General features: G+C 43.2%; 8 protein-coding genes and 1 long non-coding RNA gene across 16 annotated transcripts; 6 read left to right on the plus strand and 3 right to left on the minus strand.

Annotated features, from left to right (window-relative positions):
• Window positions 1-6354: 6354 nt before the first annotated feature.
• Or56b4 (olfactory receptor family 56 subfamily B member 4) lies at window positions 6355-7320 on the plus strand. The gene has a single exon (XM_006991719.4). It carries the CDS (start codon window positions 6355-6357, stop codon window positions 7318-7320), a length of 966 nt encoding a protein of 321 aa, XP_006991781.1.
• A 15751-nt stretch (window positions 7321-23071) lies between these two features.
• Window positions 23072-24331, minus strand: LOC102906144 (olfactory receptor 52B2-like). The gene has a single exon (XM_006991720.3). It carries the CDS (start codon window positions 24212-24214, stop codon window positions 23267-23269), a length of 948 nt encoding a protein of 315 aa, XP_006991782.1. The 5' UTR covers window positions 24215-24331; the 3' UTR covers window positions 23072-23266.
• An 8085-nt stretch (window positions 24332-32416) lies between these two features.
• On the minus strand, window positions 32417-33809 carry Or52b2 (olfactory receptor family 52 subfamily B member 2). Its single transcript, XM_076549365.1, has one exon. It carries the CDS (start codon window positions 33639-33641, stop codon window positions 32673-32675), a length of 969 nt encoding a protein of 322 aa, XP_076405480.1. The 5' UTR covers window positions 33642-33809; the 3' UTR covers window positions 32417-32672.
• A 17344-nt stretch (window positions 33810-51153) lies between these two features.
• Or52w1 (olfactory receptor family 52 subfamily W member 1) lies at window positions 51154-52149 on the plus strand. Its single transcript, XM_006991722.2, has one exon. The coding sequence runs from the start codon at window positions 51154-51156 to the stop codon at window positions 52147-52149; it is 996 nt and encodes a 331-aa protein (XP_006991784.1).
• A 2044-nt stretch (window positions 52150-54193) lies between these two features.
• C1H11orf42 (chromosome 1 C11orf42 homolog) lies at window positions 54194-59802 on the plus strand. Of its 2 annotated transcripts, XM_076549407.1 has the most exons (4): window positions 54194-57385; window positions 57488-58057; window positions 58340-59138; window positions 59509-59802. In XM_076549407.1, exons 2-4 carry the CDS (start codon window positions 57986-57988, stop codon window positions 59661-59663), a joined length of 1026 nt encoding a protein of 341 aa, XP_076405522.1. In that variant the 5' UTR covers window positions 54194-57385; window positions 57488-57985; the 3' UTR covers window positions 59664-59802. The 2 variants fall into 2 exon arrangements, with proteins under 2 accessions (XP_076405522.1, XP_042137144.1); XM_042281210.2 differs by having other exon boundaries at window positions 54194-58057; window positions 59408-59630.
• A 46-nt stretch (window positions 59803-59848) lies between these two features.
• Fhip1b (FHF complex subunit HOOK interacting protein 1B) lies at window positions 59849-83605 on the minus strand. Of its 5 annotated transcripts, none has more exons than XR_013043921.1 (12): window positions 83418-83605; window positions 71542-71870; window positions 70767-71405; window positions 70287-70445; window positions 70016-70102; window positions 69651-69818; window positions 66787-66866; window positions 66426-66589; window positions 65038-65829; window positions 62557-62758; window positions 62259-62421; window positions 59849-60368 (listed from the first exon to the last, which is right to left on the minus strand). XR_013043921.1 is itself a non-coding variant. In XM_006991724.3 (12 exons), the coding sequence occupies exons 2-12, from the start codon at window positions 71677-71679 to the stop codon at window positions 60010-60012; spliced, it is 2928 nt and encodes a 975-aa protein (XP_006991786.1). In that variant the 5' UTR covers window positions 71680-71870; window positions 83418-83605; the 3' UTR covers window positions 59849-60009. The 5 variants fall into 5 exon arrangements, 3 of the variants coding, with proteins under 3 accessions (XP_006991786.1, XP_042137136.1, XP_015865473.1); XR_013043920.1 differs by having other exon boundaries at window positions 66384-66589; XM_006991724.3 differs by having other exon boundaries at window positions 62580-62758.
• LOC121830894 (uncharacterized) lies at window positions 71309-80735 on the plus strand. The gene is made up of 2 exons (XR_006074200.2): window positions 71309-71448; window positions 80597-80735. It is a non-coding gene; the product is annotated as an uncharacterized LOC121830894 (long non-coding RNA).
• A 4970-nt stretch (window positions 83606-88575) lies between the features above and the next one.
• Window positions 88576-93572, plus strand: Cnga4 (cyclic nucleotide gated channel subunit alpha 4). Its single transcript, XM_006991725.3, has 6 exons — window positions 88576-88864; window positions 88998-89099; window positions 89284-89390; window positions 89625-90270; window positions 91155-91504; window positions 92003-93572. Exons 1-6 carry the CDS (start codon window positions 88803-88805, stop codon window positions 92458-92460), a joined length of 1725 nt encoding a protein of 574 aa, XP_006991787.1. The 5' UTR covers window positions 88576-88802; the 3' UTR covers window positions 92461-93572.
• A 2514-nt stretch (window positions 93573-96086) lies between these two features.
• On the plus strand, window positions 96087-120371 carry Cckbr (cholecystokinin B receptor). 3 transcript variants are annotated; one of them, XM_042281225.2, is made up of 9 exons: window positions 96108-96515; window positions 98912-99100; window positions 100751-100892; window positions 107189-107469; window positions 108457-108665; window positions 116246-116497; window positions 116654-116903; window positions 117201-117370; window positions 117565-120371. In XM_042281225.2, exons 5-9 carry the CDS (start codon window positions 108512-108514, stop codon window positions 118095-118097), a joined length of 1359 nt encoding a protein of 452 aa, XP_042137159.1. In that variant the 5' UTR covers window positions 96108-96515; window positions 98912-99100; window positions 100751-100892; window positions 107189-107469; window positions 108457-108511; the 3' UTR covers window positions 118098-120371. The 3 variants fall into 3 exon arrangements, with proteins under 3 accessions (XP_042137176.1, XP_042137159.1, XP_042137185.1); XM_042281242.2 differs by lacking the exon at window positions 100751-100892 and having other exon boundaries at window positions 96087-96515; XM_042281251.2 differs by lacking the exons at window positions 98912-99100; window positions 100751-100892 and having other exon boundaries at window positions 96111-96515.
• Window positions 120372-143119: the final 22748 nt, after the last annotated feature.

The raw sequence follows: 143119 nt of genomic DNA on the forward strand, positions 1-143119 counted from the left end.
TAGCGAACTCTTTTTTCTGTTGTTTCTGTGGTATAATGCAGTAAAATAAGTCCTTCAGTATGAAAATTTTGAGCAAAGGATCCAAATTTTGAAATTTCTGTGATGTAGCTCAGAAATAGAGCACTCCAGCAACACACACGCTCGTGCGCGTGCATACATACATACACACACACACACACACACACACACACACACACACACACACACACACACACATCTGTGCTAGGTCTCTGTTGATATTTGACTTTTTCCAATGGCATAAATACTAATTGAAATCTAGAAAATCTACCTATCCCAGTCAGGAAATATTAGTACCCACTGGGGCACATATAGCCCACTAGCTACACAGTAGTCTGGATAGTAGCCTACAGTAGTCTTACATCTCTCATTGTCACTGCTAATCATCAGAACAACTTTGAATTTCACAGCAGCCAATGGACTAGATCTGTTTACCTAGACTTACTTACCATCAAGCATCACTAGACTAGACCCTGACTACTCATCTCAGGAACCCTGTAAGATTCCCCCAGAAAGTAGGTTAGAGTATTGACTTGTTGATTCTGGTCCACCTCTGAATTTAGAAGTATTGATTCTGATGAGCATCAACATAACCCTCCCCAAGGACATACAATTTTTTTGTATTACAGTCTGACCTACTCAGGTTCATTTTATTATTCTGTAATTCAAACTTCATTTGAGACAACATCACCACTTCATCATCTTTGACCCAAGCATAAGTATAGTTCCATCCTGTTATATTGTTGTCATTTAATCCCACTAATAACATAAAGAAATCCATTGAGTACATTTTTAAAGATCTATTTATTTTTATTTGTATATGAATGTTTCACCTATATGTATGTCTGTGTACCACTTAAGTACATGTCTCTGGTGCCCATGGAGAGTATCAGACCCCTGGAACTGAAGTTGCAGATGGTAGTACACCATCATGTAGATGCTGGGAATTGAACCCTAGTCCTCTAGAAGAGCAGCCAGTGTTCTTAACCACTGAGCCATTTGTCCAGCAACTCACACACACCAACTGCCATTGAGTTCATTCATTCCATTTCAAAATAAATTGGTTGGTGTATACCATCACAAATAATGGCCTTTACCAAAACAGATTAATGCTTTTGTCAGGGAAAATAATCCCATTACTTTTTATTCTAATTCAACATTTAAAATTTGTCTCAAAAGAGAGAAAATAGTTATAGATGAAGGAAGTGATCAACATGCATTCTAGTATTATCAAGTTCTAAAGTACATCCATTATTTTGGCATTTTGAGGTTCTTAGCGAGAACAATACATGGGTTAAGACAAAAGTAAATGGTGGCAAGATTTAAAAGTCTGCAGAACACAAATACGAGGACGTAAAATAGAGTGTGGTCTCTAGAAGAGATATTGACTAAGATAAAGATCTTGGCAGAAAGAAAGCTTTCAGAACCTTCCTATAACTAGAGGAATGACTGATGAGACTGGAGTGAATTAATGCACGAGGAACCTGGAGTGAAAAGTGGTCTGTGAGGCTGCTCCTGGGACCAGGGCTACTTGCCAAAGAGCTCTTGAGTCTTATTCCCATGGCAACAATGAAGGCATTGGGCTCTTGAGAATAGAGTAAGGAGGCCCCAACAGTCAACACAACAGAAGCAGGCAACTTGGGGAATTATGCTAAACCCCAGACCCAGACCGCAGATATAAGGAAGAGGGGAGGGATATGTTCAGGACAATAGGCTAGACACAGGTCACCATAGTGTGGACAGCAGAAGCTGCTGTGGGACCCTTTAACAGGGAGCCTCTTCATAACCTCCTGAAGGGGTAAGTGAGGCAGGGAGGGGCCTGCTTGTTTGGAGGTGAAAGGAGAGTTCCAGCCCTATAATTCAGTCCTGATCTGAGTGAGAGGTGAGGTGACAGAGTCTCTATCCGATAGTTCTGCTCTGGTCTCTGACTACAACTCTCATCTCTGGCTTCCGCGGTTGGTTTTCTTTTCTTTTCTTTTCTTTTTAAAAGTCATCATCTTCAATATTTCCCTTCTCTCAGATCTTTGCTTAGGTAGGGGTTGGGATCTGTGATCAGGAAGCAAGAGAGAAATGAGGCTACAGTCTAAGCTGATCAGTGAGTGATAGACCAGGGGACTTGAAGTAATAATCTACATCCAGTTTCTCCAGAACAGTGACGATAAACTCCAAAGACTGTTTTATTATATGACAAAGGATATATAATGTCAAAGATAAAAATAAAAAAATATATAGTTTTTAATGTAAATCCAAACTGAATTTCATTAACATAAATTAAAAAGTTGATTTACATGTGATCATATCGGCATTGTTTTACACTGATATTCTATCCATAACCTTCTAACCATTTCACTGAGACAGGAAACAGAAAGTAAGGGATAAAAATTTGTATGTAGATGGAGTTTTCCTGGTCTTGCCTGGCCCACAGTTAGGACAAATCTCTCTCACCTGCCAGTCCCACAGCCGCTCAGACCCAACCAAGTAAACACACAGAGACTTATATTGATTACAAATTATATGGCTGCAGCAGGCTTCTTGTTATCTAGTTCTTCTATCTTAAATTAACCCATATCTATTAGTCTATAAGTTACCACGTGGCTTGTGGCTTACCAGTACCTTACATCTCGCTTTTCATGGTGGCAGCTATCAGCGCCTCTCCCTCAGCCTTCCACTTCCCAGCATTCTCCTCTCTCCTTGTCCCACCTATACTTCCTGCCTTGCTACTGGCCAATCAGTGTTTTATTTATTAACCAATCAGAGCAACACATTTAACATACAGAACATCCCACAGCAAAAATATTTAGAAAGAGAAAGGGTACTGTTTTCATGTAACTTTTTGTTCTACCTTTAAAAAACATTTAAAAAAACAGTACCAATTTATAAAGAGACAATAAATACTTAAAAAGTTAAGTAATTGCTGAGCTACATATGAAATGTTCCCTCCAAAGCTAGTGTGTTGAAGCCTTGACATAGCCTCAATATAGTGTTCAGAGGTGGGGACTTTGGAAGATGATAAGATGATCATTTGGACTTTGTCAATGGATTAATACATTGGTACAGTTGTAATTTGATGGACTATTAGAATTATTAGGAAGTGTAGCCTAGTTGATGAAGGTAAATTCTTAGAATTTTTCATTGAGGAGTTTTATCTTTTTTTCCCCATTTTTCTTTATTAAGAAATTTTCTACTCACTCTACACACCACCCACAGATCCCACCTCCTCCCCTCTTCCACCCCACAGCTTTCCCTCCCAAGCCACCCCACATCCCTACATCCCCCAAATCAAGATTTCCCTTTGGGAATCAACAGAGCCTAGGCAGGTAGGTCCAAGCCCCTCCCCATTGCACCAAGGCTACACAAGGTGTCACAACGCAGGCATCAGCTCCCACAAGCCTGCCCATGCACCAGGGATGCCTGGGTGCCCCCCAAACAGTTGAAGCCAAACAACCATCTTCTGTATCCAGAGGACCTATTCCAGTCCCATGGAGGCTCTACAGCCACTAGTCTATATAGTTCATGTGTAACCGGTCATCTCTGCACGTCTTCCCATCATGATCTCGACGTTCCCTGCCTGCAGAATCCCTCCTCTCTCTCATCGATTGGGTTCCTGGAGCTCAGCCTGGCGCCTAGCCATGGATCTCTGCATCTGCCTCCATCAGTCACTGGACAAAGGCTCTATGATGACGGTTAGGGCATTCACTAGACTGGTCACCAGAGTAGATCAGTCCAGGCACCCTCTGGACCACTGCCAGCATGACTCCAAGGTCGGGTCATCTTTGTGGATTCCTGAGAGCCTCCCTGGCACTCTGCCTCTTCCTATTCCCATGATATCCTCATCTATCATGGTATCTCCCTCTCTGCCTTCCCACTTTGTCCCTGTTCCAGCTCGACCCTCCTATTTCCCTATGTTCTCATCCCCCATTTCTCCCCTCCGCCACCCCCCACTCCCAGTCCGCTCATGTAGATCTCATCCACTTCTCCTTCTGGGACATCCATGTGTCCCTCCTAGGGTCTTTCCCTGTTAGCTAGCCTCTCTGGAGCTGTGGGTTGCAGTCTGGCCATCCCTTCCCTCACATCTAGTATCCACTTATGAGTGAGTACATACTGTGTTTGTCCTTCTGAGTCTGGGTTTCCTCACTCAGGATGATATTTTCTAGTTCCATCCATTTCATCATGTTCTTGACCCCAGATTCAAGGTTAAGTGGCAGGACATTGACACAGCAACACCACCCTTTCTTCACAGTGGTCTTCCTGTGGGCTGCATCTGTAGTTTGGGATCTGTGTGAATGCTTTCACCACCATGGCACAGAAAATACTTAAAAAGTAGAAATCTTTTATATATTATGTGGCTTTTCAGAGTACATGCTTCAGGAATAACAGAAAAATGGTTTTCATGTATATTTTGCAGATACACTTTGTAAGTGGGTGAACCTCTGTCACCACAAACATGGTGTTAGTGATTGCTCACTCATGCTGAATACCGCTTACTTTGTGTTATATCTGGAAGTAGCTTTGAAAATCAAACTCTTTGCTCTGATTTATTTTCTTTCTGCACTCTGTATCTATTAATATTATGCTATAGAACTGTCTTGTTGTCAATGGGATAACTTAAATTAATATTTTAAGAATGGATACAACTTTGAATGATAAAAAAGAACCAATGAGAAACTATAGACATTAACAATACTTTAGCAAAGTGGATGGTATAGAAGACAAAAATAAAACTACAATGTGTAAAATAATAAATATAAGGTATTTTTAACCATCAGTAAATGTGTACTTGATACAATACAAAATTTTTAAATCATAAAACTTTTAAAGAGAACACAAAATGAGCACAGAAGCTTCAGTGACTATGGATCCTGAAGGGGATAGCCAATGGCTGGAATCCCAGTGCTTGAGAGGTGGAGGCAGGAGGATCAGGAGTTTAAAACTGTCTTTGGATACAGAGCCAATTTGAGGCCAACTTGGGTTTTATGAGACTCTATCTCAAAAAAGTAAACAACTGAACACAAAATAGAAACAGCATGAGCCTATTAAAGTTAATGAATACACGAAGAAATAAGGATAATAAGGGTCAACTCCACAGAGAATCATATGCCAGAAAAACATATATAAATATGTAATATGTATATATTTAAATGCATAATATAGAGAATCAACATTTTATTTAAAATATCAAAATATTAGTATTGTAAGAACATCACAGGGCAACATTCTAAAGGTTTATTTGTTGTTTTATTGCCTATGTGTATGCATGTGTGCATGTACAGATGTGTGTGTGGGTACTCTTAGAGGCTAGAATAAGGTGTCAAATCCCCTGAAGCTGGAATTACAGGTCTTTGTGAACCCCTGATATGTATAAGTGCTGTAGACCAAACTCCAGTCCTTAGAAGAGCAGCAAGCACTCTTACCCACAGAGCTATCTCTCCAGCCTTCCAATACAAATTTTAATCAGAATTTTAAAAGATATAAATAAAGGAAAAACTCATCCATGTTTGTGAATGAAAAGATGTGATGCAAAAGTTCCTCTTTTATCCGAAAACTTATCCACATATAACCCCAAACAAAACAGTGCTATTTTATAAATAACACAGAAATTCTGAAGTTAATCTAGAAAATTAAGGCATCAGTGGGAATTAAAATTGAAGAGAATAATGAAAGGAAGGAGACTTTGTGTATATTAAACTTACTGGTATTAACACAAAAATAGAAACATTAGATTCCCAGGATCAAATTGTACTCTGTGTATATACATGTGTACACATATGAGTGTCTATGTGTGTCGTAGTAAAGTGTCATGTAATGAAGACTATGATAAAATAATCATAATAATCACTTGATGAGAGAAGCATAACCCATGCTTAGCTACTCAAAATCAGTTTGTTTATATATCTCTCATTAATAGCAAAATCAATTCCATGTAAATTAATTATGATATAAACCAAGAAGTCAATCATTAAAAATTATAGTCATTCAGAAACAAATATTGGTAAAAATTTTTAAGGAAAGAATAATATTCTATGATTGTTTCTTGTTTGGATAATGGAATATAAATATAAATGTTTTAAAGTTTATATATAGCAAATTAAGTGGCTATTTCACAGCACATAAAAAACACCAAACAGAAATTGGGGAAAAGATAACCAAAACAATCAATGTTTGTGTTCTTTTGCACTTGTCTGAAATTTTTCTAAAAGGCTCATTGAGAATTTAGTATGTTCAAAAGACCACATTATTGGTGAGACCAATTCCTCTTCCTTCAGCCTAGATAATCAGTTTTTTTTTCTATTTTCCCTTAATCTACAGGCAGATGCTAAGAACAAGACATCCCATGATATGGGTACCACCCTGCATGCAACCAACAGCTCAGAGTTTCAAGTGTCTGAGTTCATCCTGCTGGGATTCCCAGGCATTCATGAGTGGCAACACTGGTTCTCCTTGCCCATGGCTCTGCTTTACCTTGTAGCTCTTGGTGCTAATCTCCTCATCTTGATCACCGTCTACCATGAGCCTAGCCTGCATCAGCCAATGTATCAGTTTCTTGGTATCTTAGCTGCAGTAGATATTGGCCTGGCTACCACCAGCATGCCCAAGATCCTGGCCATCCTGTGGTTTGATGCCAAGGCCATCAGCCTCCCTGAGTGTTTTGCTCAGATCTATGCTATCCATTCTTTTATGTGCATGGAGTCAGGCATCTTTCTATGCATGGCAGTGGATAGATATGCAGCCATTTGTTATCCCCTTCAGTATCCTTCCATAGTCACTGAAGCTTTTGTAATCAAAGCCACACTATCCATGCTTCTCAGGAATGGCCTGCTAACCATCCCAGTGCCTATACTAGCTGCACAGAGACAATACTGCTCCAGGAATGAAATTGATCACTGCTTGTGCTCTAACTTGGGGGTCACTAGTCTGGCCTGTGATGATATCACTGTTAACAGGTTCTACCAGTTAGCTTTGGCCTGGCTTATGGTTGGAAGTGACATGATTCTGGTCTTTACTTCTTATGCTTTGATTATTCGCACAGTGCTGAGGCTGAATTCCACTGAAGCAATATCTAAGGCCCTCAGTACCTGCAGCTCCCACCTCATCCTCATTCTGTTCTATTACACAGCTATTATTTTAGTATCTGTCACTCACCTAGCAAAAAGAAAGGTTCCCCTCATCCCTGTTCTCCTCAATGTGCTGCATATTGTCATTCCCCCATCTCTCAACCCCATGGTATACGCCCTTAGGACACAGGAGCTGAGGGTTGGCTTCCAGAGGGTGCTGGGCTTGAGTGAGTTTGTGTCTAGGAAGTAAAACTCACTATAGATGACAGAACACCAAATGCAGTATTGCAGAAAAAGAAAGCATAGACTTTGAGCCCAAAATACTGGGTTAAAAATTCCATTTCTCCCAATTTCCAGGGGTATTGACTCAAACTCATCTACTTTGGATAGTACAATGCATGTGCAAAGTACTGCTGGAAGCTTTTTGTAATGTTAATTCTCACTTCCTGTGACATCCCCTGGTGCAAGTATAGTTCTTTGTAAGTTCTGCAGATGTGAATAATGAATAGAGAAACTTTACCAAGGTTAACTAGAAAGTTAACAACATGAGATTTGAACCCAGATAGTCTCCAGAGTCTCTGCTCTTAACCCTTTCTCTCTATTCACCTCGTTACTAATTTTAAAAAGGAAGTTAGGCTAGTAAAGCAAGTTAAAATTATATATTACTCACTTTTAGTAAAATTAGAGCATGGCGGTAGATATGAATGGCAGCAACAGAATACGCAGTTCTACAACCATCAAGAAGAGGAAGGTGGAAGCTAGAGAGATGTCTCAGAAGTTAAAAGCACTTGTTGCTCTTGTAGAGGACCAGGGTTTGATTCCCAGCACCCACATAGTGGCTCACAACTGTTTAACCACTGTCCCAGGGGATCTGATGCCCTCCTCTGGGTTCCTCGAGCATGCATTTGGTACACAGAAATACATACAGGCAAAAACACTCATATACAAAACATAATAAAATAAACTAATCTAAAAAATATTTTTTTAAAAAGAGAAGAAGAGGAAGATGTCTGTGACTACAGTTTCACTGAGGAACAGGAAGTGATCAAGTCTAAGTTGTAGGGAAAAGGGGCTGACTAGAGAAACCCACCCTGACCCTGGAGCCTAGAACTAGGGAAATATGGCTCAGATCAGGGCAGAAAGAAACACAATTTGGCTCAGTCAGATCAGAGCCATCTCTGCCCCTGGCCAACTGACTTGTGAAACCAACCAATCACAGGGCAGGAGAGTAGAGCCCTGGGCCCTAAGTCAACCCCTGGTTGGCTCCACCCCCAAGACATCCTATGTGAACTGCCCTGCCTGGTCAGTTAGACAAAAAAACAGGCTGTTCTCTCCACCCTGATAGAGGCAGCTACTCTACTGGACTCCTCCTACCCAAATAAATTTCTTTCTCAAAAGAGTTTTGAGGATCTTCATTCACTGGCATAGAGAAGATCTTTGCTGAGACATCCTTCAGTGGACAAAACAAGGGAGAGCTGAAAGAGCAGAGCAAGGAAGGGCTAAACAGAAGATATTTGCTGAGACGTCCCTCAGTGGATAGAGAAAGAGAGAGCTGAAAGCCAGAAGAGATTGCTGCATTTCTGCAGGGGTTCCCCCTTTTGCAGAGTAAAGCAAAAGAAGCAACATCTTAGGCCAGAGATGGGGTTAAATGGGGTTGAGCAAAGCTTAGTTGTAGTGGCTCTCCAGGAGAGGAGCAGGATTGCTATATCCTGCAGGGAGACCATCCCCCATCACATCAGGTATACCCTGACTTTCCCAAACAGTCAGGATAACCTTCCCTGATGAAGCAGTTCAAGGCCTGACTTTCCCAAGAAGTTAGAAAAATCTCCCCTTCCATGGTTGGGCTGCTTCTTTGCAATTTCAGCCATCAGAGCTGTGCTAAACAGCTCTAGGTGTCCGGGACACCTTCAGGGCAGAGCTGTTGTTCTGAGCAGCATGAGGTGTCTGGGATACACCACCCTCTAGGGCTGAACTGTCTTCTTGCAGCTTCAGCTGTCAGAGCTGTCCTAAGCAGCTCAAGGTGTTGCCTGACTCCCCAGGTAGTCAGGACACCTTTCCCCAGAGTTGCAAAACTCATGGCTTCATGCTGAAGTCTGGGACCAAACCCACAGAGTTGCAACAAATTTACTTACACAAGTATCCTCCAGTCAATCAGGAGCATGAATATATATATTCAGATCATATGACTGAGGTACAATTTCATGCTCTTGTAGATATTTGGGGAGGAGCATTTGAAGAGTATACAAAGCCATGTTTAATCAGATGACAAACACTGAGACTAAGAAACCCTTCTAAACAGTAAAACAAAATCTCAAGGAAATTATCACTGTCCATGAACCCTCACAAAGCAAAAACCAAAGTAATAACATATTCTTCAAGGCAAGTCTATACTTAAGAGAAACCAGAAGATTTTTTTTTTATTTTTATCTATTCTTCTCTCATACAAACATCTCAACAGCATCCTCCCCTTCCTCCACTCCTCCTAGTTCCCTCCCACATCCTCTCTCCCCCAGATCCACTGCTGCTCTATTTCCCTTCAGAAAAGAGCAAAGCCCAGAATTTTTTGTGATTGTTCACATTTAAGTTAGAAAAATATTTCTGTGAAAAACTGATTTTTCTTTCTTTTGTGAAGATGAAATGGTTCAATTTCTATAGTGTCTTTTGCTGAATGTAACCTTATAGGACAAAAATTTAAAGATAACTTAGAAATGTGAAAATCTGGACATAGCCATAGTCTCTGGTCCCCAGACAATGGGTTCTTCAATTCTTGAAGAAAACAAAGAAGTCAGCAACAATTTTCCTATCTAATGAAAAATATAGTACTTCTTAAATCCTCTACAAGCAGCCACCCTAGACAACTTTTTAGTAAGAGTTTGACAGGGGTTATTTTTTCAGTTCATAAATTCTTGAATTAATTTGCCTTAGAACTCTATAAAGAATAAAGCAAAAATATTTTTAAAAAATGAAAGATTCAAATTGATTTTAACTTCTCTATTGAAATATAAAAATCCTTATGGAGTCTTACAGTTCACTGGCAACACAAAGAACAACAGAGGCTCTAAACCAGAATCACACCACAAGAAAAGTGATGCTTGAGTAGAACAAAGATGAATAGAACAAATTTGTTTGCTTCCTGTTTCAATGTCCAAGTATGGATTAACAAATATGAAATATTGGATCAAGACTATGTGTGTGTATTAGTAGATTTCCTGACACGATAACATGGCATTGTGATAGACTTCAGGGAAAGACCAATTATGCCAGTAAATTTGGAAGCCCAAGTATGAGAACTTTAGACTATTGACTCTCAAGCAGTTAAATCATCTTTCCTTTGGCATGATCAGTTAGATGGCATAGGCATCCTTTTGTGGATAAAGCAAAACTTGACCCTGTGTGTTTATCTGACATTTTTCAACCATACTAAGACTATGTTAGTCATGTTCCATCATTGTAACAAAACATTTGAGAAAAACAACTTAAAGAAGAAAAAATTGGGGCTTATATTTTCAGGCCATGCTCAGCTAGCTCCATTGCTTTTATTTCTGTGGCAAGGAAGAGACATCAGGGCAGAGAGGCATGTGTAATCAACATGCTCACTTCATGGAAGTCAGAAACTACAGAAAGAGTAGGAAAGGTTTATAGACAAGACCCATCAAATCCATGCTCCTAGTAACCTACATCCTCTAACTAGGCCCCACTTCCTAAGAGCTTATGTACCTATGAACTCATCAATGGATTAATTTGTTGATGATATTGGTGCTTTCATAAACCAATTACCTTTCACAATATTTCCACTAGCTGGGGACCATGCCTTCAACACATGGTCCTTTTGGGAAGAATCTTCATATCTTAACTATAACATTCTACTCCTTGCCAGCTTGTCCATCTTCTAATACAAAATGCATCTACTTCTGTGGTTTCCTGAAGTCTCACTGTTTCAACATTTCTCAAAAGTCCAGAGTTCAATGTCCCTTTTGAGACTCAAGACAGACTCCTACCTTGAGCATCCTCCTCCCCCCCACACACACACAAAAAAATCAGACAGTTAATCACTTCCAAATAATGATATAAAACAAACATTCTCATTCAAAAAGGAGGAATATGGGCACAAAAAGAAATGGTACCCAAGAAAGATCAAAACCCAGGAGGACAAGCGTGAACTTGAAACTCCATGTCCATCATCAAGGGCACATAGTGTTGTAATGTAAACTCCAAAGGGCTGAGATAGCTCCATTCAAATGGTTGTCCTTGGTACAGTCCAAATGGCTTGTCTCTTGGGCTAGTTCTGCTTATTGGGGAACTTTCTTTACTCATCATATCTTCCATGTTCTTGACATCTCTAACTGCCAGGGGTCCCCATTCTAGCTCTAATTTTACTTTCACAGTTGTGTGCATTGTTCTTTCAGGGCCTACTATAGGAATTCTGACCATTCTACACACGATCTAGTCTGTCAGTCTTTTCTTTGAGTGGATATCCCCATGACTCCACAATTCTTGCATTCTGAAGTCCTACAAAATCAACATTGAATATCTAATAGTAAGAGAAGCAGTGAGACTGAGAATGCCAGCCTAATAATTAATGAGGCAGCACAGCAGAAAAATCTTGCAGCTCTGTCCTACTACACTTAACTCTTAGATTAATAATGGATCCTAAAATATTGGAGATTGAGCAGGAAGACAGGGCATGGACTTAGAAAATTATAAACTATCATTCCCTATGAAGTATGAAGCTCAAACATATTTCAAGCCATTAGCATACTCCACCTCTCCCCTGCAAGTTACATCAGAGGCATGCTGTGAATATGTGTTACTCCAACTGGATAATAAATAAAGTTGTCTGGACCTATAGCAAGAAAGCTTACAGCTAGGCAGAAATCCAAGTAGAGACACAGAGAGAAGAAGGGTGGAGTCAGGGGAGACGCCAACCTATCATCCAAGGAGCAACATGTAATGGGATGCAGATAAAGCCAAGGAACATGTGGCAATACATAGAGTAAATAGTTATGGGTTGAGTTAAGTTATAAGAGCTAGCTAGTAAGAAGCCTGACCCATAGGCCATAATTTGCAATTAATATTAAACCTCTGAGTGATTATTTTATAAGTGGCTGTGGCACCACGGGGCCAGGTGGGACCATGGAGCCAGGGGGGACCAGAGAAACTTCTGGCTACAAAGGAATACAGCCATATCCAAAGAAAATCTACTAGAAAGGAAAACAACTGCACAGCCAATGACTAGACTGAGTTTGACTGAATTTTAAGCAAAGTTTCTTCCTGGCTATAGTCCCTAATCTCCCCTTCTTACAGCATTTGTTTCAGAAAATTGTTATTGTAAATGCTTTCCTTTGAAATGCCTATAAACCTTCTGGAGTCTCATCTACTTTAAATCATGTCATGCCTTTCTCAAGGACCTGGAGAACATCTTCTGAAATGTAGGTATTGAAGAAGATAGCAGCCCAAGTCTCAGTGTCTGTAGGCACTTAGAAGACTGACTTCAACAGGCGCCAATTAACATACACAGATGGCCTAGCCTCAGAGAAAACCATTTACAACTTCGGGACTAACCCAATGTGTGCCACAAACACCATCAATCAAACTTTCCACTCAAGTCCTCAAAGGGTTTCCCACTACCTCATCCCAGTGCTTAGATACAATCACCCCACTCCCAAACCAAGGCCATGCCCCCTTTTCATTCTAGCAAAGCAACATTTCTAGGCTTGGTCTCCAATAGCATTAAGGAAAGGAAAAGTAAAATTCTGCTTTCATGACCTGCCCAGTGCAATCTTTCCCTAGCACTGAAATAAATCAGGTTTGTTGAGCAACTTCCACAAGGATGAGCAGTATCAATGTAACACCTCACATCCAAAGAGATAGTATGCATTCATTCAGCAATTCACACCAAAAACATTGTCAAAGTAAATCTTTTTATACTTTTTCATTAGGATTCCAGCCACTTGTCCCTACAGGGTTAGGGACTATGGAATTAGCCCCAGGAAAGTGGGTTATCACTTAGAATCTCTGAACTGACTACTTCCCCGCCATTGTCCCTATCTCTTTATAAGGAAATATTTCTCAAATTATACTAATTTAAATAAGCCATCTGCTATCTAATGAGACCCTAATACAAGACTGGTTGGATTTTTGGATTATGAGGTTCCTAGAAAAAGCTATTTAGTGTTGTAATAGGACACTAGATGGATAGCCACACACTAAAGAAATGAGGACGTGAAGGCAATATACAAAGAAGTCAGATCAGTGAAAGGCAGGCCCTAGGAATACAGGGTAAGACCAGGAAGTACAATGGGAGACCAAAGGAAAAATATTTGGAATACAGGTTTCTTTTTAAGTTAGAAACCCTTGGCATCTTCATATGCTGAGGGGCATGATGCAAGAAAGAAAAAAGATCTGCTGGGCACTTGGGAGGCAGAGGCAGGTGCATCTCTGAAACTGAGTCCAGCCTAATCTACAGAGTGAGTTCCAGGATACCCAGGGCTACACAGAGAAACCCTGCCTCAAAAAGAGAGGGGGGGGGAAGGAGGGAGAGAGGGAGGGAGGGAGGAAGAAAGGAAGAAAGAGGGAAAAAGAGAAAGAAGAAAGAAAAATAATAAGCTTTTTCACGGAGGAAATAGGGGATACAATCACTTCTCATTTTAAACACATAAATAAGTTTCAAAATTACTGATATTTTGGAAAACAATTTGACGCTGTTTCATATTTGCATAAGAGCGACTCTACCCACTAGAACTACTTACTGAGTGCAGCATTAAAAGGAAAAATTACAATGAACCTAGTGTATGGGTTAAATTGAATTTTATCTATCATTCTAAAATTGAACAGCAACTTACTACACAAAATACAGTAAACGTTTCCATGAACTGAGCAGAGGAGCCTGTAGGCAAGTGCTGAAGAAAGGGAAAACAGCAAAAAGTAGATTGGCTGTTTCTGTTACTTTCCCTAAAGGGTTAAAATTGAAGGGCCTTCTGTTTTGTACTGATTCAAGTTGACTGGAAGCTACTGTATGAAAAAAAAAACAAGCCCAATGTACAGTTCAGATAAATTCCATGAGACTTAGCACAAGTGACTCCATTCTGCTTTGGTCTGGTGGAGCCTTGTGCAGGGGCCTAGACCAAAACTATGGCTTCATACATAATTTGTTTAGCAGCATACTATTTCAAAATGAAGGTGAGATGCAGAGAAATATGCATAACACACACACACACACACACACACACACACACACACACACACACACACCACTTATTTTTTGTTTGCTTTTATTCCTGTATGATTTTGTAACTATCCTCCTATGCTGAACCCCTGGCCTCAGAGGAGATATCTTTTTTTTTTTTTAATTCTCTCATACAATACATCCCGACCATGTCCTCCCCTCCCTCCACTCCTCACAGTTCCCCATACACACACACCTCCTCTCTCTCCCAGATCCATTGCTCCTGCATTTCCCTTCAGAAAGGAGCAGGCCTCACAGGGATATCAACCGAACACAGCATAACAAGATTCAGTAAGACTAAGCACAGACCCTCATATCATGGCTGGATGAGGCAACCAGAAAAGAGTCAGAGACACCCCTAGTCCCACTGCTAGGAGTCTCACAAAAATCCCAAACTACACAGCCACATCATGTATTCACAGAACCTAGCACAGACCCATGCAGGCTCCATGATTGTTGTTTTAGTCTCTGTGAGCCCCTATGAGCCCTGCTTAGGTGATTCTGTGGGCCATGTTCTCATGGTGTCCTCGACCCCTCTGGCTCCTACAATCCTTCCTTGACCTATGCTGTGGGGTTCCCCCAAGCTACACCTAAGGTTTGGCTGTGAGTCTCTGCATCTGCTCCCATCAGCTGCCAGAAGAAGCCACTCTGATGATGACTGGGCTAGGCACTAATCTCTGAGTATAGCAGAACATCATTAGGAGTCATCTCATTGACTTTTTTGTTTTGTTGTTTTGTTTTGTTTTGTTTTTGCCAGCTGTGTTTGATTCTACCCTAAGTCTCTGAGCCATCTGGCTTCTGGTTCCTGGCCATCCAGGCAGTGTTGGACATGGGCTCCCTCTCCTGGCTTGGGCCTCAAGTTAGACCAATCATTGGTTGGCCACTCCCACAAACCCTGAGGCACCACTGTCCCAGCACATCTTGCAGCCAAGACAGGTTGTGGGTCAAAGGTTTTGTGACTGGGTTGGTGTCACAGTCCCACCACTGGAAGCTTTGCCTGGTTACAGAAGATGGCTGGTTCAGGCTCCATATCTTCCCTTACTAGGATTTCTCACTAGAGTCATCCTCATAGGTTCAAGGAAGTTTCTGTCGCACTAGGTTTCCACATAGCCCCCTAAATGCCCCCTATTCCAGCCATACTCTCTCCCCAAACTCTCTGCCTCCCACCTGATCCCTCCTGTTTCTATCCCTACCCGTCCCCAGTTCACCCATAAAATTTATTCTATTTCCCCTTCCCAGGGACATCCATGTGACCCCCACAACCAGAGTCCTCCTTGTTACTTAGCCTCCCTGAGTCTCTAGATTGTAGTGTGATTGTCCTTAATTGACAGATAATATCCACATATAAGTAAATACACATCATTTTTGTCTTTCTGGGTCTAGGTTGCCTCACCCAGGATGATTTTTTTTTCTAGTTCCATCCATTTGCCGGCAAATTTTATTATGTCATTTTTTTCTAACAACTGAGTAATACGCCATTGTGTAAATGTATCACATTTTCTTTCTGTTTTTCAGTTGAGGGGTATTGGTGAAATTATTAAGGCCACTCCATGTAGTTAAAAGGGAGGTTTATTTAGTGGCGTAACTTACAAATAAAGGGATAGGTAGGTTGCAGGGTCTGGGAAAGACATAGTGCAGTCCAGCGGTGTTCTCTGGAGAACTCTGCTTGGTCTACCTCCAGCGTCCAGGGTCCAGGAACTAAGAGAGATGGTGCATCCGGATCTTGGGTCTTCAGGGTCCTCTCTTGGCCCTGCCTTGTAGGTGTGACAGTTACTGAAGCCTCAATGGGAGGTTGGAACTTCCAGATCAAGGTTGGAATGGCTACCCACTACAGAGGGGCATCTAGATTATTTCCAGTTTGGGGTTATTATGAAAAAAGCTGCAGTGAACATGGTTGAACAAGTGTCTTTTGGGTATGTGCCCAAGGGTGATATAGCTGGGTCTTGAGGTATATTGATGCCCAATTTTCTAAGGAAACACCATATTGATTTCCATAGGATAATATACACAAGCAACCCCAAAAATTCTACTAGGGAACTCCTACAGCTGCTAAACACCTTCAGTGATGTTGCCGGATGCAAAATTAACTCAAAAAAGTATCCCTCCTATGTACAAATGACAAATAAGAAAGAAATGAGGGAAACAGCATCCTTCACAATAGCCACAAATAATATAAAATATCTTGGGGTAACTCTAACCAAGCCAGTAAAAGACCTGTATGACAAGAACTTCAAGTCTTTAAAGAAAGAAATGAAGAAAATATCAGAAGATGGAAAGATCTCTCATGTTCATGGATCAGTAGAATTAACATAGTAAAAATAGTGATCCTACCAAAAGCAATCTACAGATTCAATGCAATCCTCCTCAGAATTCCAACACAATTGTTTATAGACCTTGAAAGAACGAGACCCAACCTCATATGGAAAAACAATAAACTCACAGTAGCTAAAACAATCCAAACAATGAGAGAGGAGACATTCTAAGGGGAGGCACTCTGTCCTTCCCTTTGGCTGTCAGCCTGTCCCCTTTTGTTCCACTTGCAAAATTACAGTGCTTAGCAGGGGTGCAGGAAAGTGAGCAGAAGCTGGCCTCCCAAGGAAAGGTACAAACAACGTATGCTCTGTATCTGCCAAGTGAATTAAAACAGTTGTAATCACCCTGGTGGGAGAGGAAATATTTTAGAGACAAACACTTATGCCCCTCCCTTTGGCAAAAGATTATTGAAGCAATGGACTCCAGAAAATTATAATTTCTCCAGGAATGCCATTCAGGATGAAGGAAAAGGTTGAAGCCCTAGGGCCACTAGAGAAGAAACCTGCCTTCCAGGAAGAGATTCTATACGGTCTGGCAGCTACCTAACACCATGCATGACAGACCAGACATAAATGTTGTTTGCACTTTTTTTTTCCCGAAACAGGGTTTCTCTGTGTAGCACTAACTGTCCTATAACTTACTCTGTAGACCAGACTGGCCTCAAACTTGGGTGTTTGTACTTTTATTAATGGCTGGCTCTGTGCCATTCCAGGGAGATATCATCCTATTTAAGTGAGCTGGGAACTGAAACTCACATATATAAACATACTTGGCACAAAATGTTTTAAGTATCTCTGACTCAACCTTTCATATAGGACATATGTTTAGTAAACTGTCACATCATGCCTTGTAGATGTACACCTCCATAGAGCCTACAAAGTTATACTTTGTTCCAGACCACATATAAGCCTATATATACACTATTCTAATATTCATAACCAGGTGTTGATAGTGACTAGGAAACAGGAAAATGTTCACCTTAACACTGACAAATATTTCACCTGCCCAAAAAATGTGCTGTTTTCACAGAACATTTGGAAAACTGTTTAGATCTAACCAAAAGTTGAGACAGTTCATGAATTGCTTCTGTTGTAGAGAAGCTGGGAGTGGGAGGGGAGTCTTCCATTTTGACCTGTTTTCTTACTTTCTGACTCCTGAGCCTTAATAAATGTCAACAAAGATGCCCTAGGCATCCTACTTCTTATCCTTTACTCCATAAGTGTTTACTGTTGTACATGATGCACTCCAATTTATATGACTGTGCTGAGGTATTCCCTTAGTGGTAAGAAGCCATGCTGTCAATCAACTGGGCGTATGAAACAGATCCTATACACAAGAGTATAATATAACATAATATAGTATAATAAATATAGTATAATAAATATAATATAATATAATATAATATAATATAATATAAACTAACAGTGGGGAGTGAGAGAGAATGGAGGGATGATTTGTCACTTACATATTCCATACTGTCAGGACACTTCTATATTCCACACCCTAGAACAGAATCTGCACTTACATATTATCTGAATGGAAGATGACTTTCTAAATCACTCACAGTGTATTGGTACATTCCCCTTCTGATAAGACAACCTGCAAATGTTATATGATTGTGCAAGACTGGGATCAAAATGAAGACCCAACATCCTACCTGAATGGGCAAATATCTAGTTTCTAAGCCTTTCCCTCTGTTCTATAAACCAATAAATTCTAATTCTCCTTGAACAACTTGTATCTATCAGCAGCAATCCCAAAGCCAAGAAGAAATTATGTTATTTGCAATTTACCAACCTCTTAATTTTTCTTGTCTAATCTGTGAGTGGACAGAGTTGACACTTCTCTATGTGACTACAATGTTCAGAAAACTAAGAGACAGTTGAGGGCTAGCCCTGTGCTGGAGTATGTGCCTAGTATGCCTGGGGCCTAGATCCTTAACACCAGAGAAAAATAAGAAGAAAAGAGGATGGAGACGATGATGAGAAGGAAGAAGAAGGAGTGAAAGGAGTAGACAAGAAAGACTAAATGTGATTTCCTTAGAATGGTCATATATTTTGCAATAAAATCCAAAGACTGCTAAAATTATTCCATGTGCCCTTTTATATTATTAGAATATATTTTTACTGTTTTTAATGGTAGTAAAACTCGGAAGAAAACAGTGTGTCTAGCACAGAATGCCTATTCCTGCAGCTACCTAACAAATTCACTATGGATGGCTCAAATGGTCAGAGAAAGTAAAGTGGGTTTATTTCCCCATAGATTAAAATAATGTAGGTGAGTGGGGTGCCATATACCTGAAATCCCAACATTTGGGGTGCAGAGGCTAGCTTGATCTACAAAGAGAAGACTTATCCTGAACACACACACACACACACACACACACACACACAATTGTGAACTGAAGCAGCCTTCAGAGAAATCCAGGGATGGACCCATGCTTGACAATGAGCTACCTGAGAAACAGAGTCTGGATGTGGAACAATGATAATAATCAGTATAAAATCAGAACTACATAGTTTCGTACAGAATGACAGGTGGGTGTCAAAAACTTCAGTACAGCCACAAGTAATCAGCACTTAAATCAGGATGGGTGAATTTGAAAGTCATGTTCAGGTATCTATAGGAAGCTTCATTCTTTCCCAATGAGATAAGCACTTCATCCATTACCTGCAATTGGAGACTCTAAAACACAAGAGCTAGGGGTAAAAGATGAACACCGGAACTGTTCTACCTAACCCAGCAGTCCACCTGACGAAGCGCACAAAGAACAGTTGTGTCTGTGGGCAGTGTTAAGGTGCCCCAAACACAACTGCACTGTCCTTTGAAATTCCTGGTAGTTAAATATACTTCTTGGCACACAGCAGTTCTAAGAATCAGAATAATTTAGTGACCGTGTTAGTAAGAGAACAACTTCAAATGTTCAGTTGCTTAGTGCAACAAAACACTGGGCTGTTCACAAACAAAAAAACGTAAAACGCTGTGTCCTTTCTGGATGAGTGACTGCTGGTGGTGCTCCCCCGTGTGTTTACCAGACTTCTAAAACCATTTCACTTTAAATGCTGCTGGCTTCAATGTGTCCTCCAGAGGTCATGGGGACTCTGCAGGATAACTAATGACCTAAATGTGTAAGACACACATTATTTCTGCCCATACTTGATGAGTCAGTCTTGTGGCCCCATCTAGAGGCCAGATTACAAAGTCTCCAATAGCTTCCCAGGAACTTTTGTCCTGTGTGACTGGTGGTTAGCAGGATGTGTGTTCTTGGTGATCTCTCACCCTCCACATGGCTGGAAGTAAGTGAGCGAATAACCACACAAAGGGTGTGAAATGTGAATAGTAGCTGAGTTATGAGAGAAACTGGAGAGTTCCGTGACGACAGTAAGAGTTGGTGTGTCCTGTGAGATCAGACCACCTGCCTCTCAAATGCACAGCACTACCAGAAGAGATGCTGGGAGAGAAAAGGTTGGTCATGTGTGTTGGCTACATGTCTGAGGTAGCTAAATGTGAACTGGGCAGAAAATATGTGAAAATAATTGGTCACTTTCCAAGCAGGAAACAAAATGTAAAATGGTGAGTGTATTGGAGTCCACAGCAACACAACTAATTCCCACAGACTTAGTGGCTTGAAACAACGTCTTTATTCTCTTCCAGTTCTACAGGTCAGAAGTCTGAAATGTGTTTCCCAAAGCTAAACAAAGGCATGGGCAGGGCTTTGCGCCTTTCTGGAGTTAACTCCACAAGCCCTGAGAGAATCTGTCTCCTCTGCCCACATTTCTTGGCTTGTTGTACCGATTCATCTCCAACACTAACAAAATCCAGTTGTCTCTCCCATTCACAACACTAGTCTCAACAGCTCTGTGGCTTTTTGTCATTTGTGGGGCCCTCGTGACTAACTTAGATTTCATTCACAAAACCCAGGGTGATATTCTTATTCTAGGGTCTGCTGTTTGCCAGTCTTAATCGAATATGTAACCTTAATTTTCCTTCTCCATATAATCCAATTCCCACATTCCACAGATTGGGATACATATATGTCAGGGGGAGAGGCACATTGGATTAATAAACTGAACCCTGTGGAGATGGAAAAATGCAGTGCTTCTAGGTAAACATCAAACAATAAGAAATGATTTTTTTCAAAGCTTTAAGCAAAAATATCCCAACCAAACTTGTCAGTTAAATAAAAGTGTTTAAGGAAGAAGTTTGTGGTATGGGTGTGGTACCCAATAAACACTTCACATAAAGCAATGAATGGTAATGGTCAGAGTAAACATAGCCTTTCCCAATAAAGCATTATAACTCCAGAATACCCTCCAGTAAGTTAGAGAGATGAACACAGAGGCTAGCAAGGGGGAAATAGAGAAGAGTTAAGAATTATGCCTCTAGAGGACTTTGGGATGTGCTGGTTGGCACAAAGTGAAATCAAACAATGAGAGGTCTCCTAGGGCTCTAATAATGTATCTTGCCAAAAAAACTAACAGCTCAACTAAGAAAACATTTGAACTATTAAAAATTAACATAAGGCTAGGCATAGCAGCTATGATCCCAGCAAATTTGAGGTCAGCCTAGTCTGCAAGGTGAGTTCAAGACCAACACAGTTACATGGCAAGACACTGACTCCAAAATAAGTAAATCAATAAACAAATAAATAAATAAGAGCCAATATCACTCTTAGACCAACATTTTAGCACCAGGAAAGAAGACTGAGTGTTCAAAGGTACATGAGGATAGAGGTGATTTTCACATTTTAACCACAGCATCCACTATGTGAAGAAGAGCTCCTATTGCCACAAGCAACATTTTAAATGAAATAGCAATATTTCTTTTGCTAATTCCCCAGAGATTTTATGATTTGTTATGTAGGGCAGCCTAAGCTATCCTTTCAAGTGTAGACATATTTATTTTGAAAAGCCTGAGAGATGCAGAAAGGGAGATGGCAAGAAATCGTTCAATGTAACTGAAGACAAGTCAGCTCTCTCTCTCCAGAATCTCAGCTATCTACACTGCTGAGCCCACCAGGCTCCATGGTAGTTCCAAACCCACAAACATGGGTAGCCCTGGTTAAATTCAGAGGGTCACAAAACAACAACCAAAAAAGGCCTGGATGTAGGCAAAGGACTAGAATGTGGGAGATGGCAGGAGGTAGTAGGGGCTGAGGTGCTGGAGAGATGGCTCAGCAGTTAAGAACACTGAGTGTTCTTAAAGAGGATGCAGGTTCAGTTCCCAGCCCATACAATCTGTAACCACAGTTCTAGGAGACCTGACACCCTTTTGGCCTCTGTAGGAATCAGGTATGTACATGGTGCACAGACACAAATGCAGGCAAAAACATCCATACACATATTTTTTTAATTTTTAATTTAACAAAAAAGAAAGGTGCCTTTAATCTCAGCACTCAGGAGGAAGAGGCAGGCAGATCTCTGTGAGTTCGAGGCCAGCCTGGTCTACAGAGCAAGATCTAGGACAGGCACCAAAACTACACAGAGAAACCCTGTCTCAAAAATCAAACAAAAAAAAAGTGAGGCTAAAAGCAATCAAAATGCATTATATGTAATACATGAAATTGTCAAAGATGGAATTTTTTTTTTTTTTTTTGGTTTTTCGAGAAAGGGTTTCTCTGTGTAGCTTTGCCCCTTTCCTGGAACTCACTTTGAAGACCAGGCTGGCCTCGAACTCACAGAGATCCACCTGCCTCTGCCTCCCGAGTGCTGGGATTAAAGGCGTGCGCCACCACCGCCCGGCAAAGATGGAATTTAGTTATAAAAAAGAAAGAGCTGAATATATGAACATGGATCTCAAAAGAAAAGTCTAAGATAGATTATTAATTTGGAAATATTCATAATTTGTGAGATTTAAAGCCAGACAATTGATTAAGGAAAAAAACTATAATGGACTTAAGAGTCAGAATTTTTAGATACCATGTCAATTTTATATTACCAATATGATCTGATCACATTTATTTTTTGTTCATGCATTCAGCCCAAATACTTAGTACTCTATGGATTGTGCCTAAGCTGCATCACATGACCCACTTGCTAAATGAAAGAGAAGAATTTTTGCATATAAATAATGATCAAATTCCCTTACATGTAAATACAATCAACTCCACCCTTAACATATTTAAACACTTTGGTGTTTTTCAAGGCACTCTGTGATATTTTCACCTAATTTTATATTTACTGCAGCTGTGTAGCGCTGACAGCCACGATGCTGGAAAATACAATGCTCATGATGCAGTCTGAATGGGCAAGCATGGGAGGGAAGAGAGGCCTCTGGACACACTAGGAATCTCACAAAAATAAAATTGAAAATATATTTTTCAGTCAACATACTTTAAATTAAAAGTACAGTTACTAAGAATCCATGTAACGCCAGGCATCATATCAAGTGGTTCATATACTCAATTCAATCCTCACAATAAGCTTAGAACGTAAGTAGGAGAAGTTTTTATTTTATGGGTTAAGATTAAATTTCTAAAGTATGAACTCCCAATGGCTCACAATCAGACCATAATAGAACCAGGATTTAAACCCACATATACTTTATTCTAGAACCCATTTGCTTTCTGCTGCAGATAATACAGTGCCTGAATGTGGGAACTCACCAGCAAGTTCTCTTTCTCATGTTGGTAAGAGAGCATTGAGAACTGTGACCACTCTCAAGACTTCCACACAACAGACAACATGTGAATCATGCTGTCCCTAATTTGCTTGGTCTTCGCACCATAGATGATAGGGTTAAGCATGGGAGGAACTAACACATAGAGATTTGCCAGAAGAATGTGTACATGGTGGGGGATGTTCTTGCCAAAGCGGTGGGTAAGGAAAGTGAAAAATGATGGTATGAAGAAGAGGAGAATTACTCCAATATGAGAGCCACAGGTGTTGAGAGCTTTGTGCCGGGCATCCTGGGAAGGAAGTCTAAACACAGCCTGGAGGATCAAAGTATAAGAAATACCAATGAGTGCAACATCTACCAAAACTGAAGCCATTGGCACTGAGAAGCCATACCAGATATTGACAGTGATATCAGCACAGGCCAACCTGGCTACACCAATATGCTCACAGTATGAGTGTGGGATGATATTGGTCCTGCAGTATGACAGCCTCTTCAGCAGGAATATGATAGGGAAAATGGTCCCAATGCTCCGTCCCCAGATGGCCAGGGTCATTTTTCCAATTGCCATGGGAGTTAAGATGGCTGAGTATCTCAGAGGAGTACAAATAGCCACATAGCGGTCAAATGCCATGGCCAGCAGGATTCCTGACTCGGCCACAAAAGCAACATGAATGAAAAACATCTGAGTAATGCAGGCATCAAAGAGGATCTCCCCAGCATGGAACCAGAAGATAGCCAAGGCCTTGGGCACAGTGGTGGTTGACAGGAGAATGTCAGTGCCAGCTAGCATGGATAGAAAGATATACATGGGCTCATGGAGGGTGTGTTCACTCAGAACAACAAGGATCAGGGCTCCATTTCCCAAGACTGCAGTGATGTACATGATACAAAAAGGGATAGAAAGCCAGATGTGATATTGCTCCAGTCCTGGGATTCCAAGTAGGATGAACACAGTCGGGTGGATGATGGTGAGGTTAGCTCCAAGCATGCTTGCTTTGGAAGTCTCCCTGTGAAGACTAAACAGAAACGGAGAGGCAGGAGGAAGAGGCAGTCATAAGTTCTGGTAGAGGGTGAGCAAACATCATAGTGACTTAAAGTGAATAGTGTTACCCCTCCACTTCCCACATTAGCACTGCAAATACAAACAAGTGTTCCTGACCACACTTCAGCAGTGTCTAGAACCCATATACACATGTGTTCTCACTTTCACATTAACTCTTTCCCAGGCTTAGATCATTCCCCTGATCATTACAACTGCATTCCATGCCAAGCAAGACTCCCATCTCCCGTTTCCCATCCTCACCCCTTTACACTCAGCAGCTCTCATAACAGCCTTAGTGACAGGCTCTAAACAACATTTGTGGTGGTTGGTTCTGTTTTGAAGTGTGTGTGTGTGTGTGTGTGTGTGTGTGTGTGTGTGTGTGTGTGCGCGCGCGCGCACGCGCGCGCATGTGTAAGAGTGCACACATGCACACAGATATCTTTATCACTCACCACTGGATGTCTCACTGAACCTGAAGCTTGTGGTCTTAGCCAGGTTGGCTGGCCACCAAACTTGCAGGATCCTCCTGTTCCACCTCCCAACACTGGAATTACAGGTACCTACAACCATGTCCAGCTTTTTGTGTGGGTACTGGAGATTTGAACCCAGGTCCTCCTGCTTTCAGTCACTCATGCCCACTAGCCATTGCCCCAGTCCCTATGTTTTTTAATAACCCTATCAACTTACAAATCAAAGCCAAAACTTTTCAAACATAGAAAGCCCTCCACAATCCTGCATTGCTCTTTTTTTCCAGCTTTAGACACACTGTCAAAGTTAATTTACAGTGTCACCTGCTCTCCACTCAACCTGAATTTCCCACTTTTCTTCGCTTTTGACAGGCACTTCTTCACCTAAAACAAATTTCTCTATCTTGAAAGTCTTCCAGTTTCCAGCCTATATGTTACCACCCAGGAAGCCCTCCTCTGCTCAAATCCTGAACTTCTTCTGACCTTTTGTTACTGATTTTTTTTTAAGGCAAGTGTTTTACATCTTAGGAATTTGGCATGATCTTTAATATTGAATTATTCATACTTTTCTTGTCAGAATTAAATACACTCTACATACTGCCTAACACAGTGCCTAGCATGAAAATACAAATCAGTGGTAATTACTGTTAGTGAACAAATCAGTACAACTTAACAGAAATCCAAGCAACTAATGGAAATGCATTCAGATTTACAATTTCAATCTAATGGGGAAAAAATCTATTCAATTAATGTCATTGGGGTATAGAATTATTTCCCAACTCATTTAGTGAATGTACAGAAATTCCACATAAAGTGTTATGCCTAAATAGCAAAACTATAAAAATATTTAAAATTAAAACAAGTGTTTTAAGATAAAACATTTTTTTATATTGGAAAGATCTGAGTAAAATAAGAGAACCAAGTTCCATAGAAAGTAGCAAATGACTGACAATTTTATAGAAATAAAGTGGAGGATTCCAAAAATAAGTGATTCTAGGAGAAATATCTATAGGAAGCTTGCAATACAAAAAAAGATTGATGTCCTGAAATAATAAAAATTGGTGAAAATACATAATATATTTTAAGCATGCAAAGAATTAAAATGGATGATTTATACTATAATAAAATCAGTCTGTACATAAGAATAGATGATCAATCACATAAAATTTAATTAAAAGAAATGAACTATATCATCTTAAAACCGTAAGGAAAACAGCTCCCAATGCTGAGACATGTAACTTTCTATGGTCATTTTGGACAGTAACTTGACAATAGATTTTTAAAGTCTTAACTTTGCAAATGTTTCTGTTCAGTAACATCTGCCATCTACTTTCTGAAATTACAGCATGAGAATCTATAGACATCTACATTCTTACATTGTGGAGTTAGTTGTATGACTTCATAACCACCCTAGGGGAGTAAGTTAAGGGGCCTCTATTGCAACAAAATGTTTTGTTTCCATTTTTAAACATATGGGAGCTGGGAAGATAACTCACTCTATCTGGTGTACTTGCCCCACAAACATGAGGATCCATTTTGAGCCCCAGCACCCAGTTAAAAAGCTGTGTATGGCGGCAGGTGCTTGTAATCCCATTGCTGGGAGGTAGAAACAGGAGGGTCATTGAGGTTTGCTAGAGACCAGCCTCCATACTTGGCAAAGCCTCAGATCTCAGTGGGAGATGCTGTCTCACAAAACAACATGGATGACTCCTGAGGAAAAACAGCTGAAGTTGAATATGATCTCTACATGGATGCACACACACACACACACAAGCATACACATGTGTACCTCTACACACATGAACATACACACATATACGCAAAGGAGTGTCAAGCATGGCATATAATTAAGTAAACAAAAAGCTAATTGTAGATCCAGATGCATAATCTGATTTCTGTCTGTGAGGCATACTACATTACATTATAAGCAACAGAAAACCCAAATCCACTTTGGCTTGAGGAGACAGGATGTCTTTACTCTGTTTCTGATTAAAAAGCTTTCTAAGAGGAGATATCTCAGCCTGCAAAAGTACTTGTTATGCATTAAAAAAAAAAAAAAGACAGGTGTGGTCATTCACGCCTACAATCCCAGCATTATGAGGTTGGAGACGAGGATCACTGGAGCTTGTTGGCCACCCAGCTACCTTCTAGGTTCAGTGAGAGACAGACTTGGGAATAAGGCAGAGAGTAATGGGACAGGATGTAGAATGTCTTCTGAACTATGCACACACACAAGGGCACGCTCACACATCCAACACACACACACACACACACACACACACACACACACACACACACACAAATGTTTCTGTCTCAAGTTCACATAAGGACTCATGATATCATAAGGATCTTCATTTCTTTATGGGTTAGGGTGCTGAATCTCCTAAAATAAAGTGAGGAATTTATCTTATGTACAGAAATGTCACCAATCAAGAGAAATAATATTTTAGCAAAACACTAAGACTCCACAATGAACAAAGTATCAAAGTTTGAAGTACAGTGTCTGACAATACAATTCTGCACCATAACTGAAGCATGAAAGGAAAAGGAAAATAGAAACCCATATGCATACTTTTAAGAATTAATAATTACTAAATTGCTTCTATTTTATTTTTTAATTCTTTTAAATTTCTTTCATTAAAGCCAGTAAAATTGTAATACATCCTAATTCTGTATCAGGGAAATGTTTTAAGCCAACTAAATTGTAATTTTTTAATATGCCTGCTTTCGATATTTCAACATTTTAAGTTACTTTAATATTCTGGGGGAAAATAACTCTAGTCCCACTCCTGCAGAATACAGAAGTTCAAGATGTCAAAATGAGTACTTCTACAATATTCCACACCCCAGAGGACATAAAAAAATCCTATCAAAATCAACAGTCATGCAGGGAAAAACTAAAAACCTTAAGAACCAAACACTTAGCCCGAAGTTTACCCCAGCTGAAGAGGGTTCTTCCTCCACCTGTGATGTAGGGTCTGGATTGGCAGGGGATGATATTTGTACCTCACCTTAGGATCCCTTAGGTCAGGAGATAGCTTCTTCCCCAGTGTTCCAGAGGGTGTCTGGTTTGGCTAGACAGAAGCAAACCTCAGCAGAGCTAGTCTCCAGAGATCCCAGCTCAAAAACCAGAGAGAATCCTTCCTACAGTTTCTGCACATACGACATCTGCTGATGACTCCAGATCACTAACATAGGAGCATACGTGAATGTGATCTGCTGTTACTCAGTGTGTAGATTATTAAGATCCCACCTATGCCCACAAATCTTCAATCTACATAGAAAATTGTAGAAAAAGAAGAAACAGCAAATCAGAAAGAACTAAGTACATGTATGCAAGACCATGTAAGGGGGGGGGGGGCGGGAATTTACCTTTGTATTAATATGCTGAAACAAAAATGTTGAGTAAGACATGGTCTCTACCACCTCCCAATAGTTCCACCAAATTATAAATTCATCAGTGGATGAATCCACTGATAAAACCAGAGCCATCATAATCCAATCACATCTCAAAACTGCCACCTCTAGGAGCTGGAGAGATGGCTCAGAACACTGGCTCTCTTGCAGAAGAGCTGAATTTGGCTCCCAGCACTCACATGGTGGCTCACAACCATTTTTAACTCCAGTTTCTGTAGACCTGATGATCTCTTCTGGCTTCTGTTGGCACCAGGGAGGCACACATGTGGTGCATATACATGCATGAAGGCAAAATACTCATATATACAAAGTTAAATAAATGAGTCTTTTTAAATTGAAAAAAAAAAAAAACAGGAATTCATTTAATTTAACTCAATTTAAAGTTGCCTCATCCAGCCTTGATATGGGGTTTGTGTCCAGGCTTATTGTATCTTTTTTTTTTATTTTAAAAAAGTAAAAAGCAGCAGAGAAATTAAATGGGAGTTGCTGTTTGGGGGCTGTGGGAAACGAGGCACAAATTGTTTCACCTGCTGCCTGCTCGGCTAGAGAAGGCTGACATGGCTTTCAGATGAATGTTTCTGTTTTCAAGTTGAGAGGCAGACATTAGTGGAATCCACACTTCTTCCTTTTCTCTTATTTTCCCCCAGATCAAATTCAGAACCAGGAGGCTCACGCTGAGGCCTCTGCAGGAAACCATCCACAGTAGCTGCTGTAGGTATTTTTCAAGTCCTTTGTATATCACCTGAGTTTTCCACACTGATGCAAATGTGTCTTTCATGACTGAATCTTCCCGTTCCATCCCATCCATCTTGATAGTATGAGCATACCTAAAATTCTGAAATACAGAAGTGAGAAGACCAGCCTTCTACAACAAAATGCACCCAGTGAAGCATTAGCTACTTTGGTTATAGCTCTGGAGACGCCCCCCAGCAGAGAAACTTGGCAGGGAAAGACAACGAGCTGACTCATAATTCCAGAAGGATTTCAGTTCATCACCGCGGGGAGGGCAAGGTGGTGGGCACATGTGGTAAAGAGCCTCACACTGGGCCTGCCAAATTCTCCCACACCTACTTCTTATTGTCCAGTCATAGAAGGCCAGACTCCACTCACAAACCAAGACGATAAAAACACAATTTAGCAGTCCCATTTTGTTTTACTTTCAGTGAAGTTTGTATGCAAAGAGAAAAGCACCAAGCATGGCCACAAGTCATGTTCATTTGCTCTTTATAGACTTTCTGTTTCTCTTCCAAGATCTGCATATTGGGCATATAAACTAGTTTCAGAGGTTTAGTCCATTGTCAGAATGGTAGGAAGTATGGCAGACATGGTGCTGGAGAAGTAGCTGAAAGTTCCACATCTGGGTCAGTAGGCAGCAGGAAGAGAGAGAGCTTATTGCATCTTATTATGCCATGTTCAGCTGATATCCATGGGAAGCCTGCTCTTTTCTGAAGTGAAACAGAGGAGGGGTGGATCTGGGGGAGAGGCGAGTAGGGGGTACTGAGAAGTGGAGTGGAGGGAGGGGAGGCTGCTGGTGGAATGTATTGTATGAGAGAAGAATAAATAAAAAGAAAAATGTTCCACCTAAATACGCCACACGGGGGACAAAGTCTTTATCACATGAGCCTTTTGTGGGGACCACTTGATATCCACATCATGATAGTCATTATTATCATCATTGATACTATTTATTATGCTATATAGTAATATATTATTGTACAGTAATGTTTTAAAGTAAAGATGAAAGATTAAGTCAGGACACCATATTATTAAACTAATGCTTAGTTTATGATTGACTCAAATTTTCATACTTTGACTAATGGAATACTAGATTATATTATAAATGTAAATTGCTGTGTAATCAATAATAATTTTGTGGACATGTAAGCAGATATCTATGGTCACAGAAATAGATGAAAAACTGAATGCTATCTTCTGTTAAATAGTCATGTGCACTACTCAAAAAATGTCAGTATCTTTCAGTCTTATTTGACCAAGGAATATCAAATTATAAAACATGCATAAGTATTTCGTGCCTACATCTACAGACTATTCTATGGAAAACATTCTGTAATTAATGAAGGATCCTCTGAGGAACTGCCAGAAAGTAGCAACTTGATGTGTTCAGCCCTTTACAATGCTTAACATAGAGTCACTTGTAATTAGGTTAAAGTATAAAATATTTAAAACATTAATTCAGTTAAGAAATTAAAACCAGGTGTGGTGGTACACACCTTTAATCCCAGCACTTGGTAGGCAGAGGCAGGCAGATCTCTGAGTTCAAGTTCCAGGACAGCCAAGGCTACAAAGAGAAACCCTGTCTTTAAAAAAAAGAAGAAGAAAGGAAGGAAGGAAGGAAGGAAGGAAGGAAGGAAGGAAGGAAGGAAGGAAGGAAGGAAGGAAGGAAGAAGGAAGGAAGGAAGGGGAAAACCTGAGGTAAAATAACATAAAATTGTTAGTAATTTGCAGAGGCAGTATTAAAGATAAGACTGTAATTAAACAAATAACTCAGTGCTAGCAGATTTTCTGCAGTTTGAGCTAAGGATTCTATAAGTAGTGGTGGTGGTGGTGGTGGTGGTGGTGGTGGTGGTGGTGGTGGTGGTGGTGTGTGTGTGTGTGTGTGTTTATGGATTATTTCATTTAACCTTCTCAACAACTCTACAAAAGTGCCCCATAGTTGCAACAAGGTACTCATTTTATAGGTGAAAAAGTGAGAATTAAAAAATGTTAAATGAATTTCTGCATAGACAGAAAATAATGAGGATAAGATTCAAATGAAATTTTATGACTTCAAGTACCACCTATATGACTATGCAGACATTTCATCATTAGTGGTAGTGATAATAACTCATTCAGGAGCCAGCCTGAGAGGAAGAAGTTGAGAAAACTCAAGGGTTCCCCACTTAGTGAAGTTGATAAGATTGCTCCCCAAGAAAAGGAACACAGAAAACAATCTGGCTTGAAAGGAGGTTCCATATTCCAGAGGTGACAGCCAGTGAATGGGAGGATGTGTGTGTCTAAACACATACAGGGGGAGGGATGGAGGGAGGGAGGGAGGGAGGGAGGGAGGGAGGGAGGGAGAGAGGGAGGGAGGGGTGGGTGGAAAAAGGGAGAGAGTAGAAACACGAATTTAAGGGTCCCAGTGTAGGTGGTAGCTGAAGAAATAAATGGACATGACCTTTCCTAAATAAGTATGAAGGAGCAAGGGTCAAGAACATGAGTCCTTAAGAGAATACTCCAATCTCATGAATACTGTTACATGCGGCCAACAGCAAGGTCATCAGAAGCTAGCTAGAAGAGTCAAGAATGTCCTGTGTCTCCCTGCCTTGTCTGTTCCTAGTGTCTGAGTTAGAGCCAATGTGTGAGAAGTAGAGCTGCATGCAGCAGCTGACTTGCCTCTGGGAGGACAAACTATCACTGTTTTTGTGGACTGATGTCACTGGCCATTTCAATGTATCCTAGAGATTCATGTTCTAAGTTCATGGAGGCCGTCATCTTTTCACTTGTTTCACAAACATTTATTAAGTGCCAGACACTTTTCACATATAAAGGTACAAATGTGAAAGATACACACTCTTCTGGTCTCAAGGCATTTACAGTAATGTCTGGTTACAAAGAAATGAGCAGCTTATTACAACTCATTCTGCACATGTAGAGATTTGTATACGATGAACCAGGCACACAAAAGTAGGAGCCTAGAGAAAATGAGAAAGACTTAGCAGAGAAGTAGCTGTCGTCCTTCCCCCAACCCCACTCCCTAACCTCTCCTCCATCCCCCTCCTCCTGCCTCTGACTCATGAGTGCTGGGATTAAAGGTGTGTGTCACCACCACCTGTCTGAGATGGCAGTTCCTGAGTTGAAATTTGAAGAATGAGACAATATTCCAGAAGGCAAAACATATGTGCCCTTAAAAAAAAAAACCACCTGACACCATAGAAGATAGTAGAGAACTTTTATTAGCTTTGGTTTGATGTTTGTGACAAAATTTTGCTTTATAACTCAGGTTGCTCTTGAACTGACTATGTAAGCCAGGTTATTCTCAAACCCAGATCAATCCTTCCTCAGCTTCCTGAGTGATGGGATTACAGGAATGAACCACCAAGCCCAGCTTACTTGATTCTATATAAAGAAACAGTATTAGGGACTTTAAAATATCAGAGCCTCTCCATATATTAAATGTTTAAATATATTTATTTGTTTATAACCTTACTTCTTGTGATATATCCTATTACTGAAAAAGTCAAATTCTCATATCAGAGAATATAGCCTATTACTGAAAAAGTCAAATTCTCATATCAGAGAAATGTACACTTAGTTTACCATCTCTAGTTTTGAGGATAAATGTATGAAGTGGGTAGCACACATTAAACAAGAGAAAGAGATAAGGAAGACAAATCAGAAAATGGAAAAGTGGGAAGAGGACAAGGATGAAGCAAAAGAAGGACAGTCCTCTCTATCCAGGAATCTCTGCTCCTTGGCTAGCTTCCTTGATAAAGCTGAGTATAAAGATTCATAAGGACCCATCAACCCAAAGAAGAGGAACAACACTGAGTCTTGATGTCCAAGAACCAGTGGACTACACCCTCCCGGATTTGCTTAGTCTTAACCCCGTAGACAATGGGGTTCAGCATTGGTGGCACCACCACATAAAGATTGGCCAACAAGATATGCACGTGCCGGGGAATGTTCCGCCCAAAGCGGTGGGTCAGTAAAGTAAAGAAGGATGGAACGTAAAACATGAGGATTACACAGAGGTGAGACCCACAAGTGCTCAGGGCCTTGCGCCGAGCATCCTGGGAGGGCAAACGAAACACCGCTCGCAGAATGAGTGAGTAAGACACAGCAATGAGGATCACATCCATGATGACCATGACGATGGGCACTGAGAAGCCGTACCAAATGTTAACAGTGATGTCGGCACAGGCTAAGCGGGCCACCCCAATGTGCTCACAGTAGGAATGGGGGATGATGTTGGTTTGACAGAACGGCAGCCGCTTCAGCAAGAAAATCACGGGAAAGATGATACAGACGCTTCTGATGACAATGGCTAGAGCAATCCTCCCCACCATGCGCCATGTCAGCACCGTTGTGTATCTCAGTGGGGCACAGATGGCCACAAAGCGGTCAAAGGCCATGGCTAACAGGATGGCTGACTCCCCCACAAACATTGTGTGGACAAAGAAGACTTGGGTGACACAGGCATCAAAGGCAATGTTGTGGGCATGGAGCCAAAAGATGGCTAGGGCCTTGGGCACAGTAGTAGTGGACAGCAGGATATCTGTGATGGCCAGCATGGAGAGAAAGAAATACATGGGTTCATGCAGGCTCCGTTCTGTGATGATGACCACTATCAGGATGCTGTTCCCAAAGACCGCAGTGACATACATGAGGCACAAGGGTACAGACAACCAGGTATGATAAGCCTCTAACCCAGGAATGCCAAGGAGCACGAAAACTGCAGGGTGGAAGATAGTGATGTTGCTGTGAATCATGGTGCCCACTATAGCTGATGAGTGGCTGGAAGTGAAGGAACAGAAAGAATTCTTGAGCGTGTGCAAAGGCACAAAGGCAGATGTGAACTTGTGAATTGCTGAGCTCCCAAGAGAAAGCTCATCTAGAAGATGGTGGCTAGGGTGTAGGCATGGCTTCTGGCCCTGAGTGTTTCATTTGCACAGTTTCTGTGGCAAGGTGCTTTAGAACCAACAGAAGCTGCACCTGTCTCCATTCACCCTGCCCCCAGTGTCCTCAACCACCTCCACCTTTTAACATTCATTCTACCATTTTTATTCACGTAAGTACAAATTGCTCTCTACACAGCTTGTACTTGTTCCTTCCCCGACATTTTGTTCTGTATTTACCTAAAGTTCCTTCCCTTCCCTCTTCAGTTTGCCCAAATCTTAGCCTTATAATAGCTCCTCAAGACACACCACTCTGTAATGTGTTCTTAATATATCTCCTTCCTGAAGATATATTAAGTAAACTCGATTATATGTAATCAGTTTGTTTATCTGTCTATTACCTTGAACGTTTCTCAGGACAGCTGCCCTCATGACTCCCTGTGATGGACATGGAGAGCCAGGTGGAAATTGGAAGACAACTAAGAGATGTGTTTGTCCACTGTGACCCAGATTCACAGCCTCCCTGAAGGCAGTGAACAGGGGCAGCCAATGAAACTGAAGGAGCAATATTCATCACCCTCCTCATGAGCCTGTGCTTCACAGAGTCCCATAAAACACCTTTTGATCAATTCTAAACCTGCTTATCCATGTAAAACCTGAAGCCCACACACCCCTCTTCTGGTGAAACTCTCCTGACAAGAGGGAATCAGTCTATTCTGTCTCCCTGGCCTTTACCAGCTCCAAGGCGGCCCTACCTTCTCCCTATTTGCTCTTTCATTCTAGAAGTAACCAAGCCTCCCTGTTACTAAAACCTGTTCTAAATCCCTCTTGTCTGACTCTCCAATGCTCATGGTACATTTGTCTCTGATACTAATTATCTGTCAGCTGTTTGGACAGTGGAAAGGGATAGTCATTAGTAATCTAAATAAGACCTTGAAGAAAACTCTATGGGGCTAGGCATGGTGACAAGCACCTAAAATTCCAGCACTCAGGAAGCTGAGGCAGGAGGAAGGATACAAATTTGAGAGTAGCCAGGGATATATAGTGAGTTCCAGACAGACCAAAGCTAGAGAATAGGTTCTTGTCTCAAATAAATGCCATGAGAGAAAAGAGAAAAAATTAAAACTATAAATGCATCACATAAAAACTAGACATTCTGAAAAACTGTTCCAGGAGTCATGCAAAGGAATAAAATCCTCAGTTCAAGAGTCCATCCTCCTGCCTCTGAAAATGTATTTGGTAAAAGCACAATCTGCTTTAAGAAACAATGGGACTACAAGTGGATACAAGGGATAAAGCAGAACCAGCCCCCAACAGGTAAAGGCCAGGCAGTCTCATCACATGATACCTCTCAGCGAGATCTCTTAAACGTTTGCTCAGAATCCACTCAGGAGAAACTGAGCTTCGTTGGAATAAGCACTAAAGGAGGGGTGTTGATGGGACTGCTCTGCTTTTATTTTAAGGGGGGGCGGTGTTGGTAGGGGGGCTCTGCCTTTATTTTAGAGCACCACAGTCAAGTTTACAGAAACGAAAGCATTTAGAAAACAAATTCATTTTTCTTAGAAGAAAAGCTATCAGTATTTAAATCTTTATTACTTCTCCTAACTCTGCTACTTACTAATTTATCCCTTTTTTTAATAACGCAGTATGTGCTAGATACAGGCTCTCAATTCATTCCTTCTCTCTGCTTGCAACTACATGATATAACCATAAGACTGAGATGCCAAGGGCCTGGGCAGCTGGTGATGAAGTCCTGTAAAGGATGCTACCGACTGGAAAGGAGAACTGTCACTGAGTGTTTTCTGGGGCCACCATCTCAGCCCTGCTGTTACTCTGCCAAACAACACTGAAGGGTTCTAGGTTCACAAAGGTCAGGGGATGAGGGTCACAAAGAGGCATACATAGTCTCACAGAAAGCACTTCGTAGGGCTCTAAAGGAATATTAGCATGATTTTACAAAAAAAGACAGAGAGCCAGAATGGTAGAGAAAGGCCAGGAGCCGTGAGAATGAAGGAGACCACATGGTGAGTGGGAACTCTGACTTATGGAGCCAGGCCCTGATAAATGATCTCAACTACATCACCTTACTTCTGAATGCCTCTATTTTCTCCTCAGCAATGAGAGAACAATAATCAATTTGGAGGGACAACTGTGAGGGTTACAGAGTTCACCCAGACAGCACACTGAGACAGTAAGGGCTGTTGCTGTTATCTTGTCCTCATTGTTTGTTTGGCCACCATCCTACTGTACTTTTTCTGAAAGCAAAAAGCCTGAGCACCATGCTAGAGTGAACACTGCTGTCCTGAGACCCTATTCTTCACCCAGGTCAGACCAAATGAATGCCTTTCCCAGGAGGAAAGAGGATGTTTTGAACAGAGAAAGCACCAAAGAGAAGAGAGTCACCTGCAAGCAGGTATCTCAGAACCTGGTATCTCAGAACCTGAGCCTAGACCCCAGACCAAGATTTAGCCTGGCTCAGAACAACCTAGCAGACTTCCTTCAAGTGCTTTGAAAACCACCCATCTGTCTCAACAAAAACAAAGAGAAAGTGTCTCTGTCATCTACAGAAGTTCCTAGGACATGGTGGAGTGTCAAGGGTAACTGCAGTACCAAGAGAGCTGGAGTAGGGGCCCCAGGGAAGATGTCCAGGCTAGGAATCAATGCTTCCTCATGGCTCCTATGCAGGCTCTGTCCTTTTTCTTCTCTGTGCCAAGTCCTACCTACCTACAGATGTTGCCACTGTCCATGCCTTCCTTCTGGAGTTACACCAAGGCCTTCTGTATCTCTACAGTCTGAATTTGGAAGGTTGTGAACATAATATATTAGAATGTACTCAAAATTCCCATCCTAGGTAATTGTTAGATGACTCTATGAACTGCTTCGTGGCTAGCTGAGTTACTTAGACATTTATTAATACACATATCAATTTCACCTTGCCATCTCCCTTGTAAATGCATTTCATATTTCATGTGTTTTTCACCATTCAGACTCTCTAGACTGCACACTGAAGCCATGCACCTGCACACTTTATAGCAGGATCACTGCAAGCTGTGCCACGAGAAATTTGTTCCTCTTCAACTTTTCTCATTAGCGTGCACTACTAATACATATTAATGAGGTACAGTTTAACTATCATACATGCATATAATAGGGAGATCCAATTTAGAAAATGCTTACCTTTTAATGTATTGGTAGTCCTCACCCTGTTTACAGGCACTCAGAAAGCATGTCCCATATTTTCATAATCTAAAACCAGCATTAGCTATGCTGCAAAGGCACCAAGAGTCCCTTAAACTCACTATCACAACTTTAGAGAATGGGTAAGTCATTTTAATTAACAAATAAAAATGTATGTATTGTGTACAACACTATATAGACACACAAGTACATATAAAAGCATTGTGACACATCTAATAAAGAGAAATATTATGTGTATTATTTCACATCAGTTTCAGTGATAACATTTAAAATCTTTCTGAGTAATTTTAAATATATAATATGCTCTTATTAACCACAGTCACTATGGTGCAAAATAGACCCTTTGAATTTACTTCCCCTGCCTAACAAACTATATGTTCTTACTGATGTCTAAGCCCTGGACCCCACAGCCTCTACTACTAAGCATGACCCAAGTTTTTTAATGAATTAGCAGTTTAAGAAAAACGCCCACCTAAATATTTTGGGGATTGTATCCGAATTTGAGTGACACAGTGTGTCGTATGTGATGATCATCTGCTGTGCTCTGGTGATGTAGCAAAACTGCAGCAACTCCTAACTCCATAAGCAACCTCATCTCTCCAAGTGTCTACATCTGCTCTACAAAATGCAGGACAGGAAGACAAATTGAGGTGGATTTTCCAGGTTTGAACCTGAAACCCAGATTACCAAGAAAAAATGACCTTAACAGTTCTCACTTGGGCCAGTGGTGTGGCTCGGCAGGTAAAAGCACTGGACACACAAGGCTGAGGACCTGATTTAGATCTGCCACACTCACAGGAGAGAAGCAACTCCTGAAAGTAGTCCTCTGATCTCCACACATGCAGCATCCACAACACATATACACCATACACATACAAATAATAATAATAACAAAAAATATTTAAAGAATTTCCTCAGTTTAGGACAGGAGTTCATGGCACTAATCAAAAAGCCTATCACATTACTAGCATCTAAGAACTATTTGAACAAATGAGCTACGAAACTGGTAAATTAACATTTATCTAATATTTTCCTTGTTCCACCAGAAGGAGACAGTGGTCAGAATCTAGGTTATTTCTATGAGTAGTCCACTGGCACTCCTTTCCTTCTACAGTGATTTGAGCTGCCTTCAAATCTTTATCAAGAACTGATTCCTCACCATATCCTCCTGGTACCTTCTAGTCCCCTCTCTGGACTCTCATTTCTATCTCTCCCAGTATCCACCATAAGTCCAATGATGTCTCCCCACCTAAGTTCTGGCATGGTGCGATCCCTCTCTCATATATTTTGTCCATCTGACTCCTTTGATTTCTCCCACATATGCATTTCCTCTCCTAGCTTCAGTCTTTGTCCTTTTCAGATACACACACACACACACACACACACACACACACACACACACACACACACACTCGCCTGTCCCTCCTTCTGCCACCACCAATGTTCTTAAACTCACCTATCACATGGCAGTATCAGCTGAGGAACTGAGGAAGTGGCAGAGAAAAGCTACCACTCATTCTGAGAAGAGAGCGACAATAGGAAAAAGACTGCACGCTGATCATGTCGGCTTGTGTGGCTATCACTGCTCCTTGCCTGTGGGGGACCTTTATAGCTAGATACTGAGAGGCCATGGGTATCCTTCTCAAGAGGCAGGTGTCAGTACCACCCCTGGGATCACCGAGCATGCGTCCAGTGAACCTCAGGAGAAATGAAAACCTTTCCACTGGTGCCAGCAGGAACACTAACTCTAAGGATAATGAGTAACCCCAGAAAAAAGAGACAACATGGAACAGTATTAGAAATCCTAGCAACAAAATAACATAGTGACATCCAATGTGTTAGGCCTTTACTACATCCCTGTCACTATTTTGAGTTTTTAGCACAAATTGTATCATTTAATTCTCAAAATAACCCAATAATAAAAGACACTATTATTATATCCATGTTTTAGATTAAAAAAAAATAGAGGCTGAGATACTAAATAGTTCATCAAGAGAAAAAAAATATAAAATTCTGAAACTGAATACATAAAAGTGTTCAGACTCAGCCCTAAACTCAGTCCTTGACTAATTATGAAGCAACCCTGGAGGGCCTATACCTCGAGGTAATCTCAAAGAAAAGGGGACGGAACTAAGGAAAATCTGATTAAAATTCTTGCATCATTAAAAGCAAAATGCACAAGTTCATGATCATTATCTGGGAAATGCAAATCAAAACCATAGCGAGATAACACTGTGTACCCATTAGGAGAGCTACCATTAAAAATTAAAATTAAGATTAAAAGAAAAAAAACTTAAGTTGGCCGGGATATTAGAGACTATGCTTTGTTGATGGCAGTCTCAGATGGCACAACTGCTCTGGAATCAGCATGCCAGTTCCTCAAAAGATAAAATTACTATATGACCCAGTACACTGGTTCCTCAAAAGATAAAATTATTATATGAATTTCTGGCAACTCCATTTCTGGGCATACACCCAAACTGAAAGCTGGATGGCACAAAAACATCTCAAGAACTGACAAATGTGTTACATTACAATTAAAAGACTCTGTGCAACAAAGGAAATCATCCCCAGAGTGAAAAGACAGCCTGGAGAGGGGGGATGGGGCAAATCTTTGCCACACAAGCATGAAGATCTCATTTTCTATCCCCAAAAAACACTACAGTAAGGTGAAAAGAAGAATCCATTTATTTGCTGATTTCAAGCAAAGCACTGGGGCTGCTCCTTCAATCTCAAACAGGGTGTTGTTCTAAGGAAAGGAAGTGCAAGCTGAGGAGAAATGAAATTACTCCAGGAACACATGATGAGACTCAAGCTGATTTTGTTTTATTAAGTCCACATAACCCTGAAACATGCTGTCATTAAGAGAATCCATTCTGGACTCACATTGACCTGAATTCAAATTCAGATTCATTAGATGTTTGGTGGTCATAAGTAAGGTACCCATTCGTCAACTATATCATATATAACATAGAGACAATAGCGTCTAGCTCCACACTGAGATGAGACACATACAATGCTTAGCCTACACCTGACTCCTAAGGAGTATTTGGTAACTCATGATTTGAGAGTTGTTAAGTCTGTACACATCAATGAACAGCACAGTCTTTACAACCTCAGAGAGAAAAAGACATAATAAACCATATATAAAAAGCATATGGCCTAAACATGCTTTTATCAGAATTTAAGTTTCCTACAAGATAAATGACACAATAAATAAAATCAGAAGGCATCAGCCTGGAAGGTTGTATTTCTAATGTAAAACAAAGGGTTGCTCTCTAGAATACTTACAACATCTACATGCTTATGCAAGAAGGAAAACAGCTGGCTAGAAAAACAGACAAAAGAAGAACTGGGGAATTTCCAGTTGAGAAATCCTAAATAACCAATAAATGCATGTAAAATGCATATTAAAACAAGGTAATATTATTAATTATAGTCATAAAATATCAGTCTGATAATATAAAGTTGTCAATGGTGTTTAAAAGATAATATTTTGCATAAAGTTGCTAAGTTAAAGAAGTCAAATTAGAACAATTTTACAATACTCTGCTAAAAAAAGAAATGCGCATATTTTATAATCCATAATTTCACATGGAAATATGCTCTAGAGAAAGATGTGAAACTTTCACATCTTCATTTATATGGAAGATGTGTACAAAGTTGTCAATACTAGTATACATAGCAAAATAGCCAGAAGCAATTTTAAATATATTTTAAAATACATATTTGGTATTAATCATAGGTTATTAAACTATATAGCAATTAAAAAGGGTGATAAAAATCTGCTAACCTGTATAAACCAAATTAAAAAACATAATTTCTATATATAATAGGGATTACTTCATGTAGGTATATAAAAGCACCGATTAAGAAAAGCACTAAAAATTCATAGTAATTATTTCAACATGAGAGAACAGGACATCATATGGGATAAAAGGGACTTTAGTATCTGTAATTTTTATTTCCTGTATTAAAAATAGCTCAAAGCAAGTGGGATAAAACATTAACAACTGACAATCTTGGGCCTCCTGATTCCTGTGCCATATTCTTATTCTTTGTGCTTTCTTTTATATGCTGGCCACTTCTAAGATAAAAGTATGATTTTTTTTCAGTAAAATACAAAAAAAGAAAAAATACAAAAGACAAGAGGCCAGTAATGAGAGTGCTGCAATATTCCAGAATAAGGCATGAGACATAAAAAAGGACACACTCTGGAGGAGACGGGAAGGCCTCAGACACACAAGGTCCTGATGAGAAGGCCTCGACGGCTGTTTGAGCGCTGTCTTAGTACATTCGAGCTGCTGTGATACAGTATTGTAGACTGTGTGGCTTAAACAACCAGCATCTCTGTCTCACAGTTCTGGGAGCTGAGAAGTCCAAAATCAAGGAGCCCGCTGAGGAGGCTCCCCGGGGGAGCTCTGTTCCTGATTTAGAGTCAGCTAGCTGCCTTCTCACTGGGTTGCACATAAGACATGAAGAGATAGGGAGGGCGGAGGGAGAGAGGATGCTTGCTCTTCCCATTCTTGTAAGAACACTCATCTCATTCAGAGGCTCTCATGGTCTCAGTTCAGCCTAATTATCTCCCAAAGCCCCATCTCCAAATATCACAGTGGGAGTTGGTGCAACATATGAATTGGAGATACTATACATTCCCCAACAAAATGTAATAAGACTATCAATCTACCGTATTGTGCTTGGCATATAATAAATTCTTAATAACATTTGCTGAACCCTGTGTCTAACATTAGTATTTTCCTGCTTATGAGTCACCCACACAGTGTGAGTTTGGAAGGAGGGGATACTACTGGTGGCAACAATAACAGCACTGTCTAGTACCTCAGAGGAAATTCTGTGGCGCAGGCCTTTAATCCCAGGACTCGGGAGGCAGAGCCAGGCGGATCTCTGTGAGTTCAAGGCCAGCCTGGTCTACAGAGTGCGTTCTAGGACAGGCATCAAAACTACACAGAGAAACCCTGTCTCGAAAAACAAAAAGAAAAAAGAAAGAGAGAGAGAGAGAGAGAGAGAGAGAGAGAGAGAGAGAGAGAGAGAGAGGGGAAGGAAGGAAGGAAGGAAGGAAGGAAGGAAGGAAGGAAGGAAGGAAGGAAGGAAGGAAGGAAGGAAGGAAGGAAGAAAGAAAGAAAGAAAGAAAGAAAGAAAGAAAGAAAGAAAGAAAGAAAGAAAGAAAGAAAGAAAGAAAGAAAGAAAGAAAGAAAGAAAGAAAGAAAGAAAGAAAGAAAGTCTCACTCTGCAGCCCAGGCTAGGCTTAAACTAATAGAAATCCCCCTGCTTCAGCCTTCCAAGTGCTAGGATTACAGGCATAAGCCACCATGTCTGGATGGGAAGTAATTTCTTGATGACCTCAGCCAAATTCCAATAAAGGGAGTCACTTCAAGAGACTTCTTCTAAAAGCTGGGATACCTTTACAAGAACTCAGATCTTCTACAAGGAAAGCTTTTAGAGAAACATCCCAGTACAGGTCTATGTCTTCAGCCAGCATTAGTATTATTAACATTAATGATAAATAATAATAATAATAATAATAATAATAATAATAATAATACCTCTTCCATGCCTTTCCTGGAAAGAAACGAAATATTCTGTATGTTGAAGGGGTTCCTCAGTGTCCTAGCCCAGTCTCACAGGTATAGTATTAGGAGACTGTGACATCAGCATACAGGATAGTGTTAGTCACTAGTTAAATATGGGCAAAGATGATATCAGCCCCAGAACTCTATGGTTAGAAAGGGCAATTCTGTTGCAGGGGAAGAAGAAATAAATAGGAAGAGTAGATAATACACACAAGGTTAGCAAAACTAAGCATGTCAGGGTATGATTACACACTACTAACCTCAGATATTGAAGAAGCTGAGGCAGGGGATCATTAGTTTGAGGCCAGTCTAGGTTATGTAGTGAGTTCCAGTACAAGTTGGGTAACTTAGTGAGATCATTATCGTAAGAAGAAAATTAAGGACTAGAGATATAACTTAGTGATAGATCACTTGCCTAGAGCATGTATGAGTCCTAGATTCAACCCCCAGTGAGGAAAAAAATGCACATACATACATACATATATACATACATAAATACATACTAAATGTGACCTATTCTGCAAGATCATGAGTTCTACAAGAGCCTACCATCAGGCAGATGGAGAATAAATAGTTCCTTTTTCAAACTGGTGGCCTCATTACAAGCACATCTACTACCCCCAGGGATCAGAGACTGACAGTGTCCAGTGGTTTATAAACTATTAGGGACCTTCACATTTAAGAGTTGGAAGGCCCAATATTGGCCAGGGTGATTGATGCTAGAGGACAGACTGGGTGTGGTGATTCCACAATCTTTCCACATTTTCATATGGTAGTACCACCTGATCTTACAAGGTTTCTCCTCTTCTCTGGATTTAAGGGAAGATGAGGCCTTAACTACTGTGATGCTGCTAATTCCACAGGGGTCTCATACTGGCCGGGTAATTGTGGTTTGGCATGTCAGAGTTACTTAGGATTCTTAAAGAGGATTCAGTGTTGAGTGGCACCACTAAGCCCAAGGTTTCCTGATATGTAATCTACTATATAAATGGATAATATGTTAGTGTTCACAGGCCATGTAAAGTTAAAAAAAAATAGAGGAGGCCCACTGGAAGCATGCTGATATCTGACAAACCTGCTCTATGGAAGATGATGGTGGCAGCTACATTAATCAAAGTAAGAGAGGCAGATTTCCAAACAAAGCCTCCCTTATCCTATTTTCCTATGCCAGTATCAAAGCAACTGAAAGGTTCAATGCCCTCTTCTCTATAGGAGTCTCTGCAAACACAACGGATGTCAGAGTAACAATCTGTGTCAGGCAAGAAAAAAATCTAGTTCAGCACAACTCAGTAGTTGATGTTGGTTAAAATTTCTAGTATCTGACACCAAGCAGTTTATTGTGGGCATATTAAGTACAGTACAATTTGAAAAGAAGTTTCCTGGTGTAACACAATCCCATGTGCACAAGGAGGCATGATTACATAAAAACTTTTCTTGCCGGGCGGTGGTGGCGCACGCCTTTAATCCCAGCACTCGGGAGGCAGAGCCAGGCGGATCGCTGTGAGTTCGAGGCCAGCCTGGGCTACCAAGTGAGCTCCAGGAAAGGCGCAAAGCTACACAGAGAAACCCTGTCTCGAAAAACCAAAAAAAAAAAAACTTTTCTCAAAGTACATGCCACTTCTATGAAGATGGGTTCTGAAGATAGGCTACATGTATTATCTTAAGGGCCTAGGAGTGGATCTGGGTGTGGTCTCAGTCATAGAGATAGCACAGAAGTTACCTAGGTTATTAACTATCTCTGGTCCTACTTGTGGGGGTCTGGGGGAGTTTCTGGCCATATAGACAGTACAGAGGTCATCTAGACTATTAACCACATCTGGTTATAGGAGCTTGGGGGAGCCAGGTATGGCCTGGCCCTACAGATAGTACAGGGATTACCCAGGCTATTAGTCACCTCCATTCCCAGGCTTCTGGGCAGAAAACAAGTTATACAAGTTTTCCTTTGAAAGGACAGCCCAGAGTATTTAACATTCCTTGTTTCCCTAATGCTATCTATGAGCACAAGGACCTTTTTATCCTCAACACTTTTCTTCCCATGCTACTACCCACAAACCTGAGAGGTCTCAAATCTTCCTATGGGAAGCAAGCCCTGCCACATTAGTCCTATAAGGTCATAGTTATATTGTCAAATCTTCTTCTTAAGTCAAGTAACCCCAATATGCACTCAGAGAACTTCTACAAATATGATCTAGGCTTTAGAATACCAACAAAGTAACTTTCTAAAAACATATCTATATGTGCATCTTATAAACTCAAAATATAGCAGGTTTCCAAGAAGTCAGTTACTTCAATTTTAGATTTGTTGGATCTAAGAGGTCTATGAAATATCTTATGAGCCATTTCTGATGTACAGCTCAAACTCTCTGGATTATCTCTTGAAGCCAAAAGTATTTTTCTCCAACTCTCCCCATAGCTGTCCATCTACAGTTCCTTCCCTCCTGAGTATTCCCCTCCTTCCTCAAGCAATCATTATCCACTGCCTAATAATTACATTGAACTGGGACCATCCACCAAAACCAAAGTCTCCTGAATTCTTTGTCTCAGGAACAAGTACCTGTCATCCATAACTATACTTTTATACTTCAACCCATGTGCTAAATTTCAGGTGAAATACTTAGTGGTGACAAAGAGCAAGTACACCAAAGCCAAACTTTTTGAGTTTGTATACTAGCTTTGCTGTTTGTTGGCTATGACTATTGGCAGATTATTTTATCTTGTGCCATAGGTTTTTTTTTTTTTTTGGTTTGGTTGTTTAATTTTATAAAAGAAGGGAACGATTTATACTTACTTTAAAACCTATTTGGAGGTGAGGGATTGGCTCAGCATATGCATGTGGGAAACAAATGGGACTATTACCACTGATGCTGAGATTTTCAGATTCCTCTGGGGAGTGTGGAGCATGCCTTTACACTATGTGAATATGTGTCACTGTGATTGGGTTAATAAAGAAGCTGACTGGCCAATAGCTGGATAGATAGAGGTTAGGCAGGACTTGCAGAAAAAAGATTGTGAAAGAGAGGAGGAGTCTTTGAGAATCAAGAGAAGTCACAGAGAGAAGATGAACCTGTTGTACTGAAAAAGGGTATCAAGCTACATGGCAGAGCATAAATAAGAAATATGGGTTAATTTAAAATGTAAGAGTTAGCTAGTAACAAGCCTGAGCTATTGGTCTAACATGTATAATTAATAAGTCTCTGAGTGGTTATTTGGGGCAGCTGCTGGAACAGGAAAACTCCACCTACTTATGACACCCAACATAGAGCAACATAGATCCACATAAAACCTGAGAAAGCTTAAAAAAAAAGGTTCCAAACACACAAACAAAAACAGAGTCAAACTCAGTAACTCTTGGTAACTGCTTTTTCTTGGCTAAGCTCCATTTCCTAGCAGCAAACAGAGTCACAGCTCCTTTAGGAGGCAGCTTCCTTGGCTCGGTGGCTAACATGGGTACAGCTCTTTTAAGAGGCCCTGCTATGAAACACTTAAATTGGGTTTATGATCAGTGGGTGGTGTGTTACTTGGTGGCAGCATGGACTCAACAACTTCCCAAAGCTGGAGCAGAAAACATGACTCCCGACAGTGCCTCCACCATGAAGCTAAGCTCTCAGAGAACCAAGTTGGGGTGGGATGGGGGGTGATGAGCCAGCCACCAGCTGCCATGCAATGGCACCATTCACTAAGCTGAGCATTGCCAGCGACTAACACAGCAGCTTAAGATTCATTTCATGTGATCTAAAAACAATACAGATGCTCAGTAAAGACAGATCCAGATTTAAAAAAAAAACAAACCTCTAAATGGGTTACAGTGTCTTTAAATATATACATGGGATTGGGAGAGAAAAGAGAAAGGGTAGAGCCAGTCATAGATAAAAAAATGTTTAAAAATAATAAAGTAAATTTCTTAAAAAGGAATAAAGTAAAAACAAGTATATAATAAGCCATGTAAAAGTGAAAAATACACAGAGAGTCTGGATTCTGTATGTTATTGTGTTGTCTTTAGATTTTCTGGTTGCTAATGAAGGAACAACAGCTGCTAAGACACATTATATATAAAAACTGCTGGATTAAACCAACCTATATATTTTTAAAATTTCTTCACTTCAAAATGAAAATCAAAGATATGCTACTTTGGGGTTATGCTTTTTTCTCCACAGGAAATGAGGGGCTGTGGATTCAATCCAAGTTGATATGGATCAGGTTTGATTGGGAAAGACATCCTGAAATATTGACTACAGACATAAAGAAATAAACCTAGAAGAATGACAAGACACATGATGTACATTTTACCTGCTCAAACATAAAAAAAAATCACCTTTGGCTGACTTATGTACAATGCACAATCTATACTTGTATTAATAGAGACATGTATATTACCTTTAAAATTTTATGTATTTTCAGAACAAGGTAATCAGATACCAGTGAAAATGAATGGCACATGTGATCCAGCATCTCAAAATGCCTCTGTTACAGTCTCCCCAGAATCCTACATCCAAAACAGCTTCAAGGCTGCTGGCTGAGATGGTCCAACCTCATAAACTACTCCAGTCAAAAACCTAACAATTATCCTGATTTTCTCAAGGTTCCTCCAAAGATGTCAGTGCCCACAGACAATAGGAAGTAGTCTAGATAATAAAGCCCACATTCCCAAGAGATGGGGTATGGGAGGGTTTTGATTATTCAATGAATTATGAATGTTTGTCATTGTTTAGGAGTGTTGGTTATAAGTTATTAGACATAGTCAAAATAAGAGCTAAACAAAAGAGTTAAATTCATCGGGCAGTGGTGGTACAAGCCTTTAATCCCAGCACTTGGGAGGCAGAGGCAGGCAGATCTCTGTGAGTTTGAGACCAGCCTGGGCTAAAGAGTGAGTTCCAGGACAGGCTCCAAAGCTACACAGTGAAACCCTGTCTCAAAAAAGAAAAAAAGAGTTAAATTCAAATATCTCTTTCTAAAGGAAAAAAGGATAGGAATGACATGAAAAAAGGTAGATTATTAAATCAACTTTAATCAAAAAAACAACTATTAATCTCAAAATATTTTAAATTGGTATGGATTTTGGTTTATTGATACAAATTTAAAGTTAATTTTGTTATACTGTATGTATGTTTCTACTCTTGTTTGGGATATTTTGTTTATGCAGCTCATTTAAAATATAATATATAATTAAAAATACAGATTAATAGTCATCTATAATAGTCAAACTTATAGTCAGATATGTTTTCAAGATCATATACAGATATATTTAAATAGATAGATGATCTTCAAACACTTCAAAGATCTACAGACTATGGCACTTAAGATGTTTCAATAATATAAAGCTTTTTATGATAATTAGACATGTCTACTCCTGGCAGCACCAATCTACTTCAGAGAAGATGGGCATTGAAGAAACTCCATATGGAGTTTGTTTTCTTTATGACAAAAGTTAGTCACTGGTCAAGAAACTGCCCTTGCCTCAACTGTTGACAGTATACTGTCCAAATTGGACAAGCAGGACACAAAAGAAAGCAACTGCTGAACTTTGCCAAGACAAGGTGGGACAATCCTTCAAAATTCCTGATTCACAGGAAAGTCTGTCAAATATCCTAGGCCTGTAGGCCAGAGATGGTTGCCACAATGTTGCAAAGGAACCTTGGGTGACTGTCCAAGCAGCAAGCTGTCTTTGTCATTTCTATAGTTTTGGAAGTTATTTGCTCTGCATTTCCTGTTTAGTCAGGTAATATTAATACCCTTCTCAGGTCTTTGATGGGGTTGAACACTAGATAGTTACATTTACAGTTCTCCCTAATCATGCTAGAAAGTAAATTAGGTACAAAACTCTGGAGTTTTCAAGAGAGGACAACTGATGGAATATTTCCTCTATTTTGCCAAATACAAATGGACTGGATATTGTAACTGTAATTCTTACTTGCTAACTGTTTTTGATGTATATAATTTTACTATGTTAAAGTTAAAATCTTCCTTTTTAAGTAGACAAAAAGGGGGAAATGTGGAATATTCCTTTACACTGTGTGAATATGTCACTGTGATTGGGTTAATAAAGAAGCTGACTGGCCAATAGCTGGACAGGTAGAGGTTAGACAGGACTTGCAGAAAAGAAGAGAGTGCAAAGAAGGAGGAGAGGAGTCTCTGACCTCAGTTAGTGTAACTGCCTTAGTAGCTCTCCAACAACTTTGTATACCACTGAGCACATGAGATTATAAACTACTGGAGGGCAGCAGGTTTCGTTATAGTAACTGCATCTTCCCCCATGTGGCACAGGACCAGGGACAAAAGAGTTTCAGTTCTGCTACAGTGCTGGTTTTGAAATGCAAATTTGTTCAAAGACAGCTGACACATTAGGAAACTGAGCAGTGAATTTCATGCTTATAAATGATTCTGCAATTTCAGAAGTGATAAACACAGAAAACTTCACACAGATGATCCTGGCTGAGCAGGAAAGCTCCGTATGTACTCTTCTTCCAATATCTGTCAGCTACCTCAGTTTACCACTATAACTTTCAACCCAATTCTGACAAGCCTTTCTACAAAACTCGTTTTTTCTCAAGATAAAGTGCTGTATTTATTGTAGTATTTGCATACTTTCTAACCATATTATGCCTAAAACAGTTCTGTCACTTCTTTTGTATGTGTGTGTATATATGCATGTGGAGGCCAGAGGTTGACTTCCTTAATTGCTTTCCATTTATTTATGGAGGCAAGGTCTCTTGCTAAGCTTAGAGCTACTCTAGGCTAGCTAGATTGTTCAAGGGACCTCCTTGAACATTTCCTAATTGCTAGGATTACAAGTAGGCCACCATATCCACTTGACTTTTATGTAGGTGCTAAGGATCCAAACTCTAGTCTTCATACTTGTGTGGCCAGTACTTTATCTCATGAGCTATCTCCCTGCTCTTCATTTCTACCATTTTCACGTGTCACTGATATTCTACATCCTTACTTCCATTTTTCCAATAAATCCATTGGTTTTCACTATGATTTTTGCTTAGTGTGGTCATTTTAAAAATGCCTCTATATAGCAGAAAGAACTGCATTCAGTAGTCTTCTGGTTGATGGTGAACAACACTTTCTCTTTTCCATAGATACCCAATTCCTAAAACTGTAGTAACAAGTGTATTTGTCATGGAGGCTAGCAGATCTGCCCACAGTTGAAGGTAATAAATGTTTATTTATAACCAACTGCATGCCAGACAATGTGAGGCTGTGAAGACAATGTGTCTAATGAGAAGCAATGCCTGTACTAGGCTTCTACTCTAGTGAGAAGAGAGAGACAAACAGTTATTACAATAGAGTTGGACAGATGCCATTATAGAATTATACAAGTTTTCTCCAACTACAAAAACCTCCCAGAGGAAGTGTTCCTCCTTCCCAGATATTTCAAAGGCTTTACTTGCTTATCCCCTTTCCTGTTACCTTACTGAACATGCTGAGTCTGTGAGCACTGAGCAAGGATACAGTACCAGGAAGAGTTAATATGGCACAGGTGGGAGAGATAAGGGCCCCGAGGGATGCAGGTAGAACGGTCCCATAAAAGGCCCCAAGAGGCACTGGTCAAGGTAATGAGAGGCTGCCAGCACACACTGTTCAGAGCAGCTCCCTAGTCAAGTCTTCAGCTGGTGGCTTTGTCTTCCCTCAACCTTGAAGCTTCTGCTGGGGGCCAGATGCTCGCAGGGGACTCCATCTCTTCATCCTGCCTCCTCCATCAGAGGTGTTTCTTCACACATTTAGTACGCTGGGATTTCTACCATTTCCTCCTTCAGTTGCCTTACCTCTGAGGCATTCCAGAAGTAAGACTCTAGTGGAAGCCCCTTCTGGATCCAGAAGATGAAAGGACACCAAGAAGAAAAGCTTCTTTTCTGCTGTCATCATCTCTCTCTCTCTCTCTCCATTGCTCCCTACTCCCGACTTAACTCTCTACCTGATGTTCAAGATTACAACTTCAGCACCAAATCCAGAATAATGTAAGCACCCCTTGAGCCCACCAAATTTCCTCTGTCATTCCAGGCTCCCAGCCTCGCTCCAGATCTTACCTGTGACCCCATTATAGTTTCTCCCTGTCTTCCTATTCTGCCTCCTCCTTGCTTCTTAGTGTATTGGTACCCCAAATATTAATTATAGGAAACAGTTAAGATCACTGTGTCTACCTCTATTACAGAACCAAAATCAAGAGGCTCAAAGTCCCTCCCAAAAATATAGTCAAGAGATAACCTGATCACTCCACACCAGTTTTCTTCCCAAATACAGAGACCAAGACTGACTGTCCTTGGACTCTGAGGAAGAAAGCAGTCATCTCAGCTCTGTCTCCCCAGATAGACTCACACTGAAGGATTCTGCCTGTACCAGCACCCCATCAGTCACATACTTCCTTAACTCTTCCTTTCTACCCCTGCCTCTGCTCTCCCTATAACACTCATGGATTACTAGGAGCAAGGATTCTCCCATTCTAGCTTGTGTCATTATCCATCCAACCTGTCTCAAGCAAAAATTATGTTCCTGTAATATTCCAGGCCCTTTACCAGTCCATGTATGGGTTTGTGCCACTGTGACATCCCCAGAATCTCTCCTCCTGCCCTGCCCCCATCAGGAACAATACCCCTATGAGACCCAAACTTCATCCTTACAAGATGGCACACAGTCGAGCTCCACAGTCCAACTCCACCTTCCAATGCCCAGCTTTCTTCATATTGACTGGCATCCCAGGGTTGGGAGATGGCCAGGCCTGGCTGACACTGGTGTTTGGGCCCATGTATCTGCTGGCCCTGCTGGGCAATGCAACACTTCTGACAGTGATCCGGATAGACTCTACACTGCACCAGCCCATGTTTCTACTCCTGGCTACACTGGCAGCTACTGACCTGGGTTTAGCCGCATCTATAGCCCCAGGGCTGCTAGCTGTGCTGTGGCTTGGGCCCCGACCTGTGCAATATACTGTCTGCCTCATCCAGATGTTCTTTGTACATGCACTGACTGCTGTGGAATCTGGTGTGCTTTTGGCCATGGCCTGTGATCGTGCTGTGGCAGTGGGACGTCCACTACACTACCCTACCGAGGTTACTAAAGCCCGGGTGGGCTATGCAGTCTTGGCATTGATACTGAAAGTTGTGGCTGTTGTGGTGCCTTTCCCTCTGCTGGTGGCACGATTTGAGCACTTCCATGCCAAGATCATACACCATGCCTATTGTGCACACATGGCAGTCGTAGAGCTGGTGGTAGGTAACACACGAGTCAACAACTTATATGGGCTGGTACTTTCATTGGCTGTGTCTGGTGTAGATATTCTGGGCATTGCTGGATCTTATGGGCTCATTGCCCATGCTGTGCTTCGGCTACCTACCCGGGAGGCCCGGGCAAAGGCCTTTGGTACATGTAGTTCTCACATCTGTATCATCCTGGCCTTCTATGTGCCCGGTCTCTTCTCCTTCCTCACACACCGCTTTGGTCATCACACTGTCCCAAAGTCATTGCATATCCTTTTGTCCAACATCTATTTGCTGCTGCCACCTGCCCTCAACCCCCTCATTTATGGGGTCCGCACCAAGCAGATCAGGGATCGATTCTTAGAAATGCTCAAATTCAGAAAAAAGCCATTTTAATGGACAGTGGGACCTTGGCATAAACAGGGTAAGGAAACTCCTTTGAGCAAAACCTAGAGTCTAGAAGTGTGGGTTATGTTGTCTTTGTCCTACATATGCATAGAACTGTGATGACCCAAAAGGTATTTACTGTGAAGCCCTTGGTGTGTATACTACTGGCACCTGGATACTTTGGCCTAGCCAGCCATGTCTTGCTTGAAAGGAGACAAAGGCAGGTGCTGCACATTACCATGCAGGGAATACAAAAGGAGATGAAGGAACTAGTTGAGATCCTATGATCTAGTCTATTTGAGAATCTCCCTTTCCTATCCCCACCCCACCATTTGAACCCAAGTCTCACTATGCTTAAATGTGTCGCTGTCTGTCTAGAGTTACAACGCTCTCTATACCTGCAGTCAGACTCTGTTTTCAGCCTGTTCTCAAGGAGTTACACAAACTTATACTCCACATTTTAAGAAACTGGAAAGTGTACCCTATAGTGCCAATCTACCCAGAATATGGGACTTTAAGACACTCCCAAAGTGTCTTGGTCTTGTGTGTAATCACTACTTTCCTCTTCCTTCAATTCCAACGAACATCCCCCAAAGCAATACCTACAACTTCTTTCTCTGAGGCTGGGACTTTGGGAGTCAAGTATCCAACTAAAAAATTAAAGATGGTATCTACAGGATCGAGTCATTGTAATCACTTGTCAATCTGCCCTTTTGTTTTCCCTCAGCCAAGAATGAAAAGTCCCCCAGTAAAATCCCCCATCAGAACCCCTATATGTCCTGCTCATTGCACTAACAGCATGTGATACTGCTGCAATATGATGAAATGGGAGTATTTCATGCTGCTGCCGCTGCCCAGAGATATTAAACAGGAAGTGGCACGGTGTTGCCCAATGGGGGAATTCATTTTCAGTTAAGGCTGAATAATGGAAGGAATAATATATAAGAGACAGGGAGTCACAGCTGTAAAGTCAGAGAAAACTGCAGTCATCAAGTCTTGGTGTTAGTCAGAGAACCATTCTGCACAGTAGCTCAGAGAGCTGGACCAAGCATCATGAGACATCACACAGACGAGGTAGCTCCTGTGTAGAACATTTTTGTCATTTCTAGGGCTAAATGGGGTCTCACTAGACCCCTATAAACAAGAGGTACCTCAAAATGCCTGCATGATTTCAAGAGCACACTGAATCTGAATGGCTGAAGAGGGTATCTAGTCCAGTGTTTCTCTACCTTCCTAATGCTGCAACCCCTTAAAACAGTTCATGTTGTGGTGACCATCAACCATAAAATTATTTTTATTGCTACTTCATAACTGTAATTTTGCTGTTATGAATAATAATGTAAATGCCTGTGGAGATAGATAGTGGCTTGTCAAGTGACTTGTCACAACCCACAGGTCAAGAACCACTGGTCTAGTCAATCATGTATGAGTTTAGTTATTCCCAAAACTTATCTTTTTCATGAAGTTCTAAGTTTAAAAGCTCTCTATAAAATGATTTTATAGAAAACTAACGAAATACTAGTCCTAGAGCTGGAAGAGATGGCTCAGTAGGAAAACTCCTTGCCTGAAAGCATGACAACCTCTGTTCAGATAGATTCCCAGCACCCACATAAAAGCTAGGTGCAAGTCTGTAACCCCAGTACTGAGGAGGAAGACAGAGAAGATATAGGCAGATCCCTGGAGCTCCCAGGCCATTCAGTGAACTCCAGGTTAAGAGAGAGACTGTCCCAAAAGGAGAATGACAGAGGAAGATACCCAACCTTCAACTCTGGTTCCTCCATACACATGTGTGTGCACACAAAGACATACTGAACCTGATGGATCACACGCTAAGATACCCATCTCTCTTTCATAAGAAATTTCCCTTTAGGGATGTGGGGATGTGGCGTGGCTTGGGAGGGAGGGCTGGGGAGTGGGAGGAGGGAGGAGGTGGGATATCTGGGTGGTGTGTAGAGTGAGCAGAAAATTTCTTAATAAAGAAAAATGAAAAAAAATTCCTTTTGACAAATCTATTCTGAGAAAATAACTGAGATGTGAACAAACACGTATGGCAGTAGAATATTTATTACATTATTAAGAAATATAAAGGAATTCCTGTGTGATAATCCCATATTATCACACACATACATACACACACACACCATTTTCCCTCTGATACATGGGAAGGGAAATCATGTGCAATCAATGCTCATGAGCAGAGTCTGTCACCATCCCAACATGGAGAGAGCAATGAGTCTGTCGCCATCCCACCATGAGAGACTGCTCTAAGGCACCTTCAGCTCCTAGCTGTGCAGATCTCCCAAGGTCTCTTGTTCCAAAGCTGTGTGCTAAGAATGTTTTTCCTTCAAGTCGTAAATCTAACACATTTGTGTTTTGTTGACAATGCATACATACCTACCATGTGATATGTTCAGAAAGCTTTATCAGCACATTCTAATTCTTCACAATAACCTGAGAATCAACAATATGCCCACAGCTCATCACCTATATTTTCAAAATAAATAATCTCTGTAGAAACTTTTTTTCTATAGCTTTGGCCCAAACCCTAGTCCCATCCATTATGATCTTATTTATAGCCTTTATTTCACATAGTGTAAATATTCATATACTTAACTGAAAAGAATGTTGATATGTTTGACTATAGGGCACCCTGAATCTCAACTGCGATATTCCTTAACATATGAAATATTATTCCCTTCCATAAACTGAAAATTTCTCAGCTCTAGGACATATTTATCCCAAAAAGCTTAAAATAAAGCATCAAGAGTTTATATAATTTCCCTGCAGCCTGAAACAAAGGAGTATTAAGGATCTTGATTACCTCAAAGTCTTTACTGTCAACGCTATTCTATGCTGCCATGAGATTCATGCAGATAATCTCACGTTCTGTGCATAAACCGTCCTATGTATTTACTCCCAATCTCCATTCAGATCACTCTGATATCCTCAAGGTGATCAGTGCCTCTTTCCAAAGATACCACAGAATGATGGCACATGGGAAGCAAATCCTAGCAAGATATGGACCAACAGCCCAACCCTTGGGCTCACCAACTCATTCAGACTCAATTGCCATCTGTTTTTCTTCAGTATCTTTCAGTCTCAGACTCTGAGCAAAAAGGAAAGAGATTTACTCAACATTAAGGTAGAACATCATAGAATTTAGGGAGCCTAGAGATTCACGGGAATCAGAAAGCAACGAAAGGGAGGAAGGTGTGGGCTTCCAAATGAGTAGCTTATCAGAACCCAATCTGCCCTCTGAACCCATGTCCATGAACAAAAATTCTAAAATCTTCTGCTTCCTATTGGACCAATAAGCCACCAGCCCTGCACTGATCTCATCCATCTCTTCTCATTCTGGATTCCCCGTGTCATCTGCACAAGAATCACTCTTTGCCTCTCAGTCAGCTCTTCTACACTGCAAAGGTGCAGAGGTACATGGTTCTGTCCCTTCTACTGGTCTCTATCTGCCTCTTACTCCACCTCAGTGTTCCTTATAATTTCTTTCAGAAGGGAACAGAGTTGCCAACTACACTACACTAGCTATCTTTTCCTTGTCAAACAAAATGAAAGGATGTGATAAACTAGGTGTAATGGTATATACCTGCAATTGTAAAACTTAAAACAGAAAAAGACAGAAGTTCCACAAGTAGGAGGCCAGCTTCAGTGACACAGTGATATGCTGGCTCAGGGAATGGAAAGAATGGCACAGGGGTTAAAAGAACTGGCTACTCTTCCAGAGGACAAGGGTTCAATTCCCAATACCCACCTGGCAGCTTACAATTGTCTCTAATTCCAGTCCAAGGAATCTGATGTCCTCTTCTGGACCTCACTGGCACCAGGCACACATGATGCATAGACATACATGTAGGCAAAACATCCAAAAATGTTAAAAATTAGAGCCCTAATATCAAAGATGGTATTTTGTTAGGGCCTTGTTAAACAAGTATAAAGAAGGAATTGGTTTTGGTTCTCTTAAACTCAAGGTTTCTCATTTGGACTGATGTGGCTTCTCTTGTATCCTGCCCACTTCCTTCTCACTAAGCCACACGTATTTCTCCCATCACACACTGAAGTGAGCCATGCAACAGCACCAAAAGGAGCTACTGTTCTGTAGTAAGAGCTGAACCCCAGGTCTGTTATTAACTATTCACTGTATTGTTGGCTAATTAATTTTTCTGAACCCTTTCTTCACTATAAAATGAAACAATAATACCTACTCCAGAAAAGAAGCTGGGCACAGTGGTGCACACCTGTAATCCCAGCATTCAGGAATCTGAGGCAGGAGGATTGCTGTGAGTTCTGGCCAGTGTGTAGCTACAAAATGAGTTCAGAGCCATTCTGGATTACATAGTGGGGCCCTGTCTCAAAACAAACAAACAAAAAAAAAAAAAAAAAAAACACCAAGAGATTCCTAAAAGAATCCTCTAAGATAATACATTCAGTATCTGACACAGGCCCTAGCACAGACAAGTTCAACAAATATCTGACATTAATTTTTTAGTAGAACTAAGTCTACTGTCACTCACTTGCTAAAAGGCCTGGCACCTGTCCATTTAGTTCTGAGAGATGTGCCTTCCCTTGAGTTCAACTCTATCTCCTTTAGGAAAGTTTTCTTGATAACACTTTCCCATCACTGTAGTATCCTTCTGTGTGATACAACACCTATCACTTCAGCTGGCTCAGATGATAGCCAGGTTTGCAAGACAGCATTTTTCTCTAGGTCAGGCTGTAAAAGGACACCCCCTAGATAGGAGACCTCCAAGGGGCCTGAGAACTATGGGACAGACAAGGTAAGGAGTGTGTAAACAATTACTAAAAAGTTCTAACGAGATTTCTTTTGAAGTTATTCTTCTCCAGAAAAATATTAGGTGAGCTCTCCGGACAAAGACACAAGGAAGAAGACAAGTAATAACTAGAGTGGGAGAGGAAACTACTACATACAAATCAGCCTAGGACAGGAATGGAGCATGAAGAAAATCTTCATGTTTACCTGGGTAATTCTGCCTTCCTGAAAAGTCTTACCAGTTACTAAGGGAACAAAATTCCATTTAGATCTTACTCTTCACATTATCATTGCTCAGCCTAACACACTCCCACTTTCCACTGCTTTTATAACCCACTCATTTAATAACTGGTTTCAACCGAGGAGCTTTTAGAAGTTAGGATTCCCAGGCATACCCCAGACAAATAAAAACAGAATCTCTGAGAACAGAAGACAAGTATCAGTAATTTTTAAATCCCCCAGGTAATTTATAGTTTGAGAATTACTGGAGTTCTTATTGTTGCTATTGTTGTTTAGAAGTTTGTTTTCAGTGTAAGTCTTGATCTATACTTCCATATCTTTCAGAACCCCAATGCAACTTCAAAGAGAAGTAATCTACAACTAACTAGATGGCAGTTACTCTAGTAAAGCAGTTAAAGTGTTCCTCCCTCCAAAGCAAGAGAATGACCACTCCAGGCTGAGGCAGAAGACCAGGAGACCATGAAACAAGACTGCATAAGATGAGAAAAAGGAGTGAAAAGAGAAGAGGAGGAGAGAAGAGAGAGTGCATCTTTGTGCTGTTCAAAGGGCAGGGCAGGAACAGAAAGGAAAAATGAAATGGCAAAGGAAAGAAAGGAAAGGGAGAAGGAAGTAAAAGTTTGTAAATATTATGGCCCACAGGCTGCAAGGAGGCTAGTAGGGTTACTGTCCTCTCTGAATCCAAGGCTCCATCACCTAGCAGGACCTCTATGACCTCACGCTGGAGTAGGTCACAGCCCAAGGTGGGGGGAGGGGGCACCTTAACTTCCTGGGCAGATTGGGGGTTCCTGCAGCAGTCACTACCTTGCCCAACCCCTCCCCACCATGTTGGTCAGTAACCCCCACCTGCTAACACTGGATGAAGCAGATGCCACTTGGGCCCTCATCAAGGATAAGGTAGGTAAAGCAAGGAGGTTAAGGAGGAAATGGCAAAGTGTGACCAGGCTGATTCTGAACAAAGTCATTCTTTTATGTATCCAAGTATCTGCCATAGTCTGGCATAAAATAAGACATTCAGGGTTTTGCTATAGGAGGAGACAAGGAGATAAGAAGTGTGGATCTGTGTATACCATAGAAATGTACTTAAACAGCAAACAATGGTGGGAAGGTCAATTTAGACAATACAAGTTAACCTCTGACCTTAACTCAGCCCCTGACTTATAAACTGGCCACCTGCAGGTCATCGAGGAGCGTTTTGGGTCCAATGTAGTGGCAGTACCTTTCCTGTCGGATGCAGCCTACTATGATCTACTGGGCGTGCTAGTGAAACAGTCCCGTCGAGCCCACACCCGCCTAACTTTGCCAGGCCGGCAGGGCCGAAGGGCACTGAAATCAGTAGGGCTGCTACCAAATCTTCTAGAACAGGCAGGGTCTGAGGGTGTCTTTGCCCACTGCACTCGGGAATACTCACCAAATGGCCGAGCCGAGATAGCCTATGAAGAAATGCGAATGTTGGATGGGCAGCCCTGCCGGATCCGCCTACATATGGGAGGTCTGCGCAAGAAGGTTGCTTTCCTGCTGCTACCACCAGGGCAGGTGAGCCTACAGCAGAATCTTCCCTGGATCCGAAGCACCCACAGCATCTACGTCATCTACCAGGTCTTCTCCTGCACCTGGCTGCAGCTAGGGCTGTTACCTACAGCCCGTGAGCCCCAGCTGCTCCGGTTACAGCGGTCACTACCTATTGCTTTCTCCTGCCTCAAGTTTTCACTGCAGCCCAAGGGTGTGCTGGGACCACAGAAGTCTCTGACCAAAGATCCCTTGCCCCAAGGAGCCACCTGGGTTAGACCTAGCCTTAGCATCTTATCAACTCTGGCCCCCACATCAGTACCTGCTGATACCCTTGAAGTTGCTGATGCATCTCCACCTGTCCCAGCCCCACCTACACCACCTCCCCAAGAAGGGCCAGAAGGCAGACCCACCAGATTCTCCTATAAGGGTCGAAACCCCTTCCGGAGGGGCCCCTATATGCTTTCAGGTACTGCTAGGGGAAATGAAGATGAAGCATGGGAAAGACCACTGGAGGGAGAGGGTACAGGGACTATAGCCCAGGAATGGGTTCAGCAGCCCACAGTGTATACCGGACCCTTATGAAGGGACAGACTTGAGGGAGCCCAGGGAGGGTGAGATGGAAGCATGGCCCTGGTAAGGGTGTGTGGTGGGGGATGCAGCACAGAGAATCAGGGTGGGGGGGACTAGGGCGGAAGACCAGGGCATGAGTCAAGCTGTGACTATCCCCAACCCTAGCAGAGAACTGGCTCTTCAGCCCCCGCAACCCCCCACCAGGAGGCCAGGGTGGGGGCCCCGGGGACCCCGACCGGCACTCCATGTCCCTGCCCCTGCTGCAGGGTCTGTCCTCAGAGTTCGACAGCGACGAATGAAGCTGAGGCAAGAGACGCAGGGGGCGAGGCCCCTAAGATCTGACATAGGGATAATGGTCCCCAATAAACATCAGCTGCTGCACCCCCAACCACCCTGGGCCTGTGTGCTTCTTCTTTCTTGAGTCCAGAAAAATGAAGTCTCCATTTTCCCCTAAGCATTAAGTCCTCTCACCTTCTAAGAGTAAAGGGGCTATCCTGAAACCCTATCATCAGTGTTATCTCCCCTGATGATTCCCCCACCTATATACAACCTTCACAGGGCCACAGCCCCATAGATAAAGGGTGGCAAAGAAGAATGAGCACAGAATAGAGATTTCCCTTTTATACATATTGCAACAAGTTCTCATAAAACATTCATCTGAAATAAATTAAAAAGTCCATTTGTCACTGCCTCCAAACATAAAAAGGAGCCCATGTCCTGGAAATCGGCCCAGGCCACAGAAGGCCCTGATTGTCCATGGAAGAAAATTAAGGATTGAGGGGCCCAAAGCCTGAGACGGGAGGGACAGATACCTCCTCTGAAGTATCCAACAAGAAAGGCGAGGTGACAGCATGGGCCTGGGAGATGGCAGCCAACTCCTTGAGAAACTCAGGGAAAATGACTGCACAGTAGACAGCATTCTTGACTCGCAGAGCCTCACCTTGGCGTTCAGAAGCCCCGCCCCGGGGGAGCAGAACTGGAGTTGAAGCCCCTGGAGAGGCCCCACCTAGTCCAAGTCCTGTTCCTTCTCGCCCAGGTTGAAGAACCTGTGCCGCCTGCCGGGCCCTGGTTGGACTGTGTGCATGCCGCAGGAGTAACTCCCCCAAGGATGGCCTCCGGCTCCTCACTGAGAATAAACAGGAATATCAAGAAGGTGCTGGGATCAGGGAACATGCTCTAGTTTGGGGAGCAGATTTCCCAACCCCCTTAGCTTCTTGAACTTCTCCCCTGGGGTTCTGGAAGAATGGAAGGACAAGATGGACAAGAACTGAAGTTCATTTCTTATCTCTAAATATGACTAAAGATTTGAGACAGGTGCTTTTCCTCTTTCTCTCAACAAAATCCTGCTTGCTCAGCCTTTCCCCTCTATCCTGTCTCCTTAGCAGTCAATATTTGTATGACTGTATTCCCAGCTACAACTCCTTCCTTCTCCATGACCACCTTGGTCTGATTCATTCTAACCACTATTCTACCACCACCAAGATCACTCTCATACATAACATACCCTAACTTTGTGTTTCCTAACCTTCCTAATGTTGGGACCCTTTAAATATAGTTACTCATGTTGTGGTGACCCCCAACCATAAAACTATTTCATTACTACTTCATAACTGTAATTTTGCTACTGTTATAAATCGTAATGTAAATATCTGAAATGTAGGATATCTAATATGTGCAGCATGGTGCACCCCCAAAGGGGTCACGACCCACAGGTTAAGAACCACTACTCTAGCACTACACACAGTCAACTACTTCTACTTTGCTCTGACTACCTAAAGCTGACCGACATCCTCTGCTCCTTCAATATCCGTATGTACAAATGTAGTTCAGGGACTGCTTCATTTCTTTACACTCCACTGCCTGTCTAGGATCAATTTCCTTACACCACTACTTCATCATCAGTCCTTATACCCAACAAGACCTCCCTCCCACTGGCTATGCCCAGACAACTTTGAATTTGAATTTTAGAACTGAGCTATCTAAAATACTGTCCTCTGTCTAACTTCATCACTTACGTAGCCTAGATTCTAGCCCCTAGAACATGATAAATGTTTATTGGTTACAGAGACACCATACAGATTTATTAACCTTGCATTCAGAGCCCTTCACAACCAGGGTCTCATTTAGCAACCTACCTTCATTGAATCCAATAGGCACCTTACATCCATCTGTAGCTCCCTTTGACTACAATTTGTCATTCCTACTTTTTTATCCTTTCTAGCTTAATTATTTCCACCTGGGAGAACCCTGAGACGACTAATTGTGATCTTCCCTACACTGATTTCCTGTTCCACTATAAATAACATCAGTAATTTCTCCCCAAGGTTTCTATCTCATGCACTAAACTATAAACTCAAGAACTTAAGAATGTCACTTTTAATGCTTCCTTATCTCCTCAACCACTACCAAATTCTGTCATATTTAATGCTTCCTTATCTCCTCAACCACTACAAATTCTGCAAAAACTTCCTTCCCATCTCTGCCCTATCAGGTGCTTCCTTTCTTTTCCTTTATTCAAATTCAACCCTCCCTGGCCTGATTGTTCTTCCTAAATCCTTTCTCTTAACTCCCATTCACCTGCAATTATTCATCACATCCAGATTTTAAAAACCTCTCCTAGTTTCTTAGTGTCTGAAAGAAAAATCACAATTTCTGCCCAGCCTAACTTCCACTCAAAAACCTCTTACTCAGGCCAAATCTGTCTAGCCATATCACCAACTGTTCTACAGCCTTATAAACCCCCTACTCTCATTACTCAAGGGCACATGCTATGTCAAGTTCTCACAATATCTCAACCCAAGAACTTCTTTCTCCTTCCTGATGCCTAGATCATTATGCTCTTTCTTGTGATACTGCCAATCAGGCTCTTAATTAATAAAACAACTCTATCCTCTGACCCAAAACCGACAACATGAAGACTCAATTTTCAACAGCTTCTTCAGTTTCTGGATCTTAACTAACTTGGACTAATAAGGTATCTAGGGAGAATAAGGGAGGGTGGTCAGTTAGTCCTCACCTAGAGAATCAGAGCGGCGGGGAGCAGGTCCTGCTGTAGGACCCTCAGCCCAGTCCAGCTTGCCACGAGCAATGAGGTACTTCTTGGCTTTGGATAGCAGAGCAGGGAAGTCCTCCTGGGAGGCTGCAAAGCTCTCAATCTTATTCTTCACAGAGCCCAGCACCTATGAAGCACAATTGTATAATGTTTCTGATGGTTTTACATTGATACAGGCCTTTCTAGTCCCACAGCATCTGCTCCCAGCCCACCCAAGGTCACTCTAGCTGTGGGCCTGGCCCACCACTAAGCCTGGACGCACCCATGCATGCATGCATCGCACACCTGCAGCAAGGACTTGACACTGGGCTGGAAGACCATGTTGGTGTTGAGCAGGAAAGAGCGGAGCAGGGGCTGGGGGTGACAGGCCAGCTGGGCCACCAGCCCCGTCAGCAGGAAGTTGACATAGACGGAGTTCTGCAGCATGTTCTCGAGTTTGGCAAAGAGCACAGCCATGAAGGGGCCTGGGAAGGGGGTGGGCACAAGGATACAAAGCCTGAACACAATGCACATCGCACGCATTCCTCCCCCAAACAAGACTCCCACTAGATGAAAATTGTAAGTATCTGAGGGTGTTAAATGACCTGTGACCACTTTCTCTAGACAAGGTAATCCAGATGTCAGCATTATAGACATTATGACTGAAGAGTCAGATCTTAGGCTCTAGAGTCAGAGATTTCATTTCAGATTTCAGATGTGCCCTGTGACTGGATAAGTTGAAAGCTCACCAACATTTAGTTTTTTATTTATAGTAAAATAAATATACCTACCTCATAAGATAATTAAGAGGACCAATGAGATATCAATGTCAAATATCAAGTACAAGATCTGGCAAATTTTTTCATTTGATTATAACCATATCCTACACTGCATTTCTCAGTTTTTAAGAAGCTTCACTCAAGAACACAACAGAATACACAGAGAGCCAAAACATCAAATCAGGTTCCATGAAGACAGAGTAACACAAAACTGGTCAGAAAGAAAGCAAAAAAGATGTAACAACAACAAAGAAAGAGACTACAAACTTCAAAGCAAGTAGTAAGTCTTTAGGGAAACAGAGATGATGTCAGCTCTGTCTTTCAGGCGCAGGGAATCAAAGAGGCAGACTAAACTCTACAGGAAAATAGCAGCTTAGTTTGGGGGCACAGGAAACCGATTCAGGATGACAAAAAGGGATTAGCATTCCATTCTGGGAGAAATGCCTTAAGACATGACACTGGACCACTAGAGCCACTGGATCACAGTATTTCTGATGAAAGATTTTTGGTGAAAGAGATTATTATTTAAAGTGTACTATCAAATGTGATAGAAGAATGATGAACAAGAGATGGTGAATCCTGAAACAGATATTATACCACCATCCACTCGAGGTGTCCATATGACTAGCCTTGGCTCAAAAGTAATACTAGCTTAAGAGTCCAAACAAAATCCCTAACTTTATCCTTTTGTTCATTCCCTGGGAATATCTTGTAAGGGTTAATGCAAAGAGCACAAATGACTACAAAGAAAAGGGGAAAGAAGTATCAATTAATACTATAAGACTGTGGTAAAACCACACCACCTAGAGGTACTGAACAGGAAAGGAGAGGAGCAGAGGCTAAAAGAATAGGAAGATAGTTTTTTTATAGTCTGCAAAAGAAGGAATATGGCTCCAGACAGAAGCCCCAGTGCTATACCAAGACAGTCAATCCCAGGCTTACCAAGACATAAAGCATACAAACTTGACTATTGACAATTAGGATAGGTGGTGCCTTATTCAACTTAAATTTTCCATGACCCATTGACGATAATCCCAGTGTAAAGCTACTGTTAGCTGTATTTTCACAATGTGCCAATATTATATTAAATGACTTTCATGCACCAATGGTAGGCAAAGTGCCAGCATAAGGGGTGCCTAATCCAAAGTCTATGGTCTTAACCCTAGCCATTGCATTGCTTCCCAGAAGTTTTTTGTTTTGTTTTCCCATGATAAGATGTAGATTACATCTTGATAAAGGCTTGTCTTGCTCATAAACAAAACAAAGAAGAGCCGGTCCAAAATCTCAGGTTGGATCTAGCCTTGGGGCATCAACCCAAAAGGGCTTATCAGGTACACTTAGAACCATGCCCTCAAAGAAGAATATCACTCACCCTCCAATCCTTATTAAACATAAGTCCTTAAAATAACTGTATTGTACAGTCATGGCAACCAAGAAGGTACAAGACAGTGGATGGGAGAAATGAAATCAGGCCCTTCTTTGAAGAGGCACGGAGGAAGGTGCTAAGCAGAAGAGAAAACAGCAAAAGAGCTGACTCCAGGGCCATCAAAGACGTAGCAGAAGACTCAAAACCCAAATACACAGACTGGTGGGAACGGCACAAAACAGAGGTGCACCTGTGTCTTTTGCACAGAACAGTACAAACATCATTCATGTGGTTCAGATGTATTTACCAAGCACAGAGCATCCTATTTACAAATCCCAGGAAATGGCCAGACTAAGGGAAAAGGAGGAACATGCATATAAGGACATACAAGGCTCAGACGTAAGTCATTATCCAAACCAGCACAAGCATGGAAAAACATATCAACAAACATGAGGGCATGGTATGACATGGTATATATGCAGAAGGGACTCAAGCAAAATGGATGAGGGCTAGGTAAATACACAGAAGTGACATAGCCAAAAAGTCTTAGAAATCTGCACAAACATGTTGAGAACATGCAGGAGTACACAGAAGAGAAGGCTTAAGTTAAATAGCTTACCAGTGAAGGGCTGGCTTGGCAGCTGGTGGAGAGTCCGCAGAGGGCTGCTGAGGAAGGGGCCAGGGGGCTCAGGAGGGCAGGTGAAGCTCTCGTAGGCCTCCTCCTCCTCAGGAGGTAGTGGAGGCTCTAGGGGAGGCTCTGAGCCAGCTCCACCATTGCTCAATGCCACCTCCAGCTCCCGGAGCTCTTGCCCAAAGCTCTCTAGTCCTGCCATGCCCTCAGAGGTACCCTCTAATAATTCCCTAACTCCTTCCTGTGGCACCAATCGTGGAACCAAACGAACCTTCTTGGCTCCCTCTGGCCATGGCCCTGGTACCCCATTGAGCTGCGGTAGGGGTAGGTGGCCATGGGTATCCCCTACACCCACAGCTAGCCCCCGACTCCCTAGATTTTCCTCCTCCCCTTCTCCCACATTGTCCTTGATCTCCTCAGGCAGTAGGCTGCGTTTCTTAGTCCGAGAGGCAAGAGGGTTAGACTCAGGAGGGGGCCGCTCGCCATCATAAGGGGCAGACCAGGTTCGGCAGGCTCGGACACAGCGGTCTACACCACGGCGTGCCTCACGAAGATACTCCAGATAATTGTCTTCTAGCTCACCAGGCTCCTCTGCAGGGCTAGGCCGTCGGCTAGGGCTGGAAGTTGGGGATGCAGTAAGCCCTGGTGAGCGAGGAGCTGGACCTGGGGACTCAGAGCCACCTAGGCTCTGCTGCCGAAGAAACAGAGCCAGACGGGATGGTGTGGAGGGACGAGGCACTGTTACCACTGAAGAAGAATCAACGCTTGGGCTTCCAGGGCCTTTAGAGGGAAGAAAGCATAAGCAAAATCAAGGAGATAGCTCAAGAGGAGAAAACAAAGATCTAGAGGCTAAAGAAGAAGACAGTAAGGAAGTAGAAATAGAACTATTTTGATAGCTAATTCTCATCACCCCCCACACCTCACTACCTCCATCAAATTGAAAAAAATATAAACAGAGCCAGGATTTAGTGGAGCATGCCTTTAATCCCATCACTCCTGGGAGGCAGAGAGGCAGGCAGATCTCTATAGTTCAAGGCCAGGCTGGTCTACAGAATTGAGTTCCTAGACAGCCAGAGCTGTTACACAGAGAAACCCTGTCACAAAAACAAAAAAACAAAAACAAAACAAAAAACATGCAAACAGAATAAATGATTGAAATAAGAGAGAAGGACTAGCTCTTCCCAGAAGTAATTTCTCTGGGGAAGTTAAAGATCCTCTCCTGCAAGACCACTCATCAATTTCCCCAGAGAGGAAATTCCACTCATTGTCACCACCTTCCTCCCCTCACCCTAGCCTTGCTTTCTCTCTAGGCTCCCCCAGAACCCAGGCCATACCCGTGATGTCCTCCCTTCTCCCTTCCTCTCTGCTAGGCCCACCTCGTGCCCATGAGGCATGCTCTGGACGAGGTGGGCTGGGGGCATGGTGCCTACAGCAGCGAGGGATTAGGGAGAGAAACTTGTCAGCTGCTCGTCCATAAAGATCCACATCACGCACAGCTGGCTTCTGGCTCAGCATCACATGGTTACATGGGACAAGATACCTGGGAAATAGCAGAAAGAGAATATAGGGTCAGGAAAGAAAGCACCTGAAAGCAGGCCAGGTGAACTAAACTGCTAAACTAGGCTCCAAGAGGACACTCATGAGGACACTCATGAGAAATCCCAATACAGCCCATCACCCTGACAAAACACTAGGCCCTGAGGGTCAGCCATCCCTCAGCCCTGCCCCCACAGGTACCTGAGAACCAGCTGAAGCAGAACATCTTCACAGCTGAGGTTCAGAAGGGTCCTGAAGAGACTCAGAGAGACCATGCAAAGCTGAGGGGGAAGGGGAGGGAGGGAGTCACCATAAGAGCTCTCTACCCTCCAAACTATTCACCAATGGAAACTCCCATTCCCCCAACCCCAGGCCCAACCAACCACTCCAAGAATAACCTATGCACCAAGGTCTAGCACATAAACAGTATAGTATGCATTAACTAGATAAACACATAATCTTTGTGAACAAGACTTTACTACTCACAGAAAATAATCAAGTGTCAGATCCACTGCAATTCTACAGACCATATACATAACTGGACTATCTGTCAACATATTGATTCCATCAATGTTCCAATGAGATCCCAAGAAAACAGACACTAAGAAAGACTGTAACAAAGTAAATGATTCACAGGAAACTATAGCAATATGACAGCCAAGTAAACACCTGTCAGAAGGGACTGTAGTCACACAGTAATTGAATGGCTACCAATAAGAGGGAACCTGGAAGAATCCCAACTGGGAAGTAGGTGGAGTCATAAGGATGAAGTTTGAATCAGGTCTCCAACCCCAGTGTATCTCAGGAGATGGGATAAAGAGAAGCTCAGGGCAACTGACAGGAAAAGGAAAAAGTAAGTGAGTAGGTCAAGAACAGGAAAACCTTTTGTTTTAGAAACAGAAGAAGCCTTATTCATTTCTAGCTAGACAAAAATAACATGTGCAGTAAGCTTAACCTCACTGCTCTGAATCCCAACAGCATTTTATACTTTGCTTACGGCAAGTATGTCAAACATCTTGGTCTTGTATAGTCTTGGCAGTGCTTGCTAAATGGCTGTGAGAGAATTAAGTGGATCAATAGTAGGAAAAAGTTCACATTTGGAGTAACATGGATATCCTAAATGACCATTTTAACCAGCAGTGAGAATTCAGACTCACTCAAGAATGGTAGAGTAAGCAGGAAAGTAGTCCTTCAAAGATCTGACCGCCAGAATCTATAAACATTTTACTTTACAGACCAGAAGAGACTTTACCGATGTGATTAAAATTATGGACCTTATGGGGCTCACAGTGTAGCTCAGGGATAGGAGTACTTATTTAGTATGCATGAGGCACTGGGTATGATATACAGCATCACAGTCTAGAATAACACAGTGAGACTGCCTCAAAGAAAAAAGAAACAAAAGGCCTGGGAATGTAGCTCGGTGGTAGACTGCTTGTCTTAGCACATACAAGGCCCTGGGTTTGGCTCCCAGCGCTGTTTATAAGAAAAAAAATTGTAAAGAAAAAAAAACTGGTAAAGGGGCTCAAAATATAGCAGGGCTGTGACCCACCATTATTGGCTCTAAAGGGGGAAGAAGGCAGTCAAATTGGGAATAGTCTTCAACAGACAGCAAGAACAACGGCCCAAATATGTACTCCAGAACTAAAAGATAACTCACTGAGTTTGTGGTAATTTGTTTTGATAGCAATTAGAAACTAACACAGATAATCAGGCTCACAGACAAGTTAGCAAAAGTGGCTCACTTAAAGGCACAAAAGCCAAGGCAAATACCTTAAAAGGAGTGGGAAGTAGAAATGAAAGCATCTACAAGCTTAACATGGGTACCCTTCAATCAGAAGAGACCTGGTTCCTCCAAGAACCAGAAACTAAGAAGAAACAACCCAAGAACATGAAAAGCTCATTTAAAAAAAAAAAAGTTGGAAATTAACAAAAGTAAGTGCTAGAGACTAAAAACAATGCAAGAAAACCAAAAAGGTTAAGATTAGGATGAAAGAATGGCAGATAAACACAAGAAGGATGGGAATGAATCTCAAGGAAATTAACTGTCAAGGCAACCCACTGAGGTCAGACAGACCTAATACCATGGCATGCCCTACCTTTAAAATAAGGATAAAAGTGTATCTTTATAAAATTAAGTGTTTAATATCAGAAACATATCCACCTTCTCCTTTTCTCTCTCCTCTCTAGAATGCATAATGAGAATCTTCTCAGCTCTCATTGCCTTCTCTCTCTTGCTCAGTCCATCTCTAGTCACAATGATCTTTCATTCCTAGAACATGTTATACTCATTCCCTATTGCATGCCCTTTTGCATGCTGTTCCCTCTGCCTAAACTGTTCTTAATATTAAACAGTTATAACTCCATTGTCTTGAGTTATAACACAACATCTTCTGAGATGTCTTCACCGGCTATTCCATTCTTTACTAAACTTTTTTTTTTTTTTTTGCACAAACAGTAACCTCAATTTTCAACTATTTTAGTAACTTAATTTGCTATTTATACTCTCGATAAAAGTAAGCTCTAAGACATCAGCAGCCATGACTGCCATTGTGTTCCCAACACCTAGTGACCTAACAGAATGTTACTAACAATACACATGTAGAGGTAGAGGGAATTTAAGTGGGCAGGTGGGTGGATGTGTCCCCTGACTACAGTTCAAATGCAGCCAATTCAAAGAGGAGAGAAGGCAAGCATACAAGGAAAAGCTGGACCATTTATTAGTATAGACACAAACCCCAAAGCACTCTTCTATCACCCACAGCAACTGAGAGAATGATAAAAAGCTTAAGGGAACTGTGGAGCAATATATTACAATCACTGCACCATGGCAAAGTCTACAGCTCTGATGGATAACTATGCTGCAGATGCACATAGTATAAAAACAAGGAAGTAAATTGAATTCTTTACTCAAAATGTCCAAAAGTTTAGTGCTTCAAACTGCCACCTTAAAGTGACTGCAAGTCAAAACCCAAAAAAGAGCAGGAACACTCTCTGACAACAGAAATCAGAGAAAGATGGCTCACCCAGGTACAGTAAGCCAGGACAGAGTTTAAGAGCCATACCCGGGAGTTGCTGCCAATGCGGGCGACAAGGGTGTCAAGGATGGTGTGGGTGTCATGCCGGTGTAACAACAGGAATCGCAGGAAGGTACGGAGCAAAGCAGGCTCTGAGATGCTCCGTAGGAAAAGTTCCAGATAGGCGGTACTAGCAATCATCTCCTCCACAGAGGTCTGGATGAAGGGGAGACAAAGTTTGGAGACTTAGGGTTTCCCTGCACATAAGATTCATATTCCCTGGGTTCTAGAGAACAAGAAGTATCAGAAAGGAAAAAGGACAATGCTACCCACTGCCTCCCATATAAGTTCTTTCACTGGTCAATCATACCCCAGTCCAGGTTCTCCTATGCCTCACCACCCATAATCCTTACCTTGTGCAGGGCAGGGCCCATGACAGGCACCAGGAAACCATTATGGATATAATCAACCAGCTGCTTCTGCACCAGGGGGTGAGCTACCTACATGGAACAAGAGAGAAAAAGGGAATTATGAAGAGTCCACTGCCTGGAAGGAAGCAGAGTAATATAATAAAGATAGGTATTCTAATCCCAAGTTCTATAATAGAACTTCAGGAAATGGACCTGTTCACCCCAACTTCCCAGAAGTACCAAGTGTCATACCTCTTAGAAACCCTATTCCTACCTGAATAACTGCATTGCAGAACTCTAGGGAACTCATGAAGAGTGCAAGAGCTGGCACTCCGATCCAGTCTTCCCGTCGCAAGCAATGCCAATCATCTCCTGGAACCTCAATCTTTCGGGGCAGTGAGGAGTACAGGGCACTCAGCCCTGTGGCCAGCACCTAAGAAAGGGTACCAAAGACTCAGATGATATAATAAGAGGGTTTTGGGAACTAACTAATCATAAGATTTGATGGGAATACAGGTAAAAGACACTACCAAAGCTGTTATTAATATTAAGTTGCCATGTGCCAGGCCCTCACCTGCAACTATCTAGTTATGCTCATGCTTCAACCCCATTCCAACTCCAAGGAGTTGCTTTTGAATCTGTAGTAAAGGGCTCTCCCTGACACCTAGCCTTTCCACATCTCCTGGATAGGAAGATGCTGTCCAATATTCACATGCCACACCCTACCCTCCCCCCCATCCTAGGGTTTGCTAACCGGGCAGAAGTAAGAGTGATCAGCGATGTAGCGGCCCACAGTGGGGCTCCCATCTGAGAGAGCCATGAGCAGAAGTAGAGCATCACGGGCCTGCTGACCCAGGGTGCCTTCTCGATGGACAAAGGGAACAAGGCGAGAAAAAAGGAGAAGACGTGGAGCAGCTCCAGGCTCAGGAGGTGGCTGCAAGAAGAACTCGAGCAATGAAGGCTCCCGAGCAACACACACACACAGTTGGCTGAGAAGTAGCACCAGGCCTTCATCCAGTGCTGGGCTACTGGGCACAGGGCGGCCACAGGCATCCAGCAGGGCAAGCAGAGCCTCACGAACTGGCCCATGCCGCAACAGAGGCTGGCGAGCTTCGCTCACTAGCATCTCAAATAGTTTCAGCTGCTCAGCCCGCCGTTCCTCGACCCCATCCCCAAACTCATCCCATTGCAGCTGCCATGTTAACACTCGGCTCAGCAGATCTTCATGCAGAGCAAACTCCAGCAGGGGCCCAGGGCCTGAGGGGGCCGAAGGGACAGCTCGATCCTCTGCCAGCAATGTTAGCATTTGGTAGGTGTGGTTTCGCACAGCACTGAGATCATCTGCACCTCCAGCAGCTGCCCGTGGGCCTTGCCGCTCCAGGATTCGAACCACCTGACACAAAGGACAGAAAAGAGGAAAAATCTAAGATGATAAGGTAACTAAATGGGGTGATAAGAACACAGAACTCTGAAAGTTAGGACCACTAGGGTGAGTAGCAGACTAGGTATTTTGTTATGGAGTCTCCTACCTGGGACCAGTGATTCTTGAAGACCATGAGGCATGTCTCAGGATCAGCCATGACAGGAGTCTGCAGACTGGCCCCTTGAGGTACTCGGTGCCCAGGGACCCGGGAGGCCAGCCTGCTCAGCCAGTTCATCTTCTCCATGAGGCAGGCTGGACAGGGCCAGCAGCCAGAGGACTATACTTTGAGAATGTACCAACTGGAGGTTTTCTCCACTTCTGTCTCCAATCTGCTTCATCCGGTCTGTAGGAGCCAGTAGCTGGCCATAGAGACACAGAGTACACCAAACTGGAATTGCAAGCCCAGAGTTGACTGCCCAGTCCAGAGTTGCAAATCTAATTCAAAGGGAGAAGATGAAAAGGATAAACAAAGCCCACCTCTCTCAACTTCCCTGAAAGAATAACTCAGAAGCATTCCACTAAAAATTCCACATAGCCAGCACTGGGTGGTGGTGCATGCTTTTAATCCCAGCACATGGAAAAGCAGAGGCAGGTGGATCTCTGTGAGTTCAAGGCCAGCCTGGTCTACAGAACAAGTTCCAGGACAGCAAGGGCTACATAGAGAAACCCTGTCTCAAAACAAACAACAAAGAACTCAGGTCCACATAGTCAACACATGAAACTTACAATGCCCAAAGTAGAAGGCATAATTTCTACCACCAAACCTGTAGCTTCCTCAAACTTTTTTATCTCAGTAAATGTCACCAACATTCACCTATATGCTTAGATCAAAACCTGGGCATGGCCCTTGCTTATCCTTTTCCTTCCAATATCGAATTCATCAGCAAATCTTGTCATTTCAAAGGACTATAAGTTCAAAGCCAGCTTGAGCTACATAAAGCTCAAGACAAACTGAAGCTACACAGTTTAAGAAAATAAAAAGGATGAAAAAAAAAGTACAAAAATAAAAACATGTCTCACTATTACAATAGTTTCTAATTTAGCTTTGAGGTAGGCTCTCGTATATTGAACAGGCTAGCTTTGAACTATGTTGTTTTCTGATCTCTTTAAGGTGATCAATACCCAGCTCCCAAATAAATCACACACGGAGGCTTATTCTTAATTATAAATTCCCAGCCTTAGCTTGGTTTGTTTCTTGCCAGTTTTCCTTAACTTTAAATTATCCCATCTGGTGTTTGCCTCTGGGCTTTTCCCATTCTCTTACTTCTGTAAATCTTTTTTTTTTTTTTTTTTTTTTTTTTTTTTTGGTTTTTCGAGACAGGGTTTCTCTTATGTAGCTTTGCACCTTTTCCTGGAACTCACTTGGTAGCCCAGGCTGGCCTCGAACTCACAGAGATCCGCCTGGCTCTGCCTCCCAAGTGCTGGGATTAAAGGCGTGCGCCACCACCGCCCGGCTACTTCTGTAAATCTTACTCCATGGCTTGCTGTGTAGCTGGATGGTTGGCCCCGGGCCCTCTTCCTTCTCTGGCTACTTACTTCTTTCTTCTCCCAGATTTCTCCTTCTAAATATTCCCTCTGCCTGCCAGCCCCACCTATCCTTTTTCCTGCCTTGCTATTGGCCATTCAGTTCTTTATTAGACCATCAGGTGTTTTAGACAGGCACAGTAACACAGCTTCAAAGAGTTAAACAAATGCAACATAAACAAAAGTAACACACCTTAGAGTACTATTCTATAACACTACGTAACCCAGGCTGGCCTCAAATTCATCATCCTCCTGCCTTACTGTCTCACCTTTGCCAATGCTGTGATTAGAGATGCATGCCACTATACCTGGCCTAAATTTACCTCCTGAGAGTTTATTCTCCATTTAGCAACCATATTACTTTTCTCTCCTCTGTTGGCAGCCCCCAGTGACTTCCTATCACACTAGAACTAATCCTAATTCTTTACCTTAACGTACAGAAGCCTGTACATGCAATTGCTCTAAGCTCTGTCAGTCTCCTCCTCACTCATAATATTCCCTGACCCTAGAATGTTCTCTAGCTCTTCCCATTGCTCTCACAATTCTATTTAAATGCAATCTTCTTCTCCTCAGAGAAGCCCACCCTACTTAACAATTTTATCTAAATACTTTATCTTCCCACCTTCATTTTCTAGTTTCTTAATCCCTTAATAGATTCTATGACCTGAAATCTATCTTATTTACTTATCTTCTCCATGAAGAGCTCAGCTCTTTGAGGACAGGATCGGCCTATCTTAATGACTTTTTTTTATCCTCAGTGGCTAGAATAGTATCTATCTGTTGAATGCTTAAATAAATACTTGCTCAATTAATGGACAAATGAACCACATGTACCAAACTAGCTACTGACCCACAGCTCCTTCTTCATCGAACCTAACACCTCCTCATCAGTCTAACAAGCAAACACTCTTCACAGGAACCACGTGGTTCAGCCTTGTTTTCTCTTTAGACTCAAAAGGAGCTTAAAGAACCCAGAAATCTGATAGCAATCCCACACTCTGACCTAAGATTATATTAACCAACACCACCTTTCATCCATTTGTCTCACAATCACCCCATCATAACTAAAGGAAGGTGGCAACTGTGCTGAAGGACACCTTTTGTAGATGTGATCTCACAATGGGAAAGCCAGTCCGAAAGATCATGGAAGGTATACGCAACTGATTAACTCAAGGTACAATGAATGGTACTGATAAAGTTCTGGGCAGTGTGCTAAGTAACCACTGGAAATACAGGTAAAACAAAAATAGGATGGGGTGGGCAAAATACACAAAAATATTTGCAAAACTGTAATAGAAGAGTGAAGAAAAGCAACTAACTCTTCTGGGGTGCTGTAAGAGGGTTCCACAGAGACAGTATCTGACTTAGATCTTTAATGATGACACACTAGTTACATGAAGAGCTTTCTTCATAGCAAAAACAATAAAGCCAGGCAGAATGGCTCACACCTATAATCCCAGCACTTGAGAGGCTGAGGCAGGAAGGTCATTAGTTCTAGTATAGTCTCAGCTATAAGTTAAAAAACAAATCTCAAAAAAATAAAGCCTAACAAAAGTACAGCACTGGGGGAAAAAAAAGCATGTCATATCTGAAAGGAGACTGCCGGTTTAGTGTGGCTTAACCACTACTTAAAGAGCAGAGGCATGGTACTGAGTTGAAAAGTTAAGAGTGAAAGTTACAAACACCACTGAATGTCAGGCTATAGGAATTTGAGGTTTACCCATTGACATCCTTAAGACAAAAAAGTTTTAACAGAGACATGATAAGATCAGATTTACCTTTAAAATTACCTCAGCATTACAAGGTAGAGCAGAGAGGGACAGATGTCAGTAGACAAGTTATAAAAAGTTGTTTCAATGGTCTCTTTTTAAAAAGTAATGGCATAAACTAAGGTAGCAAAAATACCAATAAAAAGCTAAATCTTAGATTTACCTCTATCTCAGCATGTCCTGTGCAGTAAGTATTCATATCAGTAATGTCTTTGCACATTACTTATACTGTGTATCTTCTATTTCTGCAGGGAGCCATATCATTCATTCTTTGAAATCCGACCAACAAACCATTCAAAATGTTTGTGAAACTAAATGTTGGCTCAATGTAATTATAATAGCCAATGTATATACTGAACACTTACTACATACATACCAAGCTCTGCTCTAAGCACTACTTATTTACAAATGAGGAAATCAAAACCCAGAGAAGCTACAAAAACTGCCCCAAATTAGCCAGCTGGTAAGCAGCTAGACTGGGATATAACTGAAGATAAAATTTCTCTGGATTTAAATCAAAAGGTGAAAATAAGACCTGGCACATACAGGAGCAAGTGAGGTGATTAAATCAACTAACACAGGAGACTTGGGAATGACACTGTTAACTATCTTGTAACACAAAAGGGGAACTGTGCTTCACAAAAGGTGATGAGATCAGGTATAGTACACACCTGAAATCCCAGCACTCAGGATAAAGCAGAAAGACTGAGCCTCCCTAAGCTGCATACAGGTCCCAGTACCCAAGCTACAATAGCAAGAAACTACCTTAGAGGGAAAAGAATAAGATGGAAGAAGAGGAGGAGACAAAAGGACAGACGACAACAGTTTTAAGTATATTAAATTTTGAGATGCTTAAAGAACTATAATATTTAAAAAAAAAAAATGGGATAGGAATGTAGTCCCATTGGTAGAGTACTTGTCTAACTCTCAGAAAGCCCTGGGTTCAATCCCCAGCACCACATAAACCAGAAATGATGGTACACTGGGAAGGTGGAGAAAAGACTGGGCAGAAATCCTAGATCATTTTCAAATACAAAATGAATTGAAAACCAACCTTGGTTGTGGGAGGCTGGCAAAAAAAAAAACAAAAACAAAATAATATCAGATATAAATTCAGAAGTTAACTGGTGGCGCACGCCTTTAATCCCAGCACTCAGGAGGCAGAGCCAGGCAGATCTTTGTGAGTTCGAGGCCAGCCTGGTCTATAGATCAAGAGCCAGGAAAGGCACAAAGCTACACAGAGAAACACTGTCTGGGGGGGAGGGGAGGCACAACAACCTAAGGGCTAAATCTTAAGGAACACCAGGACTTAGGAAAGCAAAGTGTGGTGGGCTGAATGAAAATAGCCCCCATAGGTTCACAGGAAATGGCACTATTATGAGGTTTGGACTTGGAGGAAGTGTGTCACTGGGAGTGGGCTCTGAGGTTTCAAATGCTCAAGCAAGGTCCAGTGTCTCCCTCTCTTCCTGCTGCCTGCTGATCCAGATGTAGAACTCTCAGCTCCTTCTCCAACACCATGTCTGCCTGCAAGCCATGACTCTGAACCTGTAAGCCAGCCCCAATTAAATGTTTTCCTTTATAAGAGTAGCCATGGTCATGGTGTCTCTTCACAGCAACAGAAACCCTAAGATACAAAGAGAATTGGTAACAAAGATTTAGCCAAAGGTAATGGTGTATGCCTATAATTCTAGCACTTGAGAAGCTGAGGCAGGAAGATTTTTCAGTTTGAGACCAGCCTGAGTTATATAACAAGAGAATTTCTCAAAAAAAGAAAAGAGAAAAACAAGACTGTGGGACCCTCAGAAGTTTCCTAATGAGATCTGAGTTTGCTTTACCCAGCAGGGCTGCATAAGGGGATGGATTGACCTCATGTATGGTTACCAGTTGTTTGGAAGGGTCTGCACTTGGGCTATGTGGTATGCTTTGATCTAGCAAGGGGAAGGTCTTTTGCCCCGCTCCTTGGCACTGTTATAAAAAGCCCTTATGAAGCGCCAGAAGGGGACAGTGGATTTTGATCCAGGTCCTCCGGAAGCTATCCTATGTTTCTGTTTGTTTCTCTCCCCACTATATTTCTATCTACAAATTCCTCATGCCTCTCTCTTCCTCATAGGAACCCTGTAAAAGGTGGGAGCTGGCCTCCCACACAAGACAAAAATACCAGGCATAGTGGTGTATGCCTTTAGTCCCAGCACTCAGAAGGCAGAGGTATAGGAGTTCAAAGCCAGCCTAGACTTACATGGAGAACTCCAGACTAGCTAGAGCGCATAGAGAGACATTTGGCACTGCCCCCCCCAAAACAGACACACACACACACACACACACACACACACACACACACACACACACACACACACGACAGTAAAAGTAGTCAGAAATTAAAGGAGAAATCCAAAATACAATGATATAGAAACCAAGAATGGGTGTTTCAAAAGACTAGAGGGAGATTGCCTAAAATGCCATAGAAAACAAGCAGAATGAAGGTGGAAAACAGTCCACTGGTTTTATTGAATTTTTAATATAATCTTAGAAAAACAGTTAAAGAATGATTGAGAACCAGAGAAATATAAAATGTACTTTAACAAATTTCAGTAACATAGAGAAGAACAAAAATAGGGCAATTTGTATTAAAAAAAAAAAAAAAATGAGGAGGTGGGAGTCAAGAGTTCATATGGTTCTGAACTGAATGCTGGCCCAGGCCTGTACTCCAGCACCTGGGAGGCTGAAGCAGGAAGATCACACACAGTTCCAGGCCAGCCTATGCACAAAATAAGAGTTTGTGTCAAAAAAAAAAGGGGGGGGTGCTTTTGTTTGGGTTTGGGGTGAAGCCTCAAGGCTTTTTTTGTTTGTCAACTGAGAAAATAAGTCTGAAGAAAGGAAAAGTTGATATAATGGATAAGTAAGTTAGGGATAACAGACAAAAATAAGAATAAGGTTTCTGAGAAAGAAAGGCATATACTTTTTTGAGAAGGAAGGAAAACAGTAGTACAGGGTGAGTGCCACCTCAGGTAACTATAAAAGCAAAATCAGAGGGAAGTGTCTACTGCCTCTTCCCCCAGCCTGCCCTTCACTCAGGAAACTAACAGTAGGGGAAAAGGAGAAGTGAAAAAGTAAAAAGCCACAGAATGTGTGCTCACTCTTCATAGATAGCGTCCTATAAACCACCAAACAAGCATGCGCACTAGTGGCTATGACCAGAAAAGATGTACTGGAAAAAGTACTTACCCACAGTCCCAAGGATTTGAGGTCCCAGGAAGATACAGGCTAAGCAACTCAAAGCCCACAGTTAAACAATAAAAACTCTCCCCTCTTATTGCTATTAACCTTTCAATACTATACCATATACCAGCTTGTGTTGGTTTCTTTAATCACTGCCTATACCTTTGTAAATATAGTCCCATTATTAATTAAACTCTTGTGAAACCCAGCCTGAGCCATCTGCCACCTGCCACCTGCCAAGGAGCTTGACTGATACAAGAATATCACTGTTTACAGAGAACTCTCTACAACATATCTCATTTGAGGGCTGAAAACAAATAGAGCCTTATGCTCAGAAAAGAATAACACAAATAGTAGGTAAGGCATGAGCTCTGAAATTCCTCAAACAAAAATCTAAATCTCAGTGCACTATCTTCCAGTTATGTGATCTTAAATAAATCACAAATCTGAGCCTGTTTCCTTGCCAAAAAATTTCTAACAAATAAGTATTCTTTTTTTTTTTTTTTTTTTTTTGATTTTTCGAGACAGGGTTTCTCTGTGTAGCTTTGCGCCTTTTCCTGGAACTCACTTGGTAGTCCAGGCTGGCCTCAAACTCACAGAGATCTGCCTGGCTCTGCCTCCCGAGTGCTGGGATTAAAGGCGTGCGCCACCACCGCCCGGCCACTCTTTTTAAGAATTAAGTAAGAGAACAGCATTCTTGGCATAAAGCAAATACCCTGTAAACTGTTCCTTTGCTCTTTTCCTTTCTGATCCTGTTTGGCCAGGGTGCTCACATCTCTGAGATGGGAGCTCTAATCTGCTCTAATGTGTGTCTCTCACACACACAAGCCTCAGTAAGCTCAGCAAAATAAGCTCTTAATGTGTCCAAAACAAAACCCCCTCCAGGTTCTGAAAGACTAAAAAACTCCTATCTTGCAATGTATCTGGGGTCCCCACTCTTGCTCTCCTGCTTAACTACCACAAAGCACCTACAGATATAAGACTGACTCTCCCCCTGCACCAAGGCCTTTTCTCACTATTTCCTGCGGCCCCTGAAAAATAACCACTTGGAATCTGCACCTCAGAAATCAAAACTGAACACTTTATCTAGGCCTTGTTCAAATATTGAAAAAATATGAAAGGCCATTCCTTGGTATTCCTGCCACCTACTCAATCCAAGCAAAATTCAAGACAAGATAAAGAGGGCAGAACTGCCATATAGTTATGATGCCCTTTGTCCCACAGCAAAGTCAGAAGCAAAAGCGCGCTCTCTCTCTCTCTCTCTCTCTCTCTCTCTCTCTCTCTCTCTCTCTCCTGATTTATCTACAAGCTCAACCACAAGGTGAACAGGGAAAAAGCAGCTGATTTCTCCAATCCACACATGGCCAGAGTCGCCACTCACCTCAGGGTCCAAAACACAATACAACTTTATAGGCCTACACAGCAAAAGGTGTCAACCAACAACAAAACAGCAGGGACAGGAAGTGGATCAGCCTCAGCCTCCATTAAGAACCTTTGCCCTGGGTGAGGCAAAGAGAAAGAAGCAGGAAGGGACTTTACCAGGCAAGGAGAGACCAAATGACCTTCCAAGAACAGACCTCTTCCTAAGCAAGACTGATTATTGGCATAAGGCTGTTACCCCAAACACTGAAAGTGGAAAGACCTGATTAAACCTGTAGAAATACAGTGGGGTGGGGGGCACTAATAGCCTATCCACCTTGAACTCAACTCACACATACCCTCCCTGCTTTTCCATGTCTTGGACAAATGGACTACCAGATATAGCCCACCTCCCCCATACCACCTCAGCCTCTTGCAGGCATCTCTTCATCTGAGTGGATCCTCATAAGGCACGAAGTGAACTTCTAGCACACAGTAACTGCCTTTACAACAGTGACTCCTCAATGTCACACACCGTTATCTCTACCCCTGTTGTTTGAGGGTGACAAAGAGGATGTCAAAGACTGGGTGAATTTAATCCTAAAGGGTAAGAAAAGTTCAATGGGCAGAGAAGAAAAGATGTTCCTAGAAGAGGAAGCAGCTTTTACAAAGATTTCAAGTCTAAAAAAGCAACATGTTTGTTAGAGAACTGTGAGCAATTTATTCAAGCTAGAACACGAGGAAGGAGTGGCAGCAGACAAGGAATGAAGAGGTGAGCCGAGGCCATATTAAGAAATTTGGATGTTGTCCTACATGCTACAAAGAGCCAAAGTTTTTAAGCAGTGTAGTACCATGCTTGCATTTGTATTTTTAGAAAGATCACTCTAGGAATGGACAAGAAAAGATCAACTTTTAAAGCAATAGGCTTAAAAACTATAATTAGGTAAGTGCTATAGAGCTAAGGAACCAGGCTAAAGTTGGTGAAGATGTGGCAATAGAGATAACGGAGGGAAAAGTATATTACCATCTTAGTGACTAAATTTAGGAGGTGAAGGAACAGAAAGAATAGAAGATGACACATGGGTGAAAAAACAGGTCATGGCCAAACACTAAGTTCTGTTCCAAGCATGTTAATTAAAAGATACCAGTGGAGATATATGCATACCTGGATATGTATATTTAGAACACAGGGAGAGATTGAGACAGATACAGAGAAGTAATCACATCACTGTGGTGTATTTTTTATATTTCACATTCTCCCTCTAAACTAAAACTGTCTTTTTTTTCTCCTAGCCAGAATGAGAACTCTATGCACCTCTATGCAAGTTCTATGCAACTTCAACAACTTATTTCTATTGTTACCTTATGAAACTGTATTCTCAACAAGAATTTATTGAATGAATAAATGAATAAGAATGCCTGATACATGAAAGATATGGGAAAAAATGATTACACACACCACCACAAAAAGGCTTCAATCACTACAGCGTCCTCATCCATGTTTCACCCTCTCAGACCTACCATTCCTCTATATATCCGAAATCAAAATCCATGTTAATTGATGCGTTAATGTGGCAACAAAGAGTTTAGTATAGCAAACAAAAGGTTTTCCAGATCCTGTGCCTTCTCTAGTACAACCAAGAATTTAGACAGACCCTAAGAATGCTCTAACATGCTAGCCATGGTAGTGAACACCTTTTATCCCAGCACTTGCAATGTAGATGCAGGCAGATCTCTGAGTTTTAGGCCAGCCAAGGTTACAGAGTGAGACGTATCTCCAAAAAGAAAAAAGAAAGAAGGAAGAAAGGAAGGAATCCTCTAACAAGTTATTATGAATATGCACCAGATACTATACATACCTATTCCATGTCACTGACACAATATTAAAGCCCTCATTCCTATGACACTCTGTCCCCTTAATCTCTTTCTGCAAACAGAACAATTACAAATCATAAAGACGTACTTCTTGCCAGTATGAGGTTCATGACAACTTTCCAATACATGTGTCTTTTGCCCACATCACCTTTACTTTCTATTTCAAATCTTCCTCAAGTAATCACCACTATGAAGATGCCACATTTTGAGTTGTTTTGTATCCCTGTGTGACCTCTAGCTTCTAAATCTGATTCCTCATCTCTAAAATAAAATGCCTTCCTTTACCTATTTCACAAGCTATCAATATAATTTCAGCAAATTTTGAGGTTGCTATGTAAAGCCTGAAACTTTGATTTTATATTGAATTGTTATTTAATATAAAAGCATGAATGCTATACAGCTATCTGAAGTTACATAAAATAACTATATAAGTACATGTTTCTTCAACCTAAAACAACACACACACTACTATCATTCCAAACGTCAGGATTTCATGAACCAATAAAATATTTTTTAATTAAAAATAGGGTAGTCATTTTTTATTTTCATGACTTTCTTTAAACTTAACATCTACTTTAGCCCTGCCCCCCCTTTTAGCAGTGTTGGGGATCAAACTCGGGGTCTTGAACACCACAGGTCACTCTTTCACTGAGCCACACCCCTCAAGCTATAACTTTATCTTTAGATCTTTCTTCGTATCTTATATGAATGAACACTACCATGGACTGGATCCATGGCTCAGTGTTTAGGAACCACAACTCTACAGCCTGTTACACTTGTAGGTCCTATAAAGTTCTGATTATCTGGGCAGGCTGCCAAAGGTTTTATCATTTTGAAGAAGGCCTCTTTGGCCTCCCGAGAGAAGAAAATCTATCTGTATCACAGGATGAAGTAACTAGCTCTGAAGCTGATATTCTGGAACAGAATGTGTACTGACGCTGCCTCTAATTCTCAAGGGATGATCTTCATAGGAAAGACCTAAACATTGTAATGGCTAAGGAGGCTCAAGATGCCTCAGCTACCTAGCAGACTGTTAGTAGAGAAGATCCAGTGATTTGAAAATGGCCATCATCACTGAGTGAGTCCAACTTTCCAAAATTCATGTGTGTGGATTGGTAAGGAGATGGACTTGTTAAAATACAAATAAAATGAACTCAACTACAGGGTATAGAGGTAGGGATGGACTGTAAAAGAATAGAGGAAACATTTCTGGGTGGTAAAAGTGTTTGGCATCTTGGTTTCACAAATGTGCACAAAGGTTAAAACATGTCGATTAAAACAAAAATTTACCTCCATAAGGCAATGTTTTGTTTTTTGCTTTTCAAACTCCTGTGGAGAGTAAACCTAAATTCAGTGCTTCATGTGACAAGCGGATGTGACTTCCATGAGAGTACAATTAGCAAATGATAGTACAATACAGATGACAACCATAGGTTAAGAAGGAATGGAGTAAGGATGTCCAGAAGCGGGCAGAAGAAAAAAACAAAACAAAATACAAAATACAAGCAGCTCTACCTCTCCACCCTTCCCCAAAAAACTTCATGAGGGTCTCATCATAAAGTCTGCCTTACAAAAGTGGAACCCGAGGAAACTGGTTCAGTTATTATTCTGTGAATGACTAGACTTCAAATATTTTTATTATCATAGTTATTATTGCTCATGATGCGGTTTGTGTTTTAATTTCCCCCCCCTCTCTAAAATGTCCATGGGTGCAGGGTAGCCATATGCACAACACATGCACCTGTACTGTCCTTACTTGCTCTAAAACTATTGCTCTCCCTGGACAGGACTGGGCATCCAAGAAGGCCTCATCTCTTATCCAAGTCTCACAACCCTCAGTCCCTCTTCCCTCCTCCGCTCTGTCTTCAACTCCTTCATCAAGGCTCAGCCATCCCCCGCAAGTTCCCGCCTTGGCCTTCAATGCTCCTCATCCTCGCACAGGCCTTACCCCCTCAACTCTTGTCCCAGGACGTCCCTCACCTTTCCAAGCTCAGCGAACCCACATCCTTTACAAACGGTGTTCATGAGTCCCTTTAACTTGGCCCTTCAGAAAGCATGCCAGGATCTCCTCTAGCTGGCTTCTTCCTGATCCACAGCACCCAGGCAGTTCCCCCTGTCGTCCCCCCACACACACACCTCAGACGCTCGCAGCCCCTCACCACCTGCCAACCCCTCACCCTGTCCCCTCACGCCAGCAATTCCCAAACCCGGTGCGGTCATCCCGAACCCCCTCCGGCACCTTGCGCCTCTGCGCGCGCCGCAGCCCACGCGTTGCTTTCGCTTGCACTACGCCGCCCTGCCCGGGCCTGTCGGCGGCCGGGCTAGGTGAGTTCAGGCCGCCGCCATCGCTCCTCAGGCGCACCAGCCGCGCCCCGCCCCGCGCCACACGCAGCCCGCGCCCCCGCGCACCTCACGCAACCGCCCAGCGACGCACGGCTGGGCAGCGGCGTGCCAGCTCATTGGCCCGGCCAGGCCCTAGCTAGAGCGTCGACGCTCGTTTCCCGGCAACGGCCGAGCGCAGGGGCGGGGTCGCAGTCCGCATTCCAAGGAAGGAGCGCGTCCACACCCCCAGGCCCCGCCCCCTCCCGCCTCAGACTCCGCCCTTCTGAGGATTTCGGCGTTTCATAGGGGCCGACCTGAGAAGAGGCGGGGGCCTGCGGGCAGGGGCGGGACCTGAGGAGAAACATTCGAACTAGACGGGAGAAGGTTGCTTCTTGGGAGGGACAAGCCTCTGAGGCCAGGAACCGCTTAGCCTTGGAAGGCACCCGGCTGGAGGGCGAGGACGAGGACGAGGGGGCGGGACCACAGGTCCTGGGCGGTGCTTTAGCGTCCAGTGGGCGGGGCTTCTTCTGAAGGCTACGCCCAGGGCCAGTCTGTGGGCAGGGCCTGTGGGAGAGCGATCCAAGACTTAGGCTGATGGCCACCAAGGTAGTTTATTCTCGCCAGACTTGTGCACGCAGCTTGGATTCTACCTTCCTACCCGCGGAGACTGCCTCTTCCTGGCTCTCCCAAAGCTTCCATGACCCCGTAGAACGCGGAATAAGTTCCTACATGACAGTCTGAATTCCTGATCCATTAGAACCGGTCTCAAACAGTTACAACATAGTATATTAGGGCTGTATAAGAAGAAGCATCTACAAGCATCATTTAGCATGATTTCTGTGCACAGAGGATGAAAGAGCTGAGGGATGATTTTCCAGGAGGAGATGCTGGCTGAAACAACAGTGAGAAACACTAAGATACAGAAATAGTTTCCGATAAAGTCTGTTGAAAGTATTATATCACTGTTACCCGATTGTGATCATTATTCGATAGTTAAATAAAATGATGGATGACAGGGAAACATGGGAAAGGACTTTACAATTTTACTTATGCGACTTTTCTGTAAGTCTAAAATTGGTGGCAAAGGAGGCTGCTCACCTTGTGGCATCCTGGAAGTAAAGGGTTAGATGGAAAATGTCAGAATCCCAATATCCTCTTCAAGGGCATACCCCCATTGGCATGCTACCTGGCTCCCTTTTCTAAAAGTTCTGCCCCCCAATAGCTCCATTAGCTACTAACCAACATATAGCCTATAAGTGAACATTCAAGATTCAACCCATAATATTAAGTAACAAACCACTCATAATTACTAGCATAAAACAGAAGGCCTGTTATGCTTCCAGATTCTGTGAAACCACTAAGGTGCAGCAGAAATGGCTTATTTCTGTCCCATGATTTCTGGAGCTTTATATAGGAAACTCATATGTGGGAGTGACTTGAGCTTAGTCACTAGAATATCTAAAGCAGTAGTTCTCAACCTTCCTAATGCTGCATTAATTAATAACCCTTTAATACAGTTCCTCATGGTGTGGTGACCCCCAACCATAAAATTCTTCTGTTGCTACTTCATAACTGTAATTTTGCCACTGTTATGAATCATGAAGTAAATATCTGATAGCAGGATATGCTGTGAATATCGCTCTATATAAATAAAACACTGATTGGCCAGTGACCAGGCAAGAAGTATAGGCAGGACAAGGAGAGAGGAGAATTGGGGGAACAGAAAGAAGGAGGGGGAGACACTGCCAGCCACTGCCAGGACAAGCAGCATGTAAAGATGCCGGTAAGCCACGAGCCATGTGGCAAGGCATAGATTTATAGAAATAGGTTAATTTAAAATATAAGAACAGTTAGCAAGAAGCCTGCCACAGCCATATGGTTTATAAGTAATATGTGTCTGAGTGATTATTTATATGTGGGTTGTGGGACTGCAGGGCTTGGTGGGAACTGGAGAGAAGTTCTACAGCAACAAAGATAGCTGATACATGACCTTCAAAGGGGTCTAGACCCACAGGTTGAGAACTGCTCATCTAAAGTCTTCTTCAGTCATATGTACTATGCCTGGGCTGTGACAACTGAAAAGCTGAACTCAGCTCAGACTTCCAGAGTTTCTCACAATGCGGTGGCCAGGATCTAAAAGAGCAAGGATCCTGAGAGGGAGTTATCACACAAAATACATTCCAAGAGACCCAGAAAGAAGCAACACAGTCTTCAATGATCTAGCCTCAGATCATTATACAGCATCACTTTTCTATGCTCTATCAGTTGACCATCACAAGTGACAAACATCAAAGAATTTGTGGTCATTTTAAAAAATATCCACCGTGTTACATAAGAGTAAATATCGGTCCCATTTTTTTGCTGAAAGGACAGAAATGGATGTTGAAAAAGAGTAGGTGGAGGAAGATAAGGGTACAGATGCAGTAGGTTGAAAGTGACTGTAGTGGCTGGAATAAGAATGATCCCCATGGGCTCATATTTTTGAATGTTCAGTTACTAGGGAGTGGAACTATTTGAAAGGATTAAAAAGATTAGTAAGTGTTGCCCTGTTGGAAAAAGTGTGTCACTAGGGGTGGCCTTTGAGGTTTCAAAAGCCCATGCCACTCTCCTCCCTCTGTCTATAGATCAGGATGTAGCTCTCAACTACTTCTTCAGTACCATGCCTGCCATGCTCCCTGCTATGGTGGTGTTTTATTTGTACTGAAATGTGATTTTAATTGTATGTTAAAAATAAAGTTGCCCGGGGGTCAGAGCTATTAGAGCCATAGCAAAAGCTGGGCGTTGGTGGTGCACGCCTTTAATCCCAGCACTTGGTAGGCAGAGCTAGGTAGATCTCTGTGTGTTCAAGGATACAGCCAGCATTGGAGACACATACCTTTAATCTCAATACCAGAAAAGACCTGGAGGGCTGTACAACAGACAGTGACGAGGCAGTCATGTGGTTGGTTTTACAACCAATGAGAAGGCAGAACAGAAAGTCTATATAAAGACAAACAGACAGGAAGCAGCTCTCTTTTCGGAGAGGTCTCTTGGCTTAAGAGGCTAGCTGCAGCAGGCGGGTAAGGCTCTTAGCTCTGATCTCTTGGCTTTCTTCTTTGCATTGGTTCTGTGTTTCTTATTTAATAAGATGGTTGGTTACATCTACACCCTGCCATGATGATAAATGGACCAAGCCTCTGAAAGTGTAAGCAAGCCCTAATTAAATGCTTTCAGTTATAAGAGTTGCCATGGTCATGGTGTCTCTTCACAGCATTAGGACAGTAACTAAGACAGTGTGATTGAGGGATAGCAAAGCAGAATTTAGTATGCAGTTAGTTGAGTGGATGATTGATGCTCAGGGGAGTTCATGAGAGTTACTAGATGTCAAAGCAATTCTTTGGGTGACTAAGATCATCCAGATAGTGTATGGAAGATGGAAAGAGTGAGATCTAAGAGTTCTAGGAAACACTAACCTAGAAGGGATGGGCAAAGAAGCTTATAAAAAGAGACAAGGAAAGAAACAGAAAACCAAGAAATGGTGGCATTACAAAAGCTATGGATAAAAGCATCTTGAAAACAATTACTTAGGGATGTAGATATTCCTTTCAAGAAACTCCAAAAATATAAATCTGACACTACCCTATTGTCTATTTAAAAAAAACCAAAGTTAATTTCATGGCTGATAAAAGTCTCCTGACCTGGCCTCTGCCCACCAGTCAGCCTCATTTTCAGCACTACCTCCCCTTTCTTGTCCCCTCTCTCTTTTTTAAAATTTGGGGGTCAGCAAGATGGCTCAGCAGGTAAAAGCACTTGCTACGCAAGCCTCACTACTCCAGTTTGATCCCTAGATGCATCAACTGACTCTAAAAGTTGTACTCTGACCTCCATAGTCACCGTGGTACATGCATGATCTCTCTCTCTCTCTCTCTCTCTCTCTCTCTCTCTCTCTCTCTCTCTCCTTCTCTCTCTCTTTGTTCTTCTTTATTTTGTTTTGTTTTGTTTTTTTGAGACAGAGTTTCTTTGTCTAGCCTTTGGCTGTCTTGGAACTCACTCTATAAACCAGGCTGGCCTTGAACTCACAGAGATCCACCTGCCTCTTCGAGTGCTGGGATAAAAGGCATGTGCCACCACCGCCTGCCCCCACACATACACATCGCACACTAATTATATTAAATAAAACTTTTAAATATTTTTAAACTATTGATACTCTTCCAGTCACCACAATTTTCCATACCTTTATGCTGTTGCATACTTCAAACACTCTACCTTGGTGCTGTCCATTCTCCCATTTGTATGCTTGACCCAGCTCAGTTGGGACTCTTCCTACAACCAAAAAGCCCTCTACATATTCATCTAACAGAATGCTCGCCAGACTCTTTGTAAGGACTACCCTTGTGTATTTATCTAAATGCATCCTGCCCTACTGAACATTCCTCCTACAAGACTGAGCATCTAGGGGATTGTCCCACTCACTTAGCACAGCATTGTCCTGGCATACAGCTGGAATTTTAATGATGACTTCTTGACTAAACAAGATGACAATAGCAACAGGGATATCAACTTGAGGGGGAAAGTATAGGAGATCTGTTTATTTTGTTATGAAAAGAAATGTTTCAACAGGAAAAGTTAAAGAAGTTGAGGGTCCATGAAATACGTGCAATAGCTGGTGGTATTGGGCATGACAGATAATAGGGAAAGAATGAGGGTAAAGTAGCACAAGATGACACACATGTTCCCCAGAACATTAGGTGATATGTATGTAGATTAAGATGTAGCTAATGAAAACACCTCTGATGGGAGAGGCATCTTTTTGTCCCTAGAGACTAGTTTACCACCTGACACGAATGAGCCACTTGGCACATAATTTTTGAATAAATAACTAGGCCCAAACAGAGAACATACATAAGGTAAAAACAGAATTCAAACCTACATTGAAGGCAGGCTGGATCTCCTGACCTTGATACCGTAGGCTTAAGGGGAAGGCAAAAAAAGAAAAGACAGCAATGAAAACGAAGCTTCCTTCCAAAGCATCCACCTCCCACCATCCCCAGGGACCTCATTAAAGGTGTTTAGCTGGGCAGGTGTAAACCAGCCTCAGCCCTGGGAGACAGGGAAGGAAGGGTGTTGGAGCTGTGTTGCCTCCACCCACTCCATACCCGCAAGTCCTAGTTGTGTTGCTAAGAGCTTCAAAGACAGAGAATACACAGCTGGAGCCCCGGGGCAGCCTCTTCCAGGAAGCTAGGCCCTAGCCCCCACTTTCCCAAGCCACTATAGTCAGAGAAGCACTGGATATTCTACAGGCTTAGGACTAAGCCACAGAGCCATGAGCCAGGACAGCAAAGTGAAGACAACAGAGTCCAGCCCCCCAGCCCCATCCAAAGCCAGGTGAGAAGGCTGCTCCTCTGTGTGGGGGTCTAATCGCCTGTCCCTGGGGCCTCCTCCTTCTTGGTGTCCTGGGTCACCACCCAAGCATTGAATGTCTGGTGGATAAATGAAAGGAATCTCTTCTTCCCTACAGGAAGAGGCTGCCTGTCCTAGACCCATCTGGGGATTATTACTACTGGTGGCTAAACACAATGGTCTTCCCAGTCATGTATAACCTCATCATCATTGTATGCAGGTTTGGCAGGGGTGCTAAATGAAGGAGGGGGGCCAAGGAGAAGGGCAGGCCAGGAGGGCAGGGCCTAAGGGAGAGGCATCTTCCCTGGAAGGGCTCAAGGAAGAGTACTGAGGGATCTGTCCTAACAGCCACCTTACACATGGTTGGTACCTTTAAGCCAATCCCTTCTGCCCCTGCCCTGCAGAGCCTGCTTTCCTGACTTGCAGCATAGTTACCTGGTGGCCTGGTTTGTGCTGGACTACACAAGTGACCTGCTGTACCTACTAGACATCGGGGTGCGCTTCCACACAGGTCAGTGAGTTTCTGGGGCTAACCTTTTCCTTAAAGAATGTGTTAAGAAAGCAGCTACCTCTAGGACTGCTCTGTCATGTGCTTCTGTGCTTGACAGTGCCACAATGCTCACTCCAAAAACTGTGGAGAGGGCTATGCCTGCCTCCATCTTGCCCTCATGTGTGGCCTGTCATACCTGGCCTGTCCCCAGCCTGCCCACGGTTGACCTTAGCCCATCTTCTCCTTTCTTCCTAGGATTCCTAGAGCAGGGCATCCTGGTGGTGGACAAAGGCATGATCGCCAGTCGCTATGTCCGCACCTGGAGCTTCCTGTTGGACCTGGCTTCCCTGGTCCCCACAGACGCAGCCTATGTGCGCCTGGGCCCCCACATTCCCACGCTCAGGCTAAATCGCTTTCTCCGGGTGCCCCGTCTCTTTGAGGCCTTTGACCGCACAGAGACCCGCACAGCTTACCCAAATGCCTTCCGCATCGCCAAGCTGATGCTCTACATCTTCGTTGTCATCCATTGGAACAGCTGCTTATACTTTGCCCTGTCCAGGTACCTGGGCTTCGGACGGGATGCATGGGTATACCCGGATCCCGCGCAGCCTGGCTTTGAGCGCTTGCGGCGCCAGTATCTCTACAGCTTCTATTTCTCCACTCTGATTCTGACCACTGTGGGCGACACGCCACTCCCAGCCCGGGAGGAAGAGTACCTCTTCATGGTGGGTGACTTCCTGCTGGCCGTCATGGGTTTCGCCACCATCATGGGTAGCATGAGCTCTGTCATTTACAACATGAACACTGCAGATGCAGCGTTCTACCCAGACCACGCTCTGGTAAAGAAGTACATGAAGCTGCAGCGTGTCAACCGGAGGTTGGAGCGGCGAGTTATTGACTGGTGAGAGGGTTGGTTGCAGAGCCAGCCAGGGGGAGGTCTGCCTTAGGACCTGAGCCCAGTGACTGTTCTTATTCCCTACTGGCTATACCAGGCAGCTGGAAGGTAGCATTCATTGGTAGGTCTGCCGGATAGGGCTTAGAAAGTGGTGTCTTCCACTGAGGGAATCTGGACACGGGGGAAAGACTGATGAAGAGAGGAATCTGTGTACAAGAGTGACATAGAGACCAGAGAATGGGAGCTGCCACTGCCTGGGAGGACTTTGAAAGGAGTGGGTGGAGAGGGGAACTATCCAGTCAGGAGATGGCCAACAGATGGTTGATTATATCATAATAATGCAAACTATGTTCTGAATAAAAGGCAATGTCTCCAAGTCAGAGAGCCACCACAAAGCCTGTCTGAGAGGGTGGGAGCTTGCTGACGAAAGCAGCTCAATGTAGAAGTGGTTTCAGACACTGTGGCTGGGTGTGGAGGTGTGGGGGGCCTGACGGGAGGTAAAGGAGTGGTTTCAGACACTGTGGCTGGGGTGTAGGGTGGGGGGGGGCTGACGGGAGGTAAAGGAGTAGTATCAGACACTGTGGCTGGGTGTGGGGATGTGGGGGGCCTGACAGGAGGTAAAGGAGTGGTATCAGACACTGTGGCTGGGTGTGGGTGTGGGGGGGACCTGACAGGAGGTAAAGGAGTGGTAAGTGCCTCCACACCTTGGAGGAAGTAGAAAAGATCATGTCTGTAACCAAGAAAGGGGACCAGAAAATGTGTGGTACTCCCATTGATCTTATGAGAACTCGGTGTGGCTGGGTTCTTGGCAGAGCTGAGTCCTGATGGAGTGGGTGGAGGCAGACACACGGGGTTCTGGTGCAGAAACGGTACTACTGCCTTTCTCCCAGGTACCAGCACCTGCAGATCAACAAGAAGATGACCAACGAGGTAGCCATCTTGCAGCACTTGCCTGAGCGCCTGCGGGCAGAGGTGGCTGTGTCTGTCCACCTGTCTACCCTGAGCCGAGTCCAGATCTTCCAGAACTGTGAAGCCAGCCTGCTGGAAGAGCTGGTGCTGAAGCTCCAGCCCCAGACCTACTCACCAGGAGAATATGTGTGCCGCAAAGGGGACATTGGCCGAGAGATGTACATCATCCGGGAGGGCCAGCTGGCTGTGGTGGCGGACGATGGTGTCACACAGTATGCTGTGCTTGGTGCGGGGCTCTACTTTGGGGAGATCAGTATCATCAACATCAAAGGTGAGTCCTCAAGAGGAAGTGCTAGGGACAGGGCTGAGCAGGGGAATGGGAATGGCAGAACCCTAAGACAAGATGGTACTTCGGGGTACATAGATTTAAAAGATCTGGCCATTGTCTGAGTCCTCCTACAGGACTCAGGAGAGAAGTAGGATATAGATTATGTGTTCCCCGAGGAAGAGCTGAGCCAGGGTCAGTGGGTGGGGTGGAGTCTTAGAACACAAAGCAGATGTGTTCCATGGGCACGGGTGGAAGTGCCAACAGACCATCTGAAAGTTACTGCGGCAGTCATGTTGTTATGTCACTACCCCATTAAATATCTATCAAGGCAGGTTAATGATAAGCACAGGGCTTGGTCACCAGCACATTACTAAATGAAAGAATGAAACAGAAAAAGAGGTTCAGAAGCACCAATATGGGGGTTATATCCTGGTTTAGGAGTGAAATGTCACCTTCCTGTCCCTAGTAACTACTCTCCCCACATCTGCCCTTGGACCACAGGGAACATGTCTGGAAACCGACGAACAGCCAACATCAAGAGCCTAGGTTATTCGGACCTATTCTGCCTCAGCAAGGAGGATCTGCGGGAGGTATTGAGTGAGTATCCACAGGCCCAGGCCGTCATGGAGGAGAAGGGCCGTGAGATCCTGCTCAAAATGAATAAGTTGGACGTGAATGCTGAGGCAGCTGAGATCGCCCTCCAGGAGGCCACAGAGTCTCGGCTCAAAGGCCTTGACCAGCAGCTGGATGATCTACAGACCAAGTTTGCTCGCCTACTAGCTGAGCTGGAGTCCAGCGCACTGAAGATCGCTTACCGAATCGAAAGGCTGGAGTGGCAGACCAGAGAGTGGCCAATGCCAGAGGACCTGGCTGAGGCTGATGATGAGGCTGAGCCTGGGGAAGGAACTTCCAAGGATGGAGAGGGAAAGCCTGGCCAGGAGGGACCCTCAACCATATAGAATGACCCCATCCTGACCCCAGGACTCCCAGCTCTAAGTGAATCCAGAATGGTAGGAAAGCTTGCCTACAGAAACTGTCAACCTATTTGTTAGGTCACAGAGACTTAGGTAAATTGGCCTATAGATGCATAGCTAGAGATGTGGGTTATAGCATACATTTGGCCCACACTCACCAGAACATACACACACACACACACACACCACACCACACCACACCACACCACACCACACCACACAACGCACTGGCTCAAGACTGTGAGTTCCACAAAAAATGTTCCTGTCTTCTGCGCACATGCACATTCTCACAAGCGAAGCTATGACTTGTACCCACTTAACCCACAATCACGGAGAATGATGAATGCACTGGGGGTGTTGGGGTAACCTTGCTACATTTAAAGGAGGCTTTGGTATAGGACAAGTACAGTGTTGGAGCTACAGGGAAAGAAGTCTGATATAATGTCTGAACTATGGTCACTCTAAGTCACCACTTCAGCTGCATCAGGGCATGGGCAGACTTCAGGTCTGAGCTGTGCCAGGTGGTGTTGTAAAATGAACCTGATGTGTAACTTAGGGATATAACTGAAGGGTAAGTGTCATTATCTGGAGAGATTAAGAGGGTTATTGCACTTTAAAACATTTTAAAATACGTAATTATTTTGTGATGTATTAATAAAATGTAAGGTTCATAGATTGGCACTGGGTTTATCTCATTCTTCTCTATGTTGCCAGAGCTCAAACTGCCTGGTACATAGTAGGTACACACATATATATTTAATAACCAGAGTGAGGAGACCCTAAACATAGAAGCCCAGTGATGGAAGAAGATAAAAGCCAGTTCTCAAGAGCCTTTTCTACCATCTCTGCCTCAAGTCATATTGAACTAGAGTGGGTAGGTAAGATGTAAATGGTTTCATCACATACCTGATGGACTTAGGGAGAGGAAAATAAGCTTATGGTTGGTACAGTGGGATACACACACTTGACCCCATTGTGGGCTCTGTCAGAATGGGTGACTCTTGCCACACATAGAATCCTCATCTATAGCAACACAAGCACAGTGATAATGGACCAGCTTCAACCCTCTGGATGCAGGACAGTAAAGTTTCAAGGCCAGATGTGCATCTTCTTCTGCCTCTGTTCTTCTAGGATGAGGGGTGTGGTGTCACCATGTGGGGTCCTCTAGAGGTGGAGCAGTTCCCACCACTGTGTTGAAAACAGTGCTTTCACAGTTTGGGATTGTGCTGGGTAGAGGCAGCTTAGAACACAAATTTAACACAAAATAAAAGTCGATTGTTTAAGTCTAAAAACCTTAGTATGTAACAAGTATCAAGTGAGATACTTCTGTGTATGGCAAAAAATGTTCTTGAAAGAGTCACTGGGGTGCTGCACGTTTCATCCCTCATCTCCATCTTAGGAGATTACTGAAATGTTCGCATCCCCTGAATATAAAGCTCTTTGGATTGCAGCGTCCAAACCAGGAATCAGCAGAAACCTCTGCTCCATTTATGAAAGCCAGTTCCCTTAGGACCTCACCAACAATTCATTCAGAAACAAATGTTCCCATCTGTCTACACAGGCTTAGAGTAGAGAGAACCCAAACTTCTGGACCTGAGGGTGGAATATTTCTTAAGACTAATTAAAGGAACAGGAATTGAAGAGTTTGTTAGGTTTTTTTTTTTTAACTTGCTGTAAGATCTTACCACAAACTTCACAGCCTAAAACAGCACCACTTATTACCTCACAGCTGACTCAGATGTCAGCTGGACTGGGATCTTAGCTGCAGGCTTCGGGGAAGAATCTGCTTCCAGATTCATTCCAGCTATTGGCAGAATTTGTCCCTCTTGACTGTAGGACTCAGCTCTCTAGTTTTCTGAGGCATGCCTCCTTTAAGCACTGCCCCCACCCCCACCTCCATCTTTTCCCCCAAAGCATCCCACTTCTAGGGACCAAGCAAAGGAAAGGCTATTTTCGCAGGCTTTTTCTTTTGGACCACCAGACAGCTCCCAAATCATGACACAGAGACTTATTATTAATTATGAATGCTTGGCCTTATCTGAGCTCTTATTTCAATCTGTTTCTCTTTGTTTTGCCTTGGGCACTCTCTCTCTCTCTCTCTCTCTCTCTCTCTCTCTCTCTCTCTTTCTCTCTCTCTCTCTCTCTCTCTCTCTATATATATATATATATATATATATATATATATATATATATATATATATATATATATATGTATTCCATGGCTGGCTGGCTGGCAGCTACCTGGCTTCTGGCCCCAGGCATGTCTCTCTTTTTCTCCCTCATTTTCTTCTTCTTCTCTCTTCTTCTCGAGCCTAGATTTCTCCTCCTACTTATTCTCTCTGCCCACCAGCCCCACCTATCCCTCTCCTGCCTAGTTATTGGCCATTCAGCTTTATTAGACTCATCAGGTGCTTTAGGCAGGCAAGGTGAAACAGCAACATATCTTTACATAATTAAACAAATGCAGCACATCTTTGCATCTTTGCATAATTAAACAAATGCATCACAGACAAATGTAACACATCTTTACATAGTTAAATATTCCACAACAGGCTCTTCTTCATAGGGCCCCATCAGATTAGGCCAAGTCAGCCTGAATAATGCAGAATATTTTCTCTGTTTCAAGGTTAACCAACTATTAATTTTAATTACACCTGCCAAGCTCCCTTTGCCATATTCAGAAGACAAAAGCAATAACAGCCAAATTTCTGCCTATTATAATCTTTTGGGAGGAAGCAACTTGGATCCCACTTTCACAGAGGGCACAGAATAGGAAGAACTCAGAGTTGAGTCTTGGAAACTAGAGAATGATCACAGTCTCTTGAAGCACAGGAGCCTCAGAGTGCACCCCCTAAACGAGTATAAGCTTGACCCAAGGACATCCCCATCAGCCCTATCAGAAGATGACAAACTCTGCCCAGATGGCCAGAGACATTTGCAAGACCCTGAGTTGGGGAAGAGAAAACAGCCAGGAATCCATAAAATACAGCTGAGATCAAATCCTCTGAAAGTTAGATGGTTAGAAACTTTAATGAAACTTGTAAAACCCACAGTATATACAGTATTTTTCACACTGGTAGAGGCATTGGTGACTGCAATACATATGTTTTACTCTTTGGTTCTTATAACAGTATTAGGAAGCTTATTATTATGCTCATTCTTTCCAGATCAGGAAACTGGAGCCCATAGAACAACTGAAAAATACTAGTTTTGATTTTTTTTTTTTTTTGAGGAGTTACTTTATGACATGTTCTGGGCCACATGCATTGTCTCAGTTCATCGTTTTTATCTCCATGTTTAAAAGAAGAAACTGAGGCAATGGGATTAAATAGCACACCCCTAATCACTGGGCTCCTAACTCACACGAAAGGAAACCTAGATTTGTCATTTTTATTTTATTTTATTTATTTGTAAAGGAAAGAGATAACCTCAGCTTGGGGCTAAAGGCATTCAAGCTCCCTCCTTTGCAGGGAGCAGTGCTTTTGATCAGTCACTATGGTAACCAGGGGAGACCAAGTCATTCCTGTGAAGCAAAGCTGTGACCCGACCAGACTCCACCGACAAGGCTGCCCATTGTGATGAAATACGATCTCAAGGATGCAGGCACAAATACGGGAACCACCTGCTATGCTGGAGAAGCGGGGGAGAGGGCAAACGTCTACACTCCTACATCATGTGTGCTGCTAGATTTGCACCAAAGTGTCAAAATATGTCAAGGGCTTTCCTGCTGAGATCATGGCTGCCTTGAGGTTTAGCTCTTCTCTCTTCTAACAGACCTAGGGCCTCATCATCTTCTCTTCAAGAGTCATGAATGCAGGATACTGCTGGCTGAAATTCAGGGTGTTCACCCCCTCCTATTTTTCCAGTTAGCTACTCTCCTGCAGAAAAATTATCAGCCCATGCGCGGCCTCCCACCCCCACCCCCGCTTCTGTTTTCTTTATTTCTTTGTGTTTGACTGCTAACCCTGAAAGACATGAAAACAACTTCTCAAGCTTGGAAAGGAATCAGACTCGTAGGGAGATTGGCTATCCACCCTGAGGTAAGAACTAATGCAAGCTCTAACAACAGGAGACAAAGTGGGTGGATTCTTGCTTGGGGCTCAGGGAGTTTAGCTTGAGTCTGGAATCAGGGATGGATTGTCCAGCCGGGATCAAACACAGGGCTCAAGTCAGGGAACCTGTTAAGCCAGACTGAAATACAGCCGGTGAGACAGAGCATGTGATTGTAGCCAATCAGACTTGAGGTTTGCTTCTGAAGTAGCACTTACTAGCTGGGAACCCCTCAGCCTGTTCTACAAAATCTTTCCGAGCTATTGAGAGCAAATGCTAGAGACTTAAAAATGTGAATTGATTTATGAATGTAAAATTCCCACCAGCACCTGGAAGACAGCGATTTTTCCATAATGAAAACCATCTATCACTATCACTCATGTGCCTCTACCTGTGATTTTGCTTTTAAGCATTCTAGCTCCTGTGGGCCCAAGAGTCTGTGGCCTCTGAGCTCTTCAGGTAGTACCAGATCTGGCCAGCAGAGGGTGCCAGGTTCTTCCTCCCCCTTACGACCCTCTTCCAAGCTTCAGAATTACATTACTTTGAAAAACTAGGGGAAATACCCAGGAAGAAATGAAATTTGAGGGGCAAGGATAATATTGGAGGGAACTGTGGTCCTGAATAATCAGTGGATGCACTTGTTAAGACTTTTTAAAAAATTTTAGATTTATTATTTTGTTTTATGTGTATGTACATGTATGTATGTATGTATGTGCCTGGTACCCTTAGAGGTAAGAAGAGGACTTCAGATGCCCTGGAAATGGAGTTACAGGAGGTTATGAGGCACCATGTGAGAGCTGGGAACTGAGCCCAGATTCTCTACAAGATTAACAAATTAACAAGTACCCTCCTAATCTCAGTCTGTTGCTCTCAGCCTTCTCCCTTCACCAGCAGGTTCCACAGGAGCACCAGAAGCTAATAATTTGGGGACATTCTTGGAAGCTCTCTCTGAGTGGCTTTCCTTTGGCTCTACTAGCTCTCAAGTGAGGCCTTGACCTGGTAGATCTCTGGCCTCCATTGACCAGTTTTGAGGGTCCAGTCTGACACCAAGTGTGATCAGTCAGCCAAAGATACCTTGGCACGTGGCTCTGCTCTCCCCCAGGATGAGTTCGGGGACCTGGAAGGCCAGTACTGCCCCTGATTTCTTCCCTCTGCCCAACATTACTGCCTGCTCTGACTCCAGCTGGCTGCCTTCCCAGCCATTTTCCTCTTTGTTTAATTATGCCAAGAGAAGAGCCTCCTGTGTGGGCAGGGATTGCGTAGGCAGGAGCTCAACACGGAAGCATATCCACGTATCATAGAAATGCAGAGAAAGCCTTGAAAGGTGCAGACTAGAGAGAAGGCAACCTAATCATACCCAGAGAAAAGGACTTAGGAGTTGGGGAAAGGGGTAAGCTAGAAAGTCCCGGGACTAAGATGCAATTTATCTCCTGTGTGGACCTAAACTCCGTGTGTGTGTGTGTGTGTGTGTGTGTGTGTGTGTGTGTGTGTGTGTGTGTGTGTGTGTCTTAGAGCTTATTACATGACCCTGACTCGACTCTGTGTGTGAATGGTAGGCTTCTCAAATAAACCACTAGTATTTTGAGGACCTGTCAGCTGCTTAGAACTGTAAGTATCTTGTCCCACAGGTTGTCTGCCTGGGTATTAGGTATTATTCTCTCTTTGGCTGCTTTTTCTGAGCATTTACTAAAGTTCACCTACCTCAGTTGTGATGTTGAATATTGAAAGAAGGATCATACCTGTGTTACTGGGTCAGAGCATGCCTGGGAAATATAAATTGTTCTAACCACGAGAGTCAAGTTTAGTGGCCCAGAAGCCCCAAGGCCCAAAATAAAAGCCAAATACAACCTTGGCAGGTCAAGACTTGAGTTACAACAGCTTCTCTCAGCTGGAACCTGGCTCTGCTCAGGACATCATGTGGTTTGACATGCTTCTTGAGCACATGGGTTTCTGACCAATTCTAGCATGAGGATCCAAGTCTTGCCTCTGAATGTTCATACTGACTTTGCAGCTTCTTTCTTGCTCTTATCTAAACCCTCCCTGTTTCCTGGCCCTGTACAACCTTCTCTCCAAACCCTGGAAGGCCCTTGGCCTGGATAGAATTTCCTCATTTGGAGTAATGAACATCTATCCCTTTAATACATTTTCACCCCCTTCCTATCTCACCCAGGGAAATCCCTCTTCTCCACAGTAGCTATTAGTTTTATTTTTCTATTTATAAAGCACTTCATTGGCTGAGAATGTAGCTCAGTGGTAGAGTGTTTGTCCAGCCATGAGCAAGGCCCTAAGTTTAATCTTTAACACTGCTGAACTAATTAACTGAACAACTTTTACTAGATCAGAGTTTTCACAGGATTTCCTGACCATCACCTCTGTTACCCAGCAGTAGTCAGATAGAGGAGAGGAGATTAGCATGGTGCAGAGATGAGACCAACATGCTATGCAAAAGAAATTATCGACTATGACGAGCTACACTTCAGCATCTTGATCACCATTCTTAAGGACTGTCTTCAATGGCTTCCTGTCTGGACTGTTTCTTTGGTGAGGGGGTGTCACAGAGTTTGACCATGCTCCAGTGAGTATATGGTTAACCCCAAATAGACTTGGTGTATTTTTTTTCTTTTGGTGGGGGGAGAGTGAGCCTGGGAGGAATGGGCTTCAAGTGTCATCAGGGCGTGTTGTATGAAATGCCCAAATAATCAATAAAAATATTATGTTTGAAAAGAAAGTTACCATCAAAGAAGAGGAAGTGAAAAGATTATAAGAGCCAGAGGTGGTAGGTAGGCAAAAGGAAATGGCCTCTTTCAGACACAACAAGGCTGGTGCACTAATGAACCACAGGCCATGTTTTTTGTGTGCTTTTGGTTGGTTGGTTGGTTGGTTGGTTGGTTTTGGTTTGTTTTGGCATTTTTGTCTTTGTTTTGATTTGGATTTTGAGAGAGAGAGAGAGAGAGAGAGAGAGAGAGAGAGAGAGAGAGAGAGAACATGAAGTTGGGTGGAAACGGGATGTGTAGGTTCTGAGAGGAGTTGGGGGAGGGAAAGAATATGAACAAAATATAAAAATGGAAATAATTTAAACCTCTATTAAAAAGAAAAAAGAAAAATGTTCAGCAATTCAAGGTTCCTGAAGCTAAGTATGACCCTTCATTTACAGCCAAGCTCTGAGTATAAGAATGAGGAAAGATATTTAAAAAAGTAAAGAGGCCTTTGATCCCAGCACTCAGGGGGCAGAGGCAGTTGGATCTCTGTGAGTTCGAGGCCAGCCTGGGCTACAGGGTGAGTTCCAGGACAGGCTCCAAAGCTACACAGAGAAACCTTGTCTCAAAAATCAAAAACAAAAACAAACAAACAAACAAAAACAGGGAAAAAAGTAATGAAAGGAGTATGGAGGGCTGAAGAGATGGCTCAGCGGGAAGAGGGCTTGTCACTCAAGCATGGGGGCCTGGCTTGGGATCCCCGGACACAGCAGTGTGTGTCTGTAGTCACAGCCCACCCACAGTGAGATTCCACTCAGAGACACGTGACTCCCAGAAATGTGTGGACCAGCTAGCCTATGCAGTGACAAACAAGAAGAAACCCAGTCTCCAACAAAATGAAAGGTGAGGACTATCACCCAAGGTGACTTCTGGCCTCCACACCCATGCCAAGGCACATGAGTGCCAGAACCCACAGGAATGCATTTGCTCACACATATACACAAATATCTTTCTCTTGCTCACACATATACACAAATCTCTCTCTCTCTCTCTCTCTCTCTCTCTCTCTCTCTCTCTCTCTCTCTCTCTCTCTCTGTCTGTCTGTCTCTCTCTCTCTCATACACACGCACACATACTCACAAAGATTTCTAAAAAAGATGTATGGGAAAAGGTATGAGAAACCATTAGAGAATGGGCATGCCCTAACAAAATATCACAGACTGGGTAGCTTAAATAATAGGAATAAATTTGTTTACAGTTCTTAAGCTACACGTCTTAGGTCTAGGTACCAGCAGATTCCACTTTTTTTGATGGTTATTTCTAGTCTGAAAACACTTGCCTTCTCATTGTGCCCCATGTGACTGGTCATACCTGTGTGTGCAGAGGGAGGGGAGAAGGAAAGGGAGACAGATATCTGGATATCTGATCTCCTTCTCTTAGGAAGAGCTCTCCGGATCCTTTAGGACCATATTTAAATCTTCCTTACCCCCCTCAAAGCTTCTCTCCCTCTTACAGGCCGTGTTTTGCAGGTTGGGGCCCACAGTCACCAATGCTGTTTCCTCTCTCTCGATCGACTCTCCACTCCCTGAAGTTACAAATTTCACTGTGCTCTCCACTTCCCTTCACCGCTGAGGATAGCCAAGGTGTCTGCAGCCCCTCTGCTCTCTTTAGGTTTGTCACACCCCTCACAGTTCCTTCCCTGTACCAGCTTAGAGTCTGTGTCCCAGGATTTTGCTCTTGTCCCTGTGTTTTTCTGTCCTACCCATCTAAGTAGATTCTTACCTCTGATGAACTGAGCCATCAACATCCCCAGCTAAATTGCAGGAGAAAATTAAACTCTACTGCTGAAAAAAAAAAAATTCTACTCTCCAGGGGGCCCTCCCTACTGTCCTACAGACTTACTGCATCCCTCTGCTCTCCACTTCCCACCCCCTATTACATTTAGGTTTTGTGTTTTCTTCCTTTCCTTTTTAACTCTTTTGGGTAGGGTGATAGCTGTGTAGGTATGAGGACCTGAGTTCAAATCCTAAGACCGCACACGAAGCCAAGTTCAGCAGCACACGTCTGCAATTCCAGTGTTCCTACTCCAGATGGAAGACAGGGAAAATCCTCAAAAACTTGGGGGCCAGCTGCCCTGATATACACACTGGAGAACAAGAAGAGACCTTGTCTCCAATGAGGTGGAAGACAAGGACAGACATCTGAAATTGTTCTCTGACCTCCACACAGGAGCTGTGGCATGTGTGCACACATCCTCAATACACACACACACACACACACACACACACACACACAGAGAGAGAGAGAGAGAGAGAGAGAGAGAGAGAGAGAGAGAGAGAGAGAGAGAGAGAGAGAGAGAGAGAACAGTCCATATTTCTGGAGTACACCAAAGCCACAAATCTACTCTATTAGTTAAGATTCCAATTACGTCGCTATGGCAATAATGAAAAAATTAAAGAGACTTGAGAGTGTGGAGGGTTGTTTTTATGCAGAAGAACTGAAGATGGCAAAAATCATTTCAGAGTAGAGAACATCCAGGCTTCTTTCTCTCTGTCACCCTCACACCTCTCCCACATTCCTTCCACGAATCATCAGAGGTGGCTTGCCCTCCCAGCTACAGTCAGCCTGCAAGAAGGGAGGGGTCTGCTTCTCCCCATCAACACCTACATCTAAAAGCCTTGCATTGTCTTTCAGGCATAGACACTATCATAGCCATAAAGCCACATTTTACTGCAGAAAAACAAAGAAAATATAGTTGTTAGCTAGCTGCTCACAACTTTGTTACAACCTTCCACTTCTGGTCTCCTTTTACACTTGACATTGAGATTGAGTCTCTACTCCTATCACAAGCTAAGGACTTCTACTCTTCTCTAGCATCCGTTCTCCTTGTCTTCTTAGAAATCTGACATCGTGGACTAACCCTCTACATCCTTTCAGCCACATCTTAGGTCTTCTCTGTACTGAAATTATTCCATCTGAAAACAAAGTTTGAAAGTTCAGACTAAAACTAAACTCCTTCTTTCCACATTCTTCACTAATTCTTTCCATTCCTTGATGAACACATTTCTAATACAACTTCTGAAATCAGTCACTCCACTTCCTCCAGGCAATTCAGGTTTAGTATACCTACCTATTTTCTGCCTCAAAGACCAACAAAATGGCTCTTCCTGAGGTTGCCAAGGGTCTGCAGGTCACTAAGTTCTGAACAATTTTTCAGCCACTCAGTTTCTTAGCCAGGAACAGCATTTGAATGATTCAGTACACTCTCCTTTGATAGGATGTGGGAAGAACAACCCTTATCCACTGCTGGTAGGAATGTAAACTAGTACAGTCATTATGGAAATCGGTATGGAGGCATCTCAAATAAAAAAATTACTGGGGCTGGGGAGATGGTTAACGTGATTGCTGGCAATCAAGAGGACCAAAGTTCAGATCCCTAGAGCCACATGAATGCCAGGTACCAGGTGTGGCAGCTGGCTGCAATTCCAGCCTATGAAGGGAGTTCCACAGAAACCTAGCCAGTGAAACTAGACGTATCTGCGAGTTTGGGGTTTGACTGGGAGACCCTGCCTCAAAGAACAAGGTTGAAGAGCAACCAAAAATAATTTCCAACATCAGCTTGCTCCCCCCGCCCCACACACACACACAAGCCTGACAATCTAGCATTCCATCACTGGAACCCACAAAAAAGTGGAAAGGAGAAAGCCTAATCTACAAAATTGTCCTCTGATCTCTTCATTTGTGCCATGCCATAAGCACACCCCAGACACACACCACAAACACATAGGCACACACAATAATAATGATTAATAAAATATGGTTTAAAAGAAAAACAATAGAACTGCCATATGATCCAGCTGTACTTGTCCAGGGCATGTACCAAAGTGACTCCCTGTCTGACCCCAGAGATTCTTGCACATTCATGTCTACTCTGCTGTATTAGTCACAACTGCACAAAAAAAAATGGATTCTTAAGCCGGGCGGTGGTGGCGCACGCCTTTAATCCCAGCACTCGGGAGGCAGAGGCAGGCGGATCTCTATGAGTTCGAGGCCAGCCTGGACTACCAAGTAAGTCCCAGGAAAGGCGCAAAGCTACACAGAGAAACCCTGTCTCGAAAAACCAAAAAAAAAAAAAAAAAAAAAAAAAAAAAAAAAAAAAAGGATTCTTTCTATATGTCCATCACAGATGAATGGGTAATGAAATTGTAGTGCCGATACACAATGGAATGCTAGAGGTAAACACAAATGAAATTTTCGGGAAAGCAAATGATGTTGGAAAATACTACATTAAGCCAGGTAACTCAGAAAGGCAAAAAAGGATATTCTCTCATATGCAGATCCTAGCATACAATGTTTATATGTATGCATCTTAGTGGATACGTGTGTACAGGAGCCCATGAGAGGAGAAGAAGAGTTGAGGAAGTGGGGAAGGGCAATAGGGCACTGTGACATGAGATTGGAAAAGAGGCGAAGAAAGGGTTGGAAAGGGAGGATCGGGTCAGGGGATATAGGAGAAGCGACTGGTAGGGGAATTAACAAAGATATTTTTTAAATGCCAAAATGAAACCTGATACTATGTATGTTCATTTAAAATTTCTAAAGCAAAATAATTATCAACTTAAAAATAATATGAGGTCTAAATTTATAATTCTCTTTGAGAGGAAAAGAATTCAAAGGTAACGTGCCTGGAACACAGTTTCTGTTATCAGTTTTTATGCAGTGACTAGACATCTTGGGGACTTTTCTCTCATTCCCTTCTCTCGCCCTCTACCTGCTAACACTCTAAATTCTGCCTCCCTACTTTATGGGCAGTTTTTAGATCCATCTTTACACTATCTCTATGACTTTAATTTAAGTCATTATTATGTCCCATGTGAATTGGTCTCACCCCCTAAGTTGCTTTGACACGAGTCATCACGGCAATCTTTCTAAAGCCCCCGTATCTTCCTGGTATGGCTTACAAGGGTCTCCGCTTACCACCTCCTTCACTGGGAGGTGTATCGTTTTCTACAGCAGCTGCAAGAGATTATAATGAATTCAGTGGCTTAAAGCCATTCATTTATTAGCTCACAGAGCTATTGGCCAGACGTCTGCCCATTGTGGCTGAATTCTCTACTCAGGGTGTCACAAGCTGTCATCTACACTGAATTCTCTTCCAGAGATTCCAGGAAGGACTAAAGGTCCCTGGTGTTTCCCTGGCTGCCATAGGGTAACTTCTCTCAGCTAGAAGTAACTTTCGGGTCCTCACTGTGTGTCCTCCTCCACTCTCCAGCTTGTAACAGTGGTTGTCATTTCTTCACAGGGTTCCCTTTCTTGATGCCATCAATAGTATGTTGAGGGGTTGGAGAGATGGCTCAGCAGTTAAGAGTGCTTATTGTTCTTCTAGAGGACCAGAGTTCGGTTCTTGGCAGCTACACTCACAACTGCCGTAACTCCAGCTCAGGAGTTACACCTTCTTCTAGCCTCCATAGGCATCCACATACATGTGACATATGCACATAAAAACACTCAATGCACATAAGTAAAAATTTAAAAAATCAGTCTTTAAAATCATTAGTGTACTGAGTTGGATATGGTAACTGTCTTAGTTAGGTTTCTATTGCTGTACTAAAACACCATGGCCAAAAGCAACTTGGGGAGGAAAGACTTGGCTTACACTTCCACATCAAAGTCCATCATCCAAGGAAGCGAGGGCAGGAACTCAAGGCAGGAACCTGGAGACAGAACTGAAGAGGAGGCCATGGAAGAATGCTTCTTACTGGCTTGCTCTACCATGGTTTGCTTAACCTACATTCTTATACATGCCAGGACCACCTTCCCAGGGGTGGTAACACTCACAGTAGGCTGAGCCCTCCCATGTTAATCATGAAGCAAGAAAATACCTGATAGACTTGCCTACAGGCAATCTGATGGGAGCACTTTCTCACTGGAGTTCCTCTTTCCAGATAACTCTAGCTTATGGTAAAGTTAACAAAACAAAACACACACACACAAAAAAAAAATAGTATAGGCCTGTAATTCCAGCACTGGGGAAGTGAAGGCAGGAAGGTCAGGATTTCAAAGTCATCCTCATCTACTAGTGAGTTCCAGAAAAGCCAGGGCTACATGAGACCCTATTTCAACATGCACTTCCTTCTTCAAGTATCTGATTTCTGTTGTTCTCTGTCCAACCACGGAAAACCCTTGGCTGTTAAAGAACATATATGATTTGACTAGGACTACATGGATAATTTCTATATTTTTGAGAGCAACTGATTAGCGACATTGATTCCACCTGCAAAATCTCTGTTCTCATGTAGTCATGTAGTCATGTAGCTAATACCTCATTGTACTCATTGGTCTATCTAGACTCTGGAGGTGATACACAAGGATGAACATGATTAAAGATCACCCTCCAAGAGAGTCAGGAAAACATGAGATCAGATAGATAGGTGTTGAAGGAAAAGAGAACCTTCCAGAAAATATATGTAAAATCCATATGACTAGGAAATGTATAGCAAAAGGTGGGAGGGGGCACTTAAGGAAGGTCATTGTGTGTTCAGCAGAGGGAACAAAAACTACTGAGCCACAGCAGAAACCAGGCCATGTGGGCTTCATAGATCTGATTCCCTCTCTCCTAAAAGCAGATTGGAAGGCTGGCATAATGTAAATGGTATTCTGAACATTGAACTCTGGCCATAAGGTAGAGGATTGGTTGGAAAGAGGCACCAGCAAAGTGTGATAGCCATTCTAGGAGCCTAGAATTGTAGTGCGAGAGACTGTTTAATACAAGCAGAGTTGTTCGGTAGCTAAAATCAACAGGACTTTATGATTGATTGAATGTGGGAGCAATGTAGCTCTATTCCCCAGGAAGCAGACTCTAAAACAGAGATTACTGTGAAGGATGTTTACTAAGGAGTACTCTCGAAGTCAACACCTGTGCAAGAGGGGATGGAAATAGGATTGGGCAAAGGGAGGGGCTGAGCAGTAATCTAGACCCGACAGAATCCTCAGCCAGCCTCAAAGGAGGAGCTCGGGTGTTATGAACAGTTTGTCCTTTAGTGGGATGAGGAAACTGGGGCTATTTCCTCTGTGCTGATCAGTCATTGGATGCATGATACCCCAGGAAGGGTCTGTGATTTTGAAGGAGTTGGTACTCTGCTCTGACAACTTCTGGAGGGGACTGAATCTTGAGCACTGCCTTTTAGGCAATGAATCCTTTATTTTTGCGGAGTCGGGACTTTGTGTCACAATGTCCATTACAGGGGTGGAGGAGCACAGAGGAGTAAGGATGATTCTTAGGCTTCCTTTTTATTTTTTTTTATGTGTATGAGTGTTTTGTCTACACATATTTATGTATAACACATAAGTGCCTGGTGCCCACAAAGTCCCGAAGATAGCAATGGATCTGTTGGAACTGGAGTTGAGGTCCAGGTCCAGTAGCAAGTGCTCTTAATAGCTGAACCATCTCTCCAGCCCTAATTCCTAAATTTTCAATTTGTGCGTCTTAATGTTTGTATGTAGGACTGTGAATTGCAATCTTTGGCTTATTTGGTAAAATCCCCGCTGTAGTGAGAGCTCTTCAGGGACAGATTGGCTGCACGGGAAAATGGTGCACAATCCCATAACTGATACCTAGATACCTAGTTTGCTGGATAAGTGAATGCAATCTACATTTATTTCCATCTTTCTCTCCCCCTGCATTTCCCCTGTCCCCTTGTTTCTCAATGCTACCGTCATCCAATGTGGGAAAAGTTCATCTGATTATCAGAGATACCACCTGTGCTGGAGCTGAACAAACAGACATCAAGTTCCTCTGATCCAGGGCTCTCGGAAGAGCAAGGGAGACAGTGGAGCAGGAGGGAGAGGGTGATCCCAGGTTTAACCCTTCCTCCAGTGCTTTAGCCCTTGTGAACTCAGTGCTGCCTGGTCAGGTCCTTTCCAAAACCTACCCAGACTCCTCCCAACTCTAATCCTCTCTCCCACAGATGCCCTACGCCCCCCAATACTTCAGACAGCCACTTTGGGAGCCTAAACAGTGATATTTCATCTCATACTGGAATGTCTTTGGAATGGAAGTGAATGAAAGAAACAAGGATGAAAAAAATAGAGGAGGCCGGTCCTCGGGAAGCTGAGTCCGCTTCAGTCTCGCACTTCACATGCACCTTCTGCTTTGTTCCCTCCCGCTGCACCCCAGTGACCCAGTCCTTTTCCGGCCCCCTCTCGTGGGAACCCAGCACCCTACACCGGTGCTGCACCTGGGCTGAGGGTAAACAGCATTTTGAGTGGGGGTGGACGCTACCTAGAGACGAGGGAGATGAGCAAGCTGCCTGCTCCCCATCTTTCGCCTGGGTCAGGACCAGGACTAGAACCCTACTACATCTCAACCCAGTTCATTTAGCGCAGTTCTCACATCCATTCCCAGCTGCCACTAATGCCCTAGTCCACTCTAACTCGCGGCAGTTTTTTTTCCGTGTACAGTCTCGTGTACAGTCTCGGTTGTGAGCAACTGCGGCCCTCCGGACCCTCCTGGAGACCCTGGAGCAGAAGCCCAGGTTTTGGGTTCCAGATAAGAGATGGGGTGGACTGAGGCAGAAGCTAGGGCTACCTCAGCCCTCACAAAAGAGCTGCAGAGAGCTAGGGTAGTGAGGCGATACTGTGATGGTTACTGCGGCCACTGCGGCAGGGCATGGTAACTGCGGCTCCAGGCGGTCTAAGGCACCTGCTCTGTAGTGGGGGATCCTGGGACAGAAACCATATCACCACCGCCACGTCCGCATCTTCTAAACCACTAAAGAAAGATACTGGACCCCCACAGCAGCAGCAACTCACTTCTCCCATCATGTGGTCCCCTTCGCCTCGCCGGCGTACGCGCAGGCGTCTACACACACACACACACACACACACACACACACACACACACACACACACACACACACGAATTTCCAGAACTAAGGGCAGTGGTATGAGGGGTGACCAGGAAAGACATCTCTAAGAGAAGGCGGGAGAATCTAGCACGGGGGCGAGCCTGGAGAGCAGTCACCCAGGAGCGCGCGCGCGCGCGGAACTCTGGAGCGGGGGAGGCGCGCCAAGTGTCACCTGGTGGGACAAAAGCCGTCCAGAGCCTGGGACCGGCTGGAACCGAGGCGAGGCTGGTGGAGGAGTGGAAGGGTAGGAGACAGGGCAGGGGGCGGGAACCAAGAGAGGCGGGCGATGTGGTGGGCGGGAGCCTGAGCCATCCGCGCTTCGGGAGCAGGTGGAACCGGGGCTGTAGCCCAGTCGGCGGATCTGAGTGGGACTTCACAGGGACCATGGAGCTGCTCAAGCTGAACCGCAGTATGCAGGGACCCGGACCCGGGCCGGGGTCCTCCTCATTATGCCGCCCGGGTGTCCCCCTCCTCAACAGCAGCAACTCTGGCAACCTCAGCTGCGAGCCCCCTCGCCTCCGCGGAACCGGGACCAGAGGTGGGTGCCTCCCTAAGCCCCTCTCACTGCACCCCATACCACTAATGAATAACCCTCACGACCTCTACACCGTCGTAGGACTTTCCCTTGCAGTACTTCCTCGGCTTCCACACAGATCCCTCCCCTACACACACTGTGCCCCCAAGCTCTAATAAATCCATCACACCTTCACACCACCTGGTTTAGAGCCCCTGGCCTCACATTCCTTGTGCTATACCTACGACTTTTGATCATTCCCAAGCTCAGCACCACACAGCTGGGAAGCAAGAACCTCTTCTTGCCAGCAGGTCCAGCTCTTTCCTTTTAACATCCAGTTCAGAGAGCCAGCACTGGAGAGAGAGACAGGAGCCAGGTAAAAGAAAGGCAAAAAGAAGGGGGCTGAGCCGGGTGAGGACCAGAGCTCTCTGGACTGCCTGATGGGAGACTGGAGTTGCAATCTCCACCCCTCCCCACCCCAGCCTTCCCAAGAAAAGATTCTCAAATCTGAATTTAGCCGGCACTAGGGGATGCTGCCTTTCTTGTTTTATTTGTCCCCAAATTCCTGTTCCCAGAGTCAAGTCCTTCGCCGATCTCTATGCTTCTTCTGTTTTTCTGAAGGTTTTGGAGTCCCTTCCAAAGCCCCCAAGTATCTCTTTTCTTATGGCTCACTTTCCTAGAGCCAACCTCCCCTTACATCCGTCATCCCATCCCTGTGTCACCGCCACCTTCCCGTCCCACTGCCTTCACTCATGCCGTCTTCAAAGTGACTCTCCCTCCTCCCATCAGCTAACATCTTCATTGCTTCATTGAACATTTTAAAATGCATTTCCCCTTTCCCATACCCATGTTTACTTGCAATGTTTAATGAGCACTTGCTAGGCTAGCGGCTGGGAACACTGGAATGAACTAGACATGGTCTGCAGTCTCATCCGTCTGCAGTCAAGTGCACAGGGACAGAGACCACTGGGAAAGTCACAGCCTGGGAGTCCCACAAAAGGGTCTGATTGGAATATGGACACCCAAAGGAGATGGGGGTCTGACAACCTCACTAAGGGTGCAACCTGGGAGCTTGGGTTCTATAAACAGAAAAGGAAAGAGATGGATTCTGTGTTCAAGAAGTAAACATTGGAATAAATTATAATCTACATATTTACTTACCCCGTAAAACAGTCCATGCTTTCCCAGTTTGGCTGTTACCCACTGTCACTTAGATTCTTTCATTCAGGAAATATTTATTGAACCAGAAACTGTGCTAGGCAACAAGGATATGAGTTTAACAAAACTGACACAATCCTGCTTCATGGAGCTCTGAGTTTATAGGGGAGACAGACAAGTAAGCAAGGAACGGCAGCACAAAGAGGAGAAAGATCATGGATATACAAGAGGAACACCCCAGCCTGCCCTACCCTTGGAATTAAGACTGCTTTCCTGAGGTGGTGGGATATACGTTGAAGCAGAAAAATATAACAGACAACTAAATAAAGGAGCAGAAGAGGCGTAAAGTGTCTTAGGCAAGATAGGCTGTCCAAAAACTCAAAGTTTAAGCCCATGGCACATTTGTTCAGCACTACACAGTTTTTGAATGGCTGGAACATGTGCCATTAAAGGTACATAATCAACACTCAGGCTAGACCAGCCTGGAGTGTTTATGGCAGGCTTTATAGCCCTAGCAAAGGAGTGTAGATTTTATCCTAAGCACTGGGATCCACTGAAGGATTCAGTAGTGCTGCCAGGGTTAGTGGTGCTGTGTTGAGAATGGTTGGGCAGATGAGATGGAATGCAGAAGGATACTTTAGAAAGCTATTACATTACACAGATCTAGCTGAAAGATGATGCTAGCATAGACAGAGGTACTGGCAGAGGGGATGAAGAGAAGTGGATGGATTTGAGAGCCACTTCTGGAAATGGAATCAACAGAGTCTGATGATTGATTAGAAGTAGGGAGGGTGGATGAGGTCAAGGGATGAAATCCAGTTTCTGGTTTGGGAAATTGAAAGGACGTAGATGGCATATCATGAGAAAGATAATCAAGGAGGGGCTACATCTGCCTTCATATTAGAGCACTTGACTAGCAACTGCAAGGCCCTAGATTCAGTTCCCAGCAACAAGGGAGCAGAAGCAGTTTTGGAAGAGGGGATTACTATCAGCTCAGTTTGGAATCCATTGAGTTCAAATGCTGATGGCTGACTCCCCAAAGCTGTTGCATCCTGAGATCTAGAACTTACCTAGAGGGCTGAGGTGGAAATAAAGACTTGAAAAGTCTTCACCTGGAGGGAGTATGGGAAACCATAGGAACAAGGAAAATCTTTTTAAAAAAACATTGTACAAAATGAGAACAGGGGAGCTGAGACAGGCTCCTACAGGAGGCTGGTACTTAAAAGCAAAGCAGAGGGGGGAAATTCCATGAAGAGACTGAAATGAAACAGAAACAGTAGCTGTGTCTTTGAGGAAAAGAGAGGAGAGTCTTGGCTAAGGTGGAGTAAGGGATGCCAAATATTGCCATGACGAGTCAGAGATGAACAAAACAGCTACACTGGTGTTGTTTAGACGCAGTAACTAGTTCTTAGGAGGGTATGTAGATACCAAGACCTCACTCAGAAGATGGAAGATTGGCCCCCAGGGAAGAGGTTGCAAGAAGTGAACAAGAGTAGTTAGGCAAAATGTCCAAGAAGTAGGGGTGTTGGGAGAAAGAGAAATAGGACCATGGTAGAAATTTATGGGGTTGAGGAAGGGTAGAGCTGCAGCAGAGCATTACTCTCCTCCTTTGGAAACAGGGTCTTACTTGTTGCCCAGGCTGATCTCAAAATGGTGGTTTCAAACACTTTTTATGCATTAGCCTCTAGAGTAGCACACCCTGGGTATTTAAAGGTAGGGAAGTATCAAGAGAGAGATATTTAAAGGTTCTGATGAAAAGGAGGGCAGCCAGTAGAGGAGGGCTCCCTGAAGAAGCAAGATGTTCAGTGATTCAGAGCCCACATGCAAGGGCAGGCCTCATTTATCTGAATGCCTTTGCTTGCACACATCAGGTTGTTATCCAGGTGCCCAGACACCATGTGCAAAGAGTGTTGGGCACCTGGCCAGTCTCACTGGAATAGTACCCCAGAAAAGTGTGTGCCTATGGGCTCATAGTACCCCACAGGTGCATAGGTCACCTGGGCCCATAGTACCCCACAGGTGCATATGTCACCTGGGCCCATAGTACCCCACAGGAGCATATGTCACCTGGGCCCATAGTACCCCACAGATGCATATGTCACCTGGGCCCATAGTACCCCACAGGTGCATATGTCACCTGGGCCCATAGTACCCCACAGGTGCATGTCACCTGGGCTCATAGTACCCCACAGATGCATATGTCACCTGGGCTCATAGTACCCCACAGATGCATATGTCACCTGGGCTCACTACAATGTTACCAAGAGAAATTTGGATGTTGTGCCCTTTATTTCTAGACAAACCTGTGACTTTACCATTAGCTCAGATGATGTCCACAGTAAAAATGGGCAACACCCGCACTCACATTAGTATTGTCCACAGTCATTTAGAGGTTATTTGTCTGTCACATACTACTCTTATTTTATAATTACCTACAAAATATCACATCTTCCCCATGACTGTTTAAGTAAACCTTCTCCAGATATTACCCAGAAAATCACGCAGTATCATTCTTAAGCCCTCAGATAATTTCAGCAAAGACTCGGATAGTCTCTACATTCACTCATGTTCCCAGCTATTTCACACAATCCAGGTTAACATCTTAACCAAGCTAAAAGTGTTAACATCTGACATTTATACTCAATTAAATAGTGTCCACACATCTTGGATGTTACTACCACCCCCTCAGTTAGAACCACCATCACTTGATTATTCCCTGGTTCACATACAGAGCTCTGCATATAACCCATGCTTCCTGAAGATGTCACCTACAAACCCTAAATGTTATCTAGTCTGGATTATTGTCATTGTTTACTCTGATGTCATCAGAGTTACTCAGGTGTTCTTTAAACTTAAACACAGCCCATACTCAATCTGATATTACCTTTAGACATGTAGATGTTACCTTGTTCCAGCTATCTCCCAAAGAAATAAAGGCTACCTTCATCTACCTCTATATCACTCTCAAACTCTTAAGCATTACTGTGTTCTGCTCTTACCAACTCACCATTGCATATCACCTCTGCTTCCTTACTTAGTGCCACTGACACTCAGATGTCTCCCATGTACCATCTATTTCCCTCAGTTGAACACTACCCACGCTCACCACAGAGAGATATACATGAGTATTACACTGATGTCTCTGTTCATGAGTAACCAGACATAGAACACCAGGTGAAGACATTGGCTACTTCAGTTCCTGTGAAATTTTTCTTAGAAAACCGTGTTTATTTTTGTTTTCTTTTGTTTGTTAATATGCTATCATGTACCTTAGGCTGGTCTTGAACTTGTGATCCCCTGCCTCCAATCCTTGGAATTACAAGCATGTGCCATCACATCTGGTTAGAGGGTATCAGGGACCAAACCCTGGGCTCTGGGCATACCAGGTAAACACTCTACCAACCGAGCCACATCCTCAGCTCAAGTCTATCATTTGTTTCAGATGTTGACTGGATCCTTGATCTCATGCTTCTCTGCCATCATCTGAATGATCACACACACACACACACACACACACACACACACACCTATATGCTTACACACTAACATACTCACATGCTCACACACTAATAAACACACATATTTACAGTCTCACATACTCTTTCACAATACTCACACACTCTACATGTTCATACACATTTGGTATACAATAGTTTGTCATACTGTGACTTTATCCTCTTATTTCCAGAAAACTCCAAGTATATTAAAAATTTTGTAAAGGGGAAGCCTAGTTTCATCTTCTTGGGCCACCAATAGCCAAGCTCAAGGGCACACATATGGTGTGTATCAATTGCATTAATGGGGAGACACAAAGTGCTATACCAGTCAGAAGTGTAGTAATTACACTAAGAATTAGTTAAAGAGAGATCCAGAGGATGATGTGAGAAAGATGGGGGAACAAAAGAGGTTAGGGTGGGTAGAGACAGAAGAAAGTGAACTTAGAGAAAACAAAGAGTACAAAAAGGGCCACCTGTTCCTTCCCCTACCAGGTCCAAGGGCCTCTCAGACGAAGATCTAGTGATTTTTTATTCTAGTGTTTTTTATTGTCCCTGTACACACACACACACACACACACACACACACACACACACACACACACACACACACACACCTCATGCACTTCAAATTTATCACACATAAGCCTTCCATAATCTGTCCCTGTGAAAGAAACATAATTTGAGCCAGGTATGGTGGCACACACCCATACTCCTAGCACTCAGGAGGTAGAGGCAATAGGATATTGTTAGTTCATAGCCAGCCTAGTCTACATAGAGAGCTCCTGGACATCCAAGACTATGTAAGGAGACCCTGTTAAAAAGAAGAGAAGGAAGAGGAAGAAGAGAAAGAGGAAGGGGAGAAGGAGGAAGGGGAGGGAGAGGAGAAGGAGGAGGAAGCTTGAAAAATAGACATAGAAAGGCAAGAGTACTGTATCAAAATCAGCCTGTCATCTGCTATTGGTCCACCAAGACCCTCCAACGTGTGTCTCCTAAGATACACAGGTAGAAAAGAGAGGCACAATAGAGTGAGGTGCCATGATGGAATATAGAGGCAGGGGCAAAGAGGTGTTTAGATTGAGATTTGATGGGAAGAAGAAAGAAATAGTATGGCCTAAGGCAGCTGTAAGAGGCAAAACATTTCAGGAATCCTGAGATCTAAGCAAGTAATATTACTGCTAAGTCGTGTTTGGAAAAAAAATCTTTTTTAAAGATTTATTTTATCATCATCATCATCATCATCATCATCATCATCATGATCATCAGTAGTAGTCGTTTTAGTAGTGGTAGTGGTAGTAGTAGTAATAGTGTGTGTGTGTGTGTGTGTGTGTGTGTGTAAGTGTGTGTACACTAGTGTATGCAAAATAGAGCATGGGGTTCCCAATATCCAAGATCTGGAATTACAGACAGCTGTGAGCCAACCAACATAGAAATGTTCTTTAGAGCTAAGCCTGCTCTCCAGGCCCCTGTTTGAGGGTTTCTAACAAATAGAACGTATTTATTGTCTAATAAATAGAACAACTTCTAAATAAGCTAGTTATTCATTATGAGGCAGCAATAGAGTTTGGAAACTAAGCCAAGAGTCAGATAAGAGAAGAAAGCTGGGCAGTTAAAGAAGAGAAGGCTGTACCTCTGGACCCCTCCTGCCCCCACAGTGTAGGAGGCTTTCTCTCTTCAAGCTCCCATCTCCCTGACACTGAGGCCATGGATATGGATGACTCAGTCCACTTCAGTTCAATCCAGTTTTGTTCAGGTTTGCATGTTTATGATATAAAAGTCCTAGGATGAGTCTATCTCCCAATAGACAATGACACAAATGAATTGGTCACCCTTCTAGCCCTTCTGACTCATCCAGAAACACTGGTCCCTCCTGGGGATCCCACAGCTTCTTGTACATCTCTCAACCACACTTCTTATCATACTGTGTGGCAATTATCTGTTTAAGCATCTCAGATTCCCTCTCTACTGTAAGCTCTCAAATGGCAGGGAATTTGTCAATCACCTCTTTGTCCCCAGTGCCTGACACAAAGGGAGTCCCCTGCAAATGTTTACTGAGTACGGATGAATCTTTGGAGAATATTAAAGCACAACTCAGAGAGGAAAAGGGGGGGATCTAATAAATGTGTAGGGAATATGGAACATGCATGGGTCAAAGGAGTGGGAGATTAGTTTCAAATGAGGTACTCAGGATAGCCTTTCCAAAGCAGTGGCAATCAGTCTGGTTCTCGGTAGATGAGGGATTTATAGGCATTTACCAGTTTAGGAAATGTTTGTGATTGGGGTGGAAGCAGGGGTTTATGACAGAATATTCATTCCAAGCCTGAGAAATCAGCTTGAGAAGGGAGTCAGGAGTGCTCATGATGCATTCAAGAAACTGAGTCATCGAGTGGCTTGAGTGGGTGCAGCACTGAGAGGAGGTGACAGTCCTGGAGGAGGGGGTGTAGATAGTACAGAGTAGTGAACGGCTTTTCTCTTTTTGTAGTTGGGGAGAGGCTGGCTTTGTTTTGTTTTCTGTTGTTTGTTTTTTAGAGAACACAGACATGATCCAACATTGTTCTAAGGGGAGTGGGTGGTCAAGGGTGCAAGGAAGTCCAATGGAATGGTCAGAGAAGGAACTTTCGATCTGGTGTCTACAGATTAGTGATCTTGAGAAGTATCCAACCAGTGATGGGAACAGGTCCCTAAAGTCTTTGCAAAGAAAACAAGCATGGAACCAACCATAATGAGAGAGGATTCTAAGGAATAGTAGAGTTGGGACAACTCAACTGAGCCTCAGCATTTATGATGGTAAAGCATTTCCTGCCATCAGGTACTACATAGTCCCTTAGGGTTAGAGAGAGTGTTCTCAGGGTGTCAGGATCTAACGGGATATTATGGTCTGGGGGTAAATGGGATTGGGGGTCTGAATGAATGGTGCTCAAATCCTCCTACAACCACCTCTCTTCTGCCTAGAATTGGAGCTGGCCATTAGAGTCACCCTTTATGCGGTGATCTTTCTGATGAGTGTTGGAGGAAATGTGCTCATCATCGTGGTCCTGGGACTGAGCCGGCGCCTGAGAACTGTCACCAATGCCTTCCTGCTCTCCCTGGCAGTCAGCGACCTCCTGCTGGCTGTGGCTTGCATGCCCTTCACACTCCTGCCCAACCTCATGGGCACATTCATCTTCGGCACAGTCATCTGCAAGGCTGTTTCCTACCTCATGGGTAGGTGAGACAAACACATCTCCCCCTTGGCCCTCTTCCTTCTTAAAGTACTTGACAAATATAAGGATTTTTCCTGATGGGAAATCAGGAAAATCATACTGGTGAGCATGCAGGGTGTGTGTTTCCCAGGTGACCGTTTCCTCTCACCTTGCTTAGGGGTGTCAGTGAGTGTGTCCACGCTAAATCTCGTGGCCATAGCCCTGGAGCGGTACAGCGCCATCTGCAGACCACTGCAAGCACGGGTGTGGCAGACACGCTCCCACGCAGCGCGGGTGATCTTAGCCACATGGCTACTGTCTGGACTACTTATGATACCTTATCCTGTGTACACCGCAGTGCAGCCAGTGGGGCCTCGAGTGCTGCAGTGCGTGCATCGCTGGCCCAGTGCTCGTGTCCGCCAGACCTGGTGAGGGCGCCCCCCACCCTATCTTAGAAAGTCCTTTTTCCATCTTCATCCGAAGCTTACACCCCTTCCCCAGAGCAGTCTTCCAGTTCCTCCAAGGTTTTTCCCGCCAAGCCCCATTCTGCACCCCCACATTTGGAATTCCAATTTGGGGCCCCTCGCCAGTCTCTTGCCTTTCCCAGTGGCATCCCCAAATCCTACCCCTGTCTCAGCCACATGGCCACAGTTGAGTTTTTGACTCTTCTTCTACCTGTAACTGGCCGCATGAGAGACGGTGATTGGTTTGTTTTATGTCTCCAGGTCAGTGCTACTGCTAATACTTTTGTTCTTCGTCCCGGGTGTGGTTATGGCGGTGGCCTACGGGCTCATCTCTCGCGAGCTCTACCTTGGGCTTCGCTTTGATGGTGACGACAGTGAGACCCAAAGCAGGGTCCGAAACCAAGGAGGCCTGCCGGGTGGGGCAGCACCAGGTAGGTGAAATGCACGAGGGGCGGGGCTTTGGTGATGGGCATGACCTCCTTAGTGGGTGGATCTGAAAGAAGCTTAGAAAGGAGGCGGGAGCCCATGGTGAAAGCTGTGGAGAAGGGGCTTCGAGTGAAAGTTGGGCTGCAATATGAGAGGAGTCTCTTCTGCTTCTATCGCACCTTCTGTGCTCTGTGCTCAGGGCCTGTCCACCAGAACGGGGCTTGCCGGCCTGAGACTAGCCTCCCTGGGGAAGACAGTGATGGCTGCTACGTGCAACTTCCGCGTTCCCGACTGGAGATGACAGCGCTGACCACGCCCACTCCTGGGCCAGGGCCAGGCCCTCGGCCCAACCAGGCCAAGCTGCTGGCTAAGAAACGTGTGGTGCGAATGCTGCTGGTGATTGTTGTGCTTTTCTTCCTGTGTTGGCTGCCAGTGTACAGCGCCAACACGTGGCGCGCCTTCGATGGTCCAGGGGCACACAGAGCACTCTCAGGGGCCCCCATCTCTTTCATCCACTTGCTGAGCTATGCCTCTGCCTGTGTCAACCCCCTGGTCTACTGTTTCATGCACCGCCGCTTTCGCCAGGCCTGCCTGGACACATGTGCCCGCTGTTGCCCACGGCCTCCACGAGCTCGCCCCCGGCCTCTTCCGGATGAGGATCCTCCTACCCCTTCCATTGCTTCACTGTCCCGGCTAAGCTATACCACCATCAGTACACTGGGGCCTGGCTGAGAGGTTGAGTGAGTGGAGAATGAGACAGGACACGTGATCCTATAAACCGACCCATCCAAACACAAAAGAAACACACCAGGACTAATCCAGGAGGACACCCAACAGCATGGATAGACCCCTCCCCACAGAAAATGTTATTTTTGCTGTTCCACCTGAAAGAGACAGGAGTCTCACACAGGAAAGGAGGCACACTTCTGATATGGGACTGAGTCCCACCCTGGCACTGACCCCACTGGATAGACAAACACAATGTCTGTAGCAGTGAATTTTCCCTACACAAGGAGAGCTCTGACTAGGGCTGACTGGCTCCTCACATCCATACATTAATGGCACTATTCTATAGTGCCCATAGCCTAGTGCAAGATTGACTTAAGACATTGCAGACTGTCCCCAGTTTGACCTCATCATTTCCTTCCTCACCCAGCATTGAAAATATTAGTAGGCCTAATCACACACACCTTCCCAACATACGGACCTTTCAGCAATGAAAAGTCCCGTCATCTCTTTCCATTAGGGACTGTAGCCCTGCCCCTCTTCCTTCACCAGACCACCTCATAAAACAATAAATGACTTAGTGCCCTCTTGGACTTTCTGAACTTTGGGAGGCAAGTGAGCAGGTGTGGATTATGTAAAGACTTCATCTATTTTCTTCCATGACTACTCAACTCTGTGTCCAGCCATATGCAAAAATGTTTTGGTATGAGGATAGACCGGGATGGGTATATCCTCACTCAATTCTCATCTTGGACCTATCCATACTCCAGTGATGTAGTAGCTGGGATTCAACATGGTAAATGGGATATCCATGACACCTCATGATTCCTGAGTACATTCTCCCACTTGATGCCATGGTTAAAGTACTATATTAATAGATGTTTGATAAATTTTTGATGAAAAGATGAAAGACTATATAAGACTTAGATTATTCAAGTGTGTCTGAAACACCAAGCATCAGACTGTGGCAGGTACATAGAAATTAACTGAAGAGTGGGGTCTTTCTATTACATACTTGATCTCCTTTTGTTTCAGAAACTGGCCAGGATACAGTTGAATAGAAGTGCCTTCATTAGATGTAGCAACAAAGAGACTTGGGGGTGATGGGATGGAGTGCAGGACTGGGGGTCAGTGTGAGTCTCAATTTCCCTTTTGACCATAAAACTCATCTAGCCCCAGAGAAAGGCAGAGAACAGCAATCTCATCACATCACATCACACACACACACACACACACACACACACACACACACACACACACACACAGAGAGAGAGAGAGAGAGAGAGAGAGAGAGAGAGAGAGAGAGAGAGAGAGAGAGTAACAAGCAGATGAGGACGAGGAGAGGATGGACAAGGATAATCAGAGGGAGAATATTGGAAGAAAAAAAAGATCTTTGAGGTTTTATCTAGCAACAGATAGGAGAAATAGGCTGTCTTAGAGTTACTGTTGCTGTGATGAAACACCATTACCAAAAGCAAGTTGGAGGGGAAGGGTATTTGGCTTACACTTCCACATCATAGTCTGCCCCGACCTGCGCAGCTGGAGCACGAAATCTGGCGAGCACTCTATACACCCAGTTTCAGTTCGTCAGGGAAGCAGCTCTCTTTATTCATACCAACACCGGCTTATATACCCCTCTAACAGCTATCCAGAGGCAAGCCGGACACTGTTTTCCAAACAGGAAAAACCACAGGGGAACTGATCCCCAGCACCCTCCGGAACCCAACTGCACATTTTTCACACAAACAACTTAACTGGGACAGGACAAAAAAGGGCATTTAAAATTAAGGCAGCAAACTTACTGCTGCCAACAATAGTCCATCATTGAAGGGAGTGAGGACAGGGACTCAAGCTGGAACCTGGAGGCAGCAGCTGATGCAGAGGCCATGGAGGGGTGCTGCTTACTGGCTTGCTCAACATTGCTTGCTCAGCTTGCTTTCTTATAGAACCCAGGACCACCAGCCCAGGGATGGTACCACCCACAATAGGCTGGGCCCACCCCCATCACTCACTAGTTAAGAAAATGCCCCATGGGCTTACCTATAGCCAGATCCTATGGAGGCATTTTCTTCTTTTTTTAAACTTTTTTTATTTATTCTTTGTGTCTTTCACATCATACATCTCAATTGTATTCATCTCCCCATCCCTTCATATCCACCTTCTGCCCTTGCAACCCCCCCCCCAGCAAATAAAATAAAATTTAAGAGAAAAAAAGAAAAAAATCTTGCATGGAAGCTGGAGTGTGACACAGTGAGTCACTCAGTAAACTCTTTTGCTCATATATCTTTACTTGCAAGTATTCATGCAAAGAGTCATTGGTCTGGTTTGAGGCTTCTGGTTTCTGCTACACTATCGATGCTAGACCCTGACTGGGACTCCTACTGGATATCCTGTTGTTGCTCTGTGTCCTGGAGATCCTTCAGCTTTGGGTCTGCAGGACCGACCCCTTCACATGCTCCAGCAGATCACAGATGGGGTGAATGTTGGGGTGGGCCAACTCATAAACCTGATTCTGCACCTGGGTAGTTGCAGGGTTGGTCAGCCTGCCAGCTCTCTCTTGTCTTCACCACCAATGCTGGAGAGAGGGTGAGCTCTCCAGCATTGCCCTGGCTAGATCACCCCCTGCAGCAATGAGCGAGGGGCGGGGCCAGTTCTGCTTTCACTCCCATGGAGGCATTTTCTTAATTAACGTTTCCTCCTCTCAGACTTTAGCTTGTGTGAAGTTGAAATAAAACTGTCCAGCATACAGACAAAACAAACAAACAAACAAACAAACACAAAACTGTCGAATGTCTTATAACAGTTTAGGGGAAAATAGAAATAATTTTAGTGGACCATTGATGGCCCAGCAGGTAAAAGTACTTGCTGCTTAGAGTGATACCCCTGGGTCCGTTGATGGAAGGAGAGAATTGACTCCTGAAAGCTGCCCTCTGACCTGCACTTATGCAGTGTGGCACGTGTACCTGCGCTCACACATTCACCGTACACTCATAATAATAATTAACCATTCTAAAACAAGAGATAACAGCGAGTGGTTCCTCAGCTAGAGGTTGGTACCTCATGAACCCCTTCCCTCTCTACGCTGAGTGTTGAGATAGGGGAGTCCAGGAGGACTTGATGGTAAATATGATCTAAAATACACTGTATTCGTGTAGGAAAATTATCAAAGAAGACATTTTTTAAAATGTAAAGAACTATACTGATGTAAACTCTGAGGAGGAGACAGGCAGACCCAACTTTTGTGAGACATAAGGTATACACAATTTTGAATCCTTTACTAAAGAAAAAAAAGACAAAGTTCATGGACATAAAACTGCTACAGTCCTGACCATGCACCTTGGGAAAAGGTTTGTACAAGAAAGGAGCGCTGAAATGAAAGCTTCATTGGCTCTGTCTAATATCTGCTCACTAACCAGTCTCCCGAGAGGAAGACTGGATGGAGGGAAGGACAGTGGACAGGGACAAGGGCCCTCTGTTTACCATTATAGGGCCGTTCCTCTCCGTCGCTTCTCCCGGGTTCTGGGCTGTGAAAAGCTGGGGGAAGAAAGAAAATGAAGGAGAAGGCGTTCCAAGCTGTCAACTTAAGACAGTGCTGGTTAAAAATAGAATCCCAGCTGGCCTGAGGAGCTGGAGGGAGATATTAGGCCTTACGCTCCTGCCAGCTTTTCTATGGGAGCAGGAATGGGCTATCCTTAGGCTTCTCGGTACCTTCAACCAGCCCTTCTAAAGGGATGATGAGGGCTGCTCCTCTATCAGGATGGCATTGATTCCTGACGACCACCAGAAAGAGCAGGAGCTGGGCTCAGGGAGGACTGGGTGCAGCCTCTTTTAACTTCCAGTGTGAGCCTAAGTACTGTAGTCCAGGCTTAACCTAGAACCAAGTACAGGGCACAGCCTGAGAAATACTGCTGCAACCCTTCACTCACAGAGCACCCACGCCTCCACCATCCAACTGTGCAATATCCTGGTGCCAGATGTGAAGTCCTGAGCATCTCTCTTCTGTTTTATGTTTGCTGCAACTTGGCAAACCATGTCTGGTACAGACTTAAGGTCACCGTCCCCATGAGGCCTGCTTGATGACTCCGAAGGCCTGTCTGCTTGATGGGTCCTTCATTGTTTTCTTTCTCCTGACAGCTGTTTGTATTCCCGCCTCACCTCTCTCTTTGAAGGAAACAGGGTGACATAACAGGAAGACAATCGAGCCGGGTGCAGAGGGGGTGCTGGTGGGTGAAACGGTGACGCTTCCTGGTACTGTGACAGGCATTTAGACACATTCGTTGATTTCCTTCCCAAGGCCCTTCCACGGAGCAGTCCCTTTCTTCCAACAGTGAGGAAGGTGGAGCTGGGGGACTTTGGGTAGTTCTACAAGTCCCCACATCCAGAAGAGAGCCCAGAACTGAGCTCAGGTACCGGACTCCAAAGCCTTCCCTCTCCACCACAGGCCTTGGATTCTTTAACCCCTGCAGCACTAGCCAGCCTGTGTTGTGTGAAACTGGGTTTGGTGGTGCACACTTTTCATCTCAGCACTGGAGGCAGAGGCAGGTAGAGGTCTCTGTGAGTTCAAGGCCAGCCTGTTTTACATAGTGAGTTGCAGGATAGTCAGGGCCATACAGTGAGACCCTGTCCAAAAAAAAAAAAAAGTAGCATGATTTTTTACAAGTTGTCTCAGTGAGTTTCAGTCCCAACTGTCTAACAGGAATGATTATGTTGCATCCATTCATTCATAATACCATTTCAGAATTAAGTAGAACGGTGAACATGAAGTGGATCATCATTGTGTCTGGCATACAGACACAAGGAGGCAGGTTGAACCTGAAATTACTTTGTGACCAGGAGGAAGAAAAGCACCGGGAAATAGTCTACAGATAGACAGTCTATCATTTGGATCTGGAGTGACCTCCCAAATGCCCGTGTTAAATAAAGTCTTAGAGCCCAGCTTAGTGATATTGGGAAGTGGTGAAAAGTGTGAGGGTGGGGGAGTGGGGGTGGGGGGTGATAAAAAAAAAACTGTGTTCACGTGTTCACGCGGCTGTGGGTCTACTTGTGCGTGTGAGTGCATGTGTGTATATGGGTGTGCCTAGCATATATGTCTGCTAGCATGTGGAGATAGGTCAACCTCAGACATCTTTCCCCAGGAGCCACCCACCTTGTTTGTTGAGACAGGGTCTCTCAGTAACTTGGAACAGTAGACTAGCCAGAGAACTGGGAGGATCCCTCTGTCTTCACCTCTTCAAGGCTGGCACTAAAACATGTACTTCCACACCTGTCTTTTTAAATGTAGGTTCCGGGGAACTAGTCCAGATCCTCATGCTTGCATAGGAAGTATGTTATCAACTGAGCCGTCTCCCTAGCCAGCCTGGAATGCGCTATGTCAAAATCTGCCTCTGCTAGGATTAAAGGTATGCCCCACCCCCAGCCTAAACATCTTAAGGACATGGGGCTTAGCAGGAAGTCTTCCGGTCTTTGGAGGCACAAAGAGGATATTGGAATGCCAGCCCCCTGCTTTTCTTTTCGCTTCTTAACCATCATGAAGTGAATAGTTTTGCCTGTCACATGAGCTCTACCACGGCCCCTTCACAGCCTTAAAGCAGTAGAACTGTTTAGATGCTCTCCAGTTTAATTAATGGACCAAAACTGTGAGCCAAGCCAAGTTTTCCTCTCTATAAGGGAATTATTTCCTCTTTGTATGGTGAACAGGAAACTGACTTACACAGATAGTCATCCACAACTGAAAGGAGCAGACTCTCAGTTCAAGAGGAGAGTCAGAACCCGCTGTAAAATGACACTAGAAAGTAAAGTCAGTTTTGAACCCAGCTTGGCCTGACCCCAAAGCCCATCTTTTCATCATAAATCCTGACTGATTCCCATGGTGGGCAGGGTTTCATTCAGGGTTGGAGGAAACAGCTGAGAGCAGCTTGTAGCCACTCAGAACTCTTCCCGGGGCTCAAAGCAGAGGGTAGATATTACATTTGTAGCTCATTCTGCTGGCTTGGACCCCTCAGCAGCTCTTGTTCTACTCTCCCTATCACTATAGGGAAGCCCCTTGGGAACCATCGTCCATAATGCAAAAGCACTGGGCAGTATCCTGGAAATCCCATCATCTAATGTCTCCCAAGGAGGCAGGTTTCATAGCTGTGTCTCAGAAACTCCAGGGGGTAAGCTAGAGGGAAGGAGCTGTCACCGTGAGCATGTCGAGGGTACAGAAGCCACATCCTGTCACACACACACACACACACCTCCAGTCAGAGAGGAACACTGATTAGTCAGCTCTGACTCGTGGGGGGAGAAAGATGAGTTACGGACTGTTCATTCAAGGAGCCTCTAGGAAATGGAGAAGGAAACAAAAGAGGAGGTGTGGGGAAGACAGCAGACCCTATCTCAGCCTTGCTGAGAGGCCCAGCTGATGTGGGGCTCTCCAGTAAACTGCAGCCTTTGCTGGAGATTCAAACTATGATCCTGTGGCTGCTGGTTGCTCTCTGAACCTCATCTATGACTTCTCAAACTCAGGAGGTACTTGATCAGCCGGAACCTTGATCCATCACTAGCAACATGCAGGAAGATCATCACCTCCCTTCGGCCGGGACCCAGGCTTTTGGCAATAGAATCCCCAGCCTTGCCATGTAGCCACATCTTGGGGGTAGGAAACAGTTAATGAATTGGAGCCACTGAAGTAGAACTTGTCTTAATCAAACACCTTTGGACGTCAGAACGCTAAGTAGTCATAGAAGCAGTGATCGATAAGAACTGGAAGGCTCCCGAGGAATGTACATTCAGAGGATAAGGGTAGCTAGAGATAAAGTGCAGTTGCTCAGGGAAAAACAAGAAGGCTTTGAGCAACACTGAAGAGGCAGAAAGCCAAGACGTTCCACACTGGAATATAGAACCTCAAGCATATTTTAAGAAACAGGGTTACCTAGCTGAATGTGGGCAAGGCGGTACAGCTAGCCGTAAGGGCCCTACACAGATAGAAGCAAAGCCTTCCAGGCAGAACACAGACTGTTGGCAAGGAGGATTCCTTTCCTGCCTAATCCAGAGATGACATCCTGATGTTGCCAAATTTAACCATATTGGTTTTTCTGGAAATAATAGGGTATCTTTTGATGGCATTTGAAGCCCAACCCCTTAGCAGCCTTCATGTGGTCCTATAATTCAGAAAAAGAAAAAAAAATCTACAAGAGCAATTCAGGGGAGGGGTGATGGAAAGTCTGACTTTAAGAGGCATTTCTAATTATTGCAGCCAGAGAGAAGGAGGGCCTTGAGGGGGATCAGGAAGGAAGCAGCTGCATTTTTCAACCTGGAACGATGGCACAGGGCAAACAAGAACTACACAAGAAATGAACGGGTCAGGCCCAATGAGACCAATGTGTGTCTCCTGCATGGGCAGCTAACAGCACAGCCCTGGTGTGATGGAAGGGCCCAGTGCTTAGCCTACTCCACTGCCATTTACCAACTCGGGAAAGACTAGCCCTGACAGGGTACTTACCCTTCTGGGCTTTGTTCTCCCTCCACTGTGGGTACTCCATAGCTTGCTGCTGGCTGTCAGGGTTCCATGGAGCAGATATCTTCCCTTAGAAAAGCGCAAGCTCAGTGTGAGTGTTAGAGGCCCCAGTAATGAGACAATTCTAGTAATGCCCACTTATGTAGCTCAAAGTAAAGATGGCATTGGGTCATTATATCCCTATGATGAATCCAGTAGACTTCTGCTCCCTATGAGCACTTCAGCCTCTTACTGAAACATCAAACTTATGGTGAGTTTATTAGCCATATGTGCGCATGAAGAGCACTAATTTCATAACCCAAAGACCAACAGGGTCCCAGGACCCTACCTTGCTGCATCTATTTCCTTGCTAACACAAGAATCACCTTCAAGTCTCTTACCCCTTTTTTTTTTCACTTACCTCCATGTCCTTGAACACACTGCCAATATTACTGCTTACTGCTGTTTCTTCTGTTGGGCAGAATGAATGCTATATTCACTGCCCAACATGGAGGATGAGGATTCAACTGTCATTTCTACTAGCAGCCCACCACACACACACACACACACACACACACACACACATCACTTTCTTCACAGCCAGACTCCAAAATAGTGTTCAGTGACAGTCTCTTCCTTCCTTGTAGTCTTCCTTCCATTCCCTGTGTATTCCCTTCTCACTGTAAGTAGGACTGATGTAGACAACCCACAAAATATCACAATACTTAATAAACACAGGCTCTAATCATGTTTGTATGACTTAGCCTCACTCACTTCACTTTAATTCAAGCACTCTTATACCCTGCCTTTAACGTTTTTGATATTTTATTTAACATAACTTATTAATTTATTCATAGTTTGAGACATGATCACTACAGCCCAGGCTAGCTTCAAGCTCTTTGTGTGGCCTATAATGACTTTGAATTCCTGATCCTCCTGCCTCCACCTCCAGAGTGCTGGCATTACAGGAGTCTACCACCATGTCTAGTGTATGTGGAACTAGAGATTGAACTAAAGCCCGCACATAGTAGGTAAAAACACTGTTCGCTGAGCTGCATCCCTAGCTCTTATAAGTTTTTAAATTAATGCTGATTTTGAAAATGCTTATTATGGCTAAGAGTGTAGCTCAGTGATGGGGTGTTTATACAGCATTCATTGGAGCCCTGCATCCAACCCCCAGCACCATAAAAATAAATAAATAAACAAATAAGTTTCAGGTATGGTAGCTTAGGCCTGTAATCTAAGCATTTGAGATTATAAGTAGGAGGATTTACAGTTCAAGGCCAGCCTGGCTATATAGCCAGTGTCTATCTTAGAAAAACAAACATAGGGGATGGTGAAATGGCTTATCGGATAAAGGTGCTTGCTTCCAGGACTGATGACATGAGTCCTGAGACACACAAAGTAGAGAGAACCAACTCCTACAAGTTGTCCTCTGCCTTCACATGCCATGCCATGTGCATGCCCGCTCATACACACACACACACACACACACACACACACACACAAAATAACCAGATAGATAAAAAAGTAAATAAATATTTAAATTTATGAGCAAAAAATATTAAACTATTTCTTAGCTTGATTATTTATTTAGCTTATTATTTTTTAATGCTCCTTAAATTGTATAGACCAGGCACATCACTTACTTTACCATCATCCTGGCCCTAACAAATCCAGCAGATGTTATCAAATGTATGCATGAAAGATAAAATTTTAATGCAATGAATTGTGTACGTGAATTTGTCTGTCTGCCTTCTATTTGTGGATCAGACGTAAGCTCTCAGCTACTGCTCAAGTGCCATGCCTGCCTGCCTGCCTGCCACCATACTCCCAGCCGTAATAGTCATGGACTCAACCATTGAAACTATAAGCAAGCCCCCAATTTAATACTTTCTTTTCTAAGTTGCCTTGGCTACAGTTTCTTTTCATAGTAATAGAAAGGTAACTAAGACAAGGGGGTAAACAGGCTAGACTCTTTGGAGGGAATTTTAATTACCTAGATCTTTCTTTGAGAGCTGGTCAGATCTCTGATGGAATGCTTTCCTAATTCCTGGTTAGGAGGTAAAATTCTTGGTTCTGGCACTTGAGGAGTTCATGGGAGAAAGAGGATCAGGTGTGGCTGCCTAGGCATTTAGTATGCATACCCATACCATATCCACACTCAGCTTTCCAGTTTGCTTACCATGCTCTGCTCTCAAAGGTACCTGGATGACCCTTAGCTCTACCTCCTCCAGGTGGGTCACTAGTTTTCTGTCTGTTGAGAGGAACATGAGAGTTAGGGAGGAAATCTAAAAGTTAACCCTCTTCTCAACAGCCTTCACCAATTTTCTTCTATTATTATTTTTCTTCCCATGCCAGTTTTATTTCCGGGGATGCCTTGCCTCACCAACTTCTAGGTCCTTTGAAGGGCTTCTCATTTAACTGTGGCAATTCTTTACTTTCCCAGTGCTGCTAAGAGTCTGCTTATATGAGTCCACTAAGCCAATAAATACAAATTAATCTGTTTCTTTATGGTTTCCAAAACCTCATCATCTCTTTGTCTCACTATCTCTGAGGACTTAATCTATTGGGAAGGGGATCCCAGAGCTAAGAGTCCAGATTAGTGATACAGCACCTGCCTAGCATACACAAGGCCCTGAGTTCAATCACCAGCATGACAAGGCAGGGGTCCTTTTAAACCCAGCTAAGAGATCAGAGCAATCAATCCCTTGGCATGGTGCCAGAAGGGAGCCAGAGCTAGAAAAAGATGAGAACACCGGGTGGGTACATTTGGGCAGAGGGCAAATGAAGAAATTTTACACCCCAACTTTCTTTTGCTGAAAATACTGTGACAGATTAAAAAAATTCTTTCACTAAAGTTTTCATGGAGAAAGGAGGAAAAAAATGTACATGGCTGTGTTCAAAGTGCAATCTTCACTGGCCAGAGCCCTAGGCCTTTGCTTAGTCTTTCTCTTGAAGGATAGAGCACCAGGCTGGGGGTAGGGTAGGGGTGGGGCAGCTGCTTTGAGGCTGCATCTAGACTTTCAAAAGAGAAAATACTGAGGGTTCTTGTGGAGATGCAATATCACCACCAGTAAATTCAAATTTTCGAAACAATCCTCTTAATCGTAGCAATTATATAATTTAACAGTTACAGAATTATAAGGATAGTTCTTTTACACAGACAAATGCAGGCGAGGAGTAACCTCCTGCAGGTCAGTACTGGGTCTTGCCTGCTAGGCCTCTGCGTCAGACTTCCTCCTTGGAACGAAGGTCAGCCTCAAGGTCAGAGCCTGAAGGTGGAACCAGCTCAAACCAATTCAGAGGGAGATGTAAATATGCTAAATGTGTCCCAGGGAGGCCCCCACACTCGACACACAAAACTTCTGCTTCCTGAAAGTACTGGCATTAAGACTGCTGTTCCTTTCAAGTCCCAGGAAAAGCCAGGTCAGCTTCTTCTTCTCAAGGATGGTGGCCCTGACCTCCCATAACAACTCCCCTATGGAAGCTACAGATGGCCTTGTATTTCCTGCACCTGACAAAGAACAGCCCACAGGCTGAGGCCAGGGAAGCTGGTATTGACACATAAGTCATGTGGGACCAGGAGAGGAGAAAAAAGAAAATAGCTGCACTGGGGGGGGGGGGGTCGAGCAATTGGAATTGGACCAAGAAATAATGAAAGGAAGAGAGCCAGGATGATGGATTAAACGAGGTCAGCAGTGAGGCGTGGAGAGAGGGAGGAATAGATGGACAAGGAGAAAGGAAGAGAAAAGAGAGGAGTGGAAGTTCTGACATGGAGGAAAGGACTCATGAAGTCAGCTGGTGAGCTCTACTCTAGCAGGGAAAGGGCCTCACCAAGGCCAGGCAAAGCTTGTGTTGCTTGCTGTGAAGCCAGGAAGTTGCCTGTGAAGCCTGGACAGGTCTTGACTCTGCTATGTTTTGATAACTAGGCAGGGCTCTACCTCTCAAGGCCTAGTAGACATGGCTACACCTGCTGGGTTGTCTGTAATATGGTAAATGGAGAGCTGTGAGGGTGCTACACCTTTATCCCACAACATCTAACTCTAACACTTCCTCTTGCTCAAATACCCTGTAATACCTATAAAGCGATGTGATGGTGTCATTATCTCCCTTCTACAGATGAAGAGTTTAAAACTCGGGTTAAGTGATTTTTCCAGAGTCATAATTCAAGTAAATAATCGAGAGGAGAAAAGTTTTCTAGTACTGGTCAGTCAGAACAATCACCACCACCACTACCATCATCATCAAAGGATAACTAAATGACAATAGACAAAACAGAGTTGAGCTAACAACCAATGTCCCCAGATTCAAAATTGTCCCCTCTTGTTATGGTTTGGATGTGAAATGTCCCCAGTGAGCTCATATGCTTGAACACTCGGACACCAGCTGGTGGCACTATTTAAGGAGGTTATGGAACTTTTTGGATGCTGAGCCAAAGTGGCAGTTAATAGGGCCATAGGGTGGGACTTGACAAGTATAGGCCAGTGTGGTAGTTCGAATACGATTACCCCCCATAATTTCGTAGGGAGTGGCACTATTAGGAGCAATGGCTTTGTTGGAATGGGTATGGCCTTTTTAGAGGAAGTGGGTCACTCTGAGAGAAGGCTTTGAGGTTTCCTATGCTCAGGATACTCCCCAGTATGGTGATATTTTATTTGTACTGAAATGTGATTTTAATTGTATGTTAATAAATAAAGTTGCCCTGGGGTCAGAGCTATTAGAGCCATAGCAAGAGCGTGGTGGTTAGAAGAGCTAGGTAGATTTCTGTGTGTTCAGGGATACAGCCAGTATTGGAGACATACGCCTTTAAGACCTGGAGGGCGGTACTTACAGGCAGTGACGAGGCAGTCATGTGGTTGGGTTTACAACCAATGAGAAGGCAGAACAGAAAGACTATTTAAAGACAGACAAACAGGAAGAAGCTCTGTCTCGGGGAAGCTAGGAGCACTGCAGGAGGTAAGATTTTAACTCTGAGCTCTGATCTCTCGGCTTTCTCTTTTACATTAGCTCTGTGTTTCTTATTTTAATAAGACGATTGGTTACATCTACACCCCAGTGTCTCAGGCCATTTCCTGTTGCCTGCAAGATGTAGAACTCTCAGCTACTATTTCAGCATGATAATAATGGACTAAACCTCTGAAACTATAAATGAGCCGCCCCAATTTCTTTATTTGAATTGCCATGGTCATGGTGTCTTTTCACAGCAATAGAAACCCTAACTCAGACAGCCAGCTCTACAAACAGCACTAGCTCTCTGCTTCCTCCTCCACAGGGATAAAGCAAGCCCAGCAATATTCTCCAGCTGCCATGAACTCCACCATACCTTCCCTTTCATGATAAATGGTACCTCTCAAACTGTAAATCAGAACAAACCCTCCTCCCTTAAGCTGTTTTGTCAAGTATTCACTCAGTCACAGTGATGTGAAAAGAAAGGAATAAGACCTTGCCTTCCATGAAGCCTTGGGTTTTGCTCTCATTGGGCCTTGGGTCTCGCAGTTCCTCTGTGGCATCCCTGAGTCTTCCTGGTGCAGCCCTGGCAGGTATGCCATTGCTGAGAACAGTGATCAATTCAGAATTGGGAGCCACTCACTGCCTAGGTGGTACCAAATACACTCAGGTGACATTCTCTGCTCTTCAGGGGTGAGGCAATGTTACAACTGTCTCAACTCTTAGGCTGGCCTACCTGCGCTGCCTTACTGTTGCATAAAGTATTAAACCATTCTTTTTCTGGTTGCTGTGCAGAATCCACATGACTTCAGTGGTCATTTAAGATACTAAACCTAAGGAAAGCTCTGGTCTGGGACTTTGGCTTGGTGAGCAGGAGCAAGCAAGGTGAGGGGACTGGAAAAGATGAATGGAATGAACACCTAATGATCCTAAGAATTCTCTGACCTAAAAGGTACTCAACAGTATTTCCAAAATTTCCATCATAATAAGAACCCTTTTTTCTCTTCCCTGGGCAGCATGATTCTTTAATTTTAAGGCAAACTAGAGGAATCCAGAGTTTAACAATGTTCCAGGTGACTCCTACCTTCATGAGACATTGGGAATATACCTAGAAAACGACAGTTCCAAAATGGATGAAGCTTCTGATCATTCTGGGAAAACAAATAGTTCCTACTCTAGAGGAGAATCTATGGGCCAGAAACTAGACCTGTGCAGATGGGTGCACCATGGTCTGTGCCTAGCACCCATTTTCTTGGAAAGCACTAGTATACATGAAATATTTTAAGGCAAGAAGACTATGTGCTTGCACTGAATGGGAAGCAACAGATAAAGTTGGAGTTTTGAAGGAATGAGGCTGAGGGCTTTGAAGGAAGTACACTCTGAACCAGACTTCTCTAGAACTCTAGAAAGGGCACATGTTTCATATGAATATTAAGAGAAAATGGAATTCCAAGGAAGGAAAATAGTTTGAACAACTGAAAAAGGGCAAAAAACTGCTTATGATTCCAGTACTCAGGAAGCTGATGCAGGAGGATTGTTAAGAGTTTGAAACCATCCTGCACTATTAATAGTGCTATCTAGTGATTTCAGGGTCAGTCTTTGATACACAGTAAAACCTTGTTGAATAAGAGAGAAAAGAAAAGACGAGAGAAGAAAGGAAAGAAAAACAAAATCACTAGCTTTGGTTAAATAATAGTAGAAACTTCCATGCCTCCAGGAAAGTGCTCTGCTCAACAGTGGGCAGGCAGAAAAAAAAATGGGCAGGTGAAAATGAGTGGATGGCTTGAAAATTCAATGCAGAGGCCGATCAGATTAGCAGAAAGAACGGATGAGAAGAGTGGAAACCTGAGACATCTCTGAGATTATGAGATCGTTAAAGAAAGAACACATGCCCAGTATTGATTCATTTCTCAGTATAGACTATCCCCAGTTTCCAAGGTCACATCATGACTCTGTATCTGGCCAAGAATCCAGAGCCTTTTGACAATATATGCCCAAATCCTCACTAATACACTCTGAGATGTTTAACATTTCCCTCCTATTCTGACTCCCTTCTAATATCTAGTATCCTTCATCTAAAAGTCCACAATTGGTCTTTGCATGGTGTCACAGCTCTGTAATCTTAGCACTTAGGAGGCAAAGGCATGAAGATCAAGAGTTCAAGGCTAGCATGGGCTATATCATGAGTTCAAGGCCAATCTGTGCTACATGATTAACTTTTAGTTTTGTTGTTCCTGTATCAGGAATAACTTCTCTTCTTCATCAGCAACTTCCTTTGCCCCAAATGTTTCCTTCCTTTTCATTTGATTAATTTATTCTGTTCAGTCAAGACTATTTAAATATGTTTTATATGAAGAATATCATCTACTCTTAATCTAAATTGTCCTCCAACATTTTTTATTGACTTCCAGTTTTAATTCTTAGCACACACAAACATGTAGGATTACTTACCTTTTGGGTTTGTACCCTTTCTCTTAGCACAGTAACTTCCATGACTCCATGTCCCTCACTCAGGTACCCAGCCCAGAGAATACTCTGGCCACTAATGCTTATTTTTAAAATTATAGGGAAGAGGGGATCATGACCTCAATAACCATTAGGCTTACATTCCCAAATCTGACTGTCTTTTTTTGTCCTCATTATATTTGTGCCTGGGTTCAAATTCTGACATTTTCCAGTATCACTAGCTGTGGCACAATGGATGATTCTTTTACTCTTTATAAATCTCCAGTGTACCTTCACTCCTTTTCTCCCTATTCTTCTATCTTTTGTTCAGTGTATTCCCTCCTCTTAAAATTATTCATTTTTATCTTACATATATGATTGTTTCTTAAATAAATTTATCTATCTATCTATCTATCTATCTATCTATCTATCTATCTATCTATCTACTCATTTTACATCCTGGGCTGCAGTTATCCCTCCCTCCTCTCCTACCAGTCCCTCCTGCACATTCCCTCTGTTCCCACCCCCCAATCCACTCCTCCTCCACTTCTGTTTAGGAAAGGACAGGTCTCCCATGAGTGTCAACAAAACATTGTATATCAAGTTGCAAAAAGACTAAGCACCTCCCCATGTATTAAGGCTGGGCAAGGCGACCTAGTATGGGGAGTAGGGTCCCAAAAGCCTGTGAAAGAGTGGGAGACAGGCCCTGTTCCCACTGTCAGGTTCCCGTAACAGAACCAAGATACACAACTGTAACATGTATACAGAGTGCCTAGGTCAGTCCCTTGCAGACTCCCTGGTTGTTGGTTTAATCTCTGTTAGCCCCTTTGAGCCCAGGTTAGTTGATTCTGTGAGTTTTCTTATGAGTATTTTTGTCTGTATGTACATAAGTGCACTGTATATGTATAGTGCATGTGGAGGCCAGAAGAAGGAATCAGGTTCTCTGGAACTGGAATTATGATAGTTGTGAGATGCCATGTGGGTGCTAGGAATGAAACCCTGGTTCTGCAAGAGCAACAAGTGATCTTAGTCACTGAACCATCTCTCCAGAGCCTATATTCCCTTCTTAAAGGTGTGTCCAGTTGGAACTGAACCCAAAGATTTGTGCAGCTAGACAAGAATTCTACCAGTTGAGCTACATGACTGCAATGCTAAGTTGAAAGTAAAGATTCCTTTAGCTGCCTCTGTGTGCCTATGTATTTTTAGCTTAAAATGGCCTTCACTGTGCTTGTAAAATTGTCCTACCTTCAGAGAGTGTTCATAAATTAAACTATAAAGTCTGGTGTTAAAGGAGCGTTTTTCTGATTAACTGATAGAAATAAGCAATCGCTCACCAACAGAGAGTATTTCTGAAATCCTCCAGGAAATAGTAAAGATGAATACCTAGTTCTTTAAATGTGATACTCAAATATAATTGTATATATGTATGTATGTGTGTGTATACTGTATATTCTTGTAAAAACTAGCTAGATCGTTTAAGAAATCAAGTTCACAATTTAAGTCTTTGTAAAATGAATCTAAGTTAATATTTGTAGCTTAATAAAATAGCTATCTTTTTTAAAAGTAACAGTGTTGGGTATAATTACAATAATATTCCACTTTGGTATGCCTTTCCTAACCTTTTACAGATCTACTGGTCAATAAGCTAACATTACACTTGTCTTAGTCAAGATTACTATTACCGAGCCGGGCGGTGGTGGCGCACGCCTTTAATCCCAGCACTCGGGAGGCAGAGGCAGGCGGATCTCTGTGAGTTCGAGGCCAGCCTGGGCTACCAAGTGAGTCCCAGGAAAGGCACAAAGCTACACAGAGAAACCCTGTCTCGAAAAACCAAAAAAAAAAAAAAAAAAGATTACTATTACCGTAGTGGAACACCATGACCAAAAGCAATTTGGGGAGGAAAGAGTTTATTTGACTTGCACTTCCACAGCACAGTTCACCATTGAAGGAAGTCAGGACAGGAACTCAAACAAGGCAGGAATCTGAAGGCTAGAGCAGATGCAGAGGCCATGGAGGGGTGTTGCTTACTGGCTTACTCCTCATGGCTTGCTCAGCCTGCTTTCTTACATAACCCAGGACCTTCAGCCCAAGAATGACCCCACCCACAATGAACTGGTCCCTCCCCCATCAATCACTAATGTTAAAAAGTGCCCTACACACTTACCTACATCGCTGTCTCATGGAGGCATTTTCTCAACTGAGGTTGCCGCCTCTCAGATGACTCTAGCTTGTATTAAGTTGACAAAAAAAGTAGCCAGGACACTCCTAAAGCTTAAGATTATGGGGGGGAAAATGTGTATTGATGTGTCATTAAATCTCATCATAATCCATAAAGTTTTTCTTTAATGTTTTTGGTTTTGACAATTTTATGTATGTATACAATGTGCTGTGATCATATTTACCTGCTACTACTCTCTCTTATCCCCCAGGCACTCCTGTCAACCCCTTTCTTCTTCTTAATTAGTTCCCATCCTACATTCACATGTGTGTGTGAGACTGTATATGTATGTCTGTGTGTGAATGTGTGTGTATATGCATGTGTGTATGTGTGTGTATATGTGTGTATGTCTGATTTTGTGTATGTGAGTGTATGTGTGATTGCATTTGAAATTGGAAATGGACCAGTGAGGGGGTAGAGAGATGTTTGCAATCAGGCTGACATCCGAGCTAGATTCCCACTTCCCACAAGGTGGCAGGAAAAAACCAAGTCTCTCTCTCTCTCTCTCTCTCTCTCTCTCTCTCTCTCTCTCTCTCTCTCTCTCTCTCTCTCTCACACACACACACACACACACACACACACACACCTGTGCTTATGCACAGATGTGCACAAAATAAATAAAAAATAAACATTTAAGAAGTTGAACACTTCCTGTGTGGTTCCTGGAGATGTATCAGTGCTTCAATTTACCAATCTTGACAGTGCTTCAGCGGATGTCAGGTAGCAAACAGCATAATGTTATCAGCAATACTTTTGGTTATCATTTGCAATGTTTGCTTGGCTGGAATCTTACTTTTTTTAATTTTATAATTTAATTTAATTTTACATATCAGTCACGGATTCCCCTGTCCTCCCTCCTCCCCCCCGCCCCCCGCCCACCTTCCCCTCATCCTACCACACACTCCCTTCTCCTCCAGGGCAAGGACTCCCCTGGGGATTCAGCTCAGCCTGGTAGAGTCAGTTGAGGCAGGTCCAGTCCCCTCCTTCCTTCACCCAGGCTGAACAAAGTGTCCCTGCATAGGTGGAATCTTACTTTTAAACTTGAATCCAACATATTCTAGGCCAGTGATTTTCTTTTTCTTTATTTTTTAAACTTCTTTTTTTTTTTTTTTTTTTTAATGTTTGAGTATTTTGCCTGCATGTATGTCTGTGCACCTCATGCATGTAGTACCTGTGGAGGCCAAAAGAGGGAAGCAGAGCCTCTGGAACAAGAGTTTCAGCTGGTTGAGAGCCACCTTGTGGATGCTGAGAATTAAATCCTGGATCCTTTGGGAGCCATATCTCCAGCCCCATAAGCTAGTGATTTTCACATAACGTTGACCATCAGACTTGTCCATGGGATTTTATTAAAATATAGATGCTAAAAATTCCAGCAAGTAAGAGAAGATTTAAGGTTAAGGTTGACTACAAGCAGTCTAGGTTATGTGAGACCTTGTCTCTAAAAATTAATTGATCAAATTTAATTTAGTACAACTGTTTAGGATAGGCACCATATCTCTTTATTTAATATTTTATTACAGACTCAGTGATGGTGATATATTATTTTACATTATGACTCAAGAACTATAAATGTTACATCTCTAGTTTTCCTCTATGTTTGTCCATTTTTATAAATTAACTATAATATTCATTGTCTTTTTCCAAAATGGTAACAATAATTAACAATGTAGATATGTCTTCTAAAGCTTTTAAAAGTAGAGGACCAGCTTTTTCTTTTTTTTTCTTCTTCTTCTTTTTTTTTTCTTTTTTCTTTTTTTTTGTGGCATGCAACAAATTCCTTATTGGTTTTCTTTGTAACAAAGGTTCATCAGATCATTCTTAAAGAAATCATTAGCAACCTGGGCAGTGGTGACACACGCCTTTAATCCCAGCACTAGGGAGGCAGAGGCAGGCGGATCTCTGTGAGTTTGAGGCCAGCCTGGGCTACAGAGTGAGTTCCAGGAAAGGCTTAAAGCTACACAGAGAAACCGTGTCTCAAAAACCACCCCCCCAAAAAAAAATCATTAGCAGTTAACCAAAGTCATTTAGAGTCTCTGCCATCCATGGATAGGTTTCGTTTTATTGTATTATATTGTTTATTACATTATATTATTTCTTTCAAGGCTCTAAAATCAACCATAGGTTTTGCATATCCCTGTTTGCAACAAAGACAGTCTTGGAGCCACAGAAAAGGTCTGTACAAGTTCTTTAAACCACTGATATTTTAACCAGTACATCTTAGGTACAGGTTTCTGATGCCATTGCGTAAGTCAGTTTAGGACAGAAGCAGTAGTCTGAGTCAGAATTTCCTGAGCTCTTCTTAGTCAATAAGCAGATGGGTTTATAGTATTTCTAACCTGAGACCCGGCACACACACACACACACACACACACACACACACACACACACACAAAGGAATTAATTACATAGAACTGAAAGAACCAATGAGAGATGATTATAGCTATTTGTCCAAAATATTTTTGGTATTTTCATGTCTTGTCTAGATATACAAGGAAGCTAAGTTATCTATAACCCACTATATTAAACGCACTCCCTCTTTGGTGCTGAGGTTGAAATCAGGCCCTCATGCATGCATCCTAGGCACACTTTCTACCACTGAACTACTGTCAGCCTGAAGCCATACAATTTAGTAGATTATACTTTTGAAAACCGAAATGGAATTTTTAGGTGAAACTTCTCCCTGACTGATCTTTGAAAAATTCAGCAACTCTTTCTTCCATCATTCTCATTTTAAAGATTTTTTTTTATTTTATGCATATGAATGTTTTGTCTGCATGTATGTGCGTGTACCACATGCATGCCTGGCACCCATGGAAGCCAGAAGAGAGTGTTGGATGCCCTAGAACTGGAGCAACAGATGGTTGTTAGCTGTTTTTAATAGTAATATTAATTTTCATAGCTCTAAAAATGCTTCCATAAGTATAAGCAGGAGGTTATTTACCAGAACATGGTAAATGTATCAGTAGCTATACCAACAAAGAGAGTGACATCCCAGCAACTGCCCATAGTCACGCAGTGGATGATGAGGTCTCATGAACCCTTTTGGCATGTGTGAGGAAGTGGTGACAGGTCCAATATTGTACAAGTAACACAGCTATTGTGAGTTTGTGATTGCAGTGGCCATGTCACTTCCAGATGACAACATTTTGCATCACTCCTCTCCATCCTCTGGCTCTCATATTCTTTTCAGTCCCTCTTTCTACAATGTCCCCTGAGCCTTGGAAGAGTCGATATAGATGCCTGTTTAGGGGCCACTGTTCGAGCATCACTTATTCACTGCACTTTGACCAGTTGTGAGTTTCTGCAATACCCACTGCAAAGTGAGCATCTCTGACGAAGGCTGACAACAGCACAAATCTATGGAGATAAAGATAAATATTTAGAAGGTTTGTCATGGTGCCCATATAACAAAATACAGTAATATGTTCCCCTTGAGGCCGGAGGCTTCTGACCTAAACAGCCACAGGCTCTTGGCCAGGTTTGCAGCACCAGTCATGAGTTTCCTAGCCTCTACAAACACTGTCAATTAAATATAAAAAATTATAAATTCATATTAAAGGGAACATGCAGTGTTTGTCTTCTGAGCCTGGATTACCTTACTTAGCATAATATCTTCCAGGTCCATCCATTTTCCTGCAATTTTCATGATTTTACATTTCTTTTCAGCTGGACAAAATTCTATTATATCCACTCATCAGTTGATGGTCATCTATAATGCATGAGTCTTTAGATTAGCTGTTCAGAGCAGTACAGTCATTCTCATCTCCTTTAATATCTTTCCTTCGAAACGCAAAGGCCTGAGTCTAATTGTTGGTGTTCTTGTGTATCCCAGTGGCTGCAGTGAAGTTGAGCAGCGTCCTCTGCAAAGTTAGTTAGAAACTTGGCTATGTGTAATAAAGTCCATCTGCTGCCGTGTGTGTGTGTGTGTGTGTGTGTGTTGTATGGGTTTGAACCCATGAGTACAGTGTCTTTGGAGGTCCGAAGAGGATGTTGGATCCTCTGAAGCTGGTGTTACAGGTAGTTGTGAGCCACCTGAACTCCAGTTCAACCATCTTTCCAGCTCCTCATATTGCAAGGTCTTTCAACATCTTGCTTTAATTCACTAACATGGCTCTTCTGATGAGGTTTTTGCATGACAACTCACATTCCAAATTAACAATGAGCATTATTTCCATAAAGGCTATCCCTTAGATATAACTTGGCCTGAAACATCATGATTAAGGCTACCCTTCTGAGGCATGTAAAAAGATGAATCCAGAAGATCTGTCAGCTTAATTGTGGCCAGCACCAAGGTAAGTCAGCAGGTAAACCTTTCATATCATAAAGAATAGCATTTTCACTTTGTTTTACTTTGGTCCACCATTTCCCTCCTCTTCAGAGGAGTCATTTTCTGTAAGAGACTCCAAACTTATCCAAGAAGTCTAGGGGTTAAATCCTGCACACCATTTAGTCTCTATTTTTCTCCAGCTGTGCATGTGCCGTTTCTCAAATCAGCAATGTTTCGCTGGTCCCCAAAGCCACTGACCTGCAACATTTTCTTCCTATTTCAACTACCTCTCCTGTTTTTCCTCTTTTCTTTTTTACTTTATGAACTGTTTTAAAACCACAATCCATGTTTTTGTTAGTGACCTAAAACTTCTTCCACAGATTCAGGAGGTAGATTTTCTTGGAATGAGCCAAAGTTTCTTGAACAGGGTACAAAAGAGGTAATCAATCCTAGAATGTCCTGCAATCAAAATCTGAACAGTGGAAGGAAGTGGCTACATTAAATTTTTTTTTAACCTGAGGCTAAGTATATAGTTCAATTGGTAATGCTTGTCTGGCATGCAGGGAGCCCTGGGTTCAATTCCCAGCACTGAGTGAGATGGGTAGGATGATATGTGGTATAATCCTAACATTCAGGAGGCAAAGGCAAAAAAATAGACCTAGGCTACATAGCAAGTTCCAGGAGAAGCTAACTACATAGTGAGACCTTGTCTCAAAAGAGAGAGAGAGAGAGAGAGAGAGAGAGAGAGAGAGAGAGAGAGAGAGAGAGGAGGGTGCCCAAAACGTATAGATATTGCAGATAAATCTTAAATAGAAAGTTCCTTGGCCTTGGCCTCTATCCTCAAGACAACAAACTAACAGAGGCATTTAAGGGGGTCAAGCCTACAGCTAGGTTGGTTCCATGTCTTAGCTTTTGTGAAGTGTATTGCAATAAACATTTCCTTAGAGTCCTTCAGGTAAATACCCACAAATGCTATAGGTGGATCATACGGTAAATCTATCTTCTGTTGTTTTTTGTTTTCTTTCTCTGTTTGTTTGTTTGTTTGTTTGTTTAAGAAACTCCATGTAGGTTTCCATAGTAACTGAACTAGTTTACATTCCTACCAAAAATTATATTTGTATATATGACATGAAAGAAGCAAACCTTTGACAGGGAGTGAAAGGGATTATGAGAGGAGTTGGGAAAAACACTGCCAAAGTACTTCATATACTTGTCCCAGTTTCATTTTTGCAGCTGTGATCAATATCCTGACAAAAAGAGCCTTGCAGGAGAAAGGATTCCAGGTTACAGCCCATCACTGAGGGAAAGTCAAGACAGTAACTCAAGTATCCACAGTCAAGTGCAAAGAGGGAAAAACGTACGCAGGACTGCCTGCTTGCTCTCTGCTCTTTCTCCTCTCTTACTCTTTGAGATCTCCTGCCTAGGGAATGGCTCTACCCACAGTGGGCGGGGCCTTCCTATATCAATTAACAATCAAGGCAACCCCCCTGCCCAGACACCCCCCACAGGCTAACCTGATTTAGATGACTCTTCATTGGGGCTCTCTTCCCAGGTGATTCTAGGTTGGGTCAATTTGACAGTTAAAACTAGCCAGCACAGTACATGTATAAAATACCATATGAAGACCATTATTATGTAAAGTGAACAAATGCCAATTTTTAAAAAATTAGCCTAGGCCGAGATTCCTCACAGAAACTTCCAGAAAAAAAAATTAAAGAAGGCCCAGATGGTAAATTAACATTCTTGCTGTACCTATGCAAATAACCTCACCAAACCTAATGAGGCCAGACTCATTTTGTGATCAAAAATCTTTGAGATGCATTTTTTAAACAATCCAAAATGGAGAGACTATAAAGAAAAAATTGTGGTTAAGTGAGAAATTGTGTGTTGTCATTCTAGGGCACAGCTGGGCTGTCTGATTCTGATTCAGGGAAGCTAAGCTGTTCTGCAATTTGTGAGTAACTGACAGCCACTCCGTCTTGTCCATAGAAATGCAAATGAATCCTGTCCAGTGGGAAAGCAACCCAGAAAGTCCACTAAGACTCTATTTGCACATTCTCTTTCATGTTCCATATCTCTAAATGTGTCTTTCTTGGGATTCTCCTCTAACCAGCTTACGACATTCCACTAGTTTCCTTTAAAGAAGTCATTTTTACATCTGTATGAGAGCTAGGATTTTACCCAAAACGTACCTTTTAGTATCTACTTTGAACTAAACCATTTAATTAGGGTTCCATGTGCCCTTGCCTTTTCTCAGTCACAGGTAGCTTAGAGACTTGAAGACAATGGTGTCAAAGAGACTTTTGAGGCAGCCCAATTTTGTAATTTTCCTGGCAACTTAGCACAGAGCCTTCCAGAAGCTTTCTGGTATCTTTCCTGTTCAGCAAGCACTTGGGTGCATTTCCTGCTCTAGGTTTTAAAAGGGCCTGACACGTCTCAGCAGATTTTGTCCTGGTCATTCAATTCCTCTTAACACAATCTACATACCCCAAAAGTGCATGAGAGGGAAAACATTCAGATTTAAGTCCCTCTTACAACTCTCAAAGATAACTTCTATATGATGCTAAACACGTTTTATGTTTGTCAAAATTAAGGCCACATCGAGCTCTCTACTTGTACCCAAATGGCGGATAATATGATAGGTCATATTTTCCTCAAAGAGGGCCAACCACAGTGTCTTGCACTTTGGGTGATGGGGCACCCAGAACACTTCCTTGCATACTGTCGAGAGACTGATGACCGGGCTGGGCGTGTAGCTTGGCGGTAGAGCACTTGCACACTACACACGAGGCACTAGGTCCAATCAGAAGAAGAAAAGTCTGGTGAGCTGGGACACAGCGAAAGTGTTGGCTGTGAGGAATACTGCCTTTTCCAGAGTTTAATTTCAGCTTTAATTTGAGAAAGAATCTCATAACGTAGCCCAAGTTGGTCTCCAATTTGCAGCAATCCTCCTGTCTCAACCTGTTAGGCACTTAAATTACAAATGTTTGTTGCCATGTCTGGCTTATTTTCCAGAGGTAAATAAAATCAACCCCTGATTTCTTTATAAAATAGACTCCTTAGGAGTGTAGTGGCACATGTCTGTAGGCAGATCTCTGAGTTCTAGGCTAGTCTGATCTACATAGTGAGTTTGGGACCAGACAGAGCTAGCTCCATATGAGACCTTATATCAAAAAATAAGAATATAACCCTTGTCTATTGAAAAAATAACTTCTATGCAGCCAGTGGATAACTTCATCTTTAATAGCTCATCTGCAGCAAGCCTTGGGTCTCTGTTGCACTTTAAAATGTATACTGGGAAAATTCTGCCTGGAACTCAACTGCCATCCTCTCAGCAAGAGGATTTCTGTGACCCCTCACCACCTCACTGTGTTGGAATACAATATTCAAGGTTCATTTTGTTCTGGTTTTTCTTCAGTAGTCTTTGGATACTTCTCTTGGCCATCCCTGTGATGTCAATCTCGCTAGGGGAGTCCAGGCTGGCTTCAAATTTATTATGCAGCCAAGAATGACCGTGAAGTCCTGATCCCCCTGCCTTTATGCTGACATTGCAAGCATGTGCTGCTACACCTAGTCCTGTGATTAAATTAAACAGAAAAAAAATTGAAATATATAATATCCTCAATGTGGTTCATAACCCCTTCCCCCAAGGTCTAATACTTTCTAGAAAT

Source organism: Peromyscus maniculatus, chromosome 1 (assembly GCF_049852395.1).
Source record: "Peromyscus maniculatus bairdii isolate BWxNUB_F1_BW_parent chromosome 1, HU_Pman_BW_mat_3.1, whole genome shotgun sequence".
Lineage (NCBI taxonomy): Eukaryota > Metazoa > Chordata > Mammalia > Rodentia > Cricetidae > Peromyscus > Peromyscus maniculatus.

Coding starts and splice junctions, on each gene's coding strand:
- Cnga4 (XM_006991725.3), top strand. CDS start 88,803: ATGAGCCAGGACAGCAAAGTGAAGACAACAGAGTCCAGCCCCCCAGCC. Junction 88,865..88,997: donor CCAGCCCCATCCAAAGCCAG/GTGAGAAGGCTG, acceptor TCTTCCCTACAG/GAAGAGGCTGCCTGTCCTAG. Junction 90,271..91,154: donor GAGCGGCGAGTTATTGACTG/GTGAGAGGGTTG, acceptor CCTTTCTCCCAG/GTACCAGCACCTGCAGATCA.
- Or56b4 (XM_006991719.4), top strand. CDS start 6,355: ATGGGTACCACCCTGCATGCAACCAACAGCTCAGAGTTTCAAGTGTCT.
- Fhip1b (XM_016009987.2), bottom strand. CDS start 71,679: ATGGAGAAGATGAACTGGCTGAGCAGGCTGGCCTCCCGGGTCCCTGGG. Junction 66,867..69,650: donor GCATTGGCAGCAACTCCCGG/GTATGGCTCTTA, acceptor CTTCCCCCTCAG/CTTTGCATGGTCTCTCTGAG. Junction 62,759..65,037: donor GCCAAGCCAGCCCTTCACTG/GTAAGCTATTTA, acceptor CCCCCTTCCCAG/GCCCCTTCATGGCTGTGCTC.
- C1H11orf42 (XM_076549407.1), top strand. CDS start 57,986: ATGTTGGTCAGTAACCCCCACCTGCTAACACTGGATGAAGCAGATGCC. Junction 58,058..58,339: donor GGGCCCTCATCAAGGATAAG/GTAGGTAAAGCA, acceptor GGCCACCTGCAG/GTCATCGAGGAGCGTTTTGG. Junction 59,139..59,508: donor GGGCCCCTATATGCTTTCAG/GTACTGCTAGGG, acceptor CCCCTGCTGCAG/GGTCTGTCCTCAGAGTTCGA.
- Cckbr (XM_042281242.2), top strand. CDS start 108,512: ATGGAGCTGCTCAAGCTGAACCGCAGTATGCAGGGACCCGGACCCGGG. Junction 108,666..116,245: donor CCGCGGAACCGGGACCAGAG/GTGGGTGCCTCC, acceptor TCTTCTGCCTAG/AATTGGAGCTGGCCATTAGA. Junction 116,904..117,200: donor GCTCGTGTCCGCCAGACCTG/GTGAGGGCGCCC, acceptor TTATGTCTCCAG/GTCAGTGCTACTGCTAATAC.
- Or52w1 (XM_006991722.2), top strand. CDS start 51,154: ATGAGACCCAAACTTCATCCTTACAAGATGGCACACAGTCGAGCTCCA.
- Or52b2 (XM_076549365.1), bottom strand. CDS start 33,641: ATGATTCACAGCAACATCACTATCTTCCACCCTGCAGTTTTCGTGCTC.
- LOC102906144 (XM_006991720.3), bottom strand. CDS start 24,214: ATGCTTGGAGCTAACCTCACCATCATCCACCCGACTGTGTTCATCCTA.